This window comes from Schistocerca serialis, chromosome 1 (genome assembly GCF_023864345.2).
Source record: "Schistocerca serialis cubense isolate TAMUIC-IGC-003099 chromosome 1, iqSchSeri2.2, whole genome shotgun sequence".
Taxonomy (NCBI): domain Eukaryota; kingdom Metazoa; phylum Arthropoda; class Insecta; order Orthoptera; family Acrididae; genus Schistocerca; species Schistocerca serialis.
The window spans coordinates 386003419-386147597 of record NC_064638.1 but is presented as its reverse complement, the minus strand read 5'-3'; the positions used below and the strand labels follow the sequence as shown (position 1 = coordinate 386147597).

The 144179-nt window shown below is 42.7% G+C and overlaps 1 protein-coding gene and 1 non-coding gene across 2 annotated transcripts; both read right to left on the bottom strand.

The window, feature by feature from the left end:
* Nucleotides 1–28056: 28056 nt before the first annotated feature.
* On the bottom strand, nucleotides 28057–115187 carry LOC126474889 (serine proteinase stubble-like). Its single transcript, XM_050102421.1, has 5 exons — nucleotides 112955–115187; nucleotides 72776–72884; nucleotides 56751–56932; nucleotides 48662–48760; nucleotides 28057–32923 (listed from the first exon to the last, which is right to left on the bottom strand). The coding sequence occupies exons 1-5, from the start codon at nucleotides 115185–115187 to the stop codon at nucleotides 32601–32603; spliced, it is 2946 nt and encodes a 981-aa protein (XP_049958378.1). The 3' UTR covers nucleotides 28057–32600.
* Nucleotides 115188–138645: 23458 nt separating this feature from the next.
* Trnat-ugu (transfer RNA threonine (anticodon UGU)) lies at nucleotides 138646–138720 on the bottom strand. The gene has a single exon. It is a non-coding gene; the product is annotated as a tRNA-Thr (tRNA).
* Nucleotides 138721–144179: the final 5459 nt, after the last annotated feature.

Genomic DNA, 144179 nt, shown 5'->3' with positions numbered 1-144179 from the left:
GCGCGACCGCTACGGTCGCAGGTTCGAATCCTGCCTCGGGCATGGATGTGTGTGATGTCCTTAGGGTAGTTAGGTTTAAGTAGTTTTAAGTCCTAGGGGACTGATGACCACAGATGTTAAGTCCCATAGTGCTCAGAGCCATTTGAACCATTTTTTTAGGGGTCTTGAGCCATGCTTGGGTACCTCACAGTCTGCCTTCGACGGTGCTGCGGCACGGACGTCTGTTTACGTCCCTGCTGTGGCAGTTCGGGTCAACGCGGTTGTTCACCTATTCGGCGTACTCGCACGTTTCGAAGACTCGATATAGCATGGCACGTGCATACCGAAAGTCGTCTCTCAAGATTAGTTTTTCGAATGAATATACGAGACCGAAAGCCTATGAAATTGAGAGGTTCATACGAGCCGAAGTTAAAATTGACTACAACGAACTTACTGGAATACATCTCTCCATAGTGAGCAGTGCCGTTTACGTTAAACTGATTATCGATGCGGTGTGTGGCAGAATCATTCGAGATACTAAACATGAACTCAAATTTCGTCACTATGATGGACATGTTGGAGAAGTAACTACTGATCACGCACGACTGGGCTTATGTGTAAGGTGACAACGGCCTTGCACCTTACATGAGTCCATTTAACGTGACACTTTAGGTTTTGTTAGAATAATACTCTAAATTACGGTGAAGGAAATCTATGTGGAAACGCATCGGCACGCGAAAATTGCGCGATTTTGTAATTATAAGATTTTGCGCAAAGGCAGTACGCGAGATAGAGCTCGGCTATGTCCCCGCCTAACCGCCGAAGGCCACAGCCTGACGGTATGAATGGTGAACTGGGGTATTTCTGTACGAGTAATCCGTTTAGAGCGGCCACAGCGGTCGCCAACCTTAGAGAGACGCGCGGCTGCAGGTGTTCAAGTGTTTACCAAAACAGAGCAGTGCCACTAATTTTACGCCTTCGAGTAACTCAAGTGGGGCAGGCCAGGAGTTCCGAATAACGAACTTTCAATGTAAAAATCTGTGTTCGCTACGACGAGGAATCTCGAGTGGTCTCTTGGGAGAAAACTTCCAGTAAATGTGTTATTGCCCACAGCTGTGGTTCTTCCCAGCCGGCGAGGGCGTAGTTAACTTGTGAAATTTTGTAGAAATGAAAGAATTGTGGAAAAGAGCTCTATTCCCAGTCCGTACATTGGTCGGCACTGGCAAACTGGGTATTTTGAGAGCTTCTAGTGATGTGATTCGCTCGGTAAAAGTTGAGGTGAGGAAAGAAAGGCGAAGAGCGATCTTGCTGGACTCTCGGTCGTGGTCTTCCGTTCTGGGCTCTCGTACTGAGAGGACGTTAGCCAAGTCATCTCCCCTCTTGGTCATTCGTTCTGAGACGACGCTAGCCGCGCGAGCTCATTGCTGACGGAAACATTGTGGCAATTAGAGAAGATTACGGACAGCAGTCTGGTGTTCGAATACTGTAGGATTGTACTTTCCGAGACGCCACACGCCGATCGCACGGCCGCGCCGTCGCTGTCGGAAACCGCCGCTACAACAGGAATATTACGGTGAGATCGCTCCCGCTTCGGCCTGTGTTAAGAGTAACGTTAAATGGTTGGATCAATTTCAATTGCTGTTTCCACAGAAGTTTCACAGTACTTAGGAGTGTAGTGGTTCTTCGTAAATATGTTATAAGAGATCGCGTTTTTGGACCGATTTTAACACATTTACTGCCAATACCAGTTAGAAGGATAATTTGTAAATTGTTCATTGTGTTTTATTCAGCATTGATCTGAAGGTTATAATAAAATTATTGTGATTCAGTAGAGCCTTTACTTTCAATAGTTGATCCTGAATTGACCCTTTTGCTTTATTTTACTTTTGTGTATGTGTTTGATGTCATTGAACACCGAGTGTTCGTGATCGTTCATGTTTGGAAGTAAAAATAGGTGTGATTTATCGTCAACATTACCACCGCACATTAATCAGGGGTGACAGGGCCACATTTAAATCTAGCGTTATCCATTTTTGCGTCCGGTTCCACTCCCAATTTCTCGGTAAGTTGTTTGTCAGGGGCGAAAACACGCAAAAATCGGACAAGCAACGGGTGGCGTGTTCCATGATTCCATTGGTCTGGAACGCAGTGTTTGTAGTTCCTGCGCAACTGAAGCGCCATCTTGCATCACCTTGTGTGTATGATGTTTGTCAATAGCGCTTTTACCATTAATGTTTACGCAGTACGTTCAAAAATGGTTCAAATGGCTCTGAGCACTATGGGACTCAACTGCTGTGGTCATAAGTCCCCTAGAACTTAGAACTACTTAAACCTAACTAACCCAAGGACAGCACACAACACCCAGCCATCACGAAGCAGAGAAAATCCCTGACCCCGCCGGGAATCGAACCCGGGAACCCGGGCGTGGGAAGCGAGTACGCTACCGCACGACCACGAGATGCGGGCACGCAGTACGTGTTTTGTGCCTTAATAGACCTGTTCTGTGTAATGTGCTCCCACACATTAGTAACTTCCGTTTTTCTTCGCTCATTTGTTTCTTTGCAAATGAAAATTTCCCAAGAAGGTAGTGTGTTACCAGAGCCCTAGAAAATTTACACAATCACTGTATTGGGTGGCCATTTCGGCCACTCTGAGTACTGCATGACCTAGAGCAATGTAGTCCTCTTCCTTATATCTTCAGGCATATTCAACTCATGAACTCATGGCCAAGGTTGTGCGGGCGCTGCCGCCACCAAAGTCATTATTTTAGTATTACTACTACTACTACAAACGTGTTACACTGCAAAAGTATTTCAAAGTTTATAATTAAAATTAGTTAGATTACAACTTAAATAATTAGTGTGAAGTTTGCCGCAGCATGTTCGCTGTACGTTCAGAAAAATCTGGTGTGTAGCTGGAACAAGCTGTTTATAATGAGTCATCTAGTTAGGAGGCTGTCAGGCTGTATCAGTATTTATTCTTGTTGATACTTATAAATCAAATGTGACCTCGGAACGATATGCTGAACCTAAGATGGATAAGTTCTCGAAGCAACACTAATGATCGTGGTATATTTATTTCCGTCCACCAGAATCCATAAACTGCATGAAGTAGCAAAACATGGTTTCAAAAATATATCTTCTTGAAGATTTAAAATTTCCATGAGGGTATTTTTGTTGTGTCGATGCAACTACAAAATACTAGTTTTTTTTTTCGCCAGGCGCGTTTCGCTTTATTGAGGTAAAGAATCATCAGTGGTCTGTATTTGCGTTATTTGGACCACGGAAATAGGCCTAGACATAGAATTTTCTTTACAGTTTGGAACGTGTGCGAAATATAAGAAAAGTGGAAAATGCTGTCTCTGCCTATACCATCCACCTGCTTTTATTCACGACGTGATGAAAAATAAACCACTCATCGAAACTAATATGCGTAACACACGCGCCACAACGAGAATTGTAATTATTCTCGTTTCATCGCGTACCTCACAACCAAACTGTCCTCTTTCAATCTAAAACTATTCCTCGGTGTACACTATAGTGTGTAACCACAACCAACAAGAGAATAGTACAATCCCACATGTCGAAACCTCCCCAGAAATTTTTCACACAAGAAGAAATTCACTCTCAAAAATTTAGCTGCTACGGCAAACAGCAACTATTTTTTAAAAAATGTTACAGGTACCCATTTTTGGCGCACAAGGAACCGCACATAACAGCGGTTTGTACGGCACTTCCTGCCTAGTGCGACTCGGTGAATAAGCAGACGCGTCCGTGACAAGGGAACGCAGCGCCAATTTGGAAGTGCACACACACTAATTTTAAGCAGTTCAAGCATATCAAAAAGTCTCAAATCATTAATTTTTTGAATAACTTGCAGTTCAAGGCGACAGTAAACTGTTGCCGATTTAAATGTTACACAAGTAACTAGCAAAGGAAAGAAAATCAAGGCAGTGTATGATTTTACATTACCGACGACTTCCATCAGTCAGGGTTTTAATTCGTTGATACTAAATATTTTATAACAATTCCTGTAGCACAGTACTTATGATAATATTAAATGTTTATTTTACTAACAATAAATTAATTCCTTGTATTACTCCCTGTAGTCGTCACAAAAATTCGAAGTGTCATACTTGACATACTTGATCAAATTCGTAAAGCGTGGCGATGCAAACTAATAATGCAGAAATGACTGAAGTTTAACAATACCGTTCCGTTGAAAAACCTGAAATGACAAAGAGCCATTGAAAATTGTACTGTCTGCAACTTTCTGAATAATGCTTTATACATTTAATTTTTTTTTTATTGAGAGGCTGAGTCAAACTTTGTCGTCATCCTCCTAAAGACAGTGGTGTCGTTATGTCCAGGTCATAAGTTCAGCAAAAGCAACGAATAATTTTCCCCAAATGAATAGAAGACGTTTCGAATATAAAACTGAAAATTATTCTCTCCCATTTTTACAGATTTTGCTATGTCAATTACAAGATTTTTGGAAGTAAACAGTACTTCTTTTTTTAATTTTTGGTCCTAATTTGCTGTCATCTTCCTGAAGACAGATATAAAACTGAGCATACAGTAATCCACTGATGCTTATCACTGTATTATTGTATACGAATGTGTTACAGCATTCGTCAACTGCACAAGCGACTCTGTCCTCTTTCACTCGAAATGATAAAGTGAGGTTTGCATACAGTGTTTGCTCTAAACCTGATTGACTGGTTTCACACACAGCATTTTAGGGGGTATCAAGCAGCTTCGTCCTCATGTGGGCTACGAATTTCTCTGTAGTATTATCTATAAATGACATTTCCTCTACACGTTTACTTGAAGCAACCTTCGTAATTTTGCTACTTAGTTTTTCGTATAATTTTGTGAATCAGTTTAAGCAGGTCGAAGAAGTCTGGAAATCAGTAATTCGGTAATGTTCAATCCATTTCCAATTCAGAGGGCCCAGTCTAATACATCTCTCTTACGTAGCGGTGTATTGACTGTTGACCAATCTTCCAACAGTTTTTCTTTCACACTTTTGCGAGTATTTCGTGTAAATGTGTCTTCCATTTATACAATTCACGTTTAGATCTTGTGGAACGAAACCAACTTCAAGCGTATACTCCCTCCCTCACATACCTAAAAATTTGACAGCCTTAGCGTTCTCACTAAAAGCTATTACTGTCCTTTTTTCTGGGCTTGGAAGATATTCTATTTTTGTTTTGGACTTATTAGCATCGTAATGATAGTTCGAATCACGATTCACGCAGTTTTCCAAGTTACTTCTGTTTTTTTCTAATGTTTCCACAATTTCTAACGAAATGTCGACATCATGCGACTAAATGTCCAAGAAATTAAAAATGAATAATATATATGTAGATCTTCAGGAGAAATGGGTGATTTTGATTGCTTACATGGTTCTTCATATTTCATCTTCGCAGCGTTAAAACCATTAATTGGATTCCACATTACTGGTGGAACTCTGGACACTGCACAAAAATGGTTCAAATGGCTCTGAACACTATGGGACTTAACTTCTAAGGTCATCAGTCCCCTAGAGCTTAGATAAACCTAACTAACCGACGGACATCACACACATCCATGCCCGAGGCAGGATTCGAACCTGCGACCGTAGCGGTCGCGCGGTTCCAGACTGAAGCGCCTAGATCCGCTCGAGCACTCCGGCCGGCGACACTGCACAAAGACAGATGATATTAGCAAACATATACGAAGAAATCACATAGAAAATTAATTCAGCTTTATCTCTCATCCTTAACACCTAGCGATACCGCAAAGGCATCTGGATATTACATGAGTTGCAAATTCTAGCGACAATAACTGAACAGTTGCGTCGGAGAGTTATCAACGGTAATTGACATTCTCTTTACAAATTACGAACGTTTTGTGCTGCGTTACCTGTGTACCGATATGCCGACAACGAAGGTTATGTGCCCGTCGTGTTGCGCATACGCTATCTTCTATAGATACAGCAGGGATGTACACTTCTCCAGCCGCCTGGCGAGCTACGAATCTGGTATTTTTAACATTTTTTTAAATACTTGCAGTGTGTCTTAGCAACTAAAATCTTCACGTTGTGTTTCTCTCGATATATTACAATATAAAAAATTTCATGGCACGTTTTGACATGTCGGACTGGGCCGTTCCCTTGTAGGATTCCTTTTGTATCCCGCCTGGGAGGCGGCGTGTGGGTAAGGAACAGGAACAGAAAAAGGTACTAATGTCTCGGTACTGCCGATGCTGTTAAAAGTACATTTACTAGTGGATAAACATATTACATAACTTGCAAGGTGGTGCGAAGTTGAAGCGAAGTGTCCTGGCTGGCTGCACCTGATGAAATGGGGCAGAATCTGCAGCTAGAGGGCGCTGCCGTCGGTGTCTTGTGATAGTGCCAACCTTTGAAACTATGTGTCATCGTTACACAATTCCATACTCACATTCGTCGATTTTGCCAATCTGAGATCTTGCGCTATGCTACGTTTCATTCTGTCACCACAACCTACAATTCAAAACATAATAAAGAAACTAAATAAAAACTGTATGTTTTGTTGCATACGTATAGGGTAACACGCAACGACATCATTTCGTCATGGGTCAAAGCCGGCGTTCCGTATCGACGGTACAACCCACCCGAACCCTTGACGTTTCATATTCGTATTGCAGAGGTAACGTTAATAACATGTGTAGTTCCTAGTAGTAACATAGCACATGACAGTGGCTAAAACTGCAGAGGAAGAGAATAAAATCTTTCTTGCGGAGCTACTCTCGCCGCGGTAAGGCTCGGGGAAGGAGGATTGTCAACAGCAACACGTCTCTGCGCCAGCGCTGTCCAACAACGCGACAGCCCCCTCCCCCCTCCCCCCCCCCCCCCTGCTGACACCACTGCCGCAACCACGGCACCACGGTGTCCGTCGTATATTCCCATGGCGCCTTCATAAGCAAATTTCTATTCCGACGATTTCTAATATTAAAACAAATTTCAGAACAAAACTATTTCTGTACACTCAAAGTTTACTCATTATTATCCTGAACAAATATTAGATTACAATTGTTGGTAGTTTGAAACTGTTTGGGACAGAGTCACTTTAATCTAACGATACTTTGGCACAAACTGTAAATTCACTCTTTTTGAACATTGTTGTTTGTACCGATAGCTTCTTCCTCGGGAATGTTTTTGGCACCGTTCATTATAACCTGAGAGCTATTGAGTGTTGGTTCAGTTATGTGTTTTGTGTGTGATCGATTATTCTTAATATATATTGGTTAAAGACAAAGTACTTACAGTTTCAACAGTGACTGGGAAGTGCAGTAGTGTTTTGTCGAATTCAAAGGACATACCATGTATTTAGTGTGTAAAAGCAGTGTGGCTGTTCCCAAGAAAAGTAATGCAAATAAGAACGTCATTCACTGACAAATCGCGCATACTTTAATAGTGATTTTCCTGTTAATTCTGAATTACGAAGACGAAGTTAGATACTCAAATTCTATATTAACCTTGCAGCAATGAGAGTTTGCAAAGCCAACTCATAAAAATAGTAACATAAAACGGCCTCTTCTAAAATCTTATGTTTTAATGCAAAAGAGAAAATCTGTCAGTGAAGTAGTTAAGGAGCGATGATCAATGCCGCAGAATCTCTATTCGAAGGTCACAAAGAAAAATCTGCACTTATGTCTTCTGTAAAATGACTTCACTTTTCTCACGAAACTGTTGCTAGTCGTGTTGAACAGATTTCAAAAAATTTAGAATCTCAAATTTATCAGGATTTGCAATCGTGTGAATATTTATCACTTCAGTTTTGTAAAAACATTGTTATTTCCGATATTGAAAAGTTGTGTTTAATAGAATAGTGTTTCACAATTTTACGGTTATGGAGGAGTTTGTAAAAGTGTTGCCACTTCATGAACGTACCAGGGAAGCAGACACATTTAATGCATGACTGAAATTTGTGGAAGATAGCAATTTTGCACTCTCTAAACTTGTAGGTATAACAACAGTGACTTGAAAGAATAATGATTTCAATGATAGAAAGAAAAATGAGTTTCTTGCTCTTTTTCTGAAGTTGATTCATTTTCAAAACTTCTTTCGTATCATTGTATCATCCGCCAGGAAGTTTTATGTGCAAAGTTTTTGAAGTTTCATCAAGCCATGAAGGTTGTTACTCGTGTAGTAAATTACATCCGATCATATTCTACACGTCACCGATCGTTCAGACATCTTTAGCTTGTATCAGATTCTGAGCAAAATGACATAATTCTTCATGCAGACGTAAGGTAGCTTAATACTAGGAAAACTCTGAAAAGACTCTACAGTCTTATGAATGAAATAAGAGATTTTCAGATATCATCTTCTGTGCAATATTTTCAAGAACTTGACGAGATACCATTGCTTCTAAATTTAGCTTTCTAGGCAGCTATCATCTCAAAATTAAATGAACTAAACCTTCAGTTTCAAGGGAAAAATAGCAACATTTCAAACATGATATGTACAGTAATTTGCTTTTCAGAGAAAGCCAAAAATGTAGATTTCACATTTAAAAAGAAAATCCCTCTCACACTTTCAAGCTTTGAATTCAAGTACGGAATCCGTAAATGTCGTCGAATATGATTGTCTATCTTTTGCTAAGCATCCTGAATTCCTACTCACAGAATTTAGTAGCAGGCTTAATACAGAACAAGATAGCGAAGTGTGCGCCGATATGAAACTTCCTGGCAGATTAAAACTGTGTGCTGACCCGAGACTCGAACTCGGGACCTTTGCCTTTCGCTGTGAGGACGAGGCCTGAGTCGTGCTTGGGTAGCTCAGATGGTAGTGCACTTGCCCACTAAAGGTGAAGGTCCCCAGTTCGAGTCTCGGTCCGGCACACAGTTTTAATCTTCGAGGAAGTTTCATATTAGCACACACTTCGCTGCAGAGTGGAAATCTCATTCTGGAAACATCTCCGAGGCTGTGGCTAAGCCATGTCTCCACAATATCCTTTCTTTCAGTAGTGCTAGTTCTGCAAGGTTCGCAGGAGAGCTTCTGTAAAGTTTGGAAGGTAGGAGACGAGGTGCTGGCAAAAGTAAAGCTGTGAGGACGGGCCGTGAGTCGTCCTTGGGTAGCTCAGTTGGTAGAACACTTGCCCGCGAAAGGCAAAGATCCCGAGTTTGAGTCTCGGTCTGGCACACAGTTTAAATCTGCCAAGAAGTTTCAGGTTTAATACAGTCTACAACACTTGAACCATAGATTACATTAATCTGTAATCCATTCGTTTCAGCTGACATTACTGAACTTGAAGATAGGATATGTGAGATGTTCGGAAATTATGATCTTTAAGAAACAGAAAGGGAAAATTTAAATTCTTCATTTGTGTGGCCATAGTATCCGTAGTTGCTTTATAAGTCTTGAGGGTATTTTTGTTCTGTCGATGCAACTACAAAATGCGTGATTTTTTTCACCAGACGCGTTTCGCTTTATTGAGGTAAAGCATCACCAGTGGTCTGTAATTAATTTATTTACATTTTAATTTGCTTTTAGATCGAAAAACAGTTCGATAAAAATAAGATGATTTGTACTTACGATGCTTTTCAGTTGATTTCTCGCTTACATCGGGAAATGCCGTCTGCTAGCACATCGTTGTGTTTCTGCGTTAGACACTGATAATTTTGGTCTAATTTTTAGTTTTCTGCAGCACTATGCATTTCTTATGTTTTTCAAGACACACTTTTATGCACACCACTGTATTCTGTTTGCTTTTGTGCTTCTAAGTATGTGTTGTAGTTTGTGTTTTGTAATGTTTCCAACATACCCATTCCACTACTTTGTCTTTGACCTACAAAATTTTTTTTTTTATTATTAGATTTTTTGTAGTGAGTTACAGAAGAAATTGAGGAGCGAGAAGTGGAATGAAATAGTGAGTGGGTGGAGGAAGGGGGGTTGTAGGAGGGGGTGAGGGATGGAAAAAGCTCTTTCCTTTTTCATGTAATTCCATCCATTATTTTGTGTAAGGTCTGGTCTCCAATACTTATTTGGTCATTGAGCAACTGTTTATTTTGTGTTAATGCATTTTGTGCATGGAGATTTTCTTGGAAAGGGAGGAGGGTCTATCTTTACTGATTTTTATGATATTCATATCTTTTTCAATATTGCTTGGTCTATGGTTTTCTTGTTTTAGATGATCCGCAAATGTTGAATGATTTGTACGGTATATGCCCCGATGCGTTCTATATAACTTGTGTCGAATGCCCTGCCAGTCATTCCAATGTACACTCCCGGAAATTGAAATAAGAACACCGTGAATTCATTGTCCCAGGAAGGGGAAACTTTATTGACACATTCCTGGGGTCAGATACATCACATGATCACACTGACAGACACTGTGTGCACATAGACACAGGCAACAGAGCATCCACAATGTCGGCACTAGTACAGTGTATATCCACCTTTCGCAGCAATGCAGGCTGCTATTCTCCCATGGAGACGATCGTAGAGATGCTGGATGTAGTCCTGTGGAACGGCTTGCCATGCCATTTCCACCTGGCGCCTCAGTTGGACCAGCGTTCGTGCTGGACGTGCAGACCGCGTGAGACGACGCTTCATCCAGTCCCAAACATGCTCAATGGGGGACAGATCCGGAGATCTTGCTGGCCAGGGTAGTTGACTTACACCTTCTAGAGCACGTTGGGTGGCACGGGATACATGCGGACTTGCATTGTCCTGTTGGAACAGCAAGTTCCCTTGCCGGTCTAGGAATGGTAGAACGATGGGTTCGATGACGGTTTGGATGTACCGTGCACTATTCAGTGTCCCCTCGACGATCACCAGTGGTGTACGGCCAGTATAGGAGATCGCTCCCCACACCATGATGCCGGGTGTTGGCCCTGTGTGCCTCGGTCGTATGCAGTCCTGATTGTGGCGCTCACCTGCACGGCGCCAAACACGCATACGACCATCATTGGCACCAAGGCAGAAGCGACTCTCATCGCTGAAGACGACACGTCTCCATTCGTCCCTCCATTCACGCCTGTCGCGACACCACTGGAGGCAGGCTGCACGATGTTGGGGCGTGAGCGGAAGACGGCCTAACGGTGTGCAGGACCGTAGCCCTGCTTCATGGAGACGGTTGCGAATGGTCCTCGCCGATACCCCAGGAGCAACAGTGTCCCTAATTTGCTGGGAAGTGGCGGTGCGGTCCCCTACGGCACTGCGTAGGATCCTACGGTCTTGGCGTGCATCCGTGCGTCGCTGCGGTCCGGTCCCAGGTCGACGGGCACGTGCACCTTCCGCCGACCACTGACGACAACATCGATGTACTGTGGAGACCTCACGCCCCACGTGTTGAGCAATTCGGCGGTACGTCCACCCGGCCTCCCGCATGCCCACTATACGCCCTCGCTCAAAGTCCGTCAACTGCACATACGGTTCACGTCCACGCTGTCGCGGCATGCTACCAGTGTTAAAGACTGCGATGGAGCTCCGTATGCCACGGCAAACTGGCTGACACTGACGGCGGCGGTGCACAAATGCTGCGCAGCTAGCGCCATTCGACGGCCAACACCGCGGTTCCTGGTGTGTCCGCTGTGCCGTGCGTGTGATCATTGGTTGTACAGCCCTCTCGCAGTGTCCGGAGCAAGTATGGTGGGTCTGACACACCGGTGTCAATGTGTTCTTTTTTCCATTTCCAGGAGTGTATATATTCTCACAATCTCTGCAACTGAGCTGATAGATACCAAATTGCTGGTACGTGTATGGTTTTGATCTCAGGTATCTATCTGGTACCTATCAGCATTACTGTATGGTTAAATAACGATGACGTCCTCTTGGGTAAAATATTCAGGAGGTAAAAGAGTCCCCCATTCGGATCTCCGGGCGGGGACTACTCAGGACGTCCGTATCAGGGGAAAGAAAACTGGCGTCCTACGGATCGGAGCGTGGAATGTCAGATCCCTTAATCGGGCAGGTAGGGTTCAAAATTTAAAAAGGGAAATGGATAGGTTAAAGTTAGATATAGTGGGAGTTAGTAAAGTTCGGTGGCGGGAGGAACAAGACTTCTGGTCAGGTGAATGCAGGATTAAAATATAAAATCAAATAATATCAAACAATATCAAACGGGGGTAATGCAGGGGTAGGTTTAATAATGAGTAAAAAAATAAAAACGGGGATAAGCTACTACGAACAGCATAGTCAATGCATCATTGTAGCCAAGATAGACACAAAGCTCACTCCTACTACAATAGTACAAGTTTATACGCCAGATGATGAAGAGACTGAAGAAACTTACGATGCGTTAAAAGAAATTATTCAGATAGTCATGAGGGACTGGAAATCGACTGTAGGAAAAGGAAGAGAAGGAAAAGTAGTAGTTGAATATGGACTGAGGGTAGGGAATGAAAGGGGAAGCCGCCTGGTAGAATTTTGCACAGAGCATAACTTAATCATAGCTATCACTTGTTTTAAGAATCATGAAAGAAGGTTGTATATGTGGAAGATTCCTGGAGACACTGGAAGGTTTCAGATAGACTATAGAACACTAAGACAGAGATTTAGGAGCCAGATTTTAAACTGTAAGACATTTCCAGGGGCGGATATGGACTCTGACAATTATTTATTGGTTATGAACTGTAGATTAAAAGTGCAGTAACTGCAAAAAGGTGGGAATTGAAGGAGATGGGACCTGAATAAACTGAAAGAATCAGAAGTTGCAGAGAGATTTAGAGAGAGCATTAGTGAACGATTGACAAGAGCAGAGGAAAGAAATACAGTAGAAAAAGAATGGGTAGATTCGAGAGATGAAATAGTGAAGGCAGCAGAGGGTCAAGTAGGTAAGAAGACGAGGGCTACCAGAAATCCTTGGGTAACGGAAGATATATTGAATTTAATTGATGAAAGAAGAAAATATAAAAATCCAGTAAATGAAGCAGGTGAAAAGAAATACATAGTCTCAAAAATGAGATAGACAGGAAGTGAAAAATGGCTATGCAGGGACGGCTAGAGGACAAATGTAAGGATGTAGAAGCATATAGCACTAGGGGTAAGATAGATACTGCCTACAGGAAAATTAAAGAGACCTTTGGAGAAGATAGAGCCACCTGCATGAATATCAAGAGCTCAGATCGAAAACCCGTCCTAAGCAAAGAAGGGAAAGTAGAAAGGTGGAAGGAGTATATAGAGGGTCTATACAAGGGTGATGTACTTAAGGGCAATATTATGGATATGGAAGAGGACATAGATGAAGATGAAATGGGAGATATGATACTGCGTGAAGAATTTGACAGAGCATTGAAAGACATAAGTCTAAACAAGGCCCCGGGAGTAGACAAAATTCCATTAGAACTACTGATAGCCTTGGGACAGCCAGCCATGACAGAACTTTCATCTGGTGAGCAAAATGTATGAGACAGGCGAAATACCCTCAGACTTCAAGAAAAATATAATAATTCCAATCCCAAAGAAAGCAGGTGGTGACAGGTCGTAGAGGGAGACCAAGAGATGAATACATCAAGCAGACTAAGAGGGATGTAGGTTGCAGTAGTTACTCGGAGGTGAAGAGGCTTGCAGAGGATAGAGTAGCTTGGATAGCTGCATCAAACCAGTCTTTGGATTGAAGACCACAACAACAACTTAAAAGTATGACATTGTAAACATTTCACTTCCGTTTCAATGACTGCTATCCGAACTTAGACTATTTCTGGTCTTAAAGACGTATTCACGTCAAAAAGAAGTTTGAGTAAGTGCGTTAAGTAAAAATAAGACGTCATCGATGAACGACATTGTGCAAAAGGTTGTGTACGTCTGAAAATGCAAGGAGCGTAACTTTATGTCGACTACAGAAATGTGTAGCTCATGAAGAGCTGCTCCACCTTTGTATCCCATTCTTTTCAACTCCACAACTCCTCATGCACTGTCATTGAGCTGGACTACTGGTAGCATTTTGAAACTCTCTAGTAATTCCTTCAGCTGATCTCGTGCGGCTTTTTACAGCCACACACTGCAAAGCTCAACGGTTCCCCTCCGTCAGTACATGAGATCTGGCCGGTCTTCATTTGGCCGTTGCTGTTCCTCCGTGTTCCACCTTTCATTCACACCACCACCAGTCGAGCTGGGCAACTTTAGAAGGGTTGAAACGTACCTGGTGGACTTGTTACGCAGCTGACATCCACTGATTACTATACGTTCAAAATCACTGAGTTCTTCTGACCGACTCATACTACTGTTACTGATTCCCTACTGATAACACAACACCCCTCTTTTGATGTGGGTCTGTCCGCCTCTTGTTCCATCTAGTGGTCTATTCCTCAGTGCATAAAGGTTCTCCAATAGTTTTGTTCAGGTAGTGTGTGAATCTCAACTTGGTTCAATCTTTTCACTGTATTTTTTTAAATCTTCAAGATAGAATATTACGCTTTTGTTACGAGCATTCAGAAATCTTAATTCTCAAGGGATAATGCACAGTAAATTGCTGAGCGCTTAACTGAAACTATTCAACTAGAAAATTAAAATAGAGCAAGTACAGTCCACAGCACGACCTAACTCAGTATAACTCAGCGTCAGTTAGTAACCTACGCACGTCGATTTTCTCATTCTCGCAACCACGTATGAGTAATTTTCCCTACTTGAGCAATCGAATTCCATTATTCCTTCTCTGTTTCTTGCGGGCAACTAAAGAGTTTTCATTGAAAGTTTCGTTGGACTGCAGAATACCTGCTGCGCAAGTCAGCCACTAACCGGAATTACTTCTGTGGCTCAGTGAAGTTTTTGCAGGAGGCAGTCGGACGAAACTCCCGTGGAAAATTTCTTTAGCAGCTCTTCTGCCCGCTGTGGTGCGGTCGCTGCCAAGGACAGAAAACTATGGTGTCTGGCATGAGATCGGCAGTCGCTGATTCTGGATATTCCCTGACCTAACAAGATTTTGTTGTATGTACTGTATACTCTTATCGCACCTACAAATACACTACAAGCGAAATGTACTTGTATGATAGTGACATTTTACTATACTCGCTGTTTAGATTGACGTTTGTAATTTCGTGGGGTAATTTTCGACCTCAAAAACGAAAACCATCAGAAACATATTTATTTATATGTTTCTCTAGACTGTTGTTAAAGAATGAATAAAAGGAAAGCTTCATTTATGAAAAATCAGTCCTTATTAAAAAAGAAAACATGATGTTGCTAATAATCAAGACTCTTACATAAACAGTGGCCTCTTAAAAAGCGTTTTTTGGAATTCAGTAGGAAAACAAAGAAAATCTATTTCAACAATTTTCAGGAAGATGGACCCCAACGGGACGTACCTTCGGGGACAATGACCGCTGATTAGCATGGCCGGTACAAACATTATACAGAAGCGTAGTGGCTGCGATGTAATCGGAACGGAACTGTAAATAAAAGAGTGACACGCGGGGTAATACATTACCCCACGTCAGTTAGTTGGTTGCGTGTTCCATTGATCAATCACACGCTCTAGTAACATTCCCACTTGATAAGCTGAGTGTAACAATAGATGCCATCTAGTGGCTTTCTTCAAAATTACAACAGAAATAAAAATGGTGGGCGGAAACGTGGCTCCTCCTTGTAAACTTATAGTTTTTATTGTACAATGAAGTATATTTAATTTTTATGGGGAATGTGGAGTTGAAATTACATTAAGTGTTACTAGTGCAACAGTTATGTCCGAAAAACTCTGTAAGAATATTTATATATGTTCACATCAGACTTGATGTACTAGAAGTATAATTTGAAAACTATGAGAGTGAGGTTATATTTTTGTCCTTTGTAGTGTAAATAAGGTCTTTCTAACAAAAAGTGCAAGTTATTACACTTTTTGTGCAAAAATTAAAAAATTAGCCTGGAAGGGTGAATGGTTAATATAACGGGTTTCACTTCTTGCCGCATAGGTCCTGTCACTCAAGAACGACATAATATTTGTAAAACTGACGCGGAACTGACCCTTGTTGATGAACATGAGTACTGCCCACCATACAAAGCACTGGAAACTGTCACACGTCCCTTCATGCGCATGTCCCGTAAGCTCTGTTTGAGTACTTCGCTGCGTCATTACGTTTTGTTTGAGTGCGAGGAGCACACGGGTTTAGTGAGCAGTTGAATGCAATACAAAATGTTGCTCACAATAAAAGAGCGCGTGTTCATTGTCGAGTCTTACCGCAAGGCACGTTTTGTGGAAGACGTGTTTGCGCTCGAGTTTAAGTCTGGAAATGAGTGAGAAATCCGTGAACGGTCCTTGTTACCAGTGCTACACAGATAATTTTCATGGAAATTTTGGACCTTTTAATGTAACTATTATTACGTCGATTAAAATGTGAATGAATTAAGAATAAGATAGTGTTCTTTTCTTACTCATATTTGAATAGCAGCAAGTCTTTTGAAACGTACCGTGTTGGCTCCACTACGTTTCTACCCAAGACTGGAGAGAGGGAACCAGTTCTACAAACAAACATACTGAAGCCGTCTTTAAACCTCCGTCGTTCGCGCGGATGACACTCGTTATCCACATGACTTTCCCGCTCAATTTTGTCTGACAAGGCTGGATTGAGTTCGCGCCATTTTCAGTACCTTTCTGTTAACTCTCCGCTGTTAGCTCCAATCATTATTGGCTTTTAGTTACGAAAGATACATTGTTTATGAAACATTATTATAGTCTTGAGGACACTTGTACATCCGCGCGAACTCCGCTGCCACAATATGAAACAAAGTAAGTCTTTATTACTTTATTGCTTTCCTGGATTCAATCGATCTTTCATGTGCGTAAATTTAGACGTATTGAAACTGATTGCAGTTACCTTCCATGTTACCTAATATTCTCTTTATTTTTAAATTTTGGAAGAAATGTCAAAAGGCAAAAAACCTCGGACAGAGTTTAGTAGACATCCTAATGTATGGTTGGGATGGTTCAATGAGCTGAGTGATGAAGATGCTCAGTGATAGCGCTGACTCAGAGACTGAGGATTCTGTTCATGAAAGCGGTCGATTCAGGAATAGAACAAGAAGTGTCAGAAAATGATGAATATGAATTACAGGAAGAAGTAACTCAAGAGGACACATTTTTTTAGGGAAAGATGGAATAACTAAACGGAGGAAAAATAAATATCCTACCAGTGTTAGAAGCAGAACTTTTAATTTCATTACGCATTTGCCTGGATCAAAAAATCAAACTCGTATAAAAAAAACAGAAATAGAAATTCTGAATTTGTTCTTGGATGAAAACATAATAAGAATTATTGCAACATGCAATAATATATGCATAAATTCGTGATAACTTCTTTAGAGAAAGGGTTCAAATGGTTCAAATGGCTCTGAGAACTACGGGACTTAACATCTCAGGTCATCAGTCCCATAGAACATAGAACTACTTAAACCTAACTAACCTAAGGATATCACACACATCCATGCCTGAGACATGATTCGAACCTGCGACCGTAGCGGTCGCGCGGTTCCAGACTGTAGCGCCTAGAACCGCTCGGCCATCACGGCCGGCTCTTGGGAAACGAAAGCTAAAGAAAAACATACGATAGAGATCAGAGCTTTCATTGGTTTGTTATATCTATGTGAATCTTGTTCTGGGAAGAGTATATCGAAATTGAGGGACAACTCAAAGGGAAACGGTCTTGAATCATGCATTTATGCATAAGTGAAAACCGATTCAGGTTTCTGTTGATATGTCTGAGGTTTGATAATATCCGTGATAGAGGTGTTCGCAAAGAGATTGACAAGTTGGCTGCTATCAGAGAGGTACTTGAACTATTCAAGAACACTTGCCAAAAATATTTTTCTCCTAGTGAATATCTTACTGTTGACGAACAGCTTTTGGCATTTGGAGGAAACTGCCCGTTCAGGCAATATATTCCTAGCAAAGCATCAAAGTGTGGGTTCAAAGCGTTTGCTTTGGTTGATGTAAAAGCATCTTACACTTTGAGTTTAGAACCGTAGGTCGGTAAGCAACAAGAGGGACCATGTAATGCCAGTAATTCAGTTGAAGATATTGTTCTTCGAATGGTCAAACTGTTTCAAACGTTAGAATATATTATACTGTGTACAAATATTAAATATATTATATTTAGATTTAATAAAAAATCATAAAACCAGTAATAAAGACCGTTCAAAGTATACAAATAGACCGCTTGCTTTGTGGATGACGCCAGTCAACCGAGCGAGTGACGATGTCACGAATTTTCGTGAGAGTAACGAAGGGTTAATTTTCAGGGATTGTTGTCAGCAGCTAGGATTGTTAGCAGTTTCTCACCTTGCAACGTCTTACGGTGGGCAATGTGCAGTCAAGTCTACTTAAAATGCGAGGTCTACAACTCATTCCGGATGTTCTAATTTTCGTTATTGGTTTTCTTTTTTTTCCTAAATTCCACACTAGCAGGTATAAATCGAAAAAGCGTTTCAGCCCTGCCCCATGAGTTAACCGACATTCTTTGCAGTAGTATATAAAGTACCCGTACTATTCGTTCAGTTTCATTAAAAACTGTTGCAACTGACAGGGTAATAATGCGTGTGCCTTCAGAAAATCATACCTACAATTTCATCACGTCCTCCACGCCTGCAAGTTGAGCACCGTGTGCCTGTTTACGAACGCGACGAAGAATCGTCTTTCATTGTCAACTAAATCTTTAAATTCTTTGTGCATAGTGTTGTGATATCTTTTTGTAGCAAATTCGCGATACCCTTCGACTATCCGGCAGCAAGGTAGGAGAAAACTCGTCCTTCTCTTCTGTCATTGGTATACATTTTTTAAAGGTTGTGACAATAGATCACTGGACACCAAAGAGTCAGTAGAGTGCAGACAGCCGCCGGACCTCTCAGCTTCCGATACCATTAACTAATAGTGAAGATTAAGCAGCGCCGGCACCATGGTTCTGCGGAGCTGAAGAATATCGAGCCGATAAACGAATGCTGCACTCTAATTTTACACTACTGTCCATTAAAATTGCTATACCACGAAGATGACGTGCTACAGACGCGAAATTTAACCGACAGGAAGATGATGCTGTGAAATGCAAATGATTAGCTTTTCAGAGCATTCACACAAGGTTGGCGCCGATGGCGGCACCTGTAACGTGCTGACATGAGGAAAGTTTCCAACCGATTTCTCATACACAAACAGCAGTTGACCGGCGTTGCCTGGTGAAACGATGTTGTGACGCCTCGTGTAAGGAGGAGAAATGCGTACCATCACGTTTCCGACTTTGATAAAGGTCGGATTGTAGCCTATCGCGATTGCGGTTTATCGTATCAAGACATTGCTGCTCGCGTTGGTCGACATCCAATGACTGTTAGCAGAATATGGAATCGGTGGGTTCAGGAGGGTAATACGGAACGTCGTACTGGATCCCAACGGCCTCGTATCACTAGCAGTCGAGATGACAGGCATCTTATCCACAGGGCTGTAACAGATCGTGCAGCCACGTCTCGATCCCTGAGTCAACAGATGGGGACGTTTGCAAGACAACAACCATCTGCACGAACAGTTCGACGACGTTTGCAGCAGCATGGACTATCAGCTCGGAGACCATGGCTGCGGTTACCCTTGACGCTGCATCACAGACAGGGCTCCTAAGATGGTATACTCAACGACGAACCTGGGTGCACGAATGGCAAAACGTCATTTTTTCGGATGAATCCTGGTGCTGTTTACAGCATCATGATGGTCGAATCCATGTTTGCCGACATCGCGGTGAACGCACATTGGAAGCGTGCATTCGTCATTGCGATACTGGCGTATCACCCGGCGTGATGGTATGGGATGCCATTGGTTACACGTCTCGGTCACCTCTTGTTCGCATTGACGGCACTTTGAACAGTGGACGTTACATTTCAGATGTGTTACGACCCGTGGCTCTACCCTTCATTCGATCCCTGCGAAACCCTACATTTCAGTAGGATAATGCACGACCACAAGTTGCAGGTCCTGTACGGGCCTTTCTGGATGCAGAAAATGTTCGACTGCTGCCCAGGCCAGCACATTCTCCAGATCTCTCACCAATTGAAAACTTCTGGTCAATGGTGGCCGAGCAACTGGCTCGTCACAATACGCCAGTCACTACTCTTGATGAACTGTGGTATCGTGTTGGGAAGCTCCATGGGCAGCTGTACCTGTACACGCCTTCCAAGCTCTGTTTGACTCAATGCCCAGGCGTATCAAGGCCGTTATTACGGCCAGAGGTGGTTGTTCTGGGTACTGATTTCTCAGGATCTGTGCATCCAAATTGCGTGAAAATGTAATCACATGTCAGTTCTAGTGTAATATATTTGTCCAATGAATGCCCGTTTATCATCTTCATTTCTTCTTGGTGTAGCAATTTTAATGGCCAATAGTGTATATGAAAAGTTGTGCTGTACTGCGAACTTGCGCGAAGGACCGATCAAAGCCGAGCGAGGCTACACCTTAGCCCACACGTGTGCAGTACATCATGTTCGCGTGTAGTTATGCGTACCGTGACGGGCAACTTGTTAGTATCACACCGGATAAAAATACACGCAAATACACGGCAGAGCTCTTAAGTTTTGGACACGACTTGGAATCAACACTGACAGGACCGTTATGAACATAAAATGGTAGGCTATTTGAATACTGCGAGCTATGTGGAGTGTTACAAACAGCAGTAACAATGCACACACAACTGCATATTGACTTTCGTCACGAGAACTAAGTTGTTTGCTGCTAAACGAGTTGCACGAGTTAATGTACTTAAAGATTCTTATTCTAAAGGCAACATAATGAATATCTGTCCTTGTTAAATCGCATCGCTACAGAAGCAGTAAGACTATTTACTACATTGAAACTGGTTCGCTAAAACGTGAATTCACCAAGGTGACACGAAAGCTAAAAACAGACGAATTAACCTCAACTAACAGCGAGTGAAAATGGATTTTACGTTCAGCCGAAACCGTGTATGTGACGTTAACAATTGTATCATGAGTGTCAGCAACGTTATTGGCGTGTACTTCCGTACCGCCGATTGGATGGATACCAGGCAAGATGACGGGTACATGTTATCCCCTTCAGGGGAAGTGGTTCCGTTTGAAACCACCTACAATTTTCTCATTTTGTAACAAAAGGGCAGTGGCTACATTTGAGGACACCATTCAGTAGCCTAGTTGGTGCTGCCCTCTAGCGGCTGTCACTGGAACCGCTTCAAAATCTGTAAATGTTTGCAATTAGTGAGGTGAGTTGGATAGCCATTTTTGTACGCTGTGCGCGAACGTCTTTGTTCTCAAATTGTGACTGTGTCCTTCTGTATTAGGTAACTTTTATGCATGAATTAAATGCAGAATACTGTTCTGTTTACATTAATACTATATGTACTGCAATAATAACCAAAATAATGCATTTTATTTCCGTGAATGTTGTGGTGGTTCCATTTGAAACCACTGCTCCCGTAACGGCATCATTAGTAGGTGTGACGAATTTTTTTTCCAGTTTCACGTGATGTATTCTCACAGACTAAAGGATGAGAAAATTCTGGAGTGCCTTTTCGCAGATATTCTTTCAGATCCCGACTCTAAGATTGACACTAGCAGTGACAGTGAAAGTGATGTGCTAGCTGAACACAGCGATCTGGATTTGCGAATGAAAACACGTGTTTTATCTCAAATTATTTCGGAAAGTCAGAGTGAGGACCATTTTAACAATGACACTGATGATAGTTTCAGCACTAATGACGATTTGCCACTGTCTTCCATTGCGAATTTTTCATGGAGAAAGGACGTCAGTGCAATAAACTTTGCCACTAATTTTTCAGAGGAAGCTGGTGTACGAGGAAAACTTAAAAATGACAGTGAAGATATGCAACCAGTAGATTTTTTTGTGTCTGTTTTGTGACACTATTTTAGAACACATAGTTTTCCAGTCTAATCTGTACGCAACACAGAAAGGTGGCAGTTTCAAGCCTCTTTCTAAAGCAGAACTAAAAGTAGTTTGGCTATAAAGATTCTAATGAGAATCAAGAAACCTTGTTATTATTGTGATTGCTGGTCATCCCATAAGGAACTTCAAGATGAGTACATCTCCTCACTAATCTCGGTAAAAAGGTTCAGCTGGCTTTTGACACATATTCACAACAATGACAACGCTGTTATGCCTTCAAGGGAGAGCAGAAATTATGACAAATTATATAAAATCCGTCCATTAATCAACCAGATACTGATAAACTTCAAAGAATTCTATGCACCTACTAATGGGCAAGCTATAGATGAATGCATGGTGAAGTTCAAAGGACGAATCGCATTCAAACAATATATGCCCCAAAAGCCAATCAAGAGGGGATACAAAATCTGGGTCAGAGCTGATAAGCTTGGATATATTTGTGAGTTTTGGAAAAGTTGAAGGCATAGTGGAAAAAACCTTAGGAGAGAGAATTGTGAGAGATATGTGTAAAGGGTTGGAAGGAAAGGGATATACTTTGACAGTTTGTTTTACCAGTGTCTCACCTTTACAGAAGCTAAAAGATGACGGACTTTTTGCCTGTGGAACAATTAGATCACACAGAAAAGGACTTCCTACGCTAAAAACAGATGAAGAGTTGCAAAGAGGAGAGTTTGACTCGTCAGTTCGTTCTGATGGCATTGCCTGCATCAAATGGAAAGTCAAACGTGTATTCATATTGCTGTCTACAGTTGATTCGCCTGTATCTGTTGAAGAAGTTAGCTGTAAAGAAAAGGATGGAAAAATCACAAAGGTACCTTGCCCAAAAATAGTGAAATCATATAATGCAACTATGGGATGTGTCGATAACGCAGATATGACGAACAGTTTCTATGCAATAGACAGGAAATCACGAAGGTGGTGACTAAGATTATTTTGGAATATAGTTGATATTTCTATTGGAAATGAATTTAATCTGTTTCGATTATGAAATCCAACAGCGAGGCAAGTGTTAAAGGATTTTCGAAGACGTGTTGCCACAGGCCTGGTAGACAGTAATGTCTTCCAAGATGGTCCTGACCATCCCAGTACACCGTCAGAACCATCTGCAAAAAAATTCAAAACTGTTGTTTCCCATGAGAAACGTATATCGGAACTTCTGCCAAAACATGGAACCTCAAGGCGCTGTGTGCTCTGCAGCACAAAGAAACAACCCCACAGAAGCAGATGGACATGTAGTCACTGCCAGGTAGCCTTATGCTTATCTGCAGAAAGGAATTGCTTTTTGCTGTATCATCAAAAGTGATGACATTTAGTGGGCAGTGGCTCCATTTCAAACCACCCTGCATGTGTTCAGTTTATGTACATTTCATTTAATTTTTACATTTTTCTGTCTTACTGTATGAAAATTAATACAATAAAAACAAGGAAAAATTAATTTTTTTTTTTTATTTTGCCCCTGAAAGGGTTATCGCCGACGGATCTGCTTTAATTTCACTGTTAATAACGCCAAGCAGCCGTCGACTGCCCAACTCACCAACTCCACACATTTTATTTTATTTTGGTTGTTATTGCATGTGTTTCTACATATCTTTTGAAGAGATGCATTTCTAAATATATGAGCAGTATTTCTATTAGGCAAATTTATGTACACTCCTGGAAATTGAAATAAGAACACCGTGAATTCATTGTCCCAGGAAGGGGAAACTTTATTGACACATTCCTGGGGTCAGATACATCACATGATCACACTGACAGAACCACAGGCACATAGACACAGGCAACAGAGCATGCACAATGTCGGCACTAGTACAGTGTATATCCACCTTTCGCAGCAATGCAGGCTGCTATTCTCCCATGGAGACGATCGTAGAGATGCTGGATGTAGTCCTGTGGAACGGCTTGCCATGCCATTTCCACCTGGCGCCTCAGTTGGACCAGCGTTCGTGCTGGACGTGCAGACCGCGTGAGACGACGCTTCATCCAGTCCCAATCATGCTCAATGGGGGACAGATCCGGAGATCTTGCTGGCCAGGGTAGTTGACTTACACCTTCTAGAGCACGTTGGGTGGCACGGGATACATGCGGACGTGCATTGTCCTGTTGGAACAGCAAGTTCCCTTGCCGGTCTAGGAATGGTAGAACGATGGGTTCGATGACGGTTTGGATGTACCGTGCACTATTCAGTGTCCCCTCGACGATCACCAGTGGTGTACGGCCAGTGTAGGAGATCGCTCCCCACACCATTATGCCGGGTGTTGGGCCTGTGTGCCTCGGTCGTATGCAGTCCTGATTGTGGCGCTCACTTGCACGGCGCCAAACACGCATACGACCATCATTGGCACCAAGGCAGAAGCGACTCTCATCGCTGAAGACGACACGTCTCCATTCGTCCCTCCATTCACGCCTGTCGCGACACCACTGGAGGCGGGCTGCACGATGTTGGGGCGTGAGCGGAAGACGGCCTAACGGTGTGCGGGACCGTAGCCCAGCTTCATGGAGACGGTTGCGAATGGTCCTCGCCGATACCCCAGGAGCAACAGTGTCCCTAATATGCTGGGAAGTGGCGGTGCGGTCCCCTACGGCACTGCGTAGGATCCTACGGTCTTGGCGTGCATCCGTGCGTCGCTGCGGTCCGGTCCCAGGTCGACGGGCACGTGCACCTTTCGCCGACCACTGGCGACAACATCGATGTACTGTGGAGACCTCACGCCCCACGTGTTGAGCAATTCGGCGGTACGTCCACCCGGCCTCCCGCATGCCCACTATACGCCCTCGCTCAAAGTCCGTCAACTGCACATACGGTTCACGTCCACGCTGTCGCGGCATGCTACCAGTGTTAAAGACTGCGATGGAGCTCCGTATGCCACGGCAAACTGGCTGACACTGACGGCGGCGGTGCACAAATGCTGCGCAGCTAGCGCCATTCGACGGCCAACACCGCGGTTCCTGGTGTGTCCGCTGTGCCGTGCGTGTGATCATTGCTTGTACAGCCCTCTCGCAGTGTCCGGAGCAAGTATGGTGGGTCTGACACACCGGTGTCAATGTGTTCTTTTTTCCATTTCCAGGAGTGTATTAAGCTGCGGTATGTGGTAGATTGCTAGATTTGTGGCTTCCTCCACTATCTTCCAGGCTCCGACCAATAGAAATAAACCTACTCGCTTACCCCTGGTGCAACGCATCATATCGGTCGGAACTATAATTTTGACGGTTGCTCAACTACGAGAACTATGTTTACATCCTGCAGATCGTCAAATTACAACACTCTCAGGAACAAGTGTGAGTTAATTTGCTTTTCGTAGTTAGAAATGAGTGACACTGCAGTCTATTCCGCTATTGTTTACAAAGTGATAATAAAACGTAAACTCGGTCCACAGGCCCTGGCGGACTCATCGGTACCGACCGGCCGCCGTGTCATCCGCAGCCCACAGGCGTTACCGGATACGGATACGGAGGGGCATGAGGTCAACACGCCGCTCTCCCGGCCGTATGTCAGTTTCCGAGAGTGGAGCCGAAACTTCTCAACCAAGCAGCTCCTCAGTTTACCTCACAAGGGCTGAATGAAGCTCGCTTGCCAACAGCACTCGGCAGATCGGATGGTCACCCATCCAAGTGCTAGCCCATCCCGACAGAGCTTAACTTCGGTGATCTGAAGGGAACCGGTGTTACCACAGCGACAAGCCCGTTGGCACAAAGCGATAATAGGATTGGATAATTTGTTTACCACATTCTGATACAAATCATTTCAATAACTTTGGTATTGAAATGCGTTCTTTTGAGACTAAAATAATCAAATGTTACTTAATTACAACTTTCCAAGAAAAACTTTCAGACAGACTCACAGACGAAATATTCGATAATCAGATCTGGAGCCAGTTTCTTTAAATGATCTTCCTGGAAACTGTTGTAGTTTTCTTAGTCCAAGAGTTGCGCAGTGCTGTTAGGTGAACTGTGAATGTGTAGAAACAATGCAGAGTTAAGTATTCGTGATGGAGCTAGAAACTCATGTCAAATGTCGAAAATATTTCTCTCTTAAATTATTGTTTCACGAATGCTACTATGCATCTATGAGATCTTCGTGAAAGAAATATCATTAGTCACATAGTTGTCACTTAGCACACGGACATAACATCAGATTTGGTGCATTGTAGCCTGTAACGACCAATCGCCAACATATATCGCCTATTTACTCAAAAACCAGAAATAGTTGGCCATTCTCATAACTTTAAAAATGATTTAGATACGTTAGTTGTACTCTGTATGCAGCAATGTGTGGTCCAAAATGCACCGAACGTAAACTGATCCGCAACGATATTTCTCACTATAAACTCTTAGAAAATATTAGTTTTAAAATATAATAATAAATACGAGCAACAACGGAAAAAACCCAGTTTGTTATCAAGCTGTGATGTGGGATTATAAGACCGAAAGGGCTCAAATTCTTGTAACGAATAGTTTCCTAAAAATAGAGTGAGAATGACTGGATAGCAGAAACACACACACACGGACTGAAAACCAGTGTTTTTTTTATTTCCTACGCAAAACGTAAACATTTTATTGAGAAGCTAACAACAGAGACAGAGTTATCTTTGGTTTATTTACTTAGACAAAAGTTTTAGAGATGCAAAAAATGAGTGGATATTTGGCTCTCTGCGTTCCATTGCGCTGCTTGCCACATGGCTAAGGACTGTGTGTCTCGCTACGGCTTACCTTGTGTTATTGAAACATTCTCTTGGTGTCGCCCCAGCATATCGTTTCAATTTCTTGCGCTGGTTTTTGCTTTATTCTAAATTTACTGCTTAACTCTTCCTGGTACCTCGTTATTTCATACAATTGTTATGCAAACGTTTCTTCCCTTTGTACTCCTGTTATTTGCCATATTTTACCGTTCTTCTTTCTCCCTTGTCTTATGGCAGCGTCGACTACGAACCAGGAAAGTGAATGTCATTGTCTTACACAATGTTTCCAATCGATAATGTAAATGCCTCGACAGTAACTCGGTGCTACATTGAGGGTGCAGCTTTCAGCCAGCTGACATAAGATTTCGCCATTTCTACAGCTTCCTGAATAGCGACCCTTTTCCCGGTCTCTGACGAACGTGCAGGAAGTTTCGATGACACTTAAGTATGCGCCATTCATTAACAAGCTCCCTCTGGTGATAAATATGCCACTTCTTTTAACTTTGCCTACAACACTCATATCCATCCTCCAATGTACTGTTCTTATTCTTTTCAGCTCAGACAGGTGTGCCTCCCTCAAGGCACAGACATAGACAGAATTGCATCTGTCTCAGAAAAGATAGGAATTTGGGGGAGGAGTGGTGGTGGGGGAAGTAGCTGAACGAGTTGGCACTAGGAGCTAGCTTCACGAGAAAAAATGCATGTGTGTTCTGGGTCTTTTCAATTCATGCAGTTGGGCTACACAGACGTAGATGATCCGAAAATATTGTCCCAAACCTCAGCTGTGGCTCTGTCCTCGTCAGTGCAGGCACAGACATGTATGAGGATAAAAGGCCACACAGCCCCTGCGGTTGGTGTGACGAGCATCACTACCCTCAGTCGAGAGGCATCTCTCAGCCCCTATGCTGTACAGACAGATGGAGACTGCCCTCTCCAGTGCTCCTATGCTGCTTGTTCCATCGCTCTTGATGCCTGCCTGTTCCAGTATAATTGCTTATATATTACATAATAATAGTAATAATAATAACAATAAAAGTGATACTGCATGCACCTCCAAATTATTGAAGGCACACTCTGACAGTGGGTCAGAGGAGGGGGGGAGGGGGAAGGGGTATAGAGGAATATGGAGGAATCAGTGGCATTATGGGTATTCTAATGTAGCACAAGTGGGCTATCTGAAAACATAGTAGTAGAAATATGTATTTAAGGTAGCACAAGTGGGGTAAATCACCATCATGGATTTATGCTACACAGGTGTGACGGATTGGACATAGGAGAGAGAGGAGGAGGAAGATAAGGGGAAATAATGAGGGGCATGGATGAGTCGGATGGCTGCCTCCGATCTTAACTTGATTTTCCTTGAGAGGGAGGTTTCATATCGGCCCCTTATGACACTGACATAGACACTGTTTTAGAAACAGCAGTATCACACCACTAATGTTAACAAAAATATCTAAATTTATCTCTTTGCTGTTTGAAGCTGTGTAAATTCAATGATTTTCATTGAAGTGAAATGAGAGAATTCGAAAATTATGATAAAATATTACAAGTTTATTTAACAAAGTTTTTCTTACAATAGCTGCTCTTTGTACAAAAATCTCTTTCAAAATTATACAAAAAAGTAAAGTGAGTTATACAACTTGTTGTACAATTTTGGAAGATGTTTAGTAGCTAAAAATGTCACACAATCAAGCAATATTTCAGCTGCAGCGATCAACCATGCACGAAAAGTGAGGTATTCAGTCGGCGGCTCTTGGCAGGTGGCAGTGACAGCAGGGTTATTTACCAACTCTAGGACAGAGAAAACCTTTTGGAAAGCAACATTTTTGTCCATTCTCTGCTATTGTATCGGCGATATTGTTTGCGTCGGCGATATTGTTCAGTCTAAATAAACATCAGCCGCAGGGATACAATCAGAGTTTGTGTGTACAATGAAAAGAGAGAACTCGGTAAATGTCTGTCCTCATGATCATGAATAGGTCCCGTACTGCATCATGCACCAGTTTAGCCAAACTATAAATATGCACAGATAAAATACGCTTATAAGGCATTTCTACAAATACAGATGATAATAGAATAAATTAAATTCAGACAAGTAGTATTATATCAGTAGCTACATCTATATTTTCCACTACAATGTCTAAAGCTGTCAGACTCTTTAATGTTTCAGTCTTTAAGTATTCTCTGCATTCACAGTCTTAACTGAGATTTGACTGTGAAAGAGAGAGCTCTAGTCTTTTTTTTCCGAATGATATTATGCATTCAAAAGGTAAAGGCAATTCTGTCAGTTTACAACCATACTAGAAACTACTTCTGATACAATCAAGAGCATGGTCTTATGGAACATGGTAAGCTCTTTGACAGTTTAATCAAATTTTCCTTTCGACGTTTGTCCTGTAAGTAAGGATACTCTGTTTACAATTGCATCAGTAATGAACTATGTTTTTATAACGGAAGCACGTTGTTGAGATGGAGTAAAAGTGCTTGTTCGTCCAAGTATAGCGTTACAGTGAAGCAAGGGGTCCAGCCATACATATGTTCATGATATGGTCCGGTGATGAACTACAATTGCGAGAAAGTGATATACTTGGAAATATTCAACTTGAAGTACTGTTGTGAAAAAGAACAGTAGTTTTGGAAAGTGAGATGCACTTACAATCAGATTGTTTACCGGCAATTATAAATTTATCAGTTTATGAAGGAAGTGGAAGAAGATGCCAGTTTCTCTAACAGACTAATAAAACTCTGATGTTCATCTAAGCTGAATGTCAGAAAGAGGAGATGTAATCTGTGACATCTGCACTGTTCGCTTGCCATGGATCATGGGGGAAGAAGGCGAATTCCTGAAGAAACGACCAGTTGTTAATGATGACACACGTGCACCTTGCTTGAAGAAAAGAGAGGAAGGAAGATTGGGGTTTAACCTCCTCTCGACGACGAGGTCAGTTCAAACAACTGACGAAAAGCTCGAGTATGTAAATTGTTATTGAGGTAAAAGACCTAATGGTTTATGATATTGTACATATAGAAAATTATAAAATTTTGTTTATCTTAAACTGTGTATTTTTATTTCAAAAGACAAAGTGCAGTTTAATTTTGTCGATTAATCTGAAAAAGCCACTGCAGCAAAAATTCAAATTACAGTGCAAATTTTAGCAGATAAACTGATCAAAGTCAGGACCAAGATATTTTCTCTGGACGAAACTGGAAAGCTACCAGCGACAGTAGAAAGATTATGTCGCAATAGATTACGCTGAAATATATGTTATTAATGCTGTGTATCTTGTATATGAACTGAGGAAATGGACCACACATATTAACAATGTATTAAAACTACATGACAGATTAAAACTCTGTAGCAAAACCGGACACGACCCAGAAACCATGCCTTTCGCTACACCCTCCCAGTTCTGCTCTCCTACTTTCTGAACATCAAACTTGTTCTCCTGCAAACTTCGCTGGACTAACACTCATGGAAGGAAGTACACGGAGGAAAAATAGCTTGGCTGCAGCCCAGGAGCTGTTTCCAGAGTGAATCTTCACTGTGTGGTGGAGAGCGCGCACACTGCACTGCGGAATGAAGAGTTCATTCTTGATTAACAATGTAAGTTATTAAGAAAGAATACATGTTATTTGTCAAGTAACCAAGCGGTGAATTGCCTTTCCTTTTTGAAAACCTGGCGTTATTTCCAGGAATAAATGTTCAACAGCTTCACTTTATATATTAAGTCACGAACAGTTCCAAGACCGAAGGCCCATTATCAGGGGCTCCTGCATAAAAAGTTCATAGAGAGTTGAGTCTCAGCTGATATACAAAAACAAAGTTTTGAAAAATACATACATAAATACCCGGCGATTTCAGGCTCTCCAGATCACACGCTGCTTCCACAAACTGTCTCCATTCCTTTCTGCTTCGTGCATGGCTCCTCCAGATGTCTTCAATCCCCAGGACTGCCAGATCTTCGTCAGGTCGTCCATCAACCGCTGCCTTAATCGTCCTTTGGGGCGTGTGGAGTTGCTTTCTCCACCTGTCTTTCTTCTGGCTTATGGGCTACATGGCCCGTTCGCTGGATCCTTTTGCTCTTCAACTTCTGTAGGATTGTTGCTTGTAGCATCAAGAAGTAGATTTGTTCACTCTTCCTCGCCTCCATACCTCGTTATCTGAAATGGGTCCCCAAGTATTTCTCATTACTCTTCTTTCAAAGATTATTAGTTTTTCCTTTTGTCATTTAGTTACGCTGCAGGTTTTTGGGCCATACATGACTGTTGGGAATATCACTGTGTTATATATTCTCATTTTAGTATTCGCAGAGATTGATTTTGAGCTGCGTGTCTCCCTAAGGGAATACATGCATTTGATTCCCACTGCTATTCTTTGCTTGGTGTCCATTCTTGTGTTTGTCACTGATAAACCAAGTTTCCATTACTTCAGCTGATGAACTTTCTTGAACCTCGTGTCATTTATCTCAAGAAATTATTGCTGCTCTTGTCTTCTTCCTAATCGCACGAATTCCATTTTGTCTTGATTCACCTTCAGCCCAACTTTCTGTACGTAGTTGTCCATTTTACGGTATATTTCTTGACATATATTATTTTGACAAATAATGATTAAATTTAAGCAGCAGTTTTCAAACTTTGTGGCTGATTAAAATCGTTTGCTGGGCCGAGACTCGAATTTGGCTCCTTTGACTTTCGCCGGCACGTACTCTACCGACCTCAGTTATACGAGCAGACCTCACGACCCGTCCTCACAGCTTCAGTTTCCCAATACTTACTCTCCTACCTTCCAGACTTCTGGGCTTATGTGGGGGTAAGAGAAGAGATGCAAGCAGAAGTGAGATTCCAAGGCGGATCGTGAGTCGTGTTTCAATAGCTGTCATATTATTGTTATTATTATTATTAATTCCGTGTTTCACGAAAATAATTTGAAAGATGTATTGATCGTCATTAAGCTACGTACACACATTTGTAAAAAAGTTGTAATACCTTGTATTTCAGGACAATAAAAGAGTTTAGTTTAATAAAATAGCTCAAACGGTGGATCCGTTGCTGCGAAAGGCGTAAGTCCTCTATTACAGTCCTGATGGGGCATACAGTTATAATCTGTCAGGAATATTCAAATCAGCGATGATTCCGCTTCAGAGTGAAATCTCATTGTGCCCCGATTTTTCGCGTAATAGGATATACTTCTTGATTATATTTATACTAGCCCTATATGGAGTTTTTCATGACGTAATGACAGACGACTTTTATGACAACTGGAATTTACTCTTTATCTATCTTTGATAAAGGAGTGCATGGAAATGGGGCTTCACCTTCGAAAATAACTACAATGAAATAAATAAACAATAAAGTGTAGATGTCGTACAGTTATATCAAGAAATACTATTAGCTGCAGACTAACAAAAAATAAAAATAAAATATCTTTACGAAAAAATGGACACTATTATGCTCACGTTATGCTTCGCTGTGATAACATTACAACGTAATGAATACACATGTTGTACTCGCAGGCAACATTGTAATACAAGAGTAACTTCAATTACACTTGAAAGACACGATTTTGGTGTAGAGCTTTGGAAGGTCAGAACTGCAGCTGACTTAACGTTGCTTACTTTGTATTAATGAACGTTTATCAACTTCATTCCTTAGCAAATCCTGTACACTCTTCGTAGCGGAAAATGTTAAGCAATAATTCATCCGCGATGCCTTTCCACATGATAAAACAAAACTTGCCCGTAACAGGGGCTGCATTAACTACAGCATAAAAAATGTCTGGATGGGAGCTCGAAATGTGGTACGTGTTGGGCAGAGCGTAATGAAGAATTTGATCAGCCGGAAAAGACAATAAATACGAGGTGGCAAACAAATAAATGAGTATCGTTGCGAAAATGAAACTGGCGAAAGATGTATTAGAATGTTGTTTCTCTTCTGACTACTAGAGCATCAGTAATAAATGAAAGGGGTAGCGAGGGATTGATGGCCTCGTTATCCCCACCGAGTCCCATCGGCGACGCGGATGCACCACAGGGACAGCACGTAGCTAGACGAGCCCAGGCTGCAGCAGGAGAAGGTCAGGGCTGGAGGTTGTCGAGCAACCAGTTGAGGTAGGCGCCGACGCGCGTGTAGACGCCGGGGAAGCCGTCGGAGCCGCAGCGGCGCGCGCCGAAGGAGACGACGCCGAGCAGCACGTGGCGCGGGTCGCCGGCGCCCGGCTGGTGGGCCAGCGTGAGCGGGCCGCCGCTGTCGCCGTCGCACGAGTCGACGCCCGGAGCGCCGCCGGCGCACACCTGCGTCTCGCCGCTGAGCGCGATGTGCGTGCGCCGGTAGGCGGCGGCGCACCCGTCCGTGGCCGCCACCGTCAGGCGCGTGTAGCGCAGCTCGTCACTGCCCGTACCTGCCAAAAGTTCAGTGCCTCGTCAGACGGACGACCTGTCGCTGTCGTAAACGGCCTGCTTAACATCGATGCAAAATACCGTTGAAGAGAAGTGCTAAGACATGTGACAGTTATACTGAAAGCCCAAAATCTCACAAGGAACCCCTTGAATGCCATGGTGCAAAAGGTCAACGGTGTTTATGGCATTCGACGCCCCAAATACTGTCTACCGTGTTACCATAATATTCGCTGCCAATGACAGCATAAGACGGCACTGAAGGTATCCAAAGGTGAGCACATCATGATGCTAAGGGGATTGGTTGAACTGTTTAGTCGAGGAGTAACTCACATCAGTGTTACAATGCCAGTGGTCTCGAAACAACGCAGAGCTATGGGAACTACACTGCTGGCCATTAAAATTTGTGCACCAAGAACAAAATGTAGATAATAAACGGGTATTCATTGGACAAATATATTAAACTAGATCTGACATGTGATTACATTTTCAAGCAATTTGGGTGCATAGATCCTGAGAAATCAGTACCCAGAACAACCACCTCTGGCCGTAATAACGGCCTTGATACACCTGGGCATTGAGTCAAACAGAGCTTGGATGGCATGTACAGGTACAGGTGCCCATGCAACTTCAACACGATACCACAGATCATCGAGAGTAGTGACTGGCGTGTTGTGACGAGCCAGTTGCTCGGCCACCATTGACCAGACGTTTACAGTTGGTGAGAGATCTGGAGAATGTGCTGGCCAGGGAAGCAGTCGAACATTTTCTGTACCCAGAAAGACCCGTACAGGACCTGCAACATGCGGTCGTGCATTATCCTGCTGAAATGTAGGGTTTCGCAGGGATCGAATGAAGGGTAAAGCCACGGGTCGTAACACATCTGAAATGTAACGTCCACTGTTCAAAGTGCCGTCAATGCGAACAAGAGGTGACCGAGACGTGTAACCAATTGCACCCCATACCATCACGCAGGGTGATACGCCAGTATGGCGATGACGAATACACGCTTCCAACGTGCGTTCACCGCGATGTCGCCAAACACGGATGCGACCATCATAATGCTGTAAACAGAACCGGCATTCATCCGAAAAAATGACGTTTTGCCATTCGTGCACCCAGGTTTGTCGTTGAGTACACCATCGCAGGCGTTCCTGTCTGTGATGCAACGTCAAGGGTAACCGCAGCCATGGTCTCCGAGCTGATAGTTCATGCTGCTGCAAACGTCGTCGAACTGTTCGTGCAGATGGTTGTTGTCTTGCAAACGTCCCAATCTGTTGACTCAGAGATCGAGACGTGGGTGCACGATCCGTTACAGCCATGCGGATAAGATGCCTGTCATCTCGACTGCTAGTGATACGAGGCCGTTGGGATCGAGCACGGCGTTCCGTATTACCCTCCTGAACCCACCGATTCCATATACTGCTAACACTCATTGGATCTCGACCAACGCGAGCAGCAATGTCGCGATAAGATAAACCGCAATCGCGATAGGCTACAATCCAACATTTATCAAAGTCGGAAACGTGATGGTACGCATTTTTTCTCTTTACACGAGGCATCACAGCAACATTTCACCAGCCAACGCCGGTCAACTGCTGTTTGTTTATGAGAAATCGATTGGAAACTTTCCTCACGTCAGCACGTTGTAGGTGTCGCCACCGGCGCCAACCCTGTGTGAAATCCCTGAAAAGTTAATCATTTGCATATCACATCATCTTCTTCCTGTCGGTTAAATTTCGCATCTGTAGCACGTCATCTTTGTGGTGTAGCAATTTTAATGGCCAGTAGTGTATAAACAAAGCAAATATTGCATTATATCTACAGCAACAGTTTCCGAAATTGACATTTCGTCTGAAAGGAGCCTAAGGGATTTCGCAGAGTGAGAAAGAAGTAGCATATGAAATATTAATGTTTCTGCAAGATGAGTAAGTGGAACGTGTGGTGTCGTATGCGCTCGGCTGTGCGGACAATGTAAATCATGAGTACAATGATGACGATAAGTGCTTAACAGGTGAAAGTGATATTGAAACAGGTGTTGAGTCATGTAGTTCATCGTCCTTGTCGGACAGGGAACCACAAATCCCGTCTCCAATGAAACGTAGTAAAGGACAATCGTTGTCCGAGGTGCAGGTACTAAATATAATTACGCACATGTTAGATCACCCGCAAAAAAAAGAAGAAAGCCAGATTTCCAATAAGTCCGCAGCCATGTGATCGTGTAGTGCATAAGAAAAACTATGGATATTCAAGGGAGGTAAAGGCGTACTTGTAGCAAAAACTGGTGTCTGCGCGTTTGAAGAATACTCGATACAATTTAGAGGATGTGCGTGATAGTGATCTACTATGTTATTCGAATCAAGTTGCGCGCGATATAGATTACAGCGATTTTAAGGGAAGCACTGGATGGTTGCGTAGCTCCAGATAGTGCTACAGAAAAGGAAGACCTAAGATAACGGAATTTCAAAGCAAAGCGCCAGCTTGACAACGCACAACAAACTGCGGAATTGGCCCGAAAATTTGTAGATGAAATAAACAAACTAATCCTATCACTTAGTAAGGAACTTGCTTCCAACTTCGACCAATCGGGATTTGAATAGTAAATGCATATGACAGGAACCCTGGAAATTAGAAGTTCCAAGAGAGTTATATCAAGATCAGCCAACATCAATGTCGTAAAGTGAGTGGAAAGTTATCTGCCACGCTGCGAGAAGTAGGAGGTGCTCTGATCCCCTCGATTTTTCTCATGTGCGTAACTTTGCAGGGCAGTAGAAAATATTTACGTCACAGCGAGCAAAAGAGGGAAAATGGGCGTAAGAGAATTACAACTAAGATGTAAGGAATGCTTTTTTTCAATAGCCGCTCAAAAGAATTTGCTGTTGTTTAATTCCTGGTCTGAGTATAAAAGCCATACTACTTTAGGGTAAACTATCCCTCGTTAAAGGTGACGTTGCGATTCATATCACCTGGAAACACTGGACAAATTCAGCCTCTGGATGTTTGTTTTTTCCGTGCCTATAAAACAAATTATCGCACTACCTGCAGCTACGCCTTAAAGGGTAGCCAGTTTCACAATAAGCTCCATGTCAGACAGTTTTGCATTCGGTTGCATGCCATCACATTCCATCAGTTCTCGTCACCCCGCAGCACCACTATGACTCTATATTCATTTTTCTAATAGTGGATACCTAGCAGAACGTCCGGCACGATTTTTAACCCCCAAGGAGATCACCTATCTTGATGGAGCTAATCTTTGTGATCACTGTGACGTTCCATTTATCATTTAGTGTTGATGGTGTAAGTTACTGGTTTTTTTTAACATTTGTGAAGCTGTAATACATACATACCCTAGAAGATTGATCTCGCACCTCTCGGACACTCATTTTCTGTCACGCTCCTGATGCACATGGTGAGTCGTTAACAGCTAATATTTATCGTGTCATAAATGTTAACATAACACTTTCGAACGAGCCTTACTAAAGATTGAACTTGCGACCTCGCACTCAAGGGGTTACTTGTCAGGAAAGAAACAACTTGTACACCACTTTCACTTGGTGTAATGAATGACTATAACAAAGAGTAAGAACCGGAAAGTATCTGATTACATGAGTAGTGTTCATTTCACATAGTGTGTGTGTACACTTGCTGACAGAAAAATTGAAGTACCCAGAAGAGTGGAGGAAACGGAATGGTTCAAATGGCTCTGAGCACTTAACATCTGAGGTCATCAGTCCCCTAGATTTAGAACTACTTAACCCTAACTAACCTAAGGACATCACACAATCCATGCCCGAGGCAGGATTCGAACCTGCGACCGCAGCAGCAGCGCGGTTCCGGACTGAAGCGCCTAGAACCGCTCGGCCACCGCGGCCGGCCACTGTGCGTTCCTCTACGTTGTTTCGCGATGCGCGATCGGTTATCTGAATATCTGCCATTTCGTCATTCGTACGATGACTGAAAGAAGGGAGTGGCCGAGCGGTTCTAGGCGCTACAGTGTGGAACCGTGCGACCGCTACGGTCGCACGTACGAATCCTGCCTCGGGCATGGATGTGTGTGATGTCCTTAGGTTAGTTAGGTTTAAGTAGTTCTAAATCTAGGGGACTGATGACCTTAGAAGTTAAGTCCCATAGTGCTCAGAGCCATTTGAGCCATTTTTTGAAAGAAGGGACCGTGTTACGATCTTCCGCGGCGAAACAATTTCGGAAGACCATGTTCAGTATTTCGGCCGCAGTCCGATGCGATCGCACATTATCGCCTATAAAAATGAATTCAGGGCCGAATGCACCCCTGAAAAGACGCACATGGGTAGGGAGTACAGTGTCACAATAACTTTGACTGATGTCAGGATACAAATTACAGGGTATCTGAGTAGTCAGCGTCAAATATTCAGTGATGACGAAGATGTGGAGCACAAATGAAAACATTCAAAAGTATCGTTCAATTTGCCTTAGACATTTAGGTTTCACTCAAGGCCTTAGGGAATGGGAAACGCCCACCGTGACTTAATATCCGCGTTAGAAAACAGCTACGTAAACAAAGATAGCTTCATCACAGATTCAAGAGTAGTTAAAGCCTAGCTGAGAAACAAAAGCTGAACGAAGCTAACGTGAGCATGGGGAAAACAATGTGAGAATCGTTCAGTGATTGTGGAAGTAAAATTTTGTCATCCGATGAATGCAAAAACCGTAACAGTTATTGGTCTGACGTAAAATCAACATACTGGCAAAAAAAAAAAAAAATGTGTGTGAAATCTTATGGGACTTAACTGCTAAGGTCATCAGTCCCTAAGCTTACACACTACTTAACCTAAATTATCCTAAGGATAAACACACACACCCATGCCCGAGGGAGGACTCGAACCTCCGCCGGGAACAGCCGCACAGTCCATGACTGCAGCGCCTGAGACTGCTCGGCTAATCCCGCGCGGCCGACATGCTGGCACCGGAGCTGAAGATAACAGCGAGACGGCCGAAATACAGAACATGGTCTTCCGAAATTGTTTCGCCGCGGAAGATCGTAACACGGTCCCTTCTTTCAGTCATCTTACGAACGACGAAATGGCAGATATTCAGATAATCGATCGCGCATCGCGAAACAACGTAGAGGAAGGCCGAACGGTTCTAGGCGCTACAATCTGGAACCGCGTGACTGCAACGGTCGCAGGTTCGAATCCTGCCTCGGGCATGGATGTGTGTGATGTCCTTAGGTTAGTTAGGTTTAAGTAGTTCTAAGTTCTAGGGAACTGATGACCTCAGATGTTAAGTCCCATAGTGCTCAGAGCCATTTGAACTATCTGAAGGCACAGTGATCGCAAGGCTTTGGTAGCACCTATGACAACGGGTGTGACAAAGAATGTTAAGAAAGGTAGGAAGATATTTTTGGTTAGCAAAAGTGACAGGATACAAATTTCAGAGCATCTGAGAGTCAGCATCAAATATTCGGTGATGAGGACGAAGATGTGGGAAACACCTGTTGTAGAATAATGAAAAATGTTTTATTCTCAAGAATTACGAAGTTTTTAGAGAAATAAAATCTCCTCTATAAATATCTACATGGCTTCTGTAAACAGAAATCTTGCGAAATTCAGCTCGTTCTGTTCCTTCATGAGATCCACAGCGCTATAGACAAAAAAAAAAAAAAAGCGCTTCAGTTGATACCGTGTCCGTTGACTTCAAGAAGGCAACTGACACCGTCTCGCACTGGTGGTTAGTGAAAAAACTAAGAGTTTACTGAGTATTGGAGACCAGATTTGCAACTGGATTCAAGACTTACTTGTAGACAGAAGCCAGCACGTCACCCCCAATGGAACAAAATAGATAGACGTAAAGGTAATTTCCCGGGTATCTCAGGAAAGTGTGACAGGATCAGAACTATCTACAGTGTATATAAATGATAGTTGCCTGTAAGAAAATAGTAATCCCAGAAGGCAGTCGATTTGCAGAAGGTCCTGCAGAGGAATGATGAATGGTGCAGGCTCTGGCAGTTCACCTTGAACACGAATAATTATAACATACTGCGTAGGCCTATATTTAGGAAAAGAAATCTACTACTGTACAACTCCATTATTGATGGCAAAGTGCTGCAAACAGTGTCTACCGGAAAATATTTAGGAGTAACTATCCAAAGCGACCTTAGGTGGAATAACTACCTAACACAAATAACAGGAAAAGTAGATGTCAGACTGAGGTTCATTGGAAGAATCTTAAGGAAATGTAACTAATCCAGGAAGGAAGTGGCTTATAAGCCGCTTGTTCAACCGATTCAGAAGTAGACTATTGTTCGTCAATATGGGATCCTTTCCCAGGCAGGACTAATAGAAGAGATAGAGTAGATCCAACAAAGAGCGGCGCGTTTCGTCACGGGATCGTTTAGTCAGCGAGAGGACATTACAAAGATGCTCAATAAACTCCAGCGGCAGACATTACAAGAGACGAATTATGCCTCACGGAGAGATTTACTACTGAAATTTCGAGAGAACGCATTCCAGGAACTCTCGGGCAGCATATTACTTCCTTCCACCATACATCTCGCACCACGACGAGAAAATTGGAGAGGTAAAACAGAGGCTTTACGCCAATCATTCTTTCCACGTGCCATTCGCGAGTGGAAGTGAGTAGGAAGGATCAGTTCAGAAACACTCTCCGCCACACTTGCGGAGTATGATATACGAGGGTAGTTTGAAAAGTTTTCGGAACGGAATAGAAAAAAAATACTCACATCACTGAAACTTATTATATTTTTCAATGTAGTCTCCTTGTAGATTAGAGCACTTGGTCCAACGATGTTCCAGTGCCTTGATCCCACATTGAAAATGAATTTCCTCCAGGCCTCCAAAACAGTTGTCAATTCTGGCTATCAGTTCTTCGTTTGAAGTGAATCTTCGTCCACCAAGAAAAATTTTCAGTTTTGGGAACAGATGGAAGTCTGATGGAGCCACAGTAGGTGAATAAGGCAAGTGTGGCAACAATTCATAACTTAGTTCGTTTAATTTTGCCATGGTGACAGCACGTGTGTGTGGGCGCGCTTTGTCTTGATGGAAGATGACTTTCTTCATTGCTAAACCGGGCTTTTTTTCGTGTATCTCTTGTTGAAATTTGTCCTGGAGGTTAGCATAGCATCCTCCAGTGTCTGTTTGCCCAGTGGGGAGATAATCTACAAACAGAATCCCCTTCCCATCCCAGAACACTGATGCCATTACCTTTCCCGCCTTTGCTTTCTTTGGTGGCGGAGAATCAGCATGTTTCCACTGCTTTGACTCTTGTTTTGTCTCTGGGGTATAGTAGTGCACCCAAGTTTTATCTGTGGTCACAAACCGGCGCAAAACCTCTTGTTCGTTTCTCCTAAAACGGGCCAAACGTTGTTCCGATATGTCCATTCTCTTGCGTTTTTGATCCAGCATCAATAGTCGCGGCACCCATCTTGCAGATAATTTTCTCATTTCTAATTCTTCAGTTAAAGTGTTATATACCCTTTCAGATGAGATCTGGCAAGTGTGAGCAATTTCACGCACCTTCAATCGGCGATCCTCCATGACCGTTTTGCGCATTTTGCAATAATTTCTGGAGTTGTGACACATATTGGCCGAACGGGCCAAACGTTGTTCCGATATGTCCATTCTCTTGCGTTTTTGATCCAGCATCAATAGTCGCGGCACCCATCTTGCAGATAATTTTCTCATTTCTAATTCTTCAGTTAAAATGTTATATACCCTTTCAGATGAGATCTGGCAAGCGTGAGCAATTTCACGCACCTTCAATCGGCGATCCTCCATGACCGTTTTGCGCATTTTGCAATAATTTCTGGAGTTGTGACACATATTGGCCGACCACTGTGCGGATCATCATCTAAGCTCTCCCGACCAAATTTAAATTCATTTGTCCACTTGGCAACAGTTGAGCTTTACGATGTACTTATTACCACTGCTCGAATCTCGATTTTTTCCATCCTCGCAAATCACTACGCGGGAACAACAACACAACCACATCAGCGCCACAGCTCTCTTCCAAGAGCACTGACATGACACGTGTTTACAGACAGCAGTCCAATGAATATCCTGTGAAAAACTCGTTGCACTACCGCTGACCTCTCGTGGTGATTCCGAGAACTTTTCAAACCACCCTCGTACGTGTAGATGTAAACGCGTGTACCGTGTTCAAAGATTTAGAGGTCAGTACGGCCATGCAATATTACGCCTCCTCACCAGCTGTACTACCAAAATGATCATGTTCAAAAGAGTTCCTGGGTGTATTACGTGTTCCCAACTCTCGCCGTACGAGGATACGTCCGGAATCACAGCTCAAACTAAATCTACTATGATCGAAGAAGAGCAACTGACCTCACTCTTCAGTCGCTATACTCTTGGCACCACCGCAAAAGGCTCCGCTGACATGTAGGTGTCAACGGAACACAACGTATTGGTCGTCTGACAAGATCACGCCCATGCAGTTGCCCTGCTGTTATGGAGTGTGCATTGTGGTCATGTTGCGTGTGGTTGCAATTGAATCAGCTGTTTCATGTGGATGATGGATGCCTTTTCGCCTGTTTCGCTATCTAGTGGTCATCTGCTGTTGTAGTTGAACGTGTTGGACCACCACCTCTCATTCGGGCAGCAGTGCCTGTATTTTGGAACATTCCCCATGCACATGAAGCAACACTGTGAGAAATTCCAAACTCCTACGCTGTAATCGACATACATGTCTTTCTTCTAGTTTACCCATGATTTTTCCCCATTTGAAGAGAAGTTGTAACGAAGAACACCACCACAGTGCACCGTAAGTACTCGTTGATTGACACATGCTGCCTTTTCCGTTTCCTTGATCTGCCTCGTGTTGCGGGGCCAGCCCGCTTTGGCGATATAGTTGCGCTAACCTAACGCCACGTGACGTCCAGCTTTCTGTGCACGGCTGACACGTCTCAGGCAACATGCTCCCGCCCTTTCGCTCATTTCCATCGAGTTATTAATGTGTTCTGTTACTTCACGCACCTCGTCCTACAGTTTTGCATAGCAGTGTATGAGTTCTTTTATAAAATACACCAGTAAATCGACAGTTACATTTTTCCAGATGTTTTGGTTCTGACAAACTCTTTTCGCTTATTAATTTGAAATATAATTATTAAATACTTTCAACAGTCTTTCATTTTCAAGACGTCTGAGTTAACGCTGAAAATGATTACGAAATTACATGGCAGTGTAGGAACGTCGTATTCGTCGACGAGCAATTTTAGCTAGTTCTTGACACTTTTTTTCAATTATTTTAACATATACATTCGTACAGAAGGCACTGTCAAAATGCAGGAGAAATCTGTGTTACGATAAATATGGCGTGAGCAGTAAAACTCAACGCATACCTGGGTCATTTCACGAACTACCGAAAGGCAATAAAAAACATCATAGTTAGTAGACAAAAAGTAGTGCGATGAGCAGTATTAAGTATTGCCGTAATTACTGATTAGCAAATATGATATTAAATACATCTGTACCTAATTTCTTGTGCCATTCCACAAATTCACCAAAACGTTGGTGTTAGGGGAGTTTTCAAGCAAATCTCAGAAATTTTTGGTATTTTTCAGAACAATTCCTATGATACTACTAACTTTTTCCTATGTAAAATGTAATTTAATTTATGTCAGTGTGTCTTTTAGAAGTATTTTACTTTTAATTTTATTACACTTCTTGAGTGAAAGTTTTGATAGACATCTTTTGTATATTGACATCTTTGAAATTACTCCGCATAGAAGGCTGTGTTTTCCATTTATCGATCGAGGACACGTTGCGTAGCCTTAAGTCAGACTCTGTACACCAACAAACTGTGAGTTGACAAGCCACTGAGGGGTTAAATATCTTATAAAACAGTAAATGAACTTCAGCCGTGATAATGTAATGACCATCAGGAATAAGAGAAATGATTTAGAAAACACACTGAGCCATGTACTTCCACAAACATTCTCAAATGAGAGAAAGCCATTACATTTACTTTGTCCGCCTGCTCTAGAATCACGGTGTAAATTCCGGAAGGTTGAAGTTTTAGAAGCGTGTTCTCAACACAAGATTTCTATTTCTTTTGGACGCCATAAAGCCAATTTACGGGGACCTAGCTTATCCAGACTTCGTCCGTAAATGTGTACTTCGGCACTCAAATTCCAATGACTCGTTCAGTAAAATGATTTGACATCAGTGCTGAAGAATGTATTTGTGGGGTGAAATACTCTGAAATGGAGAGTCAGTAATGCTGTGTTATCGTTTAATGAAACATGGGAAGAACAGGAGCGCTAAAGCATCGCAACATGAACTCTGGCTGTTATCCTGTCAAGGGATTACAGTGTTTAGAGAAATTAAGAGCTGCCAAGTCGTGGCGTGCAGCCGAGTCCAACGCCAAAGAAGCAATGTCAGCCTGAATGAAGCTGCTTTTAGAGAAAGGGACGGGACAAGAAAGAGGATCGTGACTCTGCTGATGAATGCTTTTGAGGTTTCATTAAAAAATATCAGAACTTTTTATCATTTTCAACCTTAAACTCCTCAAAATGACTTTTTGTAGTAAAATTTCCTTCCACTGGAGAACTACTTGCTATAGCGGCATGAAAAATTGTGAGCTGCTTTATTATAACTTACTATTGCTATTGAAGCAAAATAATGGCGTTGGTTTGAATGGACGTGACGTTAGATGTTTGCATGTACAAATACCTTAGTGCAAGAAATTGCTGATGATTTCTTGTGGATGATCCATCCTTTAGTCAATCAGAATATTAACACACGTTTTATTAAATTGCTTATCATTATTAGCTCATGGCGGTAGCAGACTATCTAAGCAGTCCCTGAACGAGATAACCTTTGCGCTATTTCTAAACATGGGCGAAATCGTTCTTTCGCACGTGACTCACGACATAGCATGATAGGCACTTAAGTAGCAAACAGAATTTCGCTCTCGATATGCGCTGACGTAAATTGGACTACCGAAAATGATGTAGTAACTTTTGTCATAATGATTTCGTATACATGCAAGCTTTCTTTAGACCAAAAAATATAATTCTATTCATCTCTTCAGTCCATTAGCCTGTCAGTGCACTCAGTAATACCATTAGTTAGTTTCACTTTCTGTGGATCATTTTGCAAGATAAATCGTGTAGAACGAGTCATTCACATCGCAAATTAATTTGCAAATATGGGTACATGCTGTGTAATACTGTTTTGGCAATTATTAATTTTCTTCTGATATCATACTTACAGCTTTTCATTACTCCGAGCGCAGTTATTGTGACATGAGAAAAAAATGTAAAATTTGAGACAATATTAGATTAAGAACTAGAAATCACTATGCACTCAAAATGAAACAGTAAAAGTGATTCTATATTACTCTTCTTATATTTTAAATATATGTTGAAAATTTCCCAGTATTATACGTATTTCATTCTTTATTTAACTGCTCTTTCATAATTACGAAAAACAGTAATAGTGATAAGGCAAATCGGTAAGCAAATGCACACTACTATTAGAAACTTTTACTGTGGAGAGAAACTTGAGTGAAAGATGTAAAGTTGTGAATCGTAATATGGTAGTTTGATACAGAAAAGAAAACAAAATAAAAGAATGAAGTAAAAACACACATGGCTCCTCTTACTGGCTTTTCGAGGCCTGCAGGGTTAATCGTAGTTGCATTGTCTTCGATTACGTAAATGAAACTTGGGCGCACAAACATCGTAATGGCCGCTGAGTGGAAAACAGATTATTCCATATGAAGATGAGAGACTCACTTAAGAACACGTGGACGGAAAAATAGATAACTTCATTAATTGAAAATGACATTATTTTATTGTAGACATAAAATGAACCATTATGGCGTGAAAATTTTATTTTGCTCCAGATTGTAGACTAAAATAAAGTCTCCTCCCAGCGTAAAACAAAGTGCCTAAACGGAGGTCGATCTCTGATCGTTTCCTTTCGCGGACAACGCTCAGTTAACTTAGTTAGAAGACCCATACAAAATACAGAGATCTGTAATCGACTTCTGAGCCACAACACAGCATATAGTGAAGGAAGTGCAAAATACATAAATTACTTCCGTAGCAGTTCTGAAATATGTCGCTTTTTTCGCGAAACCACGATATTATAAACCAGTACTAGGCACAAAGAAACTTCCATTTTGAATACGGTGGCCGTAAATCATATCAGCTGCAGCTACAGTAAATGAAATATCTGTTCGCTCATATTATTAAATTCATCCCTTTTCATGTTCATCATCATTATGAAACGTGCCGGAAGACTTGAGTCTTTTTCATTAAGCAGCGGAGGCAAAAGTCATGTTGTTGTTGCATTACTATTCCTTTTCAGTAAGAGAGCTAAAAACCAGGAAGTATCTTCCTATAATCACACTAGTTACACGTTGCTTTAGTATTTGTAATGTACGCCTTCTGCAGACCGCTTCCGAAGATAACCATGAAATGAGTCAAAATTAGGAAAGAAAATAAGCAAATATTTAAACAAGTATCTTGTTGCAGCTTATCCTAATTAAAACTGACGCAAATTTCACTTCAAACCTGTAGTTTGCGACAGCTATACGTCAGTTCATGCTTAAAGGACTGGCTTTCTAAAAATTGCTAAGTTACTGAAAACACAAATTCCACTAACGATAACATTTAAATAAGTACATTGTCCAAAAGGTCTCAGGTTAACTAGTTTCAAAAGAAGCAAAATGAATGGATACACAGACGAACTGACTGATTACATTTCAATATCAACCATTAACAAGAATTCCATGAGTAATTCATAAATGTTTATATTCACCGTTTCAAGTACATCAACACATTCGAGAAGGGCTCTTTTTTCATTTTAACCAGTTCTTTAAGCAGTCAGTCTGATTCTTATCTGTGCCTAAGACAGCCAAAGTATGTATTGTTGATATTATGGATCTCCCCCCAGTGGCAGAGGGCGATGATATGATTTGAATACTACAGAGTGTTACCGATACTACAAAACGCCTCGAGTTCCGTTTGCCAGTGGGATTAGATTTCGTATCGTTTGAGCGTGCCATCGTACCTTCGGTATTTTTGGGGTGGATACGTCCGTACGATGTGTCCCTGTACCGTTCTTCGGTCTCCCAATCCTTGCTCCTTTCTCTTCTGTACGCGTCTCTCTGACCGCAGCAATTAGATTCTCCGCTGGAATGCATCTATCTTCTATTGCATTCTTCGCTGCGTTTTTTTTTCAGATGGTGGCTCTTCTCACTCTCTACGATCCTGGAATAACCTTTGGTCAATGCAAATCGCACTTTTGTACCTGTTCTTCGCAGTCCTAATATAGTAGCAGCTATCTTGTATGGTAGATAGTGGCTTCCTTTGCCTTTAACAACGCGGAGAACGAGCCTACTGTTATTACGATGTAGTCAGCATGGATCTCATTGACTTAGCCCTTTCTCAATTGAACTTGCCGCCACGTAAACTAACGCCTCTTTCAGTAGGAGATATTCTGTTTTTATTTTTAACTAAAACTACATTTCTATTCAAAGGTGATGTGCCACTAGAGACTCTACACAGGGCGAGTCAAGTAAGACGTAACACCCCTTTTGTTTCGTGAACGGGTTTAGATATCAAAGCGAGGTTTTCGGTAATGTATTTTGATATGTAATAAAGAATCTTAACTCTTGTATCGATCGAGATATTGAGGCATGCATGATCTTTACATAGAATGATACACTTAGCAGGTGAATAAGACTAAGACAGCGTACCATTTGCAGTAAATGGTGCTATTCAGTTAACTTTAATCATGGTTTCAACGGATTTAAACCCGTCTTCTTCAGAAGGCCAAGAATCAACCTTCACATTAGCAAACAGTGAGTTAGTAAACCGATCTAACATCTATAAATAAAATGTGTTGTGAACGATGTGCATATCCATTTGTATAAGTTACGGCCACTAACCTCAAGGGTCTGTCACATCAGTAAAATCAATCACATAAAATGCCAGCCCATGTTAAGATCTACATGCCGACTGAGTGTATCTTTTACAAATTGATTTATAAGTAGTTGCCGACACATTTTATGTGGAGATCTTATTATTAAGTGACTGTTTGCTAATGTGAGGTTTTATTTCTCGTCCTTCTGAAAAAGACGGGTTTGACTGCGTTGAAATCGTGGTTAAGGTTAATTGAGTACCACCATTTATTGCAACTGGTTGGCTGTCTTGTTCACCTGCTATTCTGTAACCGTTGCTGAAGTGGAGCCATGTTCAAAATACTGAATGTTATATTTTTAACGGCATCCGAAAGCGCTTGAATATACGAATACAGTGATATAATACTTGTTAATATAGGGGTTGAAACTCTTCGCAAAACAATACGAGAAATTCTAAAACTGAAAATCAAGTAGGCCGAAATCGACCATTGCGCTGTAAACACGCTCATGAAGGTGGTATGTCGTTGTATCAAGCCATTCGAGTGTTTACTTGGCCGCGCTGAAGGTCGTTTCTGCTTCAACGTTTCTCGCATGCAGACATGTAAAACAACGAGGAGAAGTTAGGCGTGCTAATTTTACTCGGCGAATGTCAAACAAACGCTGTCGAAACGGCAATGGAAAACTGCCTGGCCATCGAGGTGGCGCTGTGGTAAGTACACTGGACTCGCATTCGGGAGGACGACGGTCCAAACCCGCGTCCGGCCATCCAGAATTAGATTTTCCATGATTTCCCTAAATCGCTTCAGGCAAATGCCGGGGTAGTTCTTTGAAAGGGTACGGCCGACTTCCTTCCCCATTTTTCCCTAATACAATGGGACCAATGACCTCGCTGTTTGGTCCCTTCCCCCCAAAACAACCAACCAACCAAAACTGCCTGACGAAACTGTAGTTGTCTCCACAAAAACATGGAAGGGTATGCACGTTTAAAATAGTTTTCCTAAGCCCCACTTGCTGCCCTACAAGCTAGCGTATGCCTTAGTTCCAATACACAAAGATCATAGCGGACCCTGAAGCTAGGTCGTATGGAAAATCAGGTTTTGTCGTAGCGTAGGGCTGTCTTGCTGCATCGACCATAACGACGGAGCCTGCCATGAGAGCTCTGCTTGGGGTCATTTACAGTACAATCACCGACTCTGGCTGCATTGCGTTCCAGTTTTGTGCATTTCTCATACTCTTTTGCGAAAGGTGTCAACGTCCATATCAACAAGCGCTACATCACTGTAATTGTCCTTCGAAGGGCTACTGAAAGCAGTTATGAAAGTATACAGTTCCTTTAAAACAACTGTGCTTGTTCCAGTATCTCGGTTTATACCAGAGTTCACATTTCGAGTCCCTCAGCATATTATCAAATGCAGGAAATCTCGTTTCAATATCTGGAACCGTTCAGGAAATGAAAGGAATGTTACATCTTACTTGACTCACCCTGTATATATACTTAATAGTTTTACCTATATGACCAATTTCTTACAGTCGAGTGAGATGGCGCAGTAATTAATAAAATTGAATAATAAACGCATCGTCCATTCATTTTCGTCCTATCAGTGTGGTTTAAACTTTTCGTCGGCTCCCCAGATAACTAGAGGTGAACGTAGGAATAGTTCCTTGACCAAGACTACGGCAGATTTCTTGGCCACCCCGTTCCATCTCAAATCACTTCGTGTCTAATGAGATGGTCGTTAAACTCTGACCTCCTTTATCTTTCTAACGACTTCAACGTCCGGGGCGCCTGGACCCTCACAGTTCCGTCTTCCGAGACGTCGTTTATCGCGGCAAGTGGCACAACCATCTGCTGGACTCACCGTTCTCGGTGGCTCCCCACCCCGCCACGGTCACCTTCAGCCCGGTGTAGTTCTGGGTGGCAAGGTCGCCGAACGGCAGGCAAATCGGGATCATGTACGCTGAAACATACAGCAGAGATTTGCATGAGACAGGATCTCGTCATGAAGTACGGAGAAAGAAAAATGAAGAGTTTCATACTCTTAATTTTCATTTTGATGCAAAAAGTAGGGACACAGCACAGCTGTACGAACCGACTTTATCAGTATAAGGAAAGAAATGGCGACTCACAAAATGCGCTCTAGAAAACACACCGTTATAAGATTTATATTAATTATTTCAAAGATCATATTCACAAGTTCTATAGAAAAACTGGGGAAGGAATCAGTTCACAGGCTTTGTTTGCGTGCACGGCTACATGCTACTCGTTTCCGGAGTGCTAAATAGTAGAATATTATACCCTTTTACACTTTTAATGCTATTACTGAAACATATGCTAAACAACAAAGACAAGCAGTTTAATCTCTCCATGCAACACATGCGATTATTGACAATACTAAAATTTAACAACTAAAGCAAACATTTTTGTCTTACGCTCTATATCTACTACTATATGGTTTTTAAATACAATTCTATACAACAAAACGACTTGTTCAACAGTAAATGTTCCAGTTTAGCAATAATGTTAGCTTTGCTTCCAGCTAGACATTTCATATTTTCAGTACTCCGAGGCACCACTACTTTTTAGTGCGACGAAATAATACTAATTTTGATTCACAAGCAGCGACAGCTTATTAAAATATCATAATCATGGCACTTTGCTTTTATATTGCGAATATGATATGCAGCACAATGCAAAATTTTAAAAAATTAGTGCAATGGCATAAATAAATATCAGAATAAAATATTGCCACAAGTGTCGCTTGTTGGTCTAAGTAAGTTATCGAAGTTTAAAAATAGAGCATTCAAATAACTGTCACAAAAGTGATATAATGGTCTTCTAAAATCACTTACTACTTATAGATATCGCATGCTGGACGTATGCAGCAGCTGTAACTACTCACTGACGTCTCTGAGATAAAGCAGGTATGAGAAGAGCGCAGATGTGTAAATTCAATAAGATTAATATATGTTCCGAAGACATTTCAGCAGAACAAGACGAAGCTGTAAATGGAACTAAAGCTTTCATTCTGTGATGAATCAGAAACGACGCGTTTCAAATAAGGCCTTATAAAGTTTCTGCAAATTTTACGCCATGCTAACTCATTCTTGTGTGCCTCAATTACTGTGACATTCTGAGATACTCTACCAGTCATGTTCTACGCTCGCATTACGCACAAGGATTTGCTTGCAACTTAGGCGCTACCTAGTCTCGTGCGCTCTTGGTTCTTCTATTTATCACCTACTTCTCCACCAGGAAATGCTTCAAAGGATTCATTTCTGAATGTAGCGATGTTTTCGTTTGTGAAATTATTGTTATGTTTCGCAACATTTGTGAAGTTCCAATCTGTTCTGCGTTTTTATCTTCATTCTTATTTGGTAAATAAGATGAGCCCCTGTCTTTTTTTTTTAGATATATTTGTCTTCAGATTTACCTACAAGGAGTTGCACATAATTTGCAAGCAGTTTATAGTTTGGCCGCTCTGATAGGTCCACTGCATTAGGAAACGTTCTGTTGATTCTATGCACAATCGTTTTGTCTCGACAGTAACTCTGATTGTGACTGTTCGAAGTGCCCAGTAGTGTCAACCATACATGCGAGTAAGATTTCTCAGACCATTCGTTAGCTTGTGTTATCTGATGTCTCTATAGCATCCTTAAGAAAAGACTGTACGCCTGCAGGCTCTCTTGCCTGCTAATAGCTTGTTTGTTCCCGTCGATCGGCGCCTGGTCTCAGGTGAATGTCAATACAATACAGTGGTGTGCCGCAACGTCTTGATGGGATGCTCCACGCATCCAAACATCCGATAAGCACGCGCCTTAATAAGCAGTCAAAGGCAGGAGCCATCTGGACAGCAGAAAGCATACACAAGTGTCGGAGAATTGAAATACCAAGAGCCAACATACAAGCAGCAGTAAAGATGCTCATTCTTCCCCTAGTCAGCTGCTCTGTACTGTCATCTGCCTATTTCCCCCTACTCTGTAATTCGTCTTTTTTTATGCAAACCAATCGCCCAAATAAAGCACGGAAGACAATGTCATCAATCCCGTAACATCGCGTTTTGCTTTGCAACTATTCTGGTATCGCCTCACCTCTAATAAATGTAGAGGACACATAGCTGCATACTAATATTCTGAAGTTTATTTAGTGCGCGAGAAATGATAATATTTTGCATATGTGAAAGAATATACACAGTGAGTCATAATTAATAGCAAAAACTGCCACTGTGAAAGTATACGGTAACAGTAGCAAAAAAGTTTCCAGTAAACTTGCGCCTGCAGACAACCCGTTTCCGAGAAAACTGCGAATGAGTGTTTACGAGCCGCTACTGACTTCAGTATGAAAATCTGTCCGAGTTAGTTCACTCTAAGACAAAAAAAAAGACACGCCACGAAGGAATTATTCGAATGTACTGGAAATCGGTAGATGTGACATACACGTACAAACAAACAATCGATTACAATTTCAGAAAAATTCGATGAAAAGAGCTTCACAAATTGAGCAACTCAATAACGCGGTAGTCCATCTCTGGCCCTTAAAAGCACTCCGTCTTCAGGCCACAAGTGGCCCATCGGGACCATCCGACCGCCGTGTCATCCTCACTGAGGATGCAGATAGGAGGGGCGTGTGGTCAGCACGCCGCTCTCCTGGTCGTTATGATGGTTTTCTTTGACCGGAGCCGCTACTATTCGGTCGAGTAGCTCCTCAGTTGGCATCACGAGGCTGAGTGCACCCCGAAAAATGGCAACAACGCATGGCTGCCGGATGGTCACCCATCCAAGTGCCAACCACGCCTGACAGTGCTTAACTTCGGTGTCTGACGGGAACCGGTGTGCCCACTGCGGCAAGGCCGTTGCCACTCTGGCCCTTACGCAAACAGTTATTCAGTGTGGCATGGATGACAGAGTTGGATGTCCTCCTGAGGGATATCGTACCAAAATATGTCCAGTTGACGCGTTAGATCGTCGAAACCCCGAGCTATTTGTAAGGGCCTGCCCATAATGTAACAAACGTTTTCAATTGGAGAGACTCCGGCTACCTTGCTGATCAAGGTAGCGTTTGTTGAGCACGAAGACAAACAGTAGAAACTCTCGCCGTGTGCAGAAGGGTAATATCTTGCTGTAATATAAGCCCAGGATGGCTTGGCTAGAAGAGCACAAAAACAGGCCGTTGAATATCGTCGACGCTCTGTTGTGCTGTAAGGGTGCCACGAATGGCAACCAAGAGGGTCCTGACATGAGATAAAGTGACGCGCCATACCACCACTCTTTGTTGTCGGGCCGCATGTCAGGTCAGGTTGGTATCCGAACGTTGTCTGGGGCGTCTCCAGACACGTCTTCACCCTGGAATCTCGTTGACTGGAATAGAACTGCCTTCAGTTATGAGTCCTGCTTGGAACTGGGCCCTGATTACCAGCACAGACGTTGTCATGCAAGACAGCCTTACAGCACAATGGTACTTCGATGATATTCAACGTCCCATTTTAATTAATACAGTTTCAAGATCTTCTGCACTTTCAGCTGGGACTGCTGCATCACTGGCATATTTCAACTTTTTTTTTTCTTTGGCCATGTATTAGTACGAGGGTCACTCCAAAAGAAATGCACACTATTTTTGTAAAAATACAGTTTTCATTCTGCATGTGTGAAAGTTTTGCAGTGTGTAGATACATCCTTCCTGCTTGTTCTCAAACTTAGTTCAACCTGTTCCCGTGAGTGGCACCGTCACAGCAAGTCTTCAAGATGGCTGCTACACTCGACGTTCGTCAGGAGCAACGTGCTGTCAAAGAATTCCTGTGCTGTGAAAACGAGACAGTGGGAAACATCCACAAGAGGTTGAAAAAGGTGTATGGAGATGCTGCTGTCAATCGCAGTACAGTTGGTCGGTGGGCAAGCAGATTATGTGATGAAAGCGGACACGGCAATATTGATGGTTGTCCTCTCAGCGGCAGGCCTCGTTCTGTACACGCTCCAGACAATGTGCAGAGAGTTAACGATTTGGTGACTGCTGACAGACGCATCACAGTGAACGAATTCTCACGCTACGTTGGGATAGGAGAAGAAAGTGTTTGCAGAATACTGAAAGTGTTGGCGTCAAAAGAGGTTTGTGAAAGGTGGGTTCCCAGGATATTGACAGTGGCTCACAAAGAAACAAGAAAAACAGTATGCAGCGAACTTTTGGAACAGTACGAGAATGGTGGAGATGAATTTCTTGCAAGAATTGTGACAGCTGATGAAACATGGCTCCATCATTTTTCACCAGAGATGAAGAGGCAATCAATGGAGTGGCATCATGCAAATTCACCCAAGAAAAAAAAATTCAAAACCACACCTTTTGCTGGAAAAGTTATGGCTACGGTGTTTTTCGATTCTGAAGGACTCTTGCTTGTGGACATCATGCGAAGTAGAACCACCATAAACTCTGATGCATATGTGACGACACTGAAGAAACTTCAAGCTCGATTGAGTGGTGTTCGACCACATCGGCAAAAGCAGTATGTTTTGCAGTTGCACGACAATGCAGGGCCATATGTCGGTCAAAAAACCATGGAAGCGATCACAAAACACGGATGGACAACACTGCAACACCCGCCTTTCGGTCCTGACCTGGCTCCATGTGACTATCATCTCTTTGGGAAACTGAAAGACTCTTTTCGTGGAACTAGATGAATGACTCCCTTGTGCACGCTGCCAAACAGTGGCTCCAACAGGTTGGTCAAGAATTTTACCGTGCGCGTATACAGGCGCTGGTGTCAAGATGGCGTAAGGCAGTTGAGAGGGATGGAAATTATATGGAGAAATGAAAATATTGCTCCTAAAGGATGTATCTACACACTGTAAAACTTTTAAACATGTAGAATAAAAGATGGATTTTTTAAAAAAATAGTGTGCATTGCTTTTGGAGTGACCCTCGTATATCTATCTGTTAGTCATCTCTGACTTTTTAAAGTGCCTTTTCTACGTACAGGTATGGACAATCGCTGATAATGCACTGTCTTGTCGGTCGCTTTTTCTTTTCTGCTCTTCTTGTTGCTTTGTCCTTCCATCAAGATCGTAACAGCTGTTCCAGTTTGGTAAAAGTTCCATGTTATTCTTCGATCTTTATAGTCTGTTCTTGCTTGTTTCAAGACCTGTTAGATTCCTTTGCAGTTGTTAATATATAGACCGTGTTGGAATTAGTACTGCTTCTCTGGTCCCCTGTTTTTCCAGTATAGAAAGTGATCTGATTGCAAAGCTCCAACTTCCTGCTCTATGCAGCCTAGTACAGTTGAGGATATTACTTCAGGTGCATGAACAAACAGACTCAGAGTTCTGTAGTATTGACAATTTATGGAATTTGGGAATGGGTAACATAATATTTTTTTAGAAATCTGTGGGCAGCTTTGCCTGTTCGTGCAAGCTGTACATGAAATTAAATATCTCATCAATACAATCATAATATTTTAAATGAAAACAGAGTACGGTTTTCTGATGAATGTCCCTGAACTGTTAAGGGAAGCGGAGGAAATTGTTTCAAAATAGATATTTAGAAATCTTATCCTTTTCAATCAATACTGTTTTATTACACGGACCTATGTCATGCGTGTTGTTTAAGGGAATGACTGGCGGTGTATTATTGTACTGAACTATTTTCAAGGCTTGGGATGGTTAGAAAACTTTCGAAGGATTAAAAATACATTACTCTTCCTATGCATAGAATAGCAAATATTTTATCAGCAGCTGAAGACTGTGTCTGAGACACTTTGGCATAAGAAATGCAGTGAGTTTAGAAGGTTCCAAATAGCCATCTACAAAGCATATGGGGCTATTACCAATGGGATCATATTTGCTAATAGAAGATAATATAATAATTTAGGCATGTCTTTTTTAAATAAGAACGAAATGTTCTCACCTTAGTTTAAATAAGGGAAATGGATAACTTTCTAGTCTGTTCAAGATTCCTTCAACACACAGAAAAGCACTTCGTTGTTACTTGCCAGCTCTTTAATAAGCAGGTAAAAACCTAACCACCGAATAGGAACTCCAAAGCAGTGGAGCATTCACATGGACATAAAATCGGATATGGAAGCTGAAATCCAGCAACCAAACCTACATTTCCAGACTCGGTATTTGAGTGTTCACAGCGAGAGCAGTTGAAGAGATTGGATAATGTCTTGATAAGAGGTTATAAGATGGATGTCAAGTAATACAAGTGTGAGTGAATGTAGTGGAAAGAAATCACTGGATGATGATACAATTTAATTAGACCATGAGACACTAAAAGTGGTCGATGAGTTTCGATATTTGAACAGCAAAATAACTGGAGATTGTCGAAGTGGAGAGGGTGTGAAATGTTGATTTGTAATAGGAAGCCGGGTGCTGTGAGCGAGCGGTTCTAGCCGCTTCAGTCCGGAACCGCGCTGCTGCTACGGTCGCAGGTTCGAATCCTGCCTCGGGCATGCATGTGTGTGATGTCCTTAGGTTAGTTAGGTTTAAGTAGTTCTAAAGTCTAGGGGACTGATGACCTCAGATGTTAAGTCCCATAGTGCTTCGAGCCATTTGAACCATCTTGTAATAGGAATAAAAGCGTTTTTGAAAAAAAGAAAAAGCTATTTTATTTTTCAGGTCCGCCTTGATCACACAAACTTTTACACTTCACTATTACCGGTTTCAGCTACTGCCATCCTCAGATCATAAAATATTCTGATGTAGTATCAACGCCAAAGTAAACATGTAGGTACATAGTAAGTGCACTTGCTATTTACCTACATGTTTAGTTTGATGTTGACACTACATCAGAACATTTTATGATCTGAGGATGGCAGTAGCCGAAACCGGTAATAGTGAAGTGTAAAAGTTTGTGTGATCAAGAGGGACTTGTAAAATAAAGTGCCAAAATATGATCACTTGCTCATTTTCAAACTTTATGTCTTCAACTGATAAAAAAGAGATTTCTAAACATAGAATATAAATTTAGGTTTTAGGAAGTCTTTTCTGAAAGCATGTGAATTGAGTTTAGCCTTTTACGGAGGTGAAACATGGACGATGAGCAAACAAGAAGATAACATAAGTGTTTGAACGTAGTGCTACAGAAGAAAGTTGAAACTTAGATGAGAGGATGGAATAAATAATGAGGAGGTGCTGGAACGAACTCGAGAAAAAAGAAATTCATGACTCAATTTGACTAAGAGAAGCAATCGGTTTGTAGGACACATCCTGAGGCATCACTGCATCGTCAGATTCAGTAATGGAGGGATATGCGGGGTGCAAAAATTGTAGGGGGAGAATAAGGCTTGAATACAGTAAACAGGTTCAAGTGGATGTTGGTTGTCGAAGTTATGCAGAGATGAAGCTGCTTGCACAAGACAAAACAGCGTTGAAAGCTGCATCAAACCAGACTTCGTACTGACTACCTCAAGAACAACAACAAAAAAAAAATGGTTCAAATGGCTCTGAGCACTATGGGACTCAACTGCTGAGGTCATTAGTCCCCTAGAACTTAGAACTAGTTAAACCTAACTAACCTAAGGACATCACAAACATCCATGCCCGAGGCAGGATTCGAACCTGCGACCGTAGCGGTCTTGCGGTTCCAGACTGCAGCGCCTTTAACCGCACGGCCACTTCGGCCGGCTCAAGAACAACAATACAAGACCAACAGAAACGGGTATTAGGAAACTGAAATACAAAAAACCGTATCTAACGGCATAAGAGTATGTAAATGTAGCGACTGGGACAGTGGTGAGATTTATGACCTGCGAGCCGCATAACTTCCGTGCTGCTTGACGACTGTAGCTATACCCACAAGCATGCTAATCAAATGATCATTGTTTACGTTAGTGCTGCAGGAAGCAAAATTAAGATCAGAAGTGACGGTCTCTCCGGAAGACAGTTGCTGTCTGCGATAAAATATGAGAATGAAGGCCGACGGCGCAGCTGGTTCCTGCGGCAGCGCTGGCAGCTGAGACTAACCTGAGAAGCGCGCCTCGCGGTCGAGGCGGACGAGCGCCACGTCGTGGCGGAACTTGGGCGAGTTGTACTGCGGATGCACCACGGCGGCGGCCACGGCGAAATCCTGCACCGGCTCGGCGCACTGCACCTCGTCGCAGTCCGGGTCTCCGCGCGCGTCCACCTCGCCCAGCCGCACCGCTTTCCTGCCGGCGCACAGACACAAGCGCACTGCACTCCAGACCTTCATGAGCACCACCTTGGACTTCGACAAGTACGTACACCCATTAACTGAAAACTATTAGCCTTTCACAAGTCCACCGAGCTTCCCATGTTTCACAACAACTGGACACATGTTAGCTACTGAATTAGCAGTGGTTCGCAACTTGGGGGTGGTTGTAACACTTTCATGCCGATGTTCTCTTTGACCATTTATTATTGTATTTGTACTTGCTTTTATCTTCATGTAAATTTATATGTACACGATGTATGAATTAATTTGTTTATTTTGTCGTATAATCAATTATGTTTATTACGTAAATATCGCTGAGTAATCGCTGAGGGAATGTTAGGGAAACGTTAGGTTTTTGTCAACGAATAAGTATAGTTGGAGTAGCGGCGTCTCTGGATGCGGGAGGATGTTACGTCAGAGCGCGCGCTACACAGAGAGAGAACTCTGGTGTGAGACTTGGTGAAGTGCGGACGCATGGATGGCGTGCACTGTACTGGAGGAGTGATTGTTTAGCGGCACGTGGCAAGTGATGAGCGCGGGCGGTGGAAATATTGGCTGCAGCAACATCAAGAACCCGCCGCGCCAATATCATTGCCAATAACTTCCGTGCTCGCTAATTATCGTGGAAAGGAGCCAGCAGCAGTATCGTCGTCAGCAACTTCGTCACGGCGTGAATGGACTGAAGTAAGATTGCTGCATCACAGCTTATTGTCAACTAGTTTTGTAACGGCGTTACTCAGCTTTGTGGTGTTTTGCCAGTGAATAATTACCATAGTTTAATCAAAACTGTTTATTGATGATTCTCCTAAAATCATTTACCAAGTAGGCTCCTGCCCTATCCTATTGTTACAATAATCCGAGTACCGTTTACGAAAAATGAAAATTGCAGCGTCAGTTAATTTTACTTATGAACTAAATAATTCAGTTAGATTAAAGATTTGAACTTAAAGCATTCAGTAATTTCAGTCTCACTAACTTTAAATTCGAACTTTAATCTGAGGCGATCTAATTGTTGCAAATAATAAATCAAATTAAAATGATTCCTGGCACTATGAACAAAAGCACTAACTAGAATTAATGAGTGAGTGCAAATATCAGTGATTATTGTAATTTGTTGTTAGTAAAGTTCTGGTTCACATTTTGACTTGCAGTCGTGCTAAAGTATAATAATTACCTTTTGATACAGTAATTATCAATTTCTACTTCTCCAGGTTATAGATAGTACCCTAAATGGATTATAAATTGTTTCATTATTTACTTCCAAATAGATAAATGAAGTAATTGGCAGCGCAGCACAACAATAACTGCGTAACAGGTAAAACATTGCTTTGGCGCCTACGCATCGTTATCATTATTATTACTGCTGAAATGAAATGTCGTGTGGCTAGGGCCTCCCGTCGGCTAGACCGTTCGCCTGATGCAAGTCTCAGTTGACGCCACTTCGGCGACTTGCGCGTCGATGAGGATCAGATGAGGATGATGAAGACAACACAACATTATTATTATTATTATTATTATTATTATTGTTATTGTTATTGGTGGCAATGGTTAGACACAAAAGGGTTGCCAGCCTGAAGTCTTCCAATTTCCGCCATTTCAGAAGTAAGGAGTTCAGCAATCAAGCGATTTACAAACAATAAGTGTATAGTCCACATTTTAACTTGTTTAATTTTATTAAATGAGGAGCCAGGGTAGGGATGAATCAGTTGTCATTAGGGAGAGGAGTGCTGCAGACCAAACATGTTTTGTAACAATCGTGTACCCTCAATGTAGATAGTCAGCTTTATTCTTTCAGAAGGTGTTGTAGGCTTGTAGGCAGCATTCGCGACCCATTGACAATCGCATCATTCTGTACAAAAAAAAAAAAAAGGTCAGAAATAAGCAGCACCAATTGTCTCACTGACGCATTAGTTCGTTGTTTAATAAAACACCTAAAAAACTAAATACCATTTATCTTTTGTCATTTTAAGAATAAAAATGTTCAAAGAAAACTCATTTTCATTCTGCAGTTTCGTTAGGCGCTAATACCGATGATGGTGGTGACAGACGGTGGTCGTGGGGGTGGATTATTACCTAATACCTGATTACACTTATGGGCAGTGGTCTCAGAAAGGTTGGTGACAACTAACTTAGACATACTTTAGACTGGTCACCGTACACTCTAGCGCCATAAAGGCGCGAACAACGACGTTGATCCGGATGAAGTGTACTACATGCTTTATTATTTATTTGTTTACTTTTATTTTTTTCGCTGGCGTTCACAAATGACCTGACACCTAGTGACTAACAAGATGATCGTAAGAACTTCCCCTCACCGATTTGATTAATATTGACAGGGTGTGTAGGGCACTACTAAGGCTTAAACACATGTAGACAGGAAGACACAACTCTCAACCGCTTTCAGGAAAATCGAGTTAGAATATTTTAGACACGCGTATATACTTCGTGCAGTCGCTGGTACTCGATGAGTCCGCAGCCAAGCGAGTAAGCGCGTAGTTTCATAAGCATACGTATTTGAATCGAATCTCGCTGCCGTGACATTTTTTCATTCCCATGTAAGTCTAACAACAGCTGTGCAAATTAAAATTTAATGATCCATTTATTACTTTTGTACTTGAAAGAAAAATGCTTTGAAGAGACAACTGGCTCTTTTAACCAAGAGTGAAAACATCAGTTGATGAGTAAGCATGTAAATATATCTGCAACGTCCGGCAAACTCACACTACCATTGAAATCCTAAGGAAATGCAATCCGAAAACAAAGGAAGTAGGTTACAGTACGCTTGTTCGCCCACTGCTTGAATACTGCTCAGCAGTGTGGGATCCGTACCAGATAGGGTTGATAGAAGATATAGAGAAGATCCAACGGAGAGCAGCGCGCTTCGTTACAGGATCATTTAGTAATCGCAAAAGCGTTATGGAGATGATAGATAAACTCCAGTGGAAGACTCTGCAGGAGAGACGCTCAGTAGCTCGGTACGGGCTTTTGTCAAAGTTTCGAGAACATACCTTCACCGAAGAGTCAAGCAGTATATTGCTCCCTCCTACGTATATCTCGCGAAGAGACCATGAGGATAAAATCAGAGAGATTAGAGCCCACAGAGAGGCATACCGACAATCCTTCTTTCCACGAACAATACGAGAATGGAATAGAAGGGAGAACCGATAGAGGTACTCAAGGTACCCTCCGCCACACACCGTCAGGTGGCTTGCGGAGTATGGATGTAGATGTAGATGTAGAAAGAAAACAGCCCTCGGTCACTAATTTTAATTCGTTAAAAATTAGTGACCGAGGGCTGTTTTCTTTCAATTGTAACTATTCACGGTCTCTGAACGTTCAGCCATGTACAAAATTTTGTGAAACTGACAATAGCACTACACAAGAATTTTCTGACTGCCATCATGAAGCCATACCTGAGAGAAGAACAATTTCTTTTTCTCCTTGATTTGATTCGTGGAGAGCTTGAAGGAACCAGAATCTGAACGACGATGGAGAGGGATCTGCCAGTGTACTCCGCTGGTGCGGCCTTTCGAGAGATCTTCTAGAGAAGATTTATATAAAAATACAACAAGTCAAACATCACCAGTTGTCTGCACAGGTAATCGATGATACGTTTCAATACACGCGATACGCCGCCAAATTGTGTGGTGAAAGAGAGGCGTTTATGAATGTAAACTAAGTTTATTTTGCAATAAGCCGGCCCGCATCTCGTGGTCGTGCGGTAGCGTTCTCGCTTCCCACGGCCGGGTTCCCGGGTTCGATTCCCGGCGGGGTCAGGGATTTTCTCTGCCTCGTGATGGCTGGGTGTTGTGTGATGTCCTTAGGTTAGTTAGGTTTAAGTAGTTCTAAGTTCTAGGGGACTTATGACCACAGCAGTTGAGTCCCATAGTGCTCAGAGCCATTTGAACCATTTGCAATAAGCCGGTCGTTGTGGCCGAGCGGCTCTAGGGGCTTCAGTCTGGAACCGCGCTGCTGCTACGGTCGCAGGTTCGAATCCTGCCTCGGACATGGTTGTGTGTGATGTCCTTAGGTTATTTAGGTTTAAGTACTTCTAAGTCTAAGGGACTGATGATCTCACATGTTAAGTACCATAGTGCTCAGAGCTATTTGAACCATATTTTGCAATAGACACATCGAAAAAAACATGCAGATGCAAATTTGGCAGTCATTACGTGTGCTGTATCTCACAAAAATTACTATTTCCCATTTTTCTATGATCAGTATCAACTTGATTCGTGCAGTGTAACATAGGTTACATATTGGACTCGTCACAAATATACAGATAAAATGACCGAGGCCAGCCGGGGTGGCCGAACGGTTCTAGGCGCTAGAGTCAGGAACCGCGCGACCGCTACGGTCGCAGGTTCGAATCCTTCCTCGGGCATGGGTGTGTGTGACGTCTTTAGGTTAGTTAGGTTCAAGTAGTTCTAAGTTGTAGGGGACTGGTGACCTCAGAAGCTAAGTCCTATAGTGCTCAGAGCCATTTGAACCAAAATGACGAAACTAATCTGATTGCAAGTTCTCGTGTGTCCTCTGTTTCCACTCTCTTAACGAAAAACCTTGTGTCTTTATCAGTACAAAGATTTTGAAAATAATAAATGAATCATTAAATATCGATATTTTGCAGTCATAATAAATATTTTATTAGAATTACGTAAGAATGAAAAAAAGTATCGGGAGCGAGATTTCATCCTGAGATCCCGCGCTTTTGAAACTAAGCGCTTACTCGTTCGACTGCAGCGTCAGCGTATATAAGCGACTACTCAAAAATAAATAAGCACACCTAACATTTCTAACTCGATTTTCTCGAGAACCGTTGGGAGTTTTCCTGTTTACATGTTGTAGACCTAATCGTATCCTACGCATCCAGTCAATATGATTCAAATCGGCGTGGCGGAGCTTGTATGATCTCCTTGTAAGACAGTCTTGTTATCACAGTATTAAATTGCACATATACATAATATAAAACTTATTGAATTTCTTAGCGTTTGAACAAAGTTGCAACTTTACTTTAGTACTTGGGAAGTTTGTGCTAACTGGGTCACGGAAACGCTAAAACTATGTATTAAGAAGGTAGGAAAATAGAAAGGTAAGAAAGTATTCTGATTTAAAGAATGCTACCACCAATGCTGTGGATTAGCGAGTATCTCAGAAAAAACGTTGGGACTCTATCGCTCCTAGGCAGCCACTGCCCCACTTGCTGCTACTCTCTATCAGAGAGCGAGGACCTCAGCAATATTTTGAGCTTCTTGCCCTCAGATGGCGTTACCCTACATCTGGGTTAGGTTATTCTATACAGCAGCGAGTGCTGTCCTCTGTTTCTACAGTCGTCTTACAGTCTAATATTACTGTGTAATAAGCAGTTGTTTTCGTAACACCCAGGTGACCAGACGTTTAGTACTTATTCTATGGTTGTGTGTCTTTGCCTGTGTCGTTGTCATCTAATCTGCCACCACTGCCACTGTAGTTTGTCTCGCTAGTATTGTATGCAGATTGATTGGCCGCCTGCGTCCGTTGCCGCTTGTACTCTCGACGCTGTTGCAAGCACTCTTTATGCAGCGCTCTAGATATTCTGCCTGCAGAGTCGGTGAGATTGGCCCACAGGGTCTGACCTCTAAATGACTGTTTTATGTCGTCTTGTGAGTGTGCTCTCTCCTGAGAGCCATGGGGCAGTATACGACGGGCTTCGTAAGTATATCTACATCTACATCCATACTCCACAAGCCACCTGACGATGTGTGGCGGAGAGTACCTTGAGTACCTGTATCGGTTCTCCCTTCTATTCCAGTCTCGTATTGTTCATGGGAAGAAAGATTGTCGGTATGCCTCTGTGTGGGCTCTAATCTCTCTGATTTTATCTTCATGGTCTCTTCGCGAGATATGCGTAGGAGGGAGCAATATACTGCTTGACTCCTTGGTGAAGGTATGTTCTCGAAACTTCAACAAAAGCCTGTACCGAGCTACTGAGCTTCTCTCTTGCCGAGTATTCCACTGGAGTTTACCTATCATCTGGGTAACACTTTCGCGATTACTAAATGATCCTGTAACGAAGCGCGCTGCTCTCCGTTGGATCTTCTCTACCTCTTCTATCACCCCTATCTAGTACGGATCCCACATCGGTGAGCAGTATTCAAGCAGTGGGCGAACAAGTGTACTGTAACCTACTTCCTTTGTTCAAAAATGGCTCTGAGCACTATGGGACTCAACTGCTGAGGTCATTAGTCCCCTAGAACTTAGAACTAGTTAAACCTAACTAACCTAAGGACATCACAAACATCCATGCCCGAGGCAGGATTCGAACCTGCGACCGTAGCGGTCTTGCAGTTCCAGACTGCAGCGCCTTTAACCGCACGGCCACTTCGGCCGGCCTACTTCCTTTGTTTTCGGACTGCATTTCCTTAGGATTGTTCCAATGAATCTTAGTCTGGCATCTGCTTTACTGACGATTAATTTTATATGGCCATTCCATTTTAAATCACTCTTAATGCCTACTCCCAGATAATTTATGGAAATAACTGTTCCCAGTTGCTGACCTGCTGTATTGCAGCTAGATGATAAATAAGCTTTCAATGTATTCGCAGCACATTACACTTGTCTACATTGAGATTTAATTGTAATTTCCTGCTCCAAGCGTCAATTCGTTGCAGATCCTCCTGCATTTCAGTACAATTTTCCTTTGTTACAACCTCTCGATGTACAACAGCATCATCCGCAAAAATCCCCAGTGAACTTCCGATGTTATCCACAAGGTCATTTATATATATTGTGAATAGCAACGGTCCTACGACATTCCCCTGCGGCACACCTGAAATCACTCTTACTTCGGAAGACTTCTCTTCATTGAGAATGACATGCTGCGTTCTGTTATCTAGGAACTCTTCAATCCAATCACACAATTGGTCTGATAGTCCATATGCTCTTACTTTGTTCATTAAACGACTGTGGGGAACTGTATCAAACGCCTTGCGGAAGTCAAGAAACACGGCATCTACCTAGGAACCCATATCTATAGGCCTCTGAGTCTCGTGGACGAATAGAGCGAGCTGGGTTTCACACGATCGTCTTTCTCGAAACCCAGGCTGATTCCCACAGAGCAGATTTCTAGTCTCCAGAAAAGTCATTATACTCGAACATAATAAGTGTTCCAAAATTCTACAGCTGATCGACGTTTATAGTTCTACACATCTGTTCGACGTCCCTTCTTAAAAACGGGGATGAACTATGTTCTTTTCCAATCTTTTGGAACGCTACGCTCTTCTAGAGACCTACGGTACACCACTGCAAGAAGGGGGGGGGGGGGCAAGTTCCTTCGCATACTCAATAATGCACCACGTCTTTTTTTTTTTTTTTTTTTTTTTAAAGCAGGTTAATTTTATTCACTTTTCCAATACAGCATATTATTTCCCACACTTTTGGCTACAGAACACTATTTTTTAGCATACTCTCCGTTCAATACAATTGCCTTACGCCACCTTACTAGGAGAGCCTGTATGCCCGCATCGTCCTCTCTACTATTCGACGCCGCGGTCAACGTCGTGCTGCACCAGTAACCTCTCCATCATCCACGCACTGTTTCCTTCATGGGGCCAAACAGGTGAAAGTCGGAAGCTGTGAGATCCGGCCTCTAGGGTGAATGAGCAAGAACAGTCCAATGAAGTTTTGTGAGCTTCTCTCGGGTGCGCAGACTTGTATGGGGCTCGCGTTGTCACGAAGAAGGAGAAGTTGGTTTCCATTTTTGTGGCGACGAACACGATGAAGTCGTTTCTTTAGTTTCCTGAGGATAGAAAAATACACTCCAACTACATCTACATGGATACTCTGCAAATCACACTTAACTGCCTGGCAGAATAACCCACTCAGAAGACCGTCGCCTTGACTTCACCGGCTGAGGGTGCGGCTTTGAACTTTCTCTTCGGAGGAGAGGTGGTATGGTGCCACTGCATGGATTGCCGTTGTGTTTCCGGCACAAAGTGATAAACCCATGTTTCATCTTCTTTGACGATGTTCGACAAAAAACTGTCACGATCAGCCTCGTAACGAGCAAGCAATTCCGCACAGGTAGTCCCTCGTTGCTCTTTATGGCGGCGAGGAAGCCGGCGGGCACACACCTTTGACTATCCCAAACGTTGTACCAGTGTGTCAGCACTACCAACAAAGACGTCCAGTTGTGCAGCGTGTGTCTGACTGCAATGCCTCGGTCACCTCGAATGAGAGTGTCCGCACGTTCCAACACTGCAGGAGTCAGTGATGTGTGCGGCCGGCTGTCACGCAGGAAGTAGGACAGGACTGCGCAACCTTGCTGCGGTGATGACAGCCGCTTCGTCCAAAGAATCACCGAGCTTTTGTTCACTGCCAGATCTTCGTAGACATTCAGCAAGAGCCTATGAATATCTGTGATGCTCTGATTTTTACCCAAAAGAAACTCAATGACAACTCTCTGCTTGGAACGCAACTCCTTTACAGACGTCTTTTTAAAGGCTTCGTATAGCGCCAACACCCATCAGAACTTCATAAAAATATAGGGGCTGAAGCGGGAATATTCCACGATGTCCCACAATTCCGAATTTTTTCAACTGAAATTGGATGAGAAAAAATATATGTTGCACTGCTTACTGAATGCGCATCAGAGAAGAATGTGTTCTGAGGCTCCTCTCCTCTCTCTCTCTCTCTCTCTCTCTCTCTCTCTCTCTCTCTCTCTCTCTCTCTGTCTGTCTCTCCACAGGCACGATCAACCTCTTAACCGAGATTTACATGCAGCAAATGCGTGGCCGGTTAACAAATAAAACATGCCCTGGTTGTTATTGATATGTTTCATCCTCAATTACTCCCTGACATTGGAGAAAAATGCACCTACTCTACGGGCCTTTTCACACTTATTCCACTCCTTTTGCCACCAATTCGCTCTCCACGTTCTGAGTTCTCTTAAGGTCTGTATCTCCTCAAAGAGGCCTCTCTCTTTGTCTGGTCTGTCCGTTTCCAGCCAATACGTTGCCGCGCGATACTTAATAGTTCTGTCTATCGGATATAGCCCAAGCACAAAGCGCAGTGCCTCCACCAGAGCGGTGCCGAAAGCCCCCGATAGCCCTCGGAGCATACTCTTCCGTTCGCGCCCGTAACACCGTAGTATCAGCCGTGGTAGAGAGTCGATCTGTCCACGGGCTTCGATATGTATGTGGGTGTGACTAACACCAACTACATTGTACGTATGAAAAAAGGTTTCGCAGCGGGTTTCTCATTCGAAATCGCATCTGAAAGATGGCTGTTTGTGAGAAGACTGTGTTTTACATCGTGTAAGCAGAAGAAACGTAGACCAGTACGTCCCACAACTGGACATCGGCAGGACCTTGGCCTATTGAGACTGAGGTTTATCGCGGTTTATGATACTGCTCCTCGTGTTGGTCGGGATACCACGAGTGCCATCCTAATGTCGAATCGATGGTTTCAGGGTACTCAGTTACATGTCAGATCTTGGCGGCCCGTGCGACTAGTGCCCGAAAGGGAACACACATTGTTCGGTCGCCAGTGCAGTATTGCAACAGCCACGTCACGTACTTTGACTTATGAAATTAGCTTGACAGTGCGACGATGTGTGGAGCACCACGGACTGTCAGCACGTTGACAGTTGATGCAGCATGAGTGAGAGGCCCTTAGACAGTGGTGTGCCCAACGAGAGCACTGGATACAGAAGTGGCACCACGTATTCTTTCAAATGAGTGTCGGTTGTGCGCACTGCATCATAATGCACTTATCTACGTGTGGAGGCTCCGAGCCGTTGCCACATTGCATTTACAATCGTCATACTGGCGCTGCATCTCACGGTATAGGATGGCAGTGGATACCTAAAGGATCATTTCTTCTATGTAAATCCTGTAATTTGGACAGCAGCAGTTACATTTCTGTCGTATTAAGGCCGGACGCTGTGCTCCATCTTTGAAGTATCCATGACATCTTTCAACAAGAAACACAAGACCGCATGTTGCAGTGATATGTTGACCTATCTTGACACACAGAGTATTCCATTTTCAACCTGTACCGTGCATTGTGCAGATTGCTCATTCACTGAAAACATCTGCTCAAGGATTGCGAAGAGACTGCTACACCACCGCTTGACAGCCTCAGCAGTTTATGAACTCTGCATATAATTAAAGTAGCATAGAATGATCATTATTCATATTTCGAGTTCAGTTCCACTGGACGACCAGCCACATTACAGTCCTTGTTGATGGTTCAAATGGCTCTGAGCACTATGCGACTTAACTTCTGAGGTCATCAGTCGCCTAGAACTTAGAACTAATTAAACCAAACTAACCTAAGGACATCACACACAGCCATGCCCGAGGCAGGATTCGAACCTGCGACCGTAGCAGTCGCGCGGTTCCGGACTGAGCGCCTAGAACCGCTAGACCACGACGGCCGGCCCTTGTTGATGCCAGAGGCCTCAGCTTTGTGTAATACATTTTCCACCCAGTATCCCCGCAAATCACCTTTAGTTAAATTGTGTTTTCTTCTTACTATGCACAATATGTAAAATTTCCTTATTTATTATCCTTTCTGGTGTTGCAATTTGAATGGCCAGTTGAGTACATGACAGTGTTCAGCACCCTGATACGCCTCTGATGACAGCTGCGACGCGTCATAATAGAAGGGATGATCAAAACGTTTCCGCCCGAAGGCCTTTGTCTACATTTAGGAGCTTATATACCAGCATCAGAGTCGCGCTGGGCAGCAGGTAAGCTGACGCAGCGCCTGAAAAGAAAAATTTTTCGTCACCTCTTATAGCATAGGGATTTATTAATGAAGACTATAAAGACGTTGACAGTAATAACCATTTTATTTCGCGATCAATTCCTTATATCGAAGCGAACACCTCGGTAAATGATACTATTATTGAAGCAAATATAATTACTTTTGGCGTTGAAACTTTCCGCAAAATAACCTCAGAAATGAGCTGAAGTTGAATGGCCGGTCGACTGTTAAAAGTGTAAACACCGTGAAGGATGGAGTGGTGTGGACTATGAAATCAGGCTTTGTTCTTATACGCAGGATCGCAATATCGGGTATAGGCCACCTTATCTCTCAATTTTAGCTCTGTTCTTCTTACACTTCTGCGGAATACTTCATTGAAGACATTAAGAAGTAGTATATACAAGGCGTTTCAGAAGGAATACTAAACACTTTAGATGTGGTAGTATAGATTAATTCGATTAACACATTGCATTTGTTCAATTATTATTGTTTAAAGAGATATAGCTGGTTACAGTGATAAGTTCGCGTTTCCAGTGTTGGTGCTCAACTTACAAGGCTTTTTTTATATTGGTTTATGTATCTACATCTGATTTACACTGAATTAAACACCTTCGAGAGGGAGATGAAGGAAAATTATTAGAATTTTGTAGTTGGCTGAATGAAAAGAGTCGAGTAATCTCATCAATACTGTTTGCTAATGAAGCCATGGGGTATCAAAAACAATAGTAACTCACATCAGTGGTCCGACAGAAACCCACATACCTTGGTGGAGAGACATTTTCAAGAACACTTTTCTGTAAATATGTTACGTGATGTAAAAGGCAATCATATGATTGGTCTATTATGTTACTGCATTGTCTTACAGGACCACTTTATCTAGACCTTCTTGAAAAAGAGCTTCCTGCATTATTGGAAGAGGATACTTCAGCTATAAGAATTTGTATGTTGTTCCAGCATGACGGGGACCCTGTACATTATAATTGTCAGCTGATATTTCATCGAAACCTAATATTCCCGGAGATGGACCAGCGAAAATGGTCACGTTTCTTGGCCACCAAAGTCAGCAGAAGTTGCCGTTGTAGATTCTCTGTGTGTGGGGATGATTGCAAGGGTACGGTGATAAAGTTTACAAAGAAAAAGTAAACATAAGAAATGATTTGGTCGTACGTCCTATGAACAATAGTGTCATAAAATAATGTCAAGAACACCTCAGAAAGGCTAACGTAGTGTTTTTGAGAGAATTCGACAGTGCGTTGAAGACGTAGGTGAAATTTATGAAAATGGAGTTTGAACTTATTCCTTTGACTTCGCTTATCACCATCTGTAGTACTGGTTTGGACTGATTTCTAACAGATGCATCTCTGTAACCGACGGTAATTGATCACATGTAATATGCAATATTTTATTCGAAATACTCAGGATTATCACCTCCTAAAATATTTACTACCAGCTGACAAACCCAGCATTGCCCAGGTATTCATTTCACCAATTTTCTATTAGAAACGAAAACAAAAAATGAACTATATCGAAAACCCAGAATGAGATTTTCACTCTGCAGCGGAGTGTGCGCTGATATGAAACTTCCTGGCAGATTAAAAATGTGTGCCCGACCGAGACTCGTACTCGGGACCTTTGCCTTTCGCGGGCAAGTGCTCTACCATCTTTCTGGAAACATTCCCCAGACTGTGGCTAAGCCATGTCTCCGCAGTATCCTTTCTTCCAGGAGTGCTAGTTCTGCAAGGTTCGCAGGAGAGCTTCTGTAAAGTTTGGAAGGTAGGAGACGAGATACTGGCAGAAGTAAAGCTGGGAGTACCGGGCGTGAGTCGTGCTTCGGTAGCTCAGATGGTAGAGCACTTACCCGCGAAAGGCAAAGGTCCCGAGTTCGAGTCTCGGTCGGGCACACAGTTTTAATCTGCCAGGAAGTTTTATATCGAAAATTTTTCATTTCCATGTATTCTTGAAAGCATCTTCGAAATAATGAAACAGTCGTACAAAGAAATACGCATAATGTACGTACAAATGTACAAGTACGGTATCAACATTAAGAAACAATGCCCCCAGGCAGCTTTTGTACGCTAGGAGCAACTGCTTTACGTGTCTACGACGCAATTCTGTAAACATTTCTATACTGTAACACCTTTCATAACTCCATAGACGGTTTTCCTATTAGATTTTAGCCGTTTGCGCTTCGCAGCTGAAAGCTGCCCAATGTTAGTGTTTCCTTCAGTTGACTCGACTGTAGAGATTCCCTTTTAGAGAAGAATAGATGTATTACAACTTCGTGCATGATGCGACATTTTTTCACGTATCTCGGTGTTGATGACATCATATCTATTGAACTATGTGTCGTACAATGATGTATTTGCGCAAGAACGTTCATCGGCATATGGGGATACTGTCTTCGAAATATGTTGCGAATAGAGTTAGTAGCAAGGATGTAATAAGTTTCGTCATGCACAATGCGGCAGTTTTTCACGCAAATCAGTGTCTACGACGCTATATCTCCTGAACTATGTGTGCTATCATGATATAATTTTGTAGGTGCATTTAGCGGTAGATGTGAATGTTGCATGCAAAATTTATTGCGAATAGAGTTAGTAGCTGAAAGATAATAAATGTAAACGTCAAGCATGACGCGGCAGTTTTTCATCCATCTCTTTGTTTATCTCCTGAAATACGTCTGCCTTCTTGTGTGGGTGGTAACGTGCTCGCCTCCCACGCAAGCGGGCCCGGGTTCGATTCCCGGTCGGGTTGGAGATTTTTCCGCTCGTGGACAGAGTGTTGTGTTGTCCTCATCATCATTTCATCTTCATCACCAGCACGCAAGTCGACCAATGTGGCATCGAATGAAATAAGACTTGCACTTGGCGGCCGAAATTCCCCGTATAGGGGCTTCCCGGCCAACGATGCCATACATTCATTCCCATTTTCCTGAAATATGACAGGTAGGTGGCTCTTCCCTCGACAGCGACTGTTGCCTTACAGTAAGGAATCTGTGTACTGAGTTTGGTTGAAATCAGCCCAGTTGTTTATGAGGACATGTCGAACGTATGTAAATACACAAAACACGCATAAATACTTATCAACGTCCATTTTTATAATATGTATGGATGCCTCTTGGAACGTACTGTATGCATAGTTCGTTTAAAGTTACTTGATAGTTGGCGTCTGTGAGTTAACGGTGCTGTCACCGGCTGCTGGCTACCGCTCTGTTTACAGGCAACGCACAAACACGGCAAGTCACTTCACAACTGCTCTTAATGTGTAACGCGGAGCAATATTGGAAGTGGCGCCGCAAGGTAAGTCGGAAAAGCGAAATGCTCTGTGGACAGCTGATTGTAAGTGGCCAATGACTGATCTGCGGCAGGATAATGAAAATGGCGGGGCAAAGAATTCGAAACAAAGAAATTTTCTTTAAGCCAATTAATTGAATAAAAGTGATAATCTCTTTCAATTAGATTTGGAAATAAAAAAAAATAATCGCGACATGTAGTGAGATTCGAATCTACGATGTTTAACACGGAAATTTAATACGCTAACCATTGCGCTAAATTACAATACCGGGACGAGTTGTAATATTTGTCACAGTCTTCATCCAGTCTCAATGGCGAATTGCAGCCTTCAAAAACTCGGTTTCATGCAATGTCGTGTGAAGCCTGTCATAAAAGAGTCGATCTCTGTGATTACAACTGCAAGTGTGACTCTGAATTGCGTCCCATGCAGAAGTATCCAGTAGTGTTTGCTAATCATGTGTATGAAACGTGTGTATTTCGTTTGCAACGGTATGTGAGTGCATTGTTTGTGGTAATGAAATACGAAATAAAAGTGCCAGACCCCTAATTCTGGATCCAAGCACTTAAAGAAAGAATGCCAGACAAGGAATTCGAAGTGGACTGACCAGTTGTAACAGTTTGGCAACGGCGAACGGCTCGGGCGTGACGATGAGCGCTCTGATTGGAGGAAACCAGCTCCAACGCGTAAAGTGTCAACAATCAATTAATTTTAATCAGAATATAGTTGTACTCGTCTTTTCAGTATCTTTAGGATTCCGTTAGAATAACTACGCCGTTCAATTTAAAATAATTATTACTACAATGTCTCAGCTGATACAAGAATTTCCATATGTATTTCCATATGTAAAAAATACGTGCCTCTTAACGTACTACTGTTTGCCGACTGCTCATTTCGACATGTTCAGCTGGCCACGAAATAATAGGGGTATTTGGCCTTGCCCGACTGACGTTGTGTAAGGCGTGGGATTAACAGAGTACTGTAACGAAACTTCCTGGCAGATTAAAACTGTGTGCCCGACCGAGACTCGAACTCGGGAAGGTAGGAGACGAGGTACTGGCAGAAGTACAGCTGTGAGTACCGGCCGTGAGTCGTGCTTCGGTAGCTCAGTTGGTACAGCACTTGCCCGCGAAAGGCAAAGGTCCCGAGTTCGAGTCTCGGTCGGGCGCACAGTTTTAATCTGCCGGGAAATTTCATATCAGCGCACACTCCGCTGCAGAGTGAAAATCTCATTCTGGAAACATCCCCCAGGCTGTGGCTAAGCCATGTCTCCCATATCCTTTCTTTCAGGAGTGCTAGTTCTGCAAGGTCCGCAGGAGAGCTTCTGTAAAGTTTGGAAGGTAGGAGGCGAGGTACTGGCAGAAGTAAAGCTGTGAGTACCGGCCGTGAGTCGTGCTTCGGTAGCTCAGATGGTAGAGCACTTGCCCACGAAAGGCAAAGGTCCCGATTTCGAGTCTCGGTCGGGTACACACTTTTAATCTGCCAGGAAGTTTCATATCAGCGCACACTCCGCTGCAGAGTGAAAATCTCATTCTGGAGTACTGTAACCGTTTACAGAAAGAAGGGAATTCGAGAGCATTTATTTCCCTTCTGAACGATGGGGTATTCCAAGACCAGTTCGTGGACATCGATTACAAGGGAAGTGTGTGGCTGCTCCAGAGTTACGGCTTCCTCGTAGAGTGGAGCTACGACTTCAACGAAAAGCGAGTGAGTAATGTCACAGAGCGCGACAGATCGAGCGTAAGCGTGCAGGCTGTAGCAGCGGCATGGCGATACTCACAGCTGGAAGTCCGACGGCAGCGTGGTGACGCAGTGGGCCGCCGTGATGACGTAGCGACTGCTGATGAGCGCGCCGCCGCACCGGTACAGCGTCCGGCTGCGCCCCTTCACTGCAACGCAAACACCGAGCACGTCATCACTTTCTACCGGCCGCCGGCCGGACCGCCGGGTCACGTTCCCACACGTGCTTCATCATTATAACAATAGCCAAAGTAAAGAACATAAATTAATATGGTGTACCCATAAAAGAATGCCCCACTTTCAATGGTGTACTAAAGCAGTTTAATTTAGGCTGTTTACAACAAATCTTACATCATACTCTCTTTCAAATTCTGAAGGTGGCAGGGGTAAAATACAGGGAGCGAAAGGCTATTTACAATTTGTACATAAACCAGATGGCAGTTATAAGATTCGAGGCGCATGAAAGGGAAGCAGTGGTTGGGAAGGGAGTGAGACAGGGTTGTAGCGTCTCCCCGATGTTATTCAATCTGTATATTGAGCAAGCAGTAAAGGAAACAAAAGAAAAATTCGGAGTAGGAATTAAAATCCATGGAGAAGAAATAAAAACTTTGAGGTTCGCCGATGACATTGTAATTCTGTCAAAGAAAGTAAAGGACCTGGAAGAGCAGCTGAACGAAATGGACAGTGTCTTGAAAGGAGAATATAAGATGAACATCAGCAAAAACAAAACGAGGATAATGGAATGTAGTTGAATTAAATCGGGTGATGCTGAGGGTATTAGATAAGGAAATGACACGCTTAAAGTACTAAATGAGTTTTGCTACTTGGGGATAAAAATAACTGATGATGGTCGAAGTAGAGAGGATATAAAATGTAGACTGGCAATGGCAAGGAAAGCTTTTCTGAAGGAGAGAAATTTGTTAACATCGAGTATAGATTTAAGTGTCAGGAAGTGGTTTCTGAAAGTATTTGTATGGAGTGTAGCCATGTATGAAAGTAAAACGTGGACGATAAATCGTTTAGACAAAGAGAGAATAGAAGTTTTCGAAATGTGGTGCTACAGAAGAATGCTGAAGATTAGATGGGTAGGTCAAATAACTAATGAGGAGGTATTGGCTAGAATTGGGGAGAAGAGAAATTTGTGGCACAACTTGACCAGAAGAAGGAATCGGTTGGTAGGACATATTCTGAGGCATCAAGGGATCACCAATTTAGTTTTGGAGGGCAGCGCGGAGGGTAAAAATCGTAGAGGGAGACCAAGAGATGAATACACTAAACAGATTCAGAAGGGTGTAGGCTGCAGTAGGTACTGGGAGATGAAGAAGCTTGCACAGGATAGAGTAGCACGGAGAGCTGCATCAAACCAGTCTCTGGACTAAAGACCACAACAAACTGAGGGTAAACTAACTAGTTTTTCTTACACATGTTCTATATGTGGGCCTCTGAATACATCCAACGTAAAATCCAATTCTACCCACTCATTGGTTAATAACTCTACTTCTATACGTACATACGTACTCCGCAAGCCACCATACGGTGCTTGGCGGAGGATACCTGGTACCACTACTAGCCATTTCCTCACTCTTATTACATGCAGGAGTCACCTGCGCTATTTTTCTGTCACTTGGGACTTTACTTTAGGCGACAAATTCGCGACAAATGCAAGGTAAGTAAGGAGCCATTGCTGTAGGGTACTCTCTGTAAAACTGAATTGTGTTTCCATCAAGACCTGGAGACTTGCATGCTTTCAACTCTTTCACTCGTTTCTCTCCGCCAGGGATGGTTATTACTATGCCCTCCACACGGAGATCTGTAATGGAAGCAATAGCATCTTCAAATCTGCGTGTGAACTCAGGCAAATCATTATGTAGTGGCGGAACGCAGACACAATTCTTTATAAAGCCCCAAAGGAAATAAACCGCATGCCGAATGATCTGGTGAACCAAGCCAACGGTCATAGACTTCAAAGTTCAACCACATTCATACAAACAGATTCCAGTGGGGGAGGACTACATCTAGTTAACAAATAAATATTCGGATTCACTTTTAACCGGGGAAAGAACCATTCTGGCAATGTATCCAGATAAGCCACCTCTGTTACTGTAGCTTCAGCGAAGAGAAATAGACTGTACATTTGAAGTTGGGACACAACGCAGAAAACGTTTAATTTTGGGGAATCTCTTTGATATTGTACAGATTCGTGATGATGTTCTGACCCCCAGAAATGAACATTGTGGGTATTAACCTTTCCACCTATAAGAAAAGTCACCTTATCGCTGGACACACATGATCAACAAGGTCATCTTCCCTCTACAACACTTCATTTGCAAAGTTACAACATGCACAATAGCCATTTGGCTCTAAAGCATGTACCAACTGTTTGGCACTCAAGTTGAGGATGTGCTTTCCGAGCAGAGTTCTTAGGACTAAGAAGTTCTGATACAGTCAACGTGCTCTTTAGACACTTTTGGTGTTCCCTTTACACCCACATCGGCTCGTTTCGAACTGACTTTACCATTGGCGGATGTTTTTCCACTTGGGGGATCACAATTAAATTTTAAACGTAACGCATGTTGAACGTAAATTACAGACTCGCTCTTAACAAACTGCAGAAAACAGAAAACGCTTTATACTCTGGGGCCGCCACGCTGCGTATGTGGCACCGTCAGCGGGAAAACTAAAAAGCAGTACTCGCGCAAGCGTCAAACTAAAACTATTTTGAGTTACTCAGTAATTGTGACCGCGAACCAACACTCCGCACCGCTTACAATTGATACTGTTAAAATTTGTAACTGAGACATTCTTCTGAGGACATTCTGTGTAATAATAATTTGTTTGCTTTCGTGCTCAGTACATGGCCTTACTACATCTTCCAAGAATTTGCAGTTCAGACAAATACAGCAGATGAAAAGCATTGTTCTTTTCCTTTCTTTCTTGGCTTACTCAGCTTCGTGTGTTTTGTCGGTACTTCCTCTGAACTCACGAAACTTGTAGGACTTGATGTCGGCAGTAGGCAGGATCATCCTGTGAGTGGGAACCTTTCCCTGAATGGTCTGTTCGCTACAGGCGCTTCGGAGGCAAGCCCCATCCACGTCGGGAAAGCATTCTGTTTCAAATATAGCTTGTAATTTTGTAGAATTCACTGCCGTTTTGGAAACGGAAATTTGTCGTAAGTTCTATGGGACCAAACTGCTGAGGTTCTTGGTCCCTAGTCTTACACACTACTTAATCCAACTCAAACTAACTTACGCTAAGTACAACACACACACACACACACACACACACACACACACACACACACACACACACACACACACACCTATGCCAAACCGTGGCAAGGTGCCCAAGACCGCATGGCTACCCCGAGCGGTCTCCCTGCCGTTTTCGAGGCCCTTAGTTTTCACGCTACATTCTCGGAACTTCAAGTAAGAAACTTGGAAAACAATAGATGTAAAAATAGAAACACTTCGCTAAGCACTTGAATCCGCACCTTACTGTCGGCTCATGTAGCCTTCAAAAATACTCTTTCGGTGTCAAATATGAGTAATGAAAAGAATAAATATAGATATGCTGCAAATGAAACAGGCGTAATGGAATACACAGTCCATCCTGAAAGTTCCGAGATTGGTTTTATTCCTGGCGTATAAGCGACGTCAGCGCATAAATGCAGTAGCAGCTTGAATTAACAATTGTAAACAATAGATCTTCATTTGAACAATCAATTTCAGCAGGCTGTGTTACGCAGTGGACGTCCGGCCGTAGTGTGTCAATATCGGGTCATAGATAAAGTATTCAAGTATCAAGTATTCAATATATCCTCCAGGATGTTTCAACGAAGAGAAAATTGTGTGTAAAGTTTGTCCCGCAGATCATGAGTCCCGAACTAACAAAAACGACGCGTGGACTTCCATCGCTATTTGATTGAAATGCGAAACACGAGCAATTCTTTTCTGAAAAAAAATCATCAACGGTGGCGAGACTTGATGGAATTAACGCGAACCTACCACAAATCGATAAGTGCAGAAATTCGTTTCAAGGTTCAACACTTATGACATAACCGACGTGCAAGCGAATATGACGCGCCAGTTGAATAACATTCCAATTAAGGACTTTTCTGGCAGTTTCACACTGTTATATGAGCATTCTGTGCGTTGCACTCAAGTGGGGAGAACCTACGTAGAACACCTGGAACATTAAAATCATCATCTTAGTATTTATCTATTTTTTTTTTTTTTTTTTTTTTTGCTAAACGAAACTTTTTGGATCGACGGGGCGATGCGCATAAGGAGACTGACAGTGGCAAAGCAGACATCGGACGCTGTAGAAGCCAGATGGTCCTGATAGGAAAAGTAAATAAACCTTTGTAGAAAAAGAAAAGCATCTGACTGAGCAAGATGCCGCAGTGGTTAGCGCCTCGAATTCACATTCGCGGAGATGACGGTTCAGATCCACGTCTGGTCATGTACATTTAGTACAAAGTTGAAAGGTGGACAGGAAGTAAATATCGACTGTATAAAGAAAAGAAACTGGAAGACAATCTCATGAAATTGGAAGATGTGGATGAAGGTGAGATTCGTGATCCGTTACTGCGAAAGGAATTTGACAAAAGACTGAAAGGCCTAAGTCGAAAGAAGGTTGTTGGAATAGACGATAATCCTTGTTTATTAGTAAAATCATCAGGAAAGTCAACTATGATCAAACGGTTTCACTTGGCATGCGATATATTTGAGACAGGCGAATTACTCTCGGGCTACATTAAGACTCTAATAAGTCCAATATCAAAGAAGGAAGATACTAAGAGGTGAGAGTACTACCGAACAGTAAGTTTAATAATTCATGATTGTAAAATACTAATACTAATTATCTATAAGAGAATAGAGCAACTGGTAAAAAACGGCCTAGGCGAAGAGTTATTTGAGTTTTGGAGAAACTGAAGACTATGCGAAACAGTACTGACCGCACGCCTTACTGTAATATATATATATATCGAAGAAAGAGAAACCCACATTACAGTAGTTGTAGAATTAGAGAAATCGTTTGAGTGGAATACATTTATTCAACCTATGAAGATATCAGGAACACAACACAGGGAGCAAAAGACTGTCAACAACTGGTACAGAAACCAGACAGCAGTTATAATAATGTAAAGACTTTAAAGGGAAGCAGTTGTTGAGAAGTGAGTGAGTCATGGTTGTAGATTATTTCTCATCCTGTACACAGACAAAGTATATATAAGATTAAAAGCTTTCAGATTTGCGGATGGTATTGTAATTCTATCAGAGCCTGCAAAGGACTTGGCGATCAATTCAGAGGAATACATGGGAAAGAATTTACAAGACGAACATCAATAAAAATGAAACGTGGATAATAAAACGTAATCAAATTAAATGAAATGCTGCAGATGGAATTAAATTAGTATAGCATACACTAAACGTAGTGACGAGTTTTGCTATTTAGGCAGCAGAATAACTGATGACGTCAGAAGTAAATAGGATACTGAGTGCAGTCTGGCAATGAAAAGGAAGCCTTCCTGAAAAAGACAAGTACTTTAATATCGAATATAAGTTTGAATACTAGGAAGATATTTGTCTGCTGTGTAACCTTACAAAAAAGCTGTAATAAAGATATTTTGATGGCATTATGTCGGTACTAATAAGGAGGGCTTTTCTTATGGGATGGAGGAAGTGAGTCTATTGTAACGCCATGAAATAAGATCTGCCTTCTTGTAGAAAATATTCTGACAATGAGATCATTTCCATCCGCTGTATCAACAGACCTGTGGCCATCTTTATTCCTAGCTCTAAGGCGTGTCTCTAGTACCCTAGTGAAATCACTTATAAGTATTTTCCAGCCTGTCCCAAAATGCCCTAAAATGAATGCCGGGATGGTTCCTATGAAAAGAACGCTACCGATTTCCTTCATCAACCACCGAACTTATGCACCGTCCCAAATGACCTCGACGTTGACGGGATGGTAAATCCTTACATTCCTTCTTCTTGTTTCAGTTCAGCCATCTACCTTTGGCACTCTTATTTTATGATGGTTTTTAATAAGTCCTAGCCTACTGCCCTAGTATACTGGACTACAGGCTATACGATAGCCTTAAGCCTGACATCTATTACTTCTGAAAGACGAAGAAAAGTTGTACGTTAAGTTCAGTGTATTGTGTCAGAACAGGTTTAGAGAAAAGCAAGTATTACAAATAACTTAACTATAAACTTCTTTGAAGAAGATACTGTAAACGCGGAGAAAAATAAACTACATTCTAAATTTCCTTTTTTGCCGGAAGATGTACGTTAATATCAAAGGTTGGATAGGTCTTCCAGAAGTAATACGAAGAGAGAATAATAATAGAAAAAATTATATATACTAATTATAATAGAATCAAGATAAAAATTTATTTCGAGCAACTCGCATTAGATGGAGTAAATGTAATTTATTCTTAGAAATCAAATGACTTCTTTGTAACAACATTGTTTTGTTTGTAGGAACTCACTGTAATCGCTGAGAGCTGTGGTGATTTGTTTGTGCTTCTTTCAAGAATGTACGAACCATCGGACTACGTAATGCTGCAGAGAGAGAATCCAACAGTTTTTGTTGTAAATGGTGAGTAAATCCCACCCATCACAATATTAATTGTTGCACGGTATCTTACTTTTAGTACAAATGTTATACGCAGTATAAAAGAGCGATAAACGGTTTGGTTTATAGTATATCAGAAAAACAAAGGTATTTGTCCCAAGCGGAGCTGTCGTCTGACTGTTGGGTACAATTGAATGTGCTGTACAAGCCAGCAAATTCGATCGATGATGTTGGCAACATAGTAACTTTGACGTCACAGTTCACTGGAAAACGCAAAAGATATCATTGAGGCAAACAAGTATTATATAGCTATCTGAGGACAGTAGGAAGTTGGAGTTGTCGAGCGAGTGGCAACCCTCAAACACTGAGACGAAAAAATGTGACAAACCCAAAGCTTAAAGACTGCATTCGATGCTTGAGAAATAATGTAATACACGTTGTTTTCAAAATCTCTTTGTAGCTATACAACAGAAGACGGTGACTGGAACAGTGAAACGGCGATAACGTAATTTTGTGTTATTTTAGTCGCAAATACTGAGATGTGTATGATAGTTATGTCCGCCCATTGTCGAGTTTCTAAATGTGCAGGAAAAGTGTGATATCCACATTGACCTCTCGATGGCAGCATAGGTTAAAGACAGCTATATTTATGGAATAATTAGTTTGAAACACTGCTCTGTAATTGAACCAATAGTTTTCTAAATTATCCTCTCCATTTCTTATGTAGATAATTAGATGTATGTAAAGTTTTCTGATTGATGAGAACTATTGCGAAGACGTGCTAACTGCAATCTTGCAGAGATGGAAATCCCGTAGTGCTCTGCTTACAAGACTTACGTAACGAGAAGAAGCGCATTTCGAAGCAGACCTATCGCTCGATCGCAAACCGTAGAGCTCACGTACTTCGATCGGGGTCTAGTGAAGCAGGGGATACAACCCGTCGGCTTTGACGAATGACGTCATACATTAGTCGTAGTAATGTCTTCACTTCGAGGCATAGATAATAAAACCGTTCTGTGCTCCGGATAAGCGCTATCATTGTACATTAAAATAATTATTCGTAATCATATTGAGGTAATTTGGAGTATTTGTTATTGTAGAACAATATTTAGTGTCTTATTTTCATTATAGGAATTGTGGGTATGTAATTTTCGTTACTGTCTGTCTACGCGAGCTTCGGTTATTCCTCGATATTTCCGTGTGGTAAGTTCACTTTCCCATTTGCTTCTTTCACTGTATTTCACTATTTTGACATATTTCACTGTTTTATTCCACCAATATGTGTATTTTCGTGTTGTGAAGTACGCAATAGAAATTTCTCAGCTGTCGCTCTTCTTTCATTTCCCAGCACTAGTATCAGTGACACATTTTCGAATGTGTACTTGCTATATTACAGGCGAAACCCCCGAGACAACTAAAATTTGCATCCCGTCCTTCACTTCGCTTTTACACTGACGACACAACTAAAATTTGTATCCCGTCCTTCACTTCGCCTTTACACTGACACTATATATGTCATTTGGCGAGCAGGATAGCAAATGTAACGAATGGGATACTATTAGCGTCCTAGGCAACAAGAAAACTGTACCCCATAGTGAAGGACGGGATACAAATTGTAAATGTGTCGTCTTCTTGTCTCCGTGTAGTTCAATTGAGGTACAGGTTGCAAATGTAACATACGTCTATTTCCACTTTTTCGTTCCTAGTGTACATATATAGAGGTCAACGGAAGTCTGGTATACATATATTACATACGTAGGTCCTTCTGTCATCAGTAGTACTGATATGTACGTAACAAAGAGACTGTTAATAATAGCGGAGGCGAAATAAACAACACATCTACAATTTGTATCCCGTTTTCCACTTAGGGTTTGATACATCGTTCAAGTGAAGAACAGGACAGTAATGCTAGTGAAAACGAAGAAATCGACGTAGGCTGAACTTGTATCCCGTACTGCACTTAAGCAATACAGTTCGAAAGAGTTTCGAGATACAACTGACACACATGTAACGTGATGTATTCTTTGCTAGTAATATATTTCATTCATTTCTTTCCATTGTATTTTGTGGAGAAATACTAAGATACAAACACGCGATATCGTTAACGTGAAAATACTACTGGCCCTTATACAGGGTGTTACAGAAAGGTACGGCCAAACTTTCAGGAAACATTCCTCACACACAAATAAAGAAAAGATTTTATGTGGACATATGTTCGGAAACGCTTAATTTCCATGTTAGAGCTCATTTTAGTTTGTTCTTCCACCTACGCTCAATGGAGCACGTTATCATGATTTCATACGGGATACTCTACCTGTGCTGCTAGAACATGTGCCTTTACAAGTACGACACAACATGTGGTTCATGCACGATGGAGCTCCTGCACATTTCAGTCGAAGTGTTCGTACGCTTCTCAACAACAGATTCGGTGACCGATGGTTTGGTAGAGGCGGACCAATTCCATGGCCTCCACGCTCTCCTGGCCTCAACCCTCTTGTCTTTCATTTATGGGGGCATTTGAAAGCTCTTGTCTACGCAACCCCGGTACCAAATGTAGAGACTCTTCGTGTTCGTATTGTGGGCGGTTGTGATACAATACGCCATTCTCCAGGGCTGCATCAGCGCATCAGGGATTCCATGCGACGGAGGTTGGATGCATGTATCCTCGCTAACGAAGGACATTTTGAACATTTCCTGTAACAAAGCGTTTGAAGTCACGCTGGTACGTTCTGTTGCTGTGTGTTTCCATTCCATGATTAATGTGATTTGAAGAGAAGTAATAAAATGAGCTCTAACATGGCAAGTAAGCGTTTCCGGACACATGTCCACGTATCATATTTTCTTTCTTTGTGTGTGAGGAATGTTTCCTGAAAGTTTGGCCGTACCTTTTTGTAACACCCTGTATATGTGAAGTACAGTTTTTCTCTCTTGCTTGCCGGCCGAAGTGGACGAGCGGTTCTACGCGCTACAGTCTGGAACCGCGCGACCGCTACGGTCGCAGGTTCGAATCCTGCCTCGGGCATGGATGTGTGTGATGTCCTTAGGTTAGTTAGGTTTAAGTGGTTCTAAGTTCTAGGGAACTGATGACCTCAGATGTTAAGTCCCATAGTGCTCCGAGCCATTTTCTCTCTTGCATTCCTTTGTTTCCGAACATTCTTCTCAGCTCTTTCATCTTTGTAATACATGCTCTCTGGTCAATTCTGACGTCATTGGTCAAAGCCGACGGGTTGTATCCCCTGCTAAACTAGACCCTTCGATCGTTACAGTACATGCTTAACACAATCACTGCATTGAAAGCCCGTACTTTATCGTCGACATCACTCAAGAACAGATACGTAACCAGCTAACAACATATACGTGTACAGATTAGGAAGCACAAATGAACACATGCGTTACCAGCTAACAACTTATAAGTGTACAAATTAGAAAGCACAAATTGCCCGTTATCGCGACTTATAAGTTTTGAAGTTTTGTTGTTCGTTTGTTGCGATCATCTTTCACACAATTAATGACGAATATAATGAGTTGACTTAAGTCGTAAATTTTTTGCCAGAACAACAGCGCTGTTTTATTCGCAGATTCGCAGTTTGATATCTGGAAAGCAAAGGCAAATCATTCTTTCTAAGATGTAGCGCATGAGAAAGGGGAAATAATGAGGCTTCTGCGGATCTTCTTTGAAGTAAATCAAACTTTTCTATGTGTGGAACGTACCATATTTCTATGTATGTTGGTGCATTGTGTAATTATGGTTAAATCTCAAAAACAGTTCGTTTCGTTTCTAATGCACAGGAAATAGGTTTCCCTTCAGTGTTAGTAAACAAAAAAAATGAGACTGACTGTTGTTCCGTAAAAATAGTGTTAACAAAGAACAACTTTGAGACTTACTGTTGTGACGTAAAAAGGAAATATCACTGGACCCTTTTCTGGACCCAGTGTTTTGTGATTTTTCAGTTTGTTTCCACTAGGCGTAACAGATGACTCAAAAATTTTAATGTTTGCCAGTGTTTCATGTGTCATTGCGAAAAATGAGGAAGGGAAAGTAAATGATATGGAAAATGCGTGAGTAATGTCAAACCGTGATATACAGAGAACAGATCAATATCCACATCCATACTCCTTATGCAGCAGAGGGAGTAGCACTATCTAATCCTATCTTATCCCCCTTCCCTGGTCCACTCGGTAATGGCGTGTGGCAAGAATGATTGTCCGTTAACCTCCCGATTACTTCTAAGTTTTCAGATATCCCCGTTGTCGTCATTTTGCGAGACGTATGTGGGAGGAAGCAGTACGTTGCCCTACTCTGCGCGAAACCTACTCTCGGAACTTCAGTAGTAAACATCTTCGTGATAGATGACGTGTCTCTTGTAGATACTGCCACTGGGGTTCGTTGAGCGTCTACGTAACGCTCTCGTGCCGACTAAACGGTCAGGTGACGACACGCGCTGTTCATCGTTGGATTTTGTCTAGCCGTTCTATTAATCCGACGTGGTAAGAGTTCCGGACTGATGAGCAATACTCAAGAATCAGTCCAGCAAGTGGTTTGTAAACCACTTCTTTCAGATTTTCCCAAGAATCTGATCCTGGCATCTGCTTTTTCGATTACTTATAACTAGCTGCGCCCCGCAGTGTTACCTGTAGTTAAACAATTAATTATAAAGAAATGTTAGTTTTGAAATTTACTATCCATGCGTAGGTGTTGGGGCGCGAGCCACTTGCGACCCAGAAAACCGCGCGACATCGGAAAAAAATATCAAATTTTGAGACGATGGGAGAAGCTGACAGAATACATGTCGCTTACAGTTCACACGTTTAATTAAGGAATAATTGTTTACGCCAAAGAACAGCGAATTACAAAATGTGATAAAGAAGTAAATAATTTCACGAACGTTCGCGACATGCCTAGCACGGAAAAGAACATAATTGTCTTGGTGTGGCCGGCTGCTGTGGCCGAGCGGTTCTAGGAGCTTCAGTCTGGAACCGCGCTCCTGCTACGGTCGCAGGTTCGAATCCCGCCTCGGGCATGGACGTGTGTGTGATGTCCTTAGGTTAGTTTGGTTTAAGTAGTTCTTAGACTTGGGGACTGATGACCTCAGATGTTAAGTCCCATAGTGCTTAGAGCCATTTGGCTTGGTGTGTATGGAGAGCAGAATTCACTGTAAACAACGTCCCAAGACGCCTTGTTCTCTGCGTGGATGTAGAGATTTCTGGCTCTCTGTACATGTGAGCAGCCAGCCTAGAGCAGACCGTGCGAAGAACACGGTGTGCCCAGATGAATACCTGCCACTTTCAACGTTTGTCCTTGACTCATATTTATAGTGAACGAGGATGACACTTTCAAAGGAAACGGCAAGCGTTTGAACTGGAAAAGCAAGCTTATTGGGATGAAGAAATTCGTGGTATCGTTACCTTCTCTCCTTTGGCTCTGCTGGTGACGAAAGAGGCCTGCACGATGTGCCTTCTCAGCTTCGAGTTTCGTAACCTAGCGCCATTGCACAACCGCGGTGCATCAAGATTATGCTTTAGTATGACAGCTCTAAATTGTTGGACGGCATCCCCTACAGCTCTAATGAGTTTAGAAACTTTACAGGATATGTAATGTAGTTATACATCCCATTCACGGAATGAGAGGTATCACTTCACTAAATGCGTATGTCATAGAAAAGATGTTTGTGGCTGAAAGTAGTCGATAAGTGGTGAGTACCCCACTTATGGGAGGTGTTTTAAATCGTAGGTGTTGATACCAGAGCTAACAATCCAACAACTGTACGGAAGTGGTTAGCAGTCAGATGAGCCTACCTGCTAAGGTGGAGAAAGGAGTTCCATGGACCGGGCGGTGCGGAAGAGAGCTCCATGAAATCTAAGAACGTGAATGTCAAAGATAATAAATGTATTGTAATTGTTAATCATCAAGTTGAATATCAGATTCGCTATGAACGTAGTACAGAGAGGCATTACACGAGTTGGTAGCTGACTTCATTTATCGCGTTGTGAGTTGTAATTTTGAAGATAATATAAGAAGGTGAATTGCATCTTATTTCTTGTTTATGTGGTGGGGTGAATGGGAACGAGAAGTTAATTTTCAGCAGCTTTATCTGGAGGAGGGGAGGTCTGAGGTCTGAGCCAACTTGGAGGAAGAAGGCACACGGATTTAGGGCACAAGGTAGCTGGACACTGATAAATAATACCTAACGGCAACCGAATGTTCAATAAGCAACACTCACTGTATGTAAATGGAATGTTCAGGTGGCAACTTATTTAAGTGTTTGGTGCATGAGGTGAAGTACAACAAACCACGACGCAGCCCAAGTCAACCTGGAACACTTCAGTGGAAGCCTTGTCTCATGTCATCACTGTATCGAATGAGCTGCGGGTGGTCACCTCGCCAGCTACTTCTTAAATATTTTTTTTTAATGGTGTCTCCTACCGATTCATTGTTGGGCGTCAATCTCTCTGCGCTAAACTTAATGTATTCATTTAATAGTTAACTTTCATCACGTTACCCATCCTACGGGAACAATAGTCACGTGGACCATCCCACAGGAGCAGTTTTAGGTTTTCGGAGTAAACGGTAGCATATTTCTTAATTCAGGGTATAGGCTATCTCCACCGCAAAGTTCATCCAAATCTGTCCAGCACTTCAGTGTGAATTACTAACAAACGTACTAACGTGACGAAGAAAGAAAATAAGCTATTTCTAGCGCAAATTTTGCAACCGTGTAGATGTGCGCTAGAGGATTGGGTAATTTCCAAGAATGATTGCCTATCAATTCGCTGGGTCCAAACGATACATCTCGAACGAGCGATCCAAAATCGATCCTGCAGCTCTGGTGGCGAGCGTTATGAGTATGTTTACGGTGATCACTACAGTCTACACAGTCCCTGCTTTCCTCGTCCGGTGGTACTCAATATTTGCGACAAAAAGTCAAATCATTTTCTACGCTGGATAAGCATGGAATTAGATTTTTCCATGTTCGAGAATCCGCCGAAGAAACGTCAAGAACACCAGACATCCCACTCACTACCGACATAAATCGTCTGGGTTTCCCTTGCAACTCACAAATAATTCGCGGAGGTATGTAATTTAGAGCAACTGAGGGAACGACAGAAAACATATAAAAATGACGATCGCAAATAATTGATCATAACGCCCGCCACCAGAGCCGCATGATCGATTTAGAATCGCTCGTTCGATATGTATCGTTTGGAGCGTGACTTCGATAGGCAGTCATTCTTGGAAATTACCGAGGATTGCTTCTCCTATTTATATGCAACGTGTCGCATTTATTTACGTTCAGAGTCAACTGCCAGTCCGTGTACCAAGCATCAATCGTCTGCGGGTCTTCCTGCAGTACCCTACAGTCTTCCGGCGTTGCTCCGTTTTTATAGAAAGCCGTACCATCTGCGAACAGCCTCAAGGAGTTTCCGACGTCATCCTCTTAGATCAGTGGTAGTCAGCCTGTTCCCTACCGGTCACTAGTTGGCGTTCCAGCTTTCATTGTGATCTTGTAAAAACATTTTCATTGGGTTTTCATAAAATTGTGACATATGTTAATATATGCTTTAATTTGCCGTGATTCTGCTGTATAAATTTTATAAAGTAAAATACTTCCCAACTTTATAAATCACTAGCACTGTGGAAGCGATGGGCGGTTGGAAAATGTTACTGTTAGTAGAGAAACAAAAGCGGCAGGTCGGTAAAAAAGTTGACTCCCTGTTCTAGATTATGTATATATATATTAAATAGTATCGGTACTAACACATTTCCTTGAGGAATTTTTGAAATTACATTAAAGATGTAGATTTAGTACTGTTAAGAGCAATGTGTTGAGTTCTGTCTGCAAGGAAGTTCCGAACCCGCTCAAAAATCTGAGACGATGCTCGGTAAGCTCGTATTATCATTAAATTATGTATAAGGTTACAATATCTGCCGCAAATTTCGATCAAACAGATATTTCGTTACCACATCATCGGTCATTTTTAATTCTTAAGATTGGAAGTAGATTGCAGAGTCCGTTGCAACCTGCGGCTGTACAGGTACGAAAAGCTCATAGTGGCTCGCTTTCACGCTTTCCTTTTTTATATATTTTGTGACTAAAGCTCTTCAGGCGTGTTAATTATTTTATATGTGACATGTAACAACCGCCTTTGTCTGTTATTGTTAGTCAGTACTTACACTTTTTATATAAAAACGTCTTTTCCTATAAATTTGTAACTATGTTATAGGCCAATTTTAATTGTTTTAATTCTGATGAAGGCACCTTAGAAGTGTTGAAACGTGGTCAATAAGACCAAAATAATTGTGACCCAGGGCTCATTTGTTTCAATTTTAATTTAGAAACGGTCACTGAACCAAGCAGCCATGTTTAAAACTTTGATATCCACTCATGAATTTCAAATGGTGGCTATCTAAGAGACACTGCACGGTATTTGCTTTGTTGACCGCTGTCATTTTAATCTCAGTTTTTCGTCAAAAGTTTTTGAAGACGTTGAGAGTACTAACGGCTGTCTGCAAACACCCGCGCAGCCGCCGTTGTACTTGCTTGCCGGAGCGCTGTGCACGGATGAGTTGACGCTGCAACCATACGGCAACACAATTTAGAGATGAACTGATACTAAACTGGTTATATTTTTCAATATTTTTGGAGAAATACACGAAAACTGATGGTTGCTGACGATGCTAACCAGAGATTGTGATGTCCCATGTGATAATGTCCCATCCAAACTAACGCAGAAGATCCACGGTTTGACGGGAGATGGGAGAGCGAGCATTGTCGTGGAGAACACTTATGCCCTTGCTCAGTACTCCTCTTCTTCAGTTTTGGATCGCCCGTCTCAGATTTTTTTAATGTCTGTCGATACCTGTTGGTTTCTGTTGTTGTCCTAGGATTCATGAAGTCGACCAACAATATCCCCTTTGAAACTTCCTGGCAGATTAAAACCGTGTGCCGGACCGAGACTCAAACTCGGGACCTTTGCCTTTCGCGGGCAAGTGCTCTACCAACTGAGCTACCCAAGCACGACTCACGCCCCGTCCTCACAGCTATACTTCTGCCAGTACCTCGTCTCCTACCATCCAAACTTTACAGAAGCTCTCCTGCGAACCTTGCGGACCTAGCACTCCTGAAAGAAAGGATATTGCGGAAACATGGCTTAGCCACAGCCTGGGGAATATTTCCAGAAAGAGGATTCTGGATTCTCAATATCCCCTTTCTTTCTCAAACACAGTTGCCACAACTTCACGGGCAGACTGTGTTCTTTTGAATTTGCGCGGGTTGGGTGAATCGGAATGGCTCCACTGACGTGATTCTTGTTTTGTCTCAGGTGTGAAGTGCAGGCCCAGCTTGCATCACACGTGACTACTGAATCCAGTTCTTTTCATCAGCACAGCGTTGAAGAAATTGGCGGAAAGTTTCAAAGCATTGCCGTTTGTGGTCTTCTGTCAGCATTTTTGGGACCATTTTAGCGCACGTCTAACGAAATTTCAACACTTCAGTGAAATTCCGGCGAATGGTGCTTCGAGAAACCTCGGCAACAACACTGCAGAGGTCATCGAGAGTGATCTTCCGTTCTTGGAGCACCATTGGTCTCTTCGGCAACTGGCAGTTTCCCGCTTCTTTCCTCGTGATCAATTTCAGTAAGGCCACTTGCTGCCGGCCGTGGTGGCCGAGCGGTTCTAGGCGCTTCAGTCTGGAACCGCACGACCGCTACGGTCGCAGGTTCGAATCCTGCTTCGGGCATGGGTGTGTGTGATGTCCTTAGGTTAGTTAGATTTAAGTAGTTCTACGTTCTAGGGGACTGATGACCTCAGATGTTGAGTCCTATAGCGCTCAGAGCCATTTGAACCATTTTGAGCCACCTGCAAATTCTATACACCACCTGCGGGCGCTTTTGACGTCTTACACAACTCTCCATACACTTCCGTCATCTGTCGATGGATGTCGATTAGCCGGCCGGTGTGACCGAGCGGTTCTAGGCGCTTCAGTCTGGAACCGCGCGACCGCTACGGTCGTAGGTTCGAATCCCGCCTCTGGCATGGATGTGTGTGATGTCCTTATGTTAGTTAGGTTTAAGTAGCTCTAAGTTCTAGGGGACTGATGACCTCAGATGTTAAGTTCCGTAGTGCTCGGAGCCATTTGAACCATTTTGATGTCGATTGGTTTAACGTCTTTTGCACTCAAAACCGAATAACTCCACGAACTTCGCACCTGGCGGTTGTGGCCACCGGGGAATCCAATAGTACTGGCTGCCAAGCCAAGACTGAAAGTTCCAACGGATATGCAGTGGTTTCTGTAGAGAATGGAGGGAGCAAGGAAAAACATAGTGTGGTCAACAGCCACGCAAACAGTTTCCCTGCGGCCCCAATGCTTTGGAACCTCGCTTTTTAGATTACGTGGTACATTTTCGATTATGTAGGCATGCAACCGAGATGAAAATCTCATTTCATCCGGCTCTGGTTTGATTACTGACTCACTTGTAGTCGTCAGATGCTACCAGCGGTGCTCAGGTGAGTGCTCCCTGGTTGTACTCCAATCATACAGCTTGATTGTGTAAGTGTTGCATCGAAATTTACTCTTTGCTCGTCTCCCAGTGCACATATCACAGAAGAGAAAGTATACAGAATGAAAAGTAGGCTGCAACCCATGTTCTAAAATTTAGTGCGCATGCGCGAAGTTTGACGTATTGAAACCGAGGAAAGAATTTTGGTTTGAAGACGTCAAAGACGAACGGTTAGACATATACAGGGTGAATCACGAAGATATGCAAATATTTTAATGTGTTATTCTACAAGTAAAACTAAAGAGAAAAGTTCATATAAATATACGCCCACAAATGTTTAGTTACGGAGTTACGACTAATAAAAGATTTTGCCTCAAATTTAACAACTTTGCCAATATGATGCCATCGCAAAATTGTACGATGTTAAAGTAAAACTCGATTTCCATCGGTTGTTATCGGTCTGTTAATCTAATAAAACATGTCACAGACTTGTATCTGTAGTAGTTTCCCATAACATCCACAGAAGCACGGTAAGTCAACACACATTTTATTGGACCATTCATTTTCCCAGAACATCTAACTGGCTAAATGCATTGAACTCGGTGGAGACATTTTTGAACATTTATTATGAATGTACCGTGAAACTGTGTGTACACTGACAACTTCTTTAACACTGAGCTTTGTTTTTTCCGGTTTAACATGAATTCACGTATGCTATGGTATTAATAAAAGCCGATTATCTGATACATTCATACAGTTTCAGTTAACGTTATTATCATCATTCGTCCAAAATTAAATTCTCTACAACTTCAGTTGAAACCTTGTGCAAATGTCTGGAATTGAAAAAAAATATCTGGCCCAAGTAGTTAATAAATTAAAAATTTTACAAAATTACGTCTTTGCTTCTCTGGATGTTCTGAAAAACTACTGCAGATACAAGTCTGAGACATGTTTTATTAGATTCACCAGACCAATAACAACCAGATAAATGGAGACCGTGCTTTACGTTAGCCTCGTACAGTTTTGCGATAGCGAAGTTGCTAAATTTCAGTCAAAATCTTTTATTACCCGTAACTCCATAACTAAACATTTGCTGACCTACATTTATATGAACTTTTTTCTTTATTGTTACTTGTAGAATAACATATTAAAATATTTGCAAATCTTCGTGAGGCACCCTGTATAGTGAGCAGTAGTAAGAGAATAGACCACACAGGACAGTAATGAGCGGTTCGCAAGAAGCGGCTGATAGAAATACCTGGGTTTACCTATTTTCTTGATGGAAACAACAAAAGCTAATTAATCTGTAAAAAATACTGTATGTAAATGAAGCAGAGGTACATCAACTCCTACATTTAGTTTTCCGGTAGAGGTTCTCCGTTTTCTTTAAGAAAATTAAAAGCGACTTATTTCGCATTTGCGGGTTCTCTTCACTATTGTATTTAATACCTACCATTCAGCTGTGAGGAAACTAAACGGCACACAGAGTTCATTTCTATCGCGTCTTATAGTTTCATTTTACAGCTTGATCACCAAGTGTCAATTTTTTCGGTATTGGTCACAGTTATTGTGATACTTAATTTCTAAGTACTCTCCGTTCTCTAGCCATATGATGCGCTTCTTTTTTGTACCAGCGCCCTTATACCGTATTGAACAAGGACTCCTGATTTATCGGCGGGGTCTCTGCGTGCCAAGTCTTGCTAAAACTGAAATCTCTGCCCTTGTTTATTTGTTTTTCTCACATCGCTATTCTGTCAGGCTTCTTAACTAAGCTGCCCCAGAAAATAGGGGCCTGAACAACGATACTGGTCTTGTCGTATCTCATTTTCTGATTATATTGTAGGCAGCGCTCGGCGACGCCTGGTTGGCTTGTCTGTTTCAGACTATTGAGTTTTCAGTGTTTTGCACCTTTCCTTGATTCCTCTGATGTTCTCTCCCGCATTCGACATGACATATTGGTCCGGAATGCGGTATACGTTTGTTTTTTGGAGTCGTAGAATTTCTTTAACATTGCAGTGCAAACTTTTTATGATTTTTCATAAAATTATTCTGAGTAGCAGGCCGCTTCACATCGAAAAATGTTGAATTAACGTTTTCGCCACTTTTGAAAATGGTCATTATTACTTACAATGCCGAAGACCACTTGCAATAGTGGCTAAAACGTTGGTTCAACATCTGATAGCCCATGACACTGTCTAGAAGTAATTTATGAAAACCTCAGCCGCGAAAATGTTCGAATGTACATCACCAACGTTTTGACTTTTTAGATTAGTGCAAAATACTCGTACTTTAGAAATCACCTTTTTTATTGAAGCCTATCGTATTTGTGGAGAATAGGCTGATATAAGGAAAGCAAGCGTACGTTTGGTTTTCTTCTTCTTTGTTTCAGTCACTGTGCAACGGAACAGACCTGAATTTCGTAGTCTCTTCCGCGGTAGCACCGGTCTTGATCAACTCGAAGCAGCAAGATTAAATGATTCAAATATCAGTTACTAATTACACTGAACAGTTATTACACTACGAACAGTAAATAGCGCAAGTCTTCAGGCCAACACGCATAATTATAGTTCCGAAGTTTGCCATTGTGACAGAAATTAAACAGTTCACTTTTAACATCGACTCGTCGCAGTTCACACACAGTCCTTTAATAATTTTCGATATTTCATTGAAGTTGGTCCATAACTATCAACACCGTGTCCATCAATCACTCAATGCCAATAATCTTTCATAGTACCTATTAATCACGTCACAGTTCAGGCAGAATTCTTAATTAATTTTACATACTTAATCACTCGAAAGTAATTAAACATTAAAGTTTGTGGGTTTCGTGGTAATATTCTCTTGTAGGATGTGCATAATAAATTGTGGCGTGAGTCAAAACGAGATCGCGTACGACTTAGCTGTTACTCGCTCACTATCAAACCGCGGACTGAACATTTTGGGTGACATGTGACTACCTAAAGATGGGCGCTAGAACAAACTGTTATTCTGAAAACTACACAATACTTTGAAAATGTATAGATGAGAATTTGCTATTTTTAATTAACTACATTGACCAATACAATTTTGGATTATAGAAAATATTGCTCTTTTCAAATTTATAAAAATACATGAACACTATTTTTCTTCTGCAACGTCAATTGTTTCGTTTTCGTAGGTAGACGCCATATTACAAATAATTGTTAATTATGTGAATTTATGAATTATTGAGTTAATAAATGAATGCTATATGCCAGATGGCACAGAAAAATGAAGGTAACAAACGTCGATAGTCGAAGACCGGTATCTAACTGTGGTTTTGATGAAATCTGCGGTGGAAAACGGAGGTGCTCATGAACTTCAAATTTAATTATTGCGGAGGATAATTAGTTTTAGATAATTTAAAATACTTTACAGGGAAGTTGGAATGCGTAACTTTCAAATAGAGTAGGTCACTTTACGGAATTATGCTAATTAGCTCAGATTTTTTTGCATATAACGAATTGTATGTTAACTTCAGTTAACTGTAACTTTCAGTTCACAATGCACAAATGACAACTAATTTCACAAATAGAATTAGAACAAATGAAATCAGAAACTGAATAACAAATTTAAGTGAAATTTGGTTTAAATAGGAGCCTGAGATTTTTAAGTAGCTGCTACATGTCGACAGGTAAATGCATTGAAAATAAGATCAAATTTAGCGAAAACATTGGTTATTTGTAGGAGTAGAAAAACATAACAGATGAAATAATCCGCCTGTTTTGTCACAACTGCAGAAGTCGTCTCTGATTTTTGAGGCGGTACGAGCACCCACTCCTTTGTGTAGTGGAATTATTCAGTAACCTGTTACGGAAAATTTAAGATATCTTTTATATGTATCAATATCAAATACAAACTCTTAGTTGATTATCTTCCTAAACTAAAAACTTAATCTTAAAACTTCATAAACGGGAAGTAACATCGCTAAACAGGTTAGTACTGCGAAAAGAAATTTGACAAACGTCACTTAGTGTTCTGCACGTAATGAACTGTTAGCGAAGAATTGTGCTCTTGCGTGTCTATTTCGGTGCTCATTTTATTTACATTTGCCATATCTTAAAAATGTACTGATGGATTTCATCACACGATTAAAACCTTGATTCGAATCTGACTGCCATGCAGTTTTCCTTCTCAACATTAAAATTCAATATTATCTCATTCTCTCCCTGCAGGGAGCATGTTTGTGTTATCCCTGAGCTTTTATAAATCGATTCACATTATCTCTGCTGTAGTTTCTTCATCACTGCATAACCATAACTCCTATTGATCAAGACGTCAAAACTCAGTATCCGGGAAAGAGCGAACCGCAGTGATAACAAGTACATACATTGATGTTAAAATAGTGTACATAAAAAAATTTAGTCTCAGTTAAAAAGTACTTATTAAAAGATAAATCGACACGAAGTTAAAATTGTAACAGTATGCTCCAGGTTATAGTGGTCATCTTGAGCACTGACTATGAAAGTATGAACCAGCCACTCTGAGATACATCTAAATTACGGGAGGCAGTCCGAATAGCACACAAATTCTTAAAACCTGTTCCACAATAGTCTCACTGTTAGTTAAAACAGTGGACAAATTTTATTGAAAGCAAAAGTTGCTGCCCTCTTGTCGGAATATGAAGTGCAATCAAGCAAAACGTGGCGCACCAACACAGGTATTCCACAAGCACCGCACACTCTTGGTCGTCCCGCTGATTGAGGTGCCTGTGTGTCAAAGGGGAGTACTCTGTTCTCGGCCACGTTAAGGTCTCTTGTTGTCTGAGTGACTGAAACCATGTTCTCCATGGCCACTGACACACAAATTTTCTTCTAGCACAAGCTCGCATTCCGAAAGGATGGGGAAGGAAATCAGTCGTGGGCTTTTCAAAGGAACCTTCCCGGCATCGCCCAAGAACGATTTAGGTAAATAATAACGATTTAGATAAATCATAATAACCCTCAAGGGACGAGTACATGATTTTTGTAGCAAGCTCCCTTGTTGCCAATTTTCATTAGTTGCTCAGGCAGCCACATACGCCATGAAACAATCATGACATTTTCTTCGAATACTCATTTTATTTAGTAATTTATCTTATGACTTTCTTACATGAGAGGCAAAAGCATGACGTTGCAGGTAGACATTCACGTTCCAATGTTCGTTGACTTTTACCATCCATTTCAGTATACTGGTAAGTGAATGCTGTTTCTGCTGTTACTGTCAGGACTGGCTGTGAAGTCTCTGAGTTCATGAACCAGTGTCCAAAGAAGATTGCTTACGGGTAAAAGACCTTTTCCCTCTCACCAAGCAATTAGTTGTTATGTTGCACGGGCACCGCTAACACTGCCATGAAATCATTATCATCAACACGATTACCATCGTCGGATCCGATCTGTTTCAGACTTCGTGCTTGGGGACGCGGAGAACGTGGCGAGGTTCGGCGGCTCGAAGCACGGCCCGCCGCAGTCGTGGTACCGCAGCCTGCTGCACTGGGGACACATCAGGGGCTTCCTCATGTTCGGCGTGGGGGTCATGCTCGCCCGAGCTGTTCACGCCAACATGGATCTCTTCGGCCTCGGCGAGGTCATGGTCGAGGAGTTTCTGTAACGTCGTTCGGTGACATTTTGCCAGAACCTGCTGTTATATGGCTCACAATAATACGAATGATTTGCAATTATTTTACCGTGAGCATTGTTCCGTTATGTTTCCAGTTTCCCACTCGATCACTATCAATTAAATAGAACAGAAAAAAAACAACTTCAACAATCATTTCACAGCGATATGAAGGTGTTTTCTGTCGACTGATCGCTGCGCTATATACACTTTACGACGAAGTAAAAGATGATGCGCCACGAAGAAATTATCCGAATGAGATATCTGGAAAACTACGGCCTCCAGTGAGAACGTATCCCAGTTCAAAATTTAACGATGTTAATTTTTCTACAAAAAGATCCCGCTCATTTTTTCTGTAGGACCAATAGTTCCCACGTAGCGAGTGAGAGAATATGAAAATCTTGACCGTGGTTTCTGAAGGGCAGATATAACACTGTGGGTTGCAGATAACGAGATCTGTAAGTGCAGCTGAATCACCTCGCATACAGCTGCCCGGACAAACTCTACGGACCGAACAGGTCAGACAAGGATTCTTAAATTTCTCGAGGCTTAAGCTGCAGTATGGGGGTGTGCACCATCCAGCTGGAATATACAATTTGGTACCCCAATCGCAAAGGATATGACAACAAGGTTTACCATTCTTGCTACATACTGATGAGCATTCATCCTCCCTTCAATAATTACCAGATCAGTCCTTTTGTAGTCTCCAGTAGCTCTCCACACCACAATAGCTGGAGTTTCAGTGGTATGGGTCTCAAGAAATGCTGCTTACCGTGGCCTTTCACCAAGTCGTCCGAGGATACGTTGGCATCGATCCAATTATCACACACCGAAGTGAGTCTCATCGGTGAGCGGAACATAATGCCACGGCATGACCCATGTTGACTCTGGCTCTACACTATACAAGTCTCTCTGTTTGTGGTCCAGTGTCACGGTACAAGACGCGTGGCAACTAGAAATCTCAACCCAGCTTCGAGTAATCTGTTCCGGACCATTCGTGGTGACTAACCCTTGGCGAGTTTTAGCTCGTCTAATAGAGAGAGTCGAAAAGTCCTACACTCTTGTGGTGTTGTTGCCCTCCTGGAAGGGTCTGTGCCCACTCTTCTTGCCACACAGTTGTCCTAAGTGCATCTCATTCTGCAGCCATTGCACTACAGCCAACGGTTTGTGCTATGGGTCAGTACAATGCCCCCATGTTCCTCACACCACTAACTGGACCTTTCTCAAAATTCTAATTATGTCAATAAGGCACAAGTGCGTGTATTCTGAGTTGCAGTCTCCACAAGAGCAGTTCCAGTAACTTCACGAGAAAACGCTCCAGTTGCTAAAAGGAACTTTACAAGCTCTACGCGACCGATTTCGGCCATTATATTCGACCATTTGCCAGTGTAACTGAAACTTCCAACTTTAATGGATAATACGGTGGATATATAAGTACTTTAAATGGTGGGAGATAATAATATCGTGTGGCTCACCAGCCTGGTGCAAGTCGTTCAACTGGATGGCACCTCGGCGATTTACGTGTCCCCAACCTACCCATTACCCAGCCTGTGAATGGGGACCCACATTTTAACGTGGATTCAGAGCCACGTGTCGTTTTTGGCTACTCCTCACATCGTTGAGAGGTGAAAGCTAGGTTAAAACGCAGTCTGGAAAATCCAAGATCCGAGTGAGATTCGATCCCGCAAGCCGTTCGTTTCCACTCAAGCGCTTTACCGAAAGATCACCAGAGCCGCCTATAGAGGGAGATCAGAAACAAAGTAAATATGTACAGTATAAGTAGAGAAAGTACAACTTACGTTATCCTGTAGAGAAGCAAATTCAAATGATAAAAACGGTTAAAGTCAAGTGGATATAAAAAGTTACGTGCCCAGTGACAACTGTGGAATGGGATCACGTCATGATTACACAAAAAAAAGTACACAGTTCGATACATTAAAGTTATTACCATGCTTTAGCTTTAACAGATGCTCTATTTCGACTTGTTCAAAATTTCAAATTCATGTCTTTCCAATAAAACAATAAAGGAAATATTTGAGGATTAATAAAAATGTAAAATAGTTTTAAGTTGCGAACCTGGAGAGTATTTTTAGGTGAAGCTGTCGACAACGGGGAGCCAGATGCCTAAGAAATTGGTGTTTCTTAGTGTGGATTGCTTGCTGATTTTCTTTTTCTTCAGGTAGGTGTAAATTTCTAGAGCCCTCTGTAAGGCTCGCAGAATAAAACATCGAAACACATCACTATCTCATGTGTCATTGCAAAGTGCTAATGATTGTCCGTAACGAAAAACATATCGCACTGGAACACGAAACAAAACTCGCAGTCGGGAGGACGACGGTTCAATCCCGTCTCCGGCCATCCTGATTTAGGTTTTCCGTGATTTCCCTAAATTGCTTCAGGTAAATGCCGGGATGGTTCCTCTGAAAGGGCACGGCCGATTTCCTTACCCATCCTTCCCTCACCCGAGCTTGTGCTCCGTCTCTAATGACCTCGTTGTCGACGGGACGTTACACACTAACCACCACCACCACGAAACAAAAATTTGTCATAAACTAGTTATATAGATAAAGATAAGACTGACCATTTCGATGTAACGTAATGTAAAGAGAAAAGATATTACATCGATGCTACCGGTGACCACTTCCGGCATCTTTTGCAGAGAGCAGATAACTGTTCATTGTCTAGGGTAAGTTAGATCCTGAGAGACATTTAGACATACTATAAGGCTATTTTCGTTTCCCTGTGCAAGACATGGTAGTTGCTAATACAAAATCTTTCGCTGTAACACCGGTCAACGATTTCCTATTTGCTGAGTTATTTCAGCGATCGAGGCGATGGAGTGGATAAGACGCTGAATTCATGCTCGACTTCTCATCTTCATATTTCCTATGGGTCCCCTAAATTACATTTAGGCATATGTCACATTACTTTCTTAAATATGTCATCGTCGCTTTTCTTCACTATCCATATGCAACTGAACAGTTTGTCTTTAACGAGCTCAGTGTCAACGGTACGTTGAACTCAAGCTTCCTTCCTTCTTGCATTCATTATGGCAAACTATTTCTTGTGGTGAGCTGTAAGTTCAACGAAAATGCCAGCTACCCATGACTCAGGAATCGTGACTGATCTTTTATTATCGATAGCTTCATTGTGTGGCACCATCACGCCACTGCCAAGGGGCATTGCCTTCCATGCCGTCGCTAGTGAGTCACAAACTCCCTACGCGCCAAGAACCGTATGATGCGCCGCTGAACGAATACTGAAGAGGACGTACTATGTCATTACGATTCCGCCAAAACGCTACCGAGTGAAAGTACGGACCAGCTGTTGGTGAGTTTCCACGTTCGTTATTTTTTATTTATGAAAAATAGTCAAATTTCATCAACTACGACACTATTGGGCCTTTTGGTATATTTTATTAATCTTTGACTATGTTTTTAAAAAGATGTAACAAAAGTTAGCCTATGCTTATCCGTTTGACTCAGTTCTTATTTTCGTGCGTTTTCGCACTGTTACGTACTAATTCCCTGTATGTTAGACTTGCCACAAAACGCAAATTGTTTCAACTTTGTACTGCCTTTAGCTGTGCGCTATGTCTTTATCATTCGCACTTACGTGCAGGCATTTTTAGAACATGTCACCTTCACACATCGATGAATTCATCAAACTTTGTTGAGGCATGTTGTATTTTCGTATGCTCTGATCATGACGACTTGAACAAATAAAATTCTCGGTGTTTAAGAATCTCATATTCTTAAGAGATAGTATGGCTCAAAACTATAAAAAAAGTGCAACAAACGTAAGTCTAAAAACAATTAGTTGTTGAGGTATGGGTCATTTTACGAGGGCGTGCGGAAAAGTAATGCCTTCCATACTTCTTATGTGAAAATTCTTAAATCTTGTTTTTTTTAATACTGCAGCCGTTACTAATATTCTAAATCTTTACTCTTCATGTCTACGTATTTGTTTCTCAACAATTATGGAAAGGACAGATTGCTGCGCACCGTAAAGAGACATGTTGAGTTGCAGAAAGGCACAAGGAAGAGACTATTACACATTAAGCTATACGCCAAGCCTTCACCAGAAAAAAAAACACACACACACACACGCCCATTCGCACAAGCAAGTACACCTTATACACATTTCAACCTGGACTTTACACTTTCTCATAATAGTCCCCCTGGATGCAATTTTAGGGGATGACCCAGGAGCAGCTGCTCGCGTTCTTCGTTTTATCCACTTGACAAACCTGTCTAAGGACATTTTATTATGCTCTTTTCTTTTAATCCCTTGCCTGTTAATGTGCCTTTTATAGTGTTGTCCTTTTTAGTTGCTGTTTTAACATTGTGCCTCGCAGTGTATTCATAATTTAGTCTGGGCGCTAATGACCACTGTAGTTGTGCGCCCTAAAACCACAAAAAAAACATAGTCACCCTGGCAACGAACAGACTTCTCTCAACACGAGACCAGTTTGTTGATATCGTCGCTGGAGAATGTTTGGCTCTGTTGACATCACGTCTACATCTACATCATACTCCTCAAGCCAACTACCGGTGGCTTGCACCGCTTCATCACTATCAAAGCGAAGTCCTCGAGGATGTTCCTTCAGTTTTGGAAACAGATGAAAATCAGATAGGACGAAGTGGGGACTGTATAGAGGACGATTGACAGTGAACCCAAGGCGTCTGATTTTTGCAGATGTCGCAGCGCTCGTACGTGGACTCGTATTTTCACACTGAAGGAGAGAGTGGATGAATTCTTCAAATTTAAAACCGGATTACGGCACGCTGTTTCTCACTCGCTGACACAGTTACGTTACACACCGCCGTGTTAAACGCTACAATTCAGAGATCTCTAGAGGCATAGAACGGCAAGTATGCAAACATGAAGAATAAAGATGTAGAATTTAATAACGTTTTATAATTGAAAAACTTTCAAGAGTTTTCAAATAACAAAATTCCGTGGAACGTGAAAAACGTAAGCACCGAAATCTAGCTCTGTTATTCCAAGTGGGAAATTTCAGACGTGGTTTTTTGCTATGCTTTACCCAACGGCGTTACGCCGAATGACGTCTTCGACGCAACTTTCCGTCTCAAAATAGCTGAGCAGGTTTTTGCAGAAACCTACAGACATGGGAGTATTCATGGCGCGAGCTTAAGTCCTACAGTTTTTTCAATGGATTTTAAGACCGAGAGCTGCAGGTACGCAGTTCACAGCTTGCCTTTTATTTACGAACTAGCTGAGTCCCCGACGTTTCCTGGGTATGTATTTCATTTCCATTAGGCGGTCTGCTCCTTCCGCCTCTCTCTGCCCATCTCTCTGTCCACCTCCTCCACCTCGAATTCTCGTCCATCTCCACCTCCTCCATTTCTCTGTCCTTCTCCTTTCTCACCTCCCCCCCCCCCCCGGGCTATGTGAATACTGTGTGCCAAATGCGTTGCAAGTAGATCTAACAACAAAGAAGTAATAAAATCTGGTGTCGTACACGATGCGGCAGTTTTTCACGCATCTCAGTGTTTACGACGTCATGTCTCCTGTACTATGTGCCGTACAACAGTATAATTTTGCATGTATATTCAGTGCTATATATGAGCACTGTCTGAAAAAAGTGTCGCGAATACAGTTCGTAGTAAAGAAGTAATTAATTAAAACGTCGTGCCTGACAGGAAAATGTAGTGGCCGATTACGAAATGGTAGTGGGGAAAAGACGTAAATGTATCAAGCGAGGAGAACAAAGAATAAAGTGATGGAAACTGAAAGAAGAAGTGTTGCGAGAAAAATTCAAGGAAATAGTATTAAGAGAAGTGAAACTACCAGAGGATGTACAGGAGTGGTGGAGTTATAATAGCAATGTAATGACAAAAGCTGGAAAAGATGTGCTGGGTGTAATGACAGGAAAGGGACCACAAAAGATAAGGAGCCATGGTCAGCGTCAGAAAGCGATAAAAGTGAAGAAAGAGGTAAAAAACAATGGGACTTAACAGGAAGACAGGAGGATAGGGAAGCCTACAAGATGGCAAAAAGAGCAGTGGCAAAAGCAAAGGCTGTGGCAATGGAAGAGGCGTATGAGGAGCTGGAAAGAAGACAGGACGGCAGACAACTCCTACGGATTGCTAAAGTAAGAAATAAGGTGACCAAGGACATAACATCAATGAGGCAGATAAAGAATGAATCAGATGTAGTATTACACGACCTGGAGAAAATCCTGAAAAGGTGATGGGAGTACTTTGAAAGACTATTAAATGAGGAAAATGTACGAGAGAAGTATGAGGATGGAGATATAAATAAAGGAATGACCCAAAGTATAAGTAGGGAAGAAGTCAAAAACGCAATGAAGAAAATGAAAAATGGGAAGGCCATAATCTGGGATCTAATGCAGAAGATGTGGAAAGGAGAAAGAATGCCACATGCGGTTCCCATGTATAAGGGGAAGGGCGATATCCAAAACTGTGGCAACTATAGAGGGATAACAATGATGTCCCACACAATGAATATCTGGGAAAGGATAATTGAGAAGAGGTTGCGTCTAGAAACAGTTTGGGTTTATGCCGGGAAGAGGAACAACCGATGCAATATTTGCACTAAGGCGAGGCACGGAGAAGTGCAAGCCGAATTGCATACAGCCTTTATCGATCTTGAGAAGGCATATGACAGAGTGCCGAGGCAAGAGGTATGGAGATGTCTGAGAAGTAAATTCCTGCCAGAAAAATATATCAGGGAGGTAGCGGACATGTATGAAGGTGCACTGACACAAGTTAGGAGCAGTGCAGGTGCAACAAAGGCATTTCCAGTGAGAGTAGGACTACATCAGGGATCTGCTCCCAGTACCTACTGCAACCTACATCCTTTTGAATATGGTTAATGTATTCATCTCTTGGTCTCCCTCTACGATTGTTACCCTCCACGCTGCCCTCCAATACTAAATTGGTGATCCCTTGATGCCTCAGAACATGTCCTACCAACCGATCCCTTCTTCTAGTCAAGTTGTGCCACAAATTTCTCTTCTCCCCAATTCTATTCAATACCTCCTCATTAGTTATGTGATCTACCCATCTAATCTTCACTATTCTTCTGTAGCACCACATTTCGAAAGCTTCTATTCTCTTCTTGTACAAACTATTTATCGTCCATGTTCCACTTCCACACATGGTTTCACTCCACACAAATACTTTCAGAAACGACTTCCTGACACGTAAATCTATACTCGATGTTAACAAATTTCTCTTCATCAGAAACGCTTTCCTTGCCATTGCCAGTCTACATTTTATATCCTCTCTACTTCGACCATCATCAGTTATTTTATTCCCCAAATAGCAAATATCATTTACTACTTTAAGTGTCTCAATTCCTAATCGAATTCCCTCAGCACCACTCGACTTAATTCGACTAAATTCCATTATCCTCGTTTTGCTTTTGTTGATGTTCATCTTATATCTTCCTTTCAAGACACTGTCCATTCCGTTCCACTGCTCTTCCAGGTCTTTTGCTGTCTCTGACGGAATTACAATGTCATCGGCGAACCTCAAAGTTTTTATTTCTTCTCCTTGGATTTTAATCCTACTCCGAAAAAACATCACTACACAATAAAAAAACTAAAAATAAAACGCAAAAGTAACAGAACCTTGAAACCGACAACCAGAATAACTAAACAAAAATCGATAAGACACACTAGCTGCCAGGCACGAAGGAGGCACCACCCAAATCAATTCTTCCCCGCCACCCGCCCCCAACCAGACGCAAAATTTTAAAATAAAGAAGACAAATTATATCACAAATCCATCACATAAACCCACAGGCACAAGACACAACACCCAACCCCTCGGCCCACCATTACATCAAAAAATATTAAAACGACAGAAAACCCTCCGGCCCAGGTTCGAGTCCTCCCTCGGGCATGGGTGTGTGCGTTTGTCCTTAGGATAATTTAGGTTAAGTAGTGTGTAAGCTTAGGGACTGATGACCTTCTCAGTTAAGTCCCATAAGATTTCACACACATTTGAAGACTTTTTTTTTTTTTTTGAAAACCCTTCCCCTCCCCAGACAAACCAAAAAAGTACAAAATCGACAGACCATGAAAAAAAAGGAGAAAACAAGGAAAAAATAGGAAATTCACCCACACCTAACTAACAAAATAAGGCTTGTACATTTTGCTGACTACTTTCATAAATGCTAGAAATACACAATAACCTTAAGGAATACTCTTCCTCCAACAGTAGTTATCCAAATGGCCTTGCAACACTAAAATCCTTCTCTTTCCCTGCCCGACGACAGATTTTACAGTTCCGCAATGCCCTCGATAGTGTTTGTACACGCCCCTGTCGTGTAATCTTTAAACTCAATATTGTGATTTACAACCAAATGATAACCCCTGTCATCCAACCTCTTGTAGGAAGCAAACCCATCCGATCTCACTAGTGAAATTTCTTCCACATATTCTTCAATTAAAGACGTTAACAGTTCTTTCATACGAATTGGAACGATCCTAAATACAACATCTGCACAATCCCCTCCAGAAATTGCTACTCCAAATACCCAAAGCCCAACAACCTCATGCCCCCTTTCATACTTTCTCTTTCCAAAATTTGACTCGTCTATTTCAATTGTACACCCTACCCTCCCCCCTTCAATGATCCCCTTTACTTTATAAATTCACGGCATACTTCTCTATAAAATGAAAACCAGTTAACTACAGTGCCACACGAACCGCTGTTTCGTGCGTGACACATTTAGAAGAATAATAATAGTAAGAATAGTGAGTTAACATGACTATTACTTCTAAATTTGGCCTCGATCTTTCGAACCAGGTCGCTTGCGTCTAGACCTCCATATATTATTTTCTCTGCACTTCCACGTTTAATCATCGGAAGTTCTTGAAAATGGAACCTTGTGAACGCTATATAATTACCACAATCACTGCACTTGCAAAATTCTGCAATAACGCCCATTGATCGTAAAAATCTTAGTTGATTTACGGTCAGTCATCCTGCCAAGGGGCATTTTCACTGTAAATACAACTGACTCATCCATAATGAAAAGCAATTGTATAAGAAATCGGAATCCCATAAATCACGAATGCTTTCATCAACAAAAGATACCAAAAACAAATTACAATATGAAAACAAAACAATGTACATCAGATTTTTACTATACGCACGTAACGAAGAATTCCAGAAAAAGCTTTTAACATTCATAACTACAATCTGTGGCATAAACAAAAAAAAAATACGTTACGTCATTAGTCAAAGCCGACGGGTGGAGTCGGACACTAGAATCAACTCCAACACTCCACTATCTTCCACAACCTTATGAAGTCACCTGGTAATAGTCACGAAGTGCCCAGTCCCTTGTACGCGCTGTTGCCCGGATGCTCCTTTGTTGGATCGACAAAATTTTGATTACATCAGCAGGGCAGTGTTTGTTTTTCAAAGCTTTGCCTGCCCTTGCGTCCAGACAACACTGTAGTAGTACATCGATAGTAATTCTTACAGCAATGTTTCGTTGTGATCGAAATGATAGACATATGACATGTAGCAGCGTGTACTATCGATGATTTAAGATCGGAAAATTTCCGAAAATTCACTCAAAATTTCAGAAAGATCGGAAAATACACAAAATTTCGTATTATAATTAAAAAATCGAAGATCTAACGAAAATTCGGAGGATCTGGCAACACTGCAACGCAAAATAAGAATGACACGTTGTATAGAATTGTTGCCGACCACAATATTTCGGTCCTGGATTCTAGCAGTGTTACCAATCCCTACGGAGAGAAAATGAAAAATTCCCTTTAAGTTTTTGACTTCCCCTCGTATGTTCCGCCAGCGAAACCTACTGACTAAGAACGACGATACTGTTTCTTACACTGATTTTGCATTTAATCATGTACAGCTTCTGCGAATAAACCGAATAACTCTTACCCAACCAACCGACGTAATACTTCGTAACTCACAATTCATCACTGTCCAAGTAATTTAGGTGCGACGTGGCTACACGTGACCGTTACGCACCAAAATCGAACGACGATTTCCTCCTCTTATTCTGGCGCGTGACCAGTATGGCAGTATCAACTGGGCATTCATGGATGAACGCAAAACTGCAAGACAGTACCTCTGCGCACAGAAGGCGCGCTGCTTCGAAATTTCCCGAGTACCAGCGATATATAAGGGGTAACGTATTTTACGGACTATTAGACACTTTTTTCTTCGAAAAATTGCCTTCAAAATTCAGTTACCTCTTATACTCGAAATTAACATAAAAAGTCCAGTGTTTGTTTTAAAATCACCGCCACTCTTAAAAATGGCTACATATTCGACGCCGCAGGAAACCTATCTCTGTATGGCAACATTAGATTCAACTGGCAACCGATGCGACGAACATGCGTTGCTGGAATTCACAAACTTGCTTAACACCGCCTCCCTCCGCCCCGCCATCACAAACCCAGAACACTGTCTAGCCTATGATGCGTCGTAGCAGTCTACCGTGCCAGTGAAGTTGAACTGAAAGTGATTTGTGTTGCCGGTAACAGTACAACATTTTTGTTAGTAGCTAGTTTCGTTAGGAAAAAAGTAAAAAGTATTCATACGATGCAGGCATAAATTGAAAGTAATATCATATGCAGCAGAACATGGAAACAGAGCAGCTGAGTAGCATTTTAGCCCTCCACCAACAGAAAAAAACCATTTGTGATTGCCGGGCTAGTAAAGAAGAACTGAAAAAAATGAAGACTAAATGTGCAAACAGAGGACTGAATGCAAAATGGCCAGAACTAGGAGATGTAGAAGATGAGCTACTGGAATGGATTCAAGGGCACCCTCAAAATGGCACTCGAATTACACTCCTGGAAATGGAAAAAAGAACACATTGACACCGGTGTGTCAGACCCACCATACTTGCTTCGGACACTGCGAGAGGGCTGTACAAGCAATGATCACACGCACGGCACAGCGGACACACCAGGAACCGCGGTGTTGGCCGTCGAATGGCGCTAGCTGCGCAGCATTTGTGCACCGCCGCCGTCAGTGTCAGCCAGTTTGCCGTGGCATACGGAGCTCCATCGCAGTCTTTAACACTGGTAGCATGCCGCGACAGCGTGGACGTGAACCGTATGTGCAGTTGACGGACTTTGAGCGAGGGCGTATAGTGGGCATGCGGGAGGCCGGGTGGACGTACCGCCGAATTGCTCAACACGTGGGGCGTGAGGTCTCCACAGTACATCGATGTTGTCGCCAGTGGTCGGCGGAAGGTGCACGTGCCCGTCGACCTGGGACCGGACCGCAGCGACGCACGTATGCACGCCAAGACCGTAGGATCCTACGCAGTGCCGTAGGGGACCGCACCGCCACTTCCCACCAAATTAGGGACACTGTTGCTCCTGGGGTATCGGCGAGGACCATTCGCAACCGTCTCCATGAAGCTGGGCTACGGTCCCGCACACTGTTAGGCCGTCTTCCGCTCACGCCCAAACATCGTGCAGCCCGCCTCCAGTGGTTTCGCGACAGGCGTGAATGGAGGGACGAATGGAGACGTGTCGTCTTCAGCGATGAGAGTCGCTTCTGCCTTGGTGCCAATGATGGTCGTATGCGTGTTTGGCGCCGTGCAGGTGAGCGCCACAATCAGGACTGCGTACGACCGAGGCACACAGGGCCAACACCCGGCATCATGGTGTGGGGAGCGATCTCCTACACTGGCCGTACACCACTGGTGATCGTCGAGGGGACACTGAATAGTGCACGGTACATCCAAACCGTCATCGAACCCATCGTTCTACCATTCCTAGACCGGCAAGGGAACTTGCTGTTCCAACAGGACAATGCACGTCCGCATGTATCCCGTGCCACACAACGTGCTCTAGAAGGTGTAAGTCAACTACCCTGGCCAGCAAGATCTCCGGATCTGTCCCCCACTGAGCATGTTTGGGACTGGATGAAGCGTCGTCTCACGCGGTCTGCACGTCCAGCGCGAACGCTGGTCCAACTGAGGCGCCAGGTGGAAATGGCATGGCAAGCCGTTCCACAGGACTACATCCAGCATCTCTACGATCGTCTCCATGGGAGAATAGCAGCCTGCATTGCTGCGAAAGGTGGATATACACTGTACTAGTGCCGACATTGTGCATGCTCTGTTGCCTGTGTCTATGTGCCTGTGGTTCTGTCAGTGTGATCATGTGATGTATCTGACCCCAGGAATGTGTCAATAAAGTTTCCCCTTCCTGGGACAATGAATTCACGGTGTTCTTATTTCAATTTCCAGGAGTGTAATACAAAAATGATTGAAATACACGCTCGTGAGCTAGCTCCACAGTGGAACTTTACAGACTTTGAGAGAGGATGGAGTTGGTTGGTGCTACAGGTTTATGAAGTGTCATGGACTTAGAATGCGAACCAAAACCAAAATATGTCAGAAAATGCCACAAGAGCACAAAGAGAAAATATTATCTTTCCATCGCTTTACTATTCAACACGAAACTCCTCTGACATCTGACGTGCCGAGTAGCACAACTGCTGCCATGAACTGTGCTAAAACTGTAGCTACAAAAACAAATGGATACGAAAAAACGCACTACACTGGTGTCCTTTAATGTTGTGCTGACGGTACTAAACTTAATCCAACGATCATTTTCAAGCGCCTTCTGAAATACCGCCAGGTGTTGCTATTCACGTACATGACAGGGGCTGGTGGACGATACTAGTATGAAACTAGATTCACGTCAAAGGAAACTTTAAACAACCTACAATCAAACAAGTAGTCAGTGGATAAAACAGTCGTGGTCTAGAGTGCGAGAAGACATTATTGTTGAATCTTTCAAGAAATGCGGCATAAGTAACGCTCTCCATGGCAGTGGATACTATCACATATATGAAGAGAACAAGTATGACGACGAGGAGGAAGAAGAAGAAGAAGAAAGTTCTGATAACGATCTTCAAGGATTTTAAAGCTCATTTCGGTTTTATAAATGAAGAATTTTTTAGTATGATTTTGCAGTACAATAAAAAAATCATTAAAACGTTATTATTTTAAAAACTGCTTAAAAATTAAGGTGCGTCTTACAATCCGTGGCGTCTTATAGTTCATACAATACCGTATGGTTAGCTACATTATACTATTATCGATTTAATTAATAAATAAACAAGGGCTGAAGAATACTTGAGAAACAGTGAAAACCCCACTGAAAACATCCTGTAGTGTCAACAGACAGCTGGCTTATATACATATTTCTTTAAATGATAGAATTTACCTTATCTTAAATATGTAAATTTGTACGTATGTATGTAAGCGTTGTATATTTTCTGCTGTATGAATGCTACGCCCAGCCAGACTAATGAATGAAAATCCACTCCAGTTTGATACATATATCATAGGTAATTTATATAGGTTATTTATATTTATATAATCATCATTTTTATGAAAGATGCACTACTTCTTGTTGCTAATTATATATCACACGCAAAATTCGTTTTAATTGCATATATTAATTCTTACTCATCGAAATTTTATAAAAGATTGTTAATAAAAATTGTTTAAATTAGGAAAACATTACAAATAAAATTTTTAGGACAAACATGAAAAATAAAATTCTCTTTATTTGGTGTGTGTCCATTGTTTTATATCACAGATGTGGTGTTATAAGTCACAGCGACTTTAAAAGCAATCATTTCCACGACATCGAACATACCGTACAAATGTTCCATTTTTACAGTTGTGCAATTTGAACCCAAGTTAAATGATTTGTCGCAAGTAGTAACAAGATATTTATGTTGGCAGTCGTACTGGAACTAATGCACGAATCTTTGTCATACATCACTGCCGAAGGCTGGCGGGATGCAGAGCAGTGCGTCATATAAGAAGAGGAGGAAACGTGGCGCTTGTGTGTCTTTCGTGGATTTTGTTGTTGACATTATGAACGTATCAGATGGCAGTTCTAGTACCGTACTGAAATGTATGCCTCGGATTGAGATATGGAGGGAGTTCAAATTTTACCATATTCAATATTTAACTGTACTATGAAATCCCTGCAACATACTTTTCGTCACACATAGTCACGCAGAAATATCACCCTATGTTTAAGATAGGAATTTTCATCACTCTTATTTTCAAGTACAGCACTAAGTTACCTAAGAAGGAGAGCCTGGTCTCAAAAACGTGGGTAAAATGGCTCTGAGTACTATGGGACTTAACATCTGAGGTCATCAGTCCGCTAGAACTTATAACTACTTAAACCTAACTAACCTAAGGACATCACACACACCCATGCCCGAGGCAGGATTCGAACCTGCGATCGTAGCGGTCGCGCGGTTCCAGACTGAAGCGCCTAGAACCGCTCGTCCACACCGGCCGGCCCCTCTGGTCTCCTAAGAAGCGTATTACTGGCGATTTGCCGTATATTATTTCATTCTGTATACAAATTAAATGACATTAGAAGCTATGCTGTGTCTCTGCTCGTCTCTTTGGCGTCTTAACTGCATCCGTTCACATTACCTCAGGTTAGTTATACCCACTCCTTGGACAGCGTTTCCCAAGTTAAAATGCGCTGGTCAAGCTGTTGTCGCGTATTATCGCTGAATCGATGTGCACTAAACACACAGCACAGAACTTACTATCGTACTTCACTGCACTCGAGACAGCTTGGCTTTCCCGCCACGGGAAACGAAGTCCAGTGAGATTCCAGCGGACGCGAAAGAGCACACAGTCTAATATTTACATCAGATTTATTCTTATCACGAACTTAGTATAGCTGTACGATAATGACAAAATTTTTGTAGGCAGCAATGAACTCGGTCACATCGTGTAGAATGTCAACTGCTACCAGAGTTGTTTAAAATCACGGATATTCTATAGGTGTAAATAGGAAGAAAGCAAGACTGGGTTTAACGTCCCGTCAACATTCAGGTCATTAGAGACGCAGCACAAGCTCGGATTGTGTCAAGGAGAAGAAATCGGCCGTGCGCTTTCAAAGGAACTATCCCGGGATTTGCCTGGAGCGATTTAGGGAAATCACGGAAAACCTAAATCTGGATGGCCGGACGCGAGTCAACCTTCGCCCTCCCGAATGCGAGTCCAGTGTGCGAGCCACTGCGCCACCTCGCTCGGCATATTCTACAAATGTCGATGTCGTGCATTTGAATGATCATAAGAGGGCAATCCCAAAAGTAAGGTCTCCTATTTTTTTATAAGATCATAGACCTGTTTATTTCTACAGTGGTTTACATCAGTTTACAGCTTGAACATTTAGCTATTTCTCGACATAATCACCATTTCTGTCGATGCATTTTTGTAGACGCTGTGCCAGTTTTTGTATGCCCGTGTCATACCAGCTCGCCGCCATGCTGTTTAGAAAGTTACGAACGTCTTCTTTCACCGCGTCGTCGGAGCTGAATCGCTGGGACCACAATTAACGCTGACAGGTACTGTGAGACTCTGAAAATACTCAAACGGGCAATTCAGAACCGAAGAAGAGGAATGTTGACCAAAGGTGTACACATTATCCATGACAACGCTCGCCCACACAGCGCTCGGAAAACCGTTGCTCTCCTGCAATAGTTTCAGTGGATCATAATCACCCACCCACCCTATAGTCCAGACTTGGCGCCCAGTGACTATCACCTGTTCCCTAGGTTAAAAGAAAATTCGGCCGGAAAGCGATTTAGCTCCGACGACCAGGTGAAAGAAGAGGTTCATAACTTTCTGAACAGCATGGCGGCGACCAGGTATGACATGAGCATACAAAAACTGGCACAGCGTCTACAAAAATGCATCGACGAAAATGGTGATTATGTAGGAAAATAGCTAAATGTTCAAGCTGTAAACTGATGTAAAACATTGTAGAAATAAAGGTCTACGAACTTATAAAAAATAGGAGACCTTACTTTTGGGATTACCCTCATACGTATCATCTGATACCTAAGTAAAGTAGCGAAAGAGCTTTAGTAAAGATGTAAAGTGAAAAGCCAATACTACACTACTGGCCATCAAAATTTCTGCACCAGGAAGAAATGTAGATAATAAACGGGTATTCATTGGACAAATATATTAAACTAGAACTGACATGTGATTACATTTTCATGCAATTTGGGTGCATAGATCCTGAGAAATCAGTACCCAGAACAACCACCTCTGGCCGTAATAACGGCCTTGATACACCTGGGCATTGAGTCAAACAGAGCTTGGATGGCATGTACAGGTACAGGTGCCCATGCAACTTCAACACGATACCACAGTTCATCGAGAGTAGTGACTGGCGTGTTGTGACGAGCCAGTTGCTCGGCCACCATTGACCAGACGTTTTCAATTGGTGAGAGTTGTGCTGGCCATGGCAGCAGTCGAACATTTTCTGTATCCAGAAAGGACCGTACAGGACCTGCGACATGCGGTCGCGCATTATACTGCTGAAATGTAGGGTTTCGCAGAGATCGAATGAAGGGTAGAGCCACGGGTCGTAACACATCTGAAATATAACGTCCACTGTTCAAAGTGCCGTCAGTGCGAACAAGAGGTGACCGAGACGTGTAACCAATGGCACTCCATACCATCACGCCGGGTGATACGCTAGTATGGCGATGACGAATACACGCTTCCACTGTGTGTTCACCGTGATGTCGCCAAACACGGATGCGACCAACATGATACTGTAAACAGAACCTGGATTCATCCGAAAAAATGACGTTTTGCCATTGGTGCACCCACGTTCGTCGTTGAGTGCATCATCGCAGGCGCTCCTGTCTGTGATGCAGCCTCAAGGGTAACCGCAGCCGTGGTCTCCGAACTGATAGTCCATGCTGCTGCAAACGTCGTCGAACTGTTAGTGTAGATGGTTATTGTCTTGCAAACGTCCCCATCTGTTGACTCTGGGATCGAGACGTGGCTGCACGATCCGTTACAGCCATGCGGATAAGATATCTGTCATTTAGAATGCTAGTGGTACGAGGCCGTTGGGATCTAGCACAGGATTCCGTATTACGCTCCTGAACCCACCGATTCCATATTCTGCTAACAGTCATTGGATCTCGACCAACGCGAGCAGCAGTGTTGCGATACGGTAAACCGCAATCGCGTTAGGCTACAATTCTACCTTTATCAAAGTCGGAAATGTGATGGTACGCATTTCTCCTCCTTACACGAGGCATCACAACAACGTTTCACAAGGCAACGCCGGTCAACTGCTGTTTGTGTATGAGAAATCGGTTGGAAACTTTCCTCATGTCAGTACGTTGTAGGCGTCGCCACCGGCGCCAATCTTGTGTGAATGCTCTGAAAAGCTAATCATTTGCATATCATAGCGTCTTCCTCCTGTCGGTTAAATTTCGCGTCTATAGCACGTCATCTTCGTGGTGTAGCAATTGTAATGGCCAATAGTGTATTATAGTATCTCCTGTGCGAAAGTGAAACACTTTTTTTTAAAAATGTCCTGTATAAACGGTTCTAAAGAAACTCAGATACGCCATTTGAAGGCTAGTTTCAGAGTGAAGCAAGTCTGGGAAAGTTGCAGTAATAAATAAACTGAATGCCGCTCGTAACAGCGTCTGTTACTCACCGGAGTAGCCGAGTCTGGCGATCCAGGGAAAGGAGCCGAGTTCTGCTTTGCTACCGCCGACGATGCGGTCTTCGAGCAGCGTGGCGCACTCGCTGGGCAGCAGTGACCTGTTGGGGTGTTTCTCCGGGTCCCCGCGATGCTGGGAGTCACCATTACTCGGCTGGTGGTGTTTCTCCACGGCGCGTTCGTCAGTCCAGCGCTTTCCGCCGTGGTTGCCAGTCTCTGCGGAATCGGGGAAGACGATAGCGTCGTCATTGTAGGCAGATGGCGGCCGGCTCGTGGTCGTCGTGGTGGTAATCGCCTTCATCGGCCTCTTGGTCGTTGTGGTCGTCGTCGTCGTTGTTGTTGCCGCTGTCGTCGCCGTTGCGTCGTTGCTGTGTTCTGAGGGCGTCGACTCTGTCTCGTTTTCAAGAAACTCTGGAGGCAAAAGTGGGATAGGGTTTGGTCGTCTCTCGTCCTCTGGCAGAGTCTGGGAATGTTCGACGTCTGGAAATGAATGGGGATGATAACCGTCAGAGTGTTTATGGTGGTGGTGGTGAGGGTTGGAAGGGAACGGATGCTCGGGGCCGTGTATCTGGTGCGGCCAGTCGGGTACTGGGTTTGGGTGTGGATTCTGCGATACTCGATGTGTGTCGTGTCGTCGTTCAGATTCGGGAAGACCACGAGGTGGTGGATTCTCGTGTGGTATTCTACCTCTGCCGTGCTGTCGCTCACGGTCAGTAGCATCACGATGTGGTGGCTTCCTCTGTGCTACTCTGTCTGTGTTCTGGTGTGGTTCAGGTTCGGTGAGACCGTGATGCGGTGAGCTCCCCTGCGGTGCTCTGCCAGTGTTGCGCCATCTGTCTGACTCGTTGGGACCACGATTTGGTGGCTTCTCTGGCGGCACTCCTGCTGTGTCGTGTAGTCGTTCAGGTTCGTTTACTTCACGGTGTGCTGGCTTTTCCTGTGGTGCTCTGGTGATATCGTGGCGTCGGTCGGATTCGAAGATGCTGCGATGTGGCGAGTTATCTTCATGTGGAGAGCTGAAATGTCTGGGTTCTTCCTTCACAGCGGGATTAAAATGGGGAGTTTGTGCGTGCGGTGGAGTTTCGTCACGATGGACTGGCTTCTCCTGTGGTACTGCGCTGGTATCGTGGCGTCTTTCAGATTCGACGATACCGCGATGTGGAGGGTTACCTTCGTGTGGAGAGCTGGGTTCTTCCTTCAGAGCAGGCTTGAAATCGGGAGTTTGTGCTTGCGATGGAGTTCCGTCACGATTGTCTGGCTTGTCCTGTGGTACACTGCCGGTGTCGTGGCGTCTTTCAGATTCGATTATTCCGCGATGTGGGAAGTCATCTTCTTGTGAAGAGCTGAGAGACGTGGATTCTTCGTTCAGAGCAGGCTTGAAATGGGGAGTTTGTGTGCTGCTTTCGCGCTGAGCCGTATTCTTGCGGCTTTTGGTGGTCCCGCGGTTATTAGTATACTGAGTCTGCGGTTTTGTAGGACTGAGATTCCAGGAAGAGAAGGGAGAATTCGTCGCTCCAGAGGAATACGGGTCACTAATAGTTCTCACTGGCGACGTCGGCGTCGCTGTGGGCGAGATTCTGATGAAACCATCGTCCGGTCCACGAAAATAGCCAGGGTTACCTCCGTAATCGAAGCTGTGATGACCGTCGTAGTGCGGCGAACTGGAGGAAGTAATCGTCGGTCGGTACACTCGTCTGTCGTACTCGTAGTGCGGCGAACTGGAGGAAGTAGTCGTCGGTCGGTACACTCGTCTGTCGTACGGCTGTGATGTGGCGTCATTTCTGCCTGCAGACCCAGGTGCAGGCACCCGGTAAGCGGTGCCGCGTTGTCGGAAGGGGACCTGTAAAGAAACTTCGTGGCCACCGGGCGCAGTCGCGTGCCAGAGGTCCGGCAGGTCGAGCGCGTGGCTGTCGTGCGAGATGTCGTTGTCTTCGACGGTGGGCGGCCTCTGCGTGAAGGGCAGGCGGCGCGCCAGCTCGTCACAGCAGACGTAGGGCCCGGCGTCGCCGCGGGCGCAGGCGGCGGCCCTCAGCAGCGCGGCGGGGGCGCGCGCCGCGGCGGCGCAGGCGCTGCTCTGCACGCACCAGCAGCCGGCGGGCGGCGCCACGATGACGCCCGCGCCGCGGGGGCGGCCGGCCGGCTCTGCGGGCAGGCCACGAGCCGTCACTCTCGTCAACAACACTGCAGCGACTGGCCAAAATAAGTTTAGTTCCGCTCTAGCCGTCATCAGCTTGTCAGTCTACACTAGTGTCCAAAATTAATTTTCGCATACGTGTTAACTTCCAAGTAACACAGCTCTATGAACCTTGGACCACATATAGAGAACACTGCTATAGTATGGTACAGATGATAACTGAAAGAAAGACGCAATGAGATGAACAGAAATGATTTTTTCCAAAGACAATAATTACACTCAACTCACCACCATTCATGATGCTACCCTGAACGCTACAAAAGACGGGTCATGGTTCCTGAAAGGGTGTGTGATGACCACGAACGGACCGCCGAGCGGTTCTAGGCGCCTCAGTCTGGAACCGCGCTACCGCTACGGTCGCAGGTTCGCATCCTTCCTCGGGCATAGATGTGTGTGATGTCCTTAGGTTAGTTAGGTTTAAGTAGTTCTGAATTCTAGGGGACTGATGACCTCAGCAGTTAAGTCCCATAGTGCTCAGAGCCATTTGAACCATTCTTGAACCACGAACGGCAGTGTATGCTCTGCAACGGGCTCCCATTTTGGACACCGGGTTGGCAAGTAGTTTTTGTGGCAAGGCGTTCCATTCCTCTACTAGCACGGTTGAAAACTGCTCAGTCATCGTTGGTGCTTGCGCACGTGCTACAGTACGTCTCCCCAAGATATCCCACTCGTGTTCGATGGGATGTAAGTCCGGGCAATGCTGGACATACCATCATACGGCGAGAATACGACATGTATCCAGCAACATTGTCGAACATGGTCGTTTTGGTGGTCCAGGTGTTTTAGTGTAGCGAGATATGAGGTTACATGTGCACACTGACTTCTAAATCTTTAAACACGGTATTGTGTGTATGGAACTGGGGACCTAGAAACGACGGGAAGGCTCCGTCCTCGCCATAGCCTCAGTGGTTCACAATCCCAAAAAAGGATACAGCAGCTCACTCACCTTATATATGAGGTCATCAGTCCCCTAGAACTTAGAACTACTTAAATCTAACTAACCTAAGGACATCACACACATCCCTACCCGAGGCAGGATTCGAACCTGCGATCGAAGTGGTGGCGCCGTTCCAGACTGAAGCGCCTAGAACCGCTCGGCCACATATGCCGGCCTCCAGGAATCGTAATACGAAGTAAACATAGCGATGAACTCTGGTATTAAGAGCTCTTGTTTATTCATAACTAAAAAAAAAGCTCTACATTTTCCCTCAAGTTTTTTGCCTGCACGTTTTGTCTTTTCGAAAGTTTCATAAATATGTCTCTATTGCCTATCAACCTCTCCATCAGAAACGTTCTTTATTACATTTCACAATTTCATCGAAATCTGTAGGTTGTCGAAGAGTAATATTTTCCAGTGATTTAAAACGTTTCGCAGAATCTTTGACGAATCGACTCTTTAATGACGCCATCAGTTGGTCGAAAACTTCAGAATATGGTTTTATGATAAATTTTTCGGTTTTACTATTCACGTATATCGTTTATTTTTTAGTTCGAGTTACACTTTTTTTTTACAATATGAATAGTTTTCTGTATCATCTTCGATTCTGTATAGTTGCGTCAGAAACCGGTCGTTTCTGTATCGGAACTACCCATCACAACTTTCTGAAATTTCACTAGCCGGCACCACTAAAGACAAAGCAACGTCCGATGAAAAATAATTTCATTAATTCTTTTTATATTATAAAACCAGGGAGCGATTTGCAGCTGAGCGCATAATACACTGAAAAACGTCTGTTACTGCCCACTTTAGGTAAGCGCCTAGAATAAGTATCGGAATACGCTGTGAAACAAAAAGAAGGAAGTATTGAGCTTACCTACGCCACTTCTTCTAGTTTTTTTTTTTTTTTGGTTGGTTAATCTGGACATGTATTTTCATAAGTGCAAGTGTAGCTGTAACTGTTAAGTCCGTAAGACGAAGCTGTGAGGAAATAAATTCGGGAGAGAACGTTGATAGAGCTTGTATCCCGATCCGAATGGCTCCTACACTGTACCTCTCGGTGATTGGCAGCGATCCCATAGCTCGGGTATGCTGCTCTCCAGTTTGGGACGGCAGGGTTTCCAAATGTGCACCTGCAAGCTACACCAGTATGTTAAGGTTAGCAACGCCACCACACGTTCGTGATGCTACTGCTCCACTTTGGGATGGCTGGCTACCGTCTGAGGCAACTGTCCGGCGCCCTGGAGAAGACAGGAGCTCTCACTAAGATGTAAGTATGTCTTTGTTACTGCAAGTGGCACAGCAGCTCCTGTTCAGTGTACGTATACTCCCCCAAATGCACAGTGGGTACTTTACCACTCTGAATTTTGTGAGTGGTTGAGTTACCCACTATAATCATACCAGCTGCCGGCCCTGTAGTCTCGTGCTGTGTAGTGTTGTGTAGCATAATGTAGTCTAGAATTATAAATTACACTGTGTTGTGGGGTAATTTTAGAAATTTGTGGTAAGTTCTATGGGAACAAACTGCTAAGGTCATCGGTCTCTAGGCTTAAACACTACTTAATCTAACTTAAACTAACTTATTCTAGGGACAACACACACGCCCATGCCCAAGGGAGGACTCAAACCTCCGACGGGGACAGCTGCACGAACCGTGGCAAGGCACCTGAGACCGCACGGCTAGCCCGCGCGGCTGTGGGGTAGAGTACAGCAATGCATGTGACAATACGTAGGTTGGAACTTAAATAGTGGCAACACTGCTATAGAGACACTATGCAATGAGATCTACTATTGTCGCTGATGGCACACGTTTTCGACATACCTACCTTACCTCCGAGCAAATGGACTCGCCCATTCCACGTCACCGGCGTGCGCACAATCGAGGGAAACAGTCACCTGTAAACAAGTGGTCTAACGTAACGGTGCCACTATGTTTTACAAACAGGAATAATGGGGTTGGATCAAGATTATACACAGTATTACTGTTCGTTTTTTGAGCATCACTTGCGACCAGCTTTACGAAAGAAGCGACGACACTTTCTGCGCAACCCACCCATCATTTTGCATGACAATGCGCGGGCGCAAACAGCGCAAGCTGTGGCTGCTCTGCTCGGTCGGTGGGACTGGGAAGTACTGTACCATCCACTATACTCCCCGGACTTAAGTCCTTGTGACTTTGATTTGATTCCGAAGATGAAGGAACCACATCTTGGCATTCGCTTCAAAATTGTTCCAGAGATTCGACAGGCAGTAGACCGCTCCATTCGCACTATCAACATAACAGGCTCAGCTAACGGTATACTACGCCTTCCACACCGTTGGCAGCTGGTTCTATACAGCACTGGTGACTACTTTGAAGGACAGTGACAGGTGCAAACATGTAACTCTTTATGGCCGCGCGGGATTAGCCGAGCGGTCCCAGACGCTGCAGTCATGGGCTGTGCGGCTAGTCCCGGTGGAGGTTAGATTCCTCCCTCGGCCATGGGTGTGTGTGTTTGTCCTTAGGATAATTTAGGTTAAGTAGTGTGTAAGCTTAGGGACTGATGACCTTAGCAGTTAAGTCCCATAAAATTTCACACACATTTCAACATTTTTTGAACAACTCTTTTTGTATCGGTTGTGAATATATAGTTGCCACTATTTAAGTTCCAGCCCTCGTAAATCTGTAAGCCAGACGGACAAAGGGTAGTATGTAGATTTTTTTTAGTATAACTATCTTATTTAGAGATTTCTTTTCTCATCAAACAAACTGAGTTACACTAACACATTTAAAATTTTGTGTTAGAATACTAATTCGTGTTCAACATTGCTCTATTCTTATATCTAGATAATAGGCCAAACAAAAATAGCAAATTAATAAATATCATCAGGTTGTACACGTATCACGAAGATATTCGTGGGGTAGTCATAAAGTCGTAATGGAAGGGGCTGCACTATCGTACAAGACGGATCATCGTCACACAAGTTAAACAAAACAGCCAAGAGTTCAAGATTCGCCTGAAATTTTAAAAGGAAGGAGAATGACTTTCACTTTAAATACCAGCTATCAAATAAACATAAGTGAAAGTCAGGATGAAGACATATTCACAACTACTGCATTGTGTGTGTGTGTGTGTGTGTGTGTGTGTGTGTGTGCGTGTGTGTGAGAGAGAGAGAGAGAGAGAGAGAGAGAGAGAGAGAGAGACTGAGAGAGAGAAGCAGGGGTTGTGGAGTGGGGGGAGGGAGGTGGGGGGGGGGGGGTTAGAGGAGTGGGTAGACGTCGAGGCGAAGGGTTACAGACCTCCCTAGAGTCACAATTTCTGTGGACCCCAGTGTTGTACGCGACATGTTGCGGTATAGCGATCAGAGCGGAAAGAAAGAAACTGTACGACCGGCTTATGTGTCAGGGTAAGTCGTTAACTGCAATTACTCATGCGAATACTGTGCTGGAGGGCGTACGGCGTCGATGATGGCACGAAGTGTTAATGTGTGAACGTATTGCACATCAGTGGACCTAGAAATAAATGGTTCGAATGGCTCTGAGCACTATGCGACTTAACTTCTGAGGTCATCAGACGCCTATAACTTAGAACTAATTAAACCTAACCAACCTAAGGACATCCCACACATCCATGCCCGAGGCGGGATTCGAACCTGCGACCGTAGCGGTCGCTCGGTTCCAGACTGTAGCGCCTAGAACCGCACGGCCACTCCGGCCGGTCCTAGAAATAACCTGATCTGGACTCTGGTCGAGATTTTCTGGATTTCAGAAGCACTACCCGAGTGGTGGATACCGTAAGTCTGGCTGTATATACAGGATACACCTCCTAACAGTCGTCAGATGCATATTCTCTGCTATTTCGCCAGATACTTGCAATTTCGTTTTTGCAGTCTGTAGCTGGAGTCAGCCCAAACCAACACTGCTCATCATGTCTTTCATGTGACGCTCATAGTAGACGGAAGGCATCGGTTTGTTTCCCATTATAAACAAAATGATTTTTGAAGTGGAGTTTTAAGTGTCCTTTCGATAGAGCGGTCCCACATTAGTGTAGGGTGATATTTGTTCTATGGATAGGTATTGACAGTAACATTAAAACACGATGAATAACCAGTACTCTAGCAGCGACTGAGCAGCGCTACTGCGTGTTGGTAGCAGTCAGTGAGGGCGGGCCAGGGCAGTGCTGCCACTGCTGCAACACTGGTCGTGTTTTAATGTTTCTGTTAACACATACCGATAAAACGAACTAGACTAACTTGGGACCGCTCTATCAAAAGGGCACGTAGAGAAACAGTGACACTTTCCGTTGACGCCTGGCGCCGCATGAATGGCGTGATGAGCAATATAGTCAAACCTCCGTATAACGATTACCAATACAACGACAAGCCCGCGTACAGTGATAATTTTATGTGGCCCCGGCCGATGTCCTATATGTATTTCGTTAATTACCCCTCATTAGAACTATGAAGTAAATTTAGCAACACCCTGTTATAACGAAGACAGAATTTCGAGGAATTTACTGTTTCCTACCTCTAACAAGCTCACTATAGCGGTAGGTATTGTTTATTTAGCTACTAGACTTTCGGGCGCTTCATTTCCAGATGCTACGCTACATACTACACTACTGTATTTATTTTAGCGGTAAAGAGAATAGCGTACAGCCGTGGGCGAGCTGTGCTGAGCGGCAAACGTCAAAGAGCTCCTTTGTTTGAACGAGTGTTTAGTTTGTCCATTGTTGACTTCAGTAGCAGACAGACGTGTTTTGTTGGGCTCATATGCAGCTTATCTCCGCGATTTTTGCAATCTGTGAATGTTTTTAGTTGATGTAGACGCTTTGGACTTAGCTTATATTTGGATAATGGCTGGAATTCGGAAACAAATAAGACTGGACACAAAAATAGATGTTTTCAAAGACACTTATAACGGAAAGAAACATGTAGACGTGGCGATGAAGTATGGACTGCATAATCAACGTTATCTACATTCCTTAAAAAAAACGAGAAGAACAGAAGAAAGTTTTGTAGGTGGCAAATTTAACCCTTCAATAAAATGAAGACGGCTGCTGCTGACGATGTGGACAGAGCTACACTGCGGTGGTTTAATGAGATGCGTGCGCAGAATGTATCAATTAATGGTCCGTTGATATGTCAAAAAGCCTTAGATTTCTCTAAGTTACTTGGCAATTCTAATTTTAAGGCAAGTAATGGATGGTTGCAAAGATTTAAAGACAGGCATGGGATCATTTTTAAAGTGATTTCAGGAGAAGAAAAACCAGCACCTTTAGGTGATGCAAAATTTTGAGGAAAAACACCATGTGTAAACTCGTACAACACAGGTGAGGACAGGGTTGTTTTATCATCTGATGCCACAGAAGACGATGGCCTTTAGAGAAGAAAAGTATAAAAGAGGGAAGCAGTCTAAAGTACCCCTAACTGTTCTTCTCTGCAGCAACGCGTCAGGGACACACAAAGCGAAACCAATGGTGATCGGATCAGCGAACCCGCGGTGCTTCAAAACCTTAGGAGCTTACCAGATAAGAGTATACATACATTTTATTTTACCTTCCTTTAATTTATAAGTTAATTCAGTACAGTATAGCTTCAGCTGTAATGTTTTGCTACAGTCGTATAGTAAATGTGATTTCTTTTATTGCAGTCAGTTACAAAGCAAATCGAAAAGCATGGGTGACGCCTACTCTTTTTAGTGAGTGGCTGCTCTCGCTTCATAAAGAGATGTCAATGAAGAATCAGAAAATTGCATTGATGGTGGGTAATTGTGGTGTGCATAACAACATGCCAGCGTTGAAGAACGTACTTAGATTCTTCAGCCACTAGATATGGAGATAATTAAGAACTTTAAGACAAAATACCGTTCACGTTTAGTTTAACACGTGATCGCAAATACTGAAAGAAAGGGGAGCAATTCCTACGGTTTCAATGTGAAGCAGGCTTGTGACATGATTGCTAATTCCATGGAACAGTGTACAGCCGAATATGATTGTGAACTGCTGGGAAAATGCAAGAATTTCCGAAAGTGAAGATGTTGGTGAGAATGTTGTGGTGGATGAAATAACACAGGATGATATTCAAAGTGACCTAGAGATTGATTCGGCAGTTACTGGTATATCCATAGATGCTTCAGTGGATGATGAGGTGTTGCTGTTTGAACCATATATCGACGAATCTATCATCGAGGAGTTAAAGGGTAATTCTGACGATGACAGTGATGCGATAAGTGCGAATTCTCCTCCTCTGATGGAGCTAATAGGTTAGTTGCAAACCATTCAGCAAGTAGCATCTTCAATCCTCAGTGTTTCAGCGCAACAATTGATTTCGTTAGAGGAGATAAAGACAATATTCACAAGAGAATCTTTAAGAAAAAGAAACAAAGGAAAATAAGTGAATTTTTCTGTACACAAAAGTAAGATATTCTACAGAAATGAAGTTAACAAAATGTGTTTCATTATTTGTCTTTTAATGTTATTTTTCATCAGAAAAGCACTACAGTGATGTACTTCTCAGCCACGAAAGCATGACTCCTTGCTCCAAACCTCATTATAACAATAACGCTGGTACAATAATTTAATTTTCGTGGTCCTATGAAATGCGCTATATCGAGGTTTGAGTGTACTTGTTTGGGCTGACATTATTCACATATTCCAAAAAAGCCGCGAGGAGTAACCGCGCGGTTTGAGGCGTCTTGTCACGGTCCGCGCGGATGCCCCCGTTGGAGGTTGGAATCCTCTCTCGGGGATGGGTGTGTGTGTCGTCCTTAGCGTCAGTTAGTTTAAGTTAGATTAAGAAGTGTGTAAGCTTAGGGACCGATGACGTCAGCAGTATGGTCTCATACGATCTTACCACAAATTTCCAAATTCCAAAAAAGAAACTGAAAATATATGCCGAAACACCAAAGAAAATGTGCTTGACAACTCTTAGGAGAGACCCATGTATATAATCAGTACTGTAGCAGCAACTGAGCAGCGCTGCTGGCTAGTGTTAGTAGTCAGCGAAGGTCTGGGTGGTGCTGCCACTACTGGAATACTGGATATTCTTTAAGTTCACTGTCACTGTTAACATACATCGATAGAACGAATATCGCACTACCCTAATTTGGGACCGCTTTATCAGATGATCACGTAAAATTCCTTCTTAAAAATAGTTTTGTTTGTAGTGGGAAAAATACCTATGCTTTCCGTCGACGTTGGGTGTAGCGTAAAAGGTGTAATGAGCAGTATTTACTTGGGCTAACACCAACTACACAATGAAAAAACGAAATTGCAAATATCTGCCGAAAAATAAGAGAAAATGCGCTTGATGACTTTTAAGAGGAACTCCAAGTATTGGAAGTACATTTAAGTTGAGAAGGGACAGTTATCAGTAAGTGCCGAAATATGCTATTTAGTCACTAGCAAATAAATTTAAATTATCTATTTTATAACAACCTACTTTTCAGCTTCAGATACGTTTAATAGCGACAGCTGGTTTGGCACAATGCTGTGCCTGCTCCCACCATGATCAGGAGCCTATCTTCTATGACGATGTTATAGAAGAAATCTGCACAAATTTCAAGTATGATGTGCAACAGTCAAAAGAAGACTTAATTAAAAACTCAGAAAGATTCAAAAATTAAAATTTCGAAAGCTACAGAGAGAAAGTGAAATGCTGTACAAAAAGAGGTTTAATTAAAAATGAAGTAGTTTGGTGTGAACTGAACATGGCATTAATGAAGAAATAACTGAATACAGAGTTAGGTGCCGTCCAGAGTGGCCGAGCGGCTCTAGGCGCTACAGTCTGGAACCGCGCCACCGCTATGGTCCCAGGTTCGAATCCTGCCTCGGGCGTGGATGTATGTGATGTCCTTAGGTTAGTTAGGTTTAAGTAGTTCTAAGTTCTAGGGGACTGATGACCTCAGAAGTTAAGTCCCATAGTGCTCAGAGCCATTTGAACAGAGTTAGGTGAAAACAACATGTAAATAGAATAATAGGTGAAATACTGCCCAAGCAACTTCTAAAGTACAGTCCGAAAGAAAGGAGGGATATAGGTGGTTCACATGGTTCAAATGGCTCTGAGCACTATGGGACTTAACATCTGAGGTTATCAGTCCCCTAGAACTTAGAACTACTTAAACCTAACTAACCTAAGGACATCACATACATCCATGCCCGAGGCAGGATTCGAACCTGCAACCGTAGCAGTCGCGCGGTTCCGGACAGTAGCGCCTAGAACCGCTCGGTCACCTCGGCCGGCGATATAGGTGGACCAAGCCGACAACGGACATAAAATTTGTGAGGATTCAACAGGTTGATGCTTAATCCTCGTATGCAAGGCGACGACAAAGACGACGGCGATACAACCTCGCTACTTAAATTCAGTTTCACACAACAACCTCGACAACAATGAGAATATCTGACCTACGCCAGCTGCAGTCTTACAAGATAATGTATAATTAATAGACGTGGATCTGGTGATGGCATCATGATGCCGAAATGCCTCGCGAAATACTAAATATTTGCAGTTTAACATGACAGAGGTATCAAACCGACCAACGCTTCTTAGCTAGCTTGAATATGTTCTGGTACTTCAGAAGCCGCTCTAACCCGGATGAAAAGCAGCCGCTGTTGCAAGGCTACCTAAATTAGTTTTCCCATCACTCAGGAGTCCTTGACTGAATGTCTGCTGCTCTCCATTCCTAATTGTTCGTTACACTTGTTGTCGGTATGGAAACCGTCTCACACTGTTTCCTTTCTCCGAAACGATTACGTCAGTGGGGGTCCCGAGGTTATCGCCCGCGATTTCACTACAGAGTGCTATTCCCTCCCAGTTTATGTCACACACCACGTTCCAAGTAAATACGATTGAACCCCTCGTGCTTCCGTAATAAAAGTACGTGAAGCTAATTTAAGGTGTTGAAGAATTTTTGTTCTAACGACTCGTTAAACTGACGCTGAATATACGGGAAGGGATACATGTGAAGAAACTAGAAAATAGACCATTGTAACAATCTGATTGAAGTATTTTTCTGTCGCGCAGTGACTTAACTGATATCCAGAAGGAAGCCAGTCGAAACAAAAGTTAGATCTGAGCCTTTTTTCTACCCTTTTCAATTTCAAGTCACCAGATAAACATAGAAGGAGAACTGCTGAGTTATTTGAAGGCTCCAGAGAGGGAACTGATCGACAACCTATTTGCTACATAATGCCCACATTTCTTTATCTTCTCTCAGATTTTTCCCCTCCAAACTATTTTGTGTTTTATCTGTCGAACAGCTATTTTGTTTGCTTTCAGTCCTTTCTGTGGTATGTGATCTGACAGTGTACTTAAAGCGAGGACACACGACGCTGGAATAGGAGACATTCGTGTATGAAGGGCTGCGGGAGTGATTTCTCAGTGTTCTGTTTTTCACGCGACGGCAGAGAGACCATGAAGATTATAATGCGCAACCTGCTTCCCCAAAGAGATCATGATTTTGTGATTGGACATATACTTGATGATACCCAACGTATATTACTGGGGCTTTCACTATAGAAACTTTCCCTGTCTCCTCCACAGACTTCAACGTGTTCAACAACGGGAGGTGATTTAAATCACATACTCTTTCCTATGAGTCGTGTAGCGCTCAGCAACTAACTTCGTGCATGATACAAATTAAACACCAATTTTCCACCAATGTCACCACTACACTCACATCAGATAAGGCGACATTTTAAGAAATAGTAAATTGGACGTATAATTGAGTGTTATTCCTATGAACAACTTACGTACCATGACACGGACTGTCTGCCATGTAATACTGCCGTATCTTGTAGATACTGCTTCATCTTCGCCTTCTGGAAGGTATCATATAACCAGAAGATAATGTCCCAAATTCAATTGATGTATATGTATTCAGTGCTACCTTTACGTCAATATTCTAAAAGAACTGTACTTATTGTCCATTACCGCGGTGTGTTATTATGATATGCTATTAAATACTGTATGCTCTGAAAGTACTTCCATAAAGTTATTTTAAAGATCACTAGTACTGCTTATGTACTGTGGTGGTAGCCGTATATTATGTACACCAGTTGCCAACGATAACATACAAATGAAAATATTATCCTGACAGCCCGTATCCCAATTTTATGTAACCACGCCTTCGTCTTATGGACTTACAGCTACCCTTTATTTTTTACCATATTTAGTTTTTTCTTTCTTTCTCTGGATGATGACCATATTGTGTGTACCCTAAACTAAACAAAAAGAACACTAATATTTTCCATGCTGACATCTGTGCTGCTGCACTTTTCTCGGGACATCCACACTATACTACTTTTCAGCTCACTTGGTCGAAGTAACACTATCTCACGCAAACGAAAGACAGAAGGGCCTCAGTTGTTTGACTAGGGTGATAAAGTGTTAAGTAATCATATTTACATATTCACTCACCATGAGTAAACGCCGCCCCGTGTTCCAGTCCGTGGCAGAAGACCAACAGGAGTGTGTATATGTACATCGAAGATGCCGATGATGTAACTGAAAAGAAGGAAAATTGCGAGTGAACAACGGCGTCGCCACGAAATCACTGTTGTATATTAGATATTTTGCCTTCAAATCAGAACATTTATGTCTGTTCGACACAACAGCTGTCGTTTCTGATTTGCAGGTGCATACAATCGAAATATAAAAGTAATAGTTTTCTCTTTCCTTTGTTCAAAATGTTGTGTTCTTACAATTCGGATAAACTGATCATTTACACTCATTAGTTCTTTCCCCTGACACTTTTCCGTTCAGGCCACTACAGTAAAAAAGTTACAAGAAACATTTTTCTTGAGAGTACCAAAACAACCTTTCCCCTATAAAAAATGGTTCAAATGGCTCTGAGCACTATGGGACTCAACTGCTGAGGTCATTAGTCCCCTAGAACTTAGAACTAGTTAAACCTAACTAACCTAAGGACATCACAAACATCCATGCCCGAGGAAGGATTCGAACCTGCGACCGTAGCGGTCTTGCGGTTCCAGACTGCAGCGCCTTTAACCGCACGGCCACTTCGGCCGGCTTTCCCCTATAACGATTTGTAGATACTAGGGTAAGGTTAAGTAGAATATGTCGATCGGGATCCAAAACTACCATCTCTCGTGAATAAAGCCAGTATTTCTCCGATAACTCACGAAGTTAAGGAAATCCTGAGCCAATTATGTCTTTCAAAGTCCTCCTCCAATTCCACCCGTCATCGATTGGACGCAACCTCTACTCACAATATACCAAATAAAACAAAGTGATTAACATTTAATGTAAAATTCAGTTTAATACAACCTGATGACGGCGGGTTGCAACAGCGGCTAGAACGATGGAGGAACGAGATAACACGTTCACAAAGCCGGAAAAAGTTTGATGGAACTGAATCCAGGCGCGGATGTGTGTAATATCCTTAATCACACACTGTACACCTCATTAGTTAAGAATACGTTTCCAAACCGGCAGAAATACTCGATCATTGAACTTCTACAAGAACAGTCAGTAACAACTGACCAATTTCTTCACTCACATTTTCTTTTCTTTAATGTTGTAGTAAAGATAGCAATATTTTGTAGCTTTGAGAAACTTAGTTCGACTGAGAAAGCAAAGTACATACCGAATAACCACATAACAATTTTAAATGACCAAATAGCAGTATCGGGGGTTTCTGCGACTTTTTTGAGTCATGTAATTCTACCAAGACACAACCATTTTTCGTAAGCAACCAAATCCTGATCTTTTGCAACGAAACTGGTACAGGCGCATTGTTTTTTTTTTTTTTTTTTTTTTTTTTTACGGTGTTGGTCTCTCCAGAATGTGAGTAAATTTTCTCTCGCCGTTGATGTTCAGAGACCGATTTTACATCTACGGGGTGTTTCATGACCTGACCGACAAACTTTGACGGATGTTAGATCACACAAAGACGATCATTTTTCGTGTGAATAACCACACAACAATTTTAAATGACAAAATAGGATACAAGATTTGGTCCGTCGTTCATGAGTTACATGCACGGTCATTACGCGCATCGCCATTTAGAGACGTGTTGCGCAGCTCCTAGTGAGGTTGTTCTGTGCAGTCGTTCGTACCCGGTGTGTCACTCAGCTCGTGTTGTTGTAGTACTGTATCCGCTGTGGCATGCATCTAATCAGTGCTTCATTCAGCTTCTGTTGTTGTAATATTGTAATCATCGGTGCCGCGTATCTTATTGCTCCTGAATTCAGATTTTCTTGCTGTTAGTACTTAATGAAGCATGGAATACGGATTTGTTGAGCTCACTCGTATGACATGATTATGTGTTAAGGTGAGGCCAGGGCAAATTGAAGAATAGATCTTCATATTGACGAAAATATGCCAGAAGACACCCACTCTACCGTACCTTTGCTGCAGTTCATGGACACTTACAAGAAGCAGGGAGTTTGCTTGCTCACCATGTTGGTAGTGGTCGGTGTGAGGTGAGAATACCAGTTCTTGAGGATGAAGTGATTCGTAGCAGTGAACCTTCAGGCAGGCTGCGTGTTACAGCCCTTGCTGTGGAAACCAGTCACGTACCGGTTTGGAGAGTATTACAGGAGTACAACCTACATGCGCACCATCTTCACAGGGTGCGAGCTCAAGGACCAGCTGATTAACGACATCGCATGCAGTTTGTGTAGCGGGTTGTATACCAAAGAGTAAATGATACTGCCTTCCACACACGTGTTTTATTTACAAATGAGGCTGTCTTTCGGGATAGGTGTTAGAGTGCACTAACGAAGGTTCTCTGTATACACGTGCTCGGGGATTGCGGATAATCATCTCCTAGGACCTTCGATACTACGACGTACGTTAACTGGAACAGTTTAGTTACAGTTCCTGCAGGCCATACTGAAATACGGCGAAAGTGGAAGTTTCGTCGACTTTTACGAGGGTAACCCCAAAAGTAAGGTCTCCTATTTTTTTGTAACCACTACATCAGTTTACAGGTTGAACATTTAGCTATTTTTCGACATCATCACCATTTCTGTCAACGCATTTTCGTAGACGCTGTGGCAGTTTTTGTATGCCCATGTCATACCAGCTCGCCGCCATGCTGTTCAAGAAGATATGAACCACTTCTTTCACATCGTCGTCGGAGCTGTTTCGCTTTCCGGCCAAATGTTCTTTTAACCTAGGGAACAGGTGATAGTCACTGGGCGCCAAGTCGGAACTATAGGGGGGGCGGGGGGGGGGGGGGGCTGATTATGTTCCACTATTGCAGGAGAGCAAGGTTTGCCGAGCGATGTGTGGGCGAGCGTTGTGATGGAGAATGTGTACGCCTTTGCTCAACATTCCTTTTCTCCGGTTCTGAATTGAGTTTTTTCAGAGTCTCACAGTACCTGTCAGCGTTAATTGTGGTCCCAGCGATTCAGCTCCGACGACGAGGTGAAAGAAGAGGTTCATAACTTTCTGAACAGCATGGCAGCGAGCTGGTATGACATGGGCATACAAAAACTGCCAAGCGTCTACAAAAATGCATCGACAGAAATGGTGATTATGTCGCAAAATAGCTAAATGTTCAAGCTGTACCTGTAAACTGATGTAAACCATTGGAGAAATAAACAGGTCTACGTACTTATAAAAAAATAGGAGACCTTACTTTTGGGATTACCCTCGTACATAATCGATACACAACCCATTTTTTTAAAATTTTTATTGAAGATTATCCTATAGCGGTTCCCCATGCTTGTGGGCAGTTTATTTCTTGAGAACTACGTTTGGCTGGGCTGGCAGTTTCACAGACAGTCAGAAGTTCAAAGCGGGCTGAAGGGCGCCATTAACTTAATGCAGATTGTAAAAGGTGACGTCGACACCAAGTAGGGCAGCCGTATACTGGTACAGAGTCATATAGTCTTAACATAGGACAGATTCCGACATAAAACAAATTTTCCGTCCTCAGTATGCCGAAACGAGTAAACACGGCGAACATATTGCCATTCCTCTGAGGACAGCGCACATTTTGCATTTCTCTGCGCTACATGACATCTGACAGCCACATCCTTTTTTTTACCGCACTCTTGCCCACCTAGCCGCCTCGTGAACAGGCCTGCTCTAGACCATTCCTTGCCAAGTTCATGAACCTTTGGGCAAGTTAGTGACGCCACCACTGACGTCACAAGTGGCGCCGTCAGTTGCCCGCGGCTAATAGCGGTCTTTGGGAGAAGAGATACGCCAACAAAAAGACAACATCTGATGTCTGTTGTAATTCGGGCGAGTATCGAGCGTGATCTGGTTTCCCCTTCCGGCAGCGAAAGAGTGAGGTCGTGTCCGTGGCTGCGGGAATTCCAGACACGGCATCCGGCCACGGCCCGTTACGAGAACACACAGCAGACAACACCACAGCACAGCACAGCACGCCAAACGCTGGCCCAGTTCTGTGTCCGCTCCTCTCCGGCGAGCTACGAGAACCGGGGTCGTATGTAAACCACGTGACGCTCCAGAGAGATACCCATAGGGACAAAACGCCGTGACAGTAGTGAAGCAAACTAAGCAACTCTGCAGCATGTTTTATGCTGTCAAAACAAATGGTTGTGGTGTACGATAGTGACAGATAATATGTCAAGCAGCTACGAAACAGCATCATACTGTTGATGTTTAGCGATTATTGGCAGAAACAAAGTTATCCCTAATAACAGCAGTTTCTATACACTATCTTTCAGCTGTGACCATACTTATAAATACGTTAGTCCCAGACGATCGGTTACGTATCACCTCAGAATGACAAGGAATTATCTGGAAAATTTTATTTGGTGTCAGTCCTCGTGTGGTTTGGTACATCCTTTAACAGACAAAAGACACATTCAATACAAAAAATTTTGAAATCATTAGGAGATATGTATTATGCACAAGTTTACGAGAACAGTGCGTTCAAAGAGAAAAGTTCTAGAAATAGTACACTGTTATACAAATTGTATGAGCATGTGGTTAAATTTGCATCTGAATTTCAAACAAGCAGACTTTGTGTTACATGAGTTGAATACTGACTGTCAGTCCATTGTGCAACAAACCTTTTGGCTGATCGTAAGTTTCTGAAATTAATACGTAAGATACTACCGAGCTAAACTGTCTTCCTCCCCAATCAGTTTATCATCTGCACATTATACAGATACAAATTTTGCAAGTTGCACCCCATCTAGAAAAAAAAATAATAATACAAACATCCTTTTATGGAGTAATTAACACTTTTTACTTCACGTACAAAGGACACCAATTATATGTTAAAATTTTTCATAATCTTGATCAAAAAACTAAAATTACAATTTGCTAATTACCTGTTTCGGTAGACTAACAACCATTCTCAGACCATGCTTAATAAAGAATCGGAATCTGTGGACAATGTTGGCCGCAAGTCATCGTTACAAAGTGGGTGTCGTCAGTAGTAAAAACTTAGTCAAAGATGGGCATCAACGTACTCGTATAAAACCATCAGAAAACCATAACAAGTCTTCTGATTGTTTCATACGTTAAGAGTCTTGCTTTGCCCAACTTTCTATCATCGGCGAGGTACACTTTTTAACGATGATATCGTGGTCAGCTCTGTACATAGATGGTGACTCAGCAAATTGTTATTCTATTTTTAATTCAGTCAATACCATTAAAATTTTAACAAATAATACACACCACTCTATCTCCTTCACCCGATAATCAAACCCTATAAACTACAATCACAATTTGTAGTTGTAATTTGAAATTGCTAGTTATTTGTTCACAAAAAATTACAAGCTTTTCTACCTGTTATCTATACTTTCTAATGTGAAAGCATACTTATTTCACATTTAACAGAAAACTGCAAGAACACTTAAAGGAGTAATGTCTATTGCAAATGTCAAAGACTGAATTGACTACTTTAGAAGATTCATACAAAAAGACGTATTTCCCCATTCCTTCTATCCAGCAAAGAAGTTTGCAATCACAACAATAACTTACGATCTCATGCTTTTGAAGCTTTGAAATTGTGAAAAATTATACTGTAAGCCTCTTTCAGGATTCTACAGTCACGAAACTGTGGAAATATCATGGGGCTTCAGGTATATGATAGGAGAACTTAGAGAAAACAAACTGTGCTACACAAATAAAGAAATACATAAATGTACTCAAAATACAGCACAGTTACAGCACGTATCGTCGTTGACGAAACAATACGGCGCAGCTACTCTTTCGAGTTGCTGCGGGTTAAGTGGAAAGCTGCGCGCAGTCACAGTACACAGTGCTGTTTCTTGTTACGTATCTCTTCGTCCTGGAAAGCAGTTCTTAAACTGAGGTTTCAGTTGGCGGAAACGGAGAGCGCTTCAGGAAACCATCTTTTCACGGAGAAAGAAATCGCTGCTCACCTGAAAGTGAAGTATGAAACTGGAGAATTGTATTTGAAAGTGGTTAACAGCGGCCAGTCACTGCACCAGAACTCAATATTTTTCAGTTCCTTTACTGGCATTTTGCTACGGTTTTCTGACATCACCACCTCTCTACCCGAACCAACGAGATATACGAGCCCTGCAACGAACTTGTGACGTCACACTAGTCGGCTTGTCCGCCATACTTCGCGAACGCTCAGCTCACGGGAAATCCAAATTTAACTGAGACGATACCCACTAAAGGACTTAAATTTCTCGTATGCTATCGAGAGCTTGCGTGTATTTTAACGAGCAGTCAACAATTTTTAAACTCGTTTGAAACAATTACTGGCTCCTTGTCGGAGACGGCTGCTGGCATTCGGAAGGCCTGCAGTGTCACGTGCTGTGACGTACGCGCCATGGCCTGTCCTTCTGGTGGGCCTCGCTCTCTATAGACAACAGCATCGTCCGCGAACAGCCTCGTGGAGCATCCGACACTCCAGTTAGACGGAGTTTCGATTTTCGTTTTGCAGTGATAGACAATTCAGAGATTGTTAAACATTGTCTCACTTACGAGAGCTTCATTTTTATCGTAAATAATAGAAAAATCATCATTCAGACGGTAAAAGCAGGTGCGCTGAGTTAAGTATTCCAACTAACCGAAATCTGGAAAACTCATTTACGCGATACTGTTACTTTAACGACGATATGCAGGAGTATATACACCAGTCTTCAGTCGTTTCTCCCGATTCTTGCGTACGTTTATAAGTTAAGCAAACGGCAAGTGTGGTTCCGAAAAAAAATTCAACGACTGTGTAGCTTACGGAAACAAACAGCAACTTTCTCGCATTCAGAACAACTACAGATTCACCAAGTGAAATATGGTGGCTAATAATACGGCGTGACACCGCAGTGAGCGCAAATAACATATTCAGTATTAATAAAGTGCAGTACGTCGCTTCTAGTTCACTGTCGAACGCCAAGGAGATGCACAAAGCACTTGTGAAAAAAGATCTCTTCATTGTCGTAGTTCCCTCAGTAGAAGTATTAAACGATGTCATAGACATAAAACTGGATAAGCAGAAGCGTATTCAGGTGACGGTGTTTAGTGTATTCATCTCTTGGTCTCCCTTTACGATTTTTACCCTCCACGCTGCCCTCGACGGTATTCAGGTCGAATTTGACGAATTCTCGCCAGCGAATACAAAGCTCAACACAAAACTCGATATTAAATTACTTCTCCACCGCCGTTTTCTGACGGGTGTCAAACGCATACCGTTCCATTCGCAGCTAGGGCGCCTGCTGCAGCGATGCTAGGCTAGCGCTTTGATCTTTAATACGGCTGTTGTTGAAACTTAGGGATCGTAACAGCGCAACTCACAACGAGATAGTATTGCAGTTTGGAATATCACACAAGCAGTCTTGGACAGACTGCGTATGCTGAGTCTGTAATGTGAAGAATATTGTGGGGTGTCGGTTGTGCTGTTTCAGGTACCCCTATGATGCTGTTGTCCGATCTCCCATGATTAACGGAGAAGGGAAGCAGCCAAATGATAGTGCATATTAATTACAGGAAATGGTAATTTCGTGCGACGACAATGGCTGACGGAATGATAACTAATAGTGGTGGCCAAATCAAACATAGCAATACGGGTACCAAACCACGCATACAGGGGTGCGCTCATGTGATTTGTAACAGAAACAAGTGGTCACTATAACAATCAGATTTATTATCGAAAAGCAAAACACGTGAGTGATCCAGTGAGATGAAGAGCTGAACAATTAACGCTTGGATGAGGAGGTTCTCATGGTGAACACTAACCTTAGCGCAGGTGGATGGACACGACAAAAAAAGTATGCGGATAATACACTAATACGACCAGTGACTGTAAGCATGGTTAGTAAATTGTAGGAAGAACACAAAAAAATGGATACGAACAGTAAGATCGACAAAGTGCATACTGAAAGCAACTAGCTGGCTATGAAGCATTAAAACGGGATAACGGGCTCCTGAAGAGAGTGAACTAATATCGCGTCCCTAAGGAATCGGTGGTTGCAACGATGGTCCATCTTATCAAACTCATACCGCAATGCGGAAGGCGGCGGCAGTTGCAGCTGGAGACAATGAATTCAGCTCTCTCTACGTACTCAGTACACAAAAGGACATCTTTCTTTGCGACCGCAAGGCTCGCCTCACCGCTCGTCCGACAAGAAGTCTTTACTCCACCATCTCCTAGCAGCGTCTGTCATTACTTTTCCGTAGCATAGTAGCATGTGTCTTCTGTGTAAATGCTCTGACACTTGGCTGTTTCTATCAGAACAGGTATCTCGCTGGCCAGTGGTGGCAGATATTGTGAGTTCAGTGCAGTAAAACGTAAGTAAAGATGTTAAACAATGCCCTATACGTGCAGATTTACACTGTGTTCAACCAGTGGAGCCTTGGGGTGGGGAGGCAGGCAGAAGGTCTCTCCCACGCCATGGTACAATTTCGAAATGGGTCTATGAGACCGGCACGTAGGCACAGCCGTAAAAATGTGTGCTCTACGGAAAATAACAGTAAAAACGAATCAGGACGCTGGATTCTGAAATTAAAACAGAACGTTATTTTGTGGGGTCGCTCCTAAAGGAACAGGGACTCACACGCTTCCCACGGCAAGGCGACACCTGGCTAGAGGTTTATTATTGTCTTAAACGTCTTCTTTGGACGATGCTGCGGTTTCTCTGGGCGATATCTGTTTCGTCCACTGCCTGGAGTGCGGGGGTGAAGGAAGTGAATGCCGTGTCGGCTACCTGAGGTGAGACCCAGCCACGGACTCTGAACATTTTTATGGTAGTCTGTTCCTTTTAAGAAGACTCTTTATCTTTTGCTAGCCAGCTAATACACTCTCATCTGTACGGCTCTTAACTATACTAAAAAGAAAAGTGAAAAGAGAGCAATAAAAGGGACAGTCACTGGAGGTATTGACTCTGGCCGGCCGGGGTGGCTGAGCGGTTCTAGGCGCTACAGTCTGGAACCGCGCGACCGCTACGGTCGCAGGTTCGAATCCTGCCTCGGGCATGGATGTGTGTGATGTCCTTAGGTTAGTTAGGTTTAAGTAGTTCTAAGTTCTAGGGGACTGATGACCTCAGATGTTAAGTCCCATAGTGCTCAGAGCCATTTGAACCATTTATTGACTCTAGCTTGCAGTTATTATGTAGTGACAGAGATCGACTGCTTAGTCATGGGAATGAGCATAAAATATTCTGAAATACGGGGTGTCCTTGTTAAATATACAATGATATAAAATGTAATAACTAGAAAAGTAATTGAGATATTTATTGACGGTAAATTTCTGCAAGTATGGTAACTCAGTATCTTTTTCTGTAGATCCATCCTGGCCATGAGACATCAGCTGGTTAAGTAATTGTCAATATCAATGAAAGTCTCCGACTGCTGTGTAACTAACATGTTATTTTATTTTATTTTTACGACAACCAATTTCGGCATTCCACTATGCTATCTTCAGGCCGCATATGCATCTCACAAAATAAACGAGAATGCCATACAGTGCCATATATCCCTAGATTTCGTGAATTCAAACCGTTTCACAAGTGCTTTCTACCAAGTCTTCGAATCAAACACTTGTGAAAAGGTTTGAACCCACGAAATTCAGGGATGTTTGCCACTGTATGGCAATATCATTTATTTTGAAAGATGCAAATGGGGCCTGAAGATGGCACAGTGGAATGCCGAAACTGGTTGTCGTCAAAATAAAATAAAAAAACATCTTAGTTGCACTGCTGTTGGAGAATTTAATTGATATTGACAAAACGTTTTTACACACCTAATACACCTCGATATGGGCATCATTAGTGGCACAACAGACATCTAACGTGTATTCCACTTCTCTTCAAGTATTTTGCAACATTACAGGCGTAACATTTGCGATACCTGCATAAATGCGGCGGCGCAGATCTGACAGATCACAAATTGTTGTCTGATACACTTGATTTTTGATAGACCCTCACAGTAAAACATCAAGTGGCGTAACGTCTGCGGCTGTAGGGGGCCTCTGGAACTGTGTGCTTAGCGTGGTGGTCCGACATCGACAGCAAACTCCCAGTTTCCCAAAGTCGCTTGCCCCAATTTATTGACTGTTAGGTAATTGGGAACATCATCAGTTGGTCGCAGTCCATACTCATGCCGAAAATGGCGTCGTACCAATATAACAGACTTTAGCTCCGTGAAAGAAAGCACACAGAACACCTTCTGCTGTGGAGTCCACATGACTATTGTGCACGCGGTACCAACTGCCGCAAGGAAACACGGGAAACATTTTGAGTTACCATACTTGTAGAAGCAAACCACCAATAAGTAGCTTCATTACGTCTCAAGTAATTACGTTTTATATTGCTATATTATTATGTGTCTAACCTAGAGATGCTGTCTGACGGTGTCAAAGAAAACTGACCATGTAACGTCATGTAACTGAAAACTTGTACCAAACAAGGGTCGGAGTTACTGTGACAGTCTCTTGTGCTACGCTTATTTTTGCAATATCATGTTATATTCCTTTTAGACAGCCAATTTGTGTCATGCTGCCTTTCATATATTCAAGGATACTGCTTGACATTCGTCGCTGTCTCCCTTGTATTGTTCAACTCGAGCATACTGATTTGTGAGAAACGTTGGATTGGCTACATCCGAACTGAGCTCATCTGGCGGATCAGTGACTGTTGGTCTTTTACATGAGCTAGTCTGAGTGTGGTCTTTTAAGTGGTTTTCCACGCTCGGTTAGGCAAATGATGAGCTGTTCCGCAGTCTCCATCGCAGAAAACACGCTACGTCGAAAATCAAAATTCGCCAACACACAGAATAAAATTTACGCGATTCATAGACAGAAAATGTATACGATATCTGAGCACAAGTAGTAAGATCTGCGTTAATATATAAAGGGGAAACGTTGCTAGTGAAAATCTCGAAATGTACTTGGACCGATTTACTTCAAATTTTATACGGTATTAAAATAAACCGTCTGTTGAACATACGTTACATGTATTTTTTAACAATAATAATATACAGGTTTTCTGTTGTGCCGGGTGTTCTTCCGTCCGGAAATTTGAATCGCCGCGTTAATGTAGTGCGGGGCCCTTCCTGCGGTAAATGGAAATGAGCGTTTGGCGTCAGTGGCCGGGAGGCCCCTTACGGTGCAGGTCTTAATTACATTCGACGCCACATTGGGCGACCTGCGCCCCGGATGGGGATGAAATGATGATGAAGACAACACATCACCCAGTCCCTGAGCGGAGAAAATCCCCGACCCAGCCGGGAATCGAACCCAGGCCCGTAGGACGGCATTCCGTCACGCTGGCCACTCAGCTATCGGGGCGGATCCTTCATGTGGTGTTCCAGGCTGAGGAGGCGAGATCGGCCGGCGTGTCAGTCTCTCTTTTCGTCGCGTGGTGTGGTGGATGTGCAGCTTTTACAGGAGAGCTATAGTTTTGTGGCAGTGAGAGCCAGAAGTGGCTTCGTCGGACCGTAGGCCTTGTCTGTTCAGACGTCACATAAGCTGTTGGATGCCTGCGGTTGTGCAACAAGATGCATAATATGATCTTCCAGTTACTTCACTGGTGAACAGAGCAAGCTGCGAAACTGAATCGCGAGTGTTGTTTTATAAGGAGTGTTCAAATGAAAAGCTGCGAAACGTCGTAAGAATAAACCCGGTTGCAGTCTGCATATCCCGCTTTGGGAAAAAATAGTGACACATCTGGAGACAGCATACAATGGATGCATGCGCCGTCAACTGCCGCTAAAAGTTCAAAGCTGTGGTCTCAACAGCTGTGATGATCACTGTCTTTTTCGACGTCAGTCCGATAATCATCGAATTCCTGGATCACGGAAAGCTCATTAACATTGACGCATGCTGCGAGACACACCTTAACCTACGCAGTCCATCAAGAGCGAATGGCAGGGGTTGCTCACGGAGGGAGTGATTTTGCTCCACGATAACGCGCTTCTACACGTCTCCAAGGCCACACAAAGTGAATTGGCCAAGTGCAAGTGGGAGCAGCTTGGGCAACCACCCTACAGCTCCCACGTGTCGCCTTTCAGGTATTTACTTATATGGATATGGTGTCTGTTCTTTCGGACATGATGACCTGCAGCCGTCTAGAACGAAATTAGAATTATATTAATACCTTCAGCTGCTAACGGGCGTTGATATATATCTCAACGGGGACGGGTGAAAATGTGTGCCCCGACCGGGACTCGAACCCGGGATCTCCTGCTTACATGGCAGACGCTCTCTCCATCTGAGCCACCGAGGGCCCAGTGGATAGTGCGACTGCAGGGACTATCTTGCGCACTCCTCCCGCAAGACCCATATTCTCACCTTGAATGTCCACACACTACATTCGTAGTGTCCCACCCCAACACGCTCATTACTCGTGGAAGACATTCTTACCAAGTCCCGTAAGAGTTCGGGGAATATGTGTGCACTCGCACAGAAGAAGAAGGTCATGGCCGTTGTTGCCAGAACTATATACTTATATGGATATGGTGTCTGAAGGTATTAATATAATTCTAATTTCGTTTCTGGTATTTGGTCCGCTAGAAACAACTGAAAGGGAAGCGCTTCAAAGAACTGAAGGACACAGTCCAATCCGACTGGCCAATGAAAAGAATGGAACAGTTATGTAATGAAGTTATTAAGAAATGATATAATTGTACAATCTATAGAGTGGAAATTCGTTATGATATATTTTAGGCATGTGACAATGCCTGTATCTGTTCGTTCTGTCAAATGATTACTGTAAATTCACTTGTAGAGTCTTGTCCTTGGTTCTCATTCTGTTTGTAATCTGTCTTCGTATTGCATGGTTGATAAGTTAATAATGCTGTCATTACTGATCGTGCATACAGGCCAGAACATGGCGCACTGAAGCGCCGAAACTGGTAGCTACACAATAAATAAGATCATAAGGACGGCTGTACGCGTTTCCTTTTCTTACAATAGCGAAAGGCTGTGATCCCCCAGACCTCCAGTCAAAAGGATGGACATACAAAAAGTTAATGAAGTCGTTTGCTGTGTGTGCCGGTATGTTCCTGTCACAAGGTGACGTAGTCTTTCTGTGAATGACGATATGTTAATGATATTACAACTATCACAACTGATGCTCTGCATAAACCTATTCTATTCTCGGCCAACGGTATAACTAAGGGAGTAAAGTGACTGTGGTTATGCGTGTAAGTCTCGCCGACCACGGGCGCTGCGGATCAGTTTGCGTATTCCTTTTTACTACGCGACGAAGCTGATACGAAGCACACGCTCTGGAATTGTCTTGCTAATGTGATCACGAAGCAGTCGCTTCTAGTTCACTCCTGTGCTAGTGGCTTTCGTTCAGTCCGCCCTCGTGGGCTGATGATGTGACTTGCTTTTGGTACTCCGTTTGGTGATCGATGAGTGCTTTAACATGTTGTGTTCATATTGAAGACTTGTAACGCCGGAAATGCATATCCTCCTATTTCCATCTATTGTACTATTTTTTTTCCTTGTTTTGTTACCTCAAGATATGACATTTCTGTCTCTTTATATATATTGTAATTGCTTTACTGTTTGGATATATATATATATTTATGCACTTATGTCGATGTATAATTGGTTTGTTTCGTAAATATTATTTGTATTTTTACGCTGGGTCTTGCCTAGGGAAAACTGCTATCGAACGATTACATCGATGGGTCGTGTGAAGAATCAAAGTGTGTAGGATCTTTGGTAGTGTTAACTCTGCCGCGTGGAGCGCGGGCAGTGAGAGTCTGGCGGGAGTAGCGAGTGGAGCAGGTGTGTTGTGTGACGCTCCCGCGAGTTGCCGCGCTTTCGGGGTTTGGCAGCATGTAATTGCGCTCGACTCGCGATGATAGTTTCTGACATGGTGTCGCGGACGGGAAGCATTAGCTGGCGCACATCAAGAGCCCGTTTCGCCTGGTGACCGTGTCGCCTTCTTGCGCGCCAACATCCAGCTTCTGCAACAGCGATGGCCGACAATGAGTGACTGTCGCCACCTCCTCGATCGACGGCTTCAAACCTTCAATCAACCAACAAGGAAGACTAAAAGCACGTAAAGTTTCAGAACTGTATGGCAGACCTCAGCTTTTCAAATTGTTCCATTTGCCTCGCAAAATTACAGCAACTTAGCATGAACCTTTGTTGCTCATTGTCCCAATTGCATTGCCAAGCAGGGTCCCTTCCTTTTCCGAAATGAGCCCGAGGGTCGTTGAAATTCAAACGCCAGCATCATTCGATTTCACTGCTTTAATTTCAAAGTTCAGCTGGCTACAATATTTAAATTGCACAAGCACAAATTAAGAGTGCGAGTTTTGTTACCGTATTTTAGTTACCTGTGACTGCAGCTCAGCTTGGTACGTACTAAATTTTACTATTGTTAATAGTTCAGAATCATTTAATTCAAGTTCAAAGTAAAATCTCTTGTTTCTAAATTGCGTAGAGTCAAGTTGCTTTTGAAATGATTGTTGAGGTAGTCCAAGACTAACCGTATTTTACTGGATTTCGATGTGTCAGAAAGAAAGCTCACTATTAACTTCAGTCACTAAATTAACTTTCGATTTTCCGGTTTTATTAATTCTTTTGCTAAATTAAGTCAGAGTGTAGCGAAATTTATTACTTCTGACAAACTTTCAGTTTTCACACTACACGTGTCAACCTTCAGTTGCCACGCTTCTAGTGTTAATTATATGTGTAATAACCTTTCTTTTTCAGTTACTATAGTAATTGTCCTTAGGACTGGCGACCGTGATTTCCCCCAAATCTCAAATATCTAATTACCGCTAGTTAATTGTTAACGTAACGGCCGCACATTTACTTTCTTTATTAACTTTACCCCTTTTCAAAACTAATTTCCACCAGTTTCATTAGCACATTTCCTTTCATTAAGATGTAACCCTTTCCTCCCTCTTTACCGACAGGTTAACTTCGGTGACGATTGCTTTTCCAAAACTCCCATTAGGTACACGCGGTTTCATTTTTCACTGTCATTAAGGTCGGTAAGTGAGGGGGAGGTTACACGTGGCGACCTGGTGACAGGACAATCTTCGGATTTGAGGTTGTTCTGGACACGAATTTTGCATTGTGCAAATCTCGTAACAAAGTACTGGTTACGTACAGGCCGTTACGTCAGCGAGAATAAGTAGTGGGAGTAATCCTAATTATATTTGAGGTTTGGCATTTATATTGAAAATTATTAAAATGAGTGAAGGCAACAATTACCAAAATTTGGTAGACTTGGATACGGAACAATCGGTCGAACAGTGGGAAACGCGCACCGCGGTACCCATTGTTCAGGGGCAGGCGGCTAGCATGAAAGACGCGACCGCCGAAACGCAACAAAGGGCAGAAATGGAATTCCAAACTTTAGAAAATGTTTCGGAATCGGAAGTGAAAATCAAATCTGAATCCCTTGATGACGAATACGGGGGGACAATTAAAGAGGAAGCCGCTACGGAAGTGAAACCGGTAGTTTCCGGGAATTTAACTGATTTATTGAATGTTTTGATTAATGAAATCAAGAGTCAATCGGCAGAAATTATAGCTCTGTCTGCCAAGCAAGAAGCTCAGTCTGAAAAAATTGAACGAAAGCTAGACAATCAGAACAAAGCTATTAATGTTGTTAACAACAATGTTGGAGTTGTTAATACAAAAGTTGATAAAGTCAAAGAAGATATTGTTGTAATTAATACCGAAATCGGTAATCTTAAACAGGAAATGATAGGCGTTCAGGCGGAAATTGCGAGCATAAATACTCGTTTTGATTCCGAAATTAGCAGAATCGAGAAAAGTGTAGGAGAAGCAATTGCTCCGATCATCGAGAATAAGGTGACGGAACAAATTCAATTAGTGAAAAAAGAGGATCAACAGAAGGTGGAAACTTTAAAGGCTTTAGTGTCCGAAGTAGACACTAAAGTGAGGGAGCAGGCTAATACCTGCGAAGAGAAAAAGAGGGAAGTGGAAACGCTTGCGACAACCACTTGCCAAGTAATTACGAGAGTGTCGGAATTAGAAAAGAAACTTGAAGAAAAACAGAGCTATGTGCCAATCTGTGCACATAGTTCGGAATTGTTGACGAAAGAGGAGCGGTTCGACCCCTTGAAAAAAGGCGGTATACACGCGACGGATTTCATTAAAAATTGTGAAAGAGTTTTACCCAGATCATGGACTAATGAGAGAAAAATTAATGCGGTTATTGATGTGCTGGCTGGTGATGCCAAGCGTTGGGGCTTAAACCTCGACATTACGAACCTGACTTTTGACGAGTTTAAAAATTTGTTTCTGGCTGAATACTGGTCAGAGCAAAAACAGCAAAGTGTCTGGCGCGAATTTGTCGTATCGAGGCCTTTCGATGCGAGTTCGCGCGGCTCGATGAAGGAGTTTTGTGAGGGCTGGATCCGCAAGTTGGAACATTTGCGTGATCGCCGCACGGAGTCCGAAATAGTCTGGGAACTCTACAAAAAGCTTCCAGATGATACAAAACGCTACGTAGGAAGCAATTACAGGACAATCAATGATTTCCTGGAAAGAGTTGAGGACGAGGACAATTGGCACAATAATCGCGACAGTGGTAGAGGCCGTGGTAACAACAACGGGTACCACCCCAACCACAGCAACGATAACCATGGGAATAATGCATACCGCAACCATGGCAGCAATAACAATAATGGTTCGGACCGTAATAACAATCGGTACAATGCAAATAATAACAGGAATAACGGAAACCAGTATCATACTAGCGTGATACGGGCTTCGCGCAATAGTAATAACGTCAGAGGGTGTGATAAGCCGCCTCAGCAGCATCCGGAGAGCGTATCTGCTGGGACGAGACAGGGAAACCATTAGCCGCGCCGGCGAGGGGCCGACCGGGCGTGGAGAAATTTTGGCGGCCCAATAACAGGAGAAAACCCAGGTGTCGTCGTTATGAAAATTCCGTGTGGAATAATCAACGGCGGGAGAGTGTGCCAGTGTTAGGAGAAAGGAGTGCGCCCACAAGTAGTAGATCAGCAGTATACACGGCAGTAGGTAGTACATTCACTGTCAGTGAGAACAATTTAAGTAGTGTTCCGGAAATCGATTATAAAGTGGCAGCTGTAATACCCACAGCGGAACTGGAGATTGAGTTTAAGAATGATTCGCAATTGTTGAGAGAAGATCAGATGTCGGATAACACGTCCGTCATCGAGCGAGGGGATGCAGAGAGGGATGAGGTCTGGTTAAGGCAGTTCGGTCGCTTACACGACGAACTAAGAGATTATAGGGGTCTGTATGGGAGAAGCGTTTATGGGGAGCGCGTGAAGGATTTTCCGCGTCTCGTCCCGCAGGAAGATAGTGTTTGTGAAATGATAGAAAGTTCTGGCCCTAATCGGCAGACTTTACTAGAAATAGTTGATGTTAAAGGGGAGCACGAGCAAGATGCGTCGTGTTTCGTCCCGCAGGAATTGAATGTTGAAGTAGTAACGGAAAGTTCTGGCCCTAACCGGCAGACTTTACCGAAAGTTGTAGTGGTAGAAGTAGCCGACCCATCCGACGCAAACCTCCAGTTTAAACATTGCGAGAGTATTAAGGAGAAAGATTACGAAAATTTTAGTGATAGCCGGACACGATTGGTAGAAAAGCACATAGATTACAGCGTGTATGAGGTTAGAGTTGACATTATACAGTCAGACGATAGCAGTGTGGGTTGCGCAGATCCAGAGGAAGTAATTGCAGATACTACTGGGCA

Excerpts from the sequence above, each read along its gene's own strand:
- LOC126474889 (XM_050102421.1), bottom strand. The coding sequence starts at position 115,187 with ATGACGGCTAGAGCGGAACTAAACTTATTTTGGCCAGTCGCTGCAGTG. Across the intron at positions 56,933-72,775 it reads CTGCCGTCGGACTTCCAGCT|GAAAGCGGTGCGGCTGGGCG; the intron begins GTGAGTATCGCC and ends GTGCGCCGGCAG. Across the intron at positions 32,924-48,661 it reads GTGGGGAGCCACCGAGAACG|GTACGGGCAGTGACGAGCTG; the intron begins GTGAGTCCAGCA and ends AACTTTTGGCAG.